Source organism: Alligator mississippiensis, chromosome 7 (genome assembly GCF_030867095.1).
Source record: "Alligator mississippiensis isolate rAllMis1 chromosome 7, rAllMis1, whole genome shotgun sequence".
Classification (NCBI taxonomy): domain Eukaryota; kingdom Metazoa; phylum Chordata; order Crocodylia; family Alligatoridae; genus Alligator; species Alligator mississippiensis.
The window spans coordinates 32949614-33083822 of NC_081830.1; the positions used below are offsets into that span (position 1 = coordinate 32949614).

General features: G+C 47.9%; 4 protein-coding genes across 4 annotated transcripts; 1 reads left to right on the forward strand and 3 right to left on the reverse strand.

The window, feature by feature from the left end:
* Nucleotides 1–55501: 55501 nt before the first annotated feature.
* Nucleotides 55502–65586, reverse strand: CRYGS (crystallin gamma S). The gene is made up of 2 exons (XM_019489895.2): nucleotides 60508–65586; nucleotides 55502–55864 (listed from the first exon to the last, which is right to left on the reverse strand). The coding sequence occupies exons 1-2, from the start codon at nucleotides 60781–60783 to the stop codon at nucleotides 55592–55594; spliced, it is 549 nt and encodes a 182-aa protein (XP_019345440.1). The 5' UTR covers nucleotides 60784–65586; the 3' UTR covers nucleotides 55502–55591.
* Nucleotides 65587–65681: 95 nt separating this feature from the next.
* On the reverse strand, nucleotides 65682–81898 carry TBCCD1 (TBCC domain containing 1). Its single transcript, XM_014604618.3, has 7 exons — nucleotides 81423–81898; nucleotides 78163–78318; nucleotides 71026–71392; nucleotides 69336–69522; nucleotides 68671–69168; nucleotides 66834–66985; nucleotides 65682–66276 (listed from the first exon to the last, which is right to left on the reverse strand). Exons 1-6 carry the CDS (start codon nucleotides 81765–81767, stop codon nucleotides 66856–66858), a joined length of 1683 nt encoding a protein of 560 aa, XP_014460104.2. The 5' UTR covers nucleotides 81768–81898; the 3' UTR covers nucleotides 65682–66276; nucleotides 66834–66855.
* Nucleotides 81899–83220: 1322 nt separating this feature from the next.
* Nucleotides 83221–103580, forward strand: DNAJB11 (DnaJ heat shock protein family (Hsp40) member B11). The gene is made up of 10 exons (XM_006272040.4): nucleotides 83221–83380; nucleotides 84613–84769; nucleotides 92245–92342; nucleotides 93385–93517; nucleotides 96154–96296; nucleotides 98564–98646; nucleotides 99938–99995; nucleotides 100617–100728; nucleotides 101122–101281; nucleotides 103176–103580. The coding sequence occupies exons 1-10, from the start codon at nucleotides 83313–83315 to the stop codon at nucleotides 103238–103240; spliced, it is 1077 nt and encodes a 358-aa protein (XP_006272102.1). The 5' UTR covers nucleotides 83221–83312; the 3' UTR covers nucleotides 103241–103580.
* Nucleotides 103581–111814: 8234 nt separating this feature from the next.
* PROCR (protein C receptor) lies at nucleotides 111815–115446 on the reverse strand. The gene is made up of 4 exons (XM_006272048.4): nucleotides 114734–115446; nucleotides 113904–114158; nucleotides 113069–113353; nucleotides 111815–112972 (listed from the first exon to the last, which is right to left on the reverse strand). Exons 1-4 carry the CDS (start codon nucleotides 115020–115022, stop codon nucleotides 112860–112862), a joined length of 942 nt encoding a protein of 313 aa, XP_006272110.2. The 5' UTR covers nucleotides 115023–115446; the 3' UTR covers nucleotides 111815–112859.
* Nucleotides 115447–134209: the final 18763 nt, after the last annotated feature.

The window sequence follows — 134209 nt, forward strand, 5'->3', positions numbered from 1 at the left end:
GCTCTATTGGTAGGTTTATGGATCTGGCACTGCCAGTAGCTAGAGGGATTAATCCATTAGCCCTAGAAGTAGAAATATGTGCTCCTTGCACCAATGGTCTGTCTTTAGCATGGGGGATTTTGCAGGGTGTTCCATATGTCATCTGCACTGGGCTCCTAGTGCTGCAATGCCAGCAAGTCAGGGAAAGGTCTCCATAGCAGTTTCCCTCACTCTTAGTCCTGATCACCTACCCCCAACCCCCTTGCAAGGCACTAGGGGTGCACCTATACATGCACTGTAATGTGTGTTAGCCTATTTTAATGTGCATTAAAGTGTCATGTAAACGGCATGCTTTTTACTTAATGTGTGTTAAAATAGGTTGAGGTGTATTAAGCCTCCCTTTAGAAGTGTTTCCTTTAGTTAATGTACGTTAAGCCAGGCTAATATGCATTTTTCAAGTACCTCACAATGAAGGTACTAGGCTTAGCTAATGTGCATTAATGCACATGTATATGCAGTAGGATAGCATAATTCTTCGTCCCTCCTTCTCTTTGGCTTTGGCTCCCTGCCAGCCAGGATGTAGCTATACAAGCACTGAGGACACAAGAAGGCACCCCCTCTTTTGATTTCCCCCTGCATCATATGGACAGAGCTCCATGACTGCAAATGAACTCAACTGGCTCATCGCTGCGCAGGTTCATCAGAGATGCTGCAAGGGCTGCCAGCGTTCCAGCCACATGCACAGAGACTGACCTCCCAGTGCTCTTCCAAATCCTTCCTTCTCCTGGCTCATACTTCTCTCTCCAAGTCCCAAGCATGTTGCTACCCTCACTTTCTAGATCTAGCGTTAAAGACCCCTTTTCTTCAGCTTCTTCCAACAACTCAATCCCACTGCAGCAGCCCCTGTTCCCTTTTCTGCCCTCAGTCCTTACCACCAGGCCACAGAAGCTGCTCTCTCCTCCTCTTCTCCAAGCAATAGCAGGTTCTGGGGTCCAGCTCATAGCCAGGACGACATGGTTGCTGAGACACAGTGAAGACAAGCAGAAACAAGTGAATGTTTGAGGGAGAGTAGACAAGAGGTGCTGGAAGTAGGGGATGGACTGAATGGCTGTGGGGAGGAATAAACTAAGATCAAAGTCAGGAAATGGAAAAGAAATGAAAATCTAGAAGAGAAAAGAGAGAAGCAGGAATTACTGTGGGAGAGGAGGCAAGAAAGGATACTATGATGGGCTACCATCACTGTAAGCTACCTCTAAGGCCACCAGGTATTAACCATCTAAAGTAAACAGCTTAAATGTCATAGATGTTTAGTTTTCTTTGTGGGCCAAGCAGAATTAAAACAAAGATTTGAAACGCAACCCTTGCCTAGCAGTGAAGCACTCCTATCTAGAGATCATAGGCTGGAACAAACAAAAAGGCAACCATTAATCCCAATGAGGTCAGATTGTTCCAGTTCTTCTGAATGACAAGAAACCCTATCACCTTGGTTTCCAACCTTTTATGGAGGGTGGGGGAGGGCAAGAGGAGAGCAGTCAGAACCTAACTATTGGCTATAAAAAAGTGGGACAGGTATCACAGGGTTAAATAGTTATATAAAATGCTGGGTTTATTTAGCAATTAATTAATGGGTCCTCACTATATAAGAAAAGGTACTTTTTCTCCATTAGGTGGATTTGGTTAATACTGATTTACCAAGATAGGGGGTTAGCATTCTTATCTGTGTTCATAACCCCATTTGCTGGAAATACTTTGTTTTGCTCCTGAGAAATTTAATATTTCCTTCAGGAGCAACATGGACTGTTCTCCTTGCTCCTATGCCTTTGACAATTAAAAAGAGATTCTAGTTTTTCAGGCTGCAGTCTTTGCCTATGACCATTAATGAGGCCCTTGTCCTGAGTGAACAGATTTGTGATTGCTTTTTACTAAAAGTATGGCTTCATATCAAAGGAAAATCCCCCAAACCCAAGCTGCCTTTCCCCCACCCTCCACCCCAGCACACATGCTATTTTAATATTTCATATATTTCATAAGCTTTTATGCCTCTAAAAGAGAAGTGAATTTGTGGAGAGTTGAGCTCTCCAGAGCTGTACTTCAGAGCTAGGAAGTAATTCAGGGTGAAGCCTGTATTAATCTCAGGTGAGAGAGATATTTAAATTCAGGCTACCAGTGTGAATATAAAATGGGGATCTCTTTACAAAAATTTCAAATTGTAATATGCAAATCTTAAAGAAAAGAAACCCCAAGGGAACCGCTTTTTCCTAGAACATTTTGTTCCAAACATCATCTCTTTACCATTATTTTTTTTATGTTAAAAAACCCTCCCTTTGCCATTTTATTTTTTAATTAAATCTTTCAGTTTTTAAAATGGAATTCTTTATTACTGTGAGTCTTCAAGGGAGATGGAGGTGCCTAGCCAAGGAAGAAGAGCAGAGGGGCCTGAATTTTAGCCAAAGCAGTGGTCGACACTAGGGAAACCAAGAACAATTCCTGCAGCAAAGGACTGCCGCAGCTCAGCTCACAGTGAACTTGGCACCTAGACATGGGAGACACCTACCATCACCAGAGCTGCTCCAGGGACCAGCCTGATCACACTATTATTTTTCCAGCCCCATCAATTGCTCCCCATCATGGCCATATCCCACCTCCCAATTACCAAAGGCAAGGGATAAAGAACACTGACCCATCCACTGCATTTCCCTTTCCTCTCTAATCAGAATCAGGCTGCCCTTAAACTCTGCATGGGCTGAGAGAAAGGCATCATGGAGGAGAACAGAGGCATCAGAGACTGTGGGCATGTCTACACATGCACATTTGCTGCACAGTAATTTAGGTTACTGCACAGTAAGTGAAAATTACTGCTCAGTAGAGGTATGTGTTTACACCTGCATACCTGTACTGTGCAGTAACTATGGCAACTTATGCTGACTCGGGTGTAAATATGATACCTGCATCGTGCAGGTATCAAATTTACACCCGATTAGTTACTGCGCAGTAATGCGCATGTAGGCGCCTTACTGTGGAGTAACACTGTGTGTATGGACTGACTTGGGACAAACTGTAGTCTCAAGTCAGTCCACACACAGAGTTACTGCACTTTAACATCTACACATGCAGACTCTGGCCTAAAAACCTCTTCCTGTACAGTAAGTTACTGCATAGTAAAAGTATGCATAGATGCACCCTGCATTCTTCACATGCTGACTTGGAGTAATCAGTGCAAGGGGTGCACTGGATCCTTGCTTCGTGGGCCAAGGCCAAGTATTTGGTGAGAGGAAAGAAGTGTGGCATGTGTTAATGGGAATGAAGGTTAGTCGATCAGACCATTGTATGCACTGCCTGCTGCTCTAGGCACTCACCTGGGATGGGAAGTCCTGGCTTCTGGTCCCTTCTCTCAGGTTTCTCTCTCTCTTTCAACCAGGCGTTGTCTAATGCAAAATGTATCAACAGTCTTGTGAACAGGGTTTGCAAAACAGAACTCTCCCATCACAAGAAAGCACCCTTCTCTCTAAGCCGCTGAGCCATGCTTGATGTTCTCTGGCCCCAGGACTCTGGCTTTCCTTTCTGCCCAGCGTCAACAGAAGGGTGAAGGATGCTCCACCCAAGGCAGATCCTGGTGGTTAAGGGCCTCCTCTGAGAAGGCAGAGGCATAGATTTGAACCCCAACAGGCAGAGGAAAGCCTCGGCCCACATCTCCCGTTCCATGGGCACATGTTCCAGTTGCTAAGCTAATGGGAATAGGTAGACACAGCTACCACAGGCTGAGTTTGAGTGGGAACGAGCAGGCTGCTGCACACAGGCACGCTGCTGGTGTGAGTTTGCCCTGCAGAGTGAGGATGCTGCAGCACTACTTTGCCGGTGGCAGTTTCTACCTCCATCACAGAGAGAAGATATCTTGCATGAGCAAGGTAGATGACAGCATCCTCTCATGAAAAGTCTGCCCCTTACTCCACTACCAGTCAGGGAAGAACCATCACCACACGTAGCAAGAGAGGCAGGCCTGCAAGGGAGAGATCTATCACAGGCATGGTGGGTGGCCAGCAATATGGGCCGAATCCTCAAGGTGGACGGGAAGCAGTTATCATCCCAGCCTGCGTTCCTGAGCCCATAGTGCCACACCGAGCCAAAGTTGCCCTAGAAACCTACCCTTCCACCTTGGAGGTACACTCATCATGCCACAGCATCTCCCAGCCGCTGTAGTCCCACAGAGGAAAGGAAAAATCATAGCCTGGCTAGAGTAAAATGGAGAATCCTGGAATCTATGATCTCTGCCTTACCATAAGTACAGGTGAACTGTGTGGAGCTAGCAGTCACAAAGCCAAGCCCTCAGCCAGCAGCCAGACTGACATCACCTGGCCCTACAGCCCTATCTCCCTCTAAAGCTATTCTGTGTCCCCGTGGTTCCCTTCCTGCTCTCTTCATAGAGGGCTTGCACCCTGCCGGCTTCCCCTTGCCCCACCAGATCCTGCAGCCCTGCTGGGTCCATGGTCTACTGCCTGACCACTTCGTGCCTAGGGCCCCTCCAGTTCCACACCTCTACCTGCTCCTGTTCTGGAGTCTCCTCCCTAGACTCAGCAGGCCTCCTTCAGTATAAAAGAAAAGTCCACAGGATGTATCCTGAAGCTTTGACCTAGATATTTTGGAGTCACACTTTATACAGGGATCATAAATGGATAATAGATGTTACCAGCATTTATCAAATGCAAGTCGTGTGTATACAATGTGGACAGATGTGTGTGTATATATAGTTGCAAGCCATGATTATAAGCAACTTAGTGACCGGCTAGGCTCTAGAATAACCTGTAACAATTGACTGCAGTATCTATTAATAATGCATTTGCCCTTTATTAATCATGCCTTAATTGTGGCCCATCTGAAGATGGAAGTAGGCGTATCAAGTCTATCCCTTTCTGAGTAACCTCGTCTTCTCTGTCCCACCAGGAGGCTTTTGCTGCAGTCATTCCCTGCACAAAAGAAACAAAAAAGCAGTTGAAACTGTTCTCTTTGTGTTGGAAGGAATTTTTGATAAATCTAGTTTAAAAGAATTGTTTTACAGTACACAAGGTAGAGTCTCCATGGGGCATAAAAAAGGGTTAAGGAAACATGCCTTTGCTCAAGGGATGACTTGTAGATTACATTGATCTTTAGTGTGCTTCTAATGAAGTGGCCAAAGTCATATGCAGGATGAATATGTCCACTGCTTCCCAGACTTACTGTTACTGCCTGTCCTGTTAGCTGGAAAACAAGTTTTGGTCCTGGATCTCTCTCTGGCAACATGCTATTTCTGATCCACTGGCAAAACAGACACCCATCTGGTTGTGGTTTAGCTTTGTCGTAGGCCGTGTTGGATTTGAGTAGTCAGTGGAATTGACTGGCCAGTCATGTCTTGTAACATTTTGTTTCTGATCAAGAGAGAAGTTGGTCATGGTCCTTTTCATTTTGCAACTGTGTTTCATATGCAAACAACGTATATATATTGTTTAAAAAGTGCCCACTGTTACGAAAGAAGGCCTTCTGCGCAGCTCCTCAATTCTGCCAGCTGCAATACATTTCTCTGCTAGTGCTGCTCGTCTGAATCGAATATAGTTTATTTCGTTTTAAGAAGTCTTTTTTTTTTTTCATTTCAGGAAAATGAATGTTAGAGCCAGATAAGAAACTATAGTCTGCTTTCAAGAAGGTTACAAGAAAACTGCATCTTGCATTACTAATCCTTTATCTTTCATGTTAACAAAAAGATTACTGACATATTTTTGAATGAAAGAAAATAAAATAGCAAATGCATCTAAAGAACTGTGTAACTTTCATGCAACACACAAATCGGTTGTTAAACGCAGGGGGAAAAAAGGAGGCGAATGAAGGGAAAAATCATAATACATTTTCCTTTGTAAAGTGAGCAAACCAACTTTCTGTAATAGAAGCAACTACTGGAGAAGCAGAAGATGCTCCTTTCATAAGCCAAGAATGGTTTTATTTTTAACTCTAAGGCCTGATTCTGGATGCAAGGGGACAGCTTGTATGAATGCAGTATAGGAACTCTCTTAGGGCAAGAATCTGCTTGGGGGTAGGGAAGGGTACAAGGAGCCATGCATAACACACTTAAATTCTTTAACTGCAAGGACTACCTAAAGCCAAGCAATGGATGCTCCATTTCCTTGCACCTTCTGTAATCATTAACTTCAACAGTGCCATTCACCAATGGTGCTTAACGTTAAGCACATACTTAAGGATTTATGTTGCAGCAGTACTATGATGCGTTAGAGAAAAGGCATCATTATAAAGAGGTCCATGTTAGTAGGCATATAATGCTGTGACTTAAAATGATGCTATAGTTTTAAGGGATACAGTAGCACAGCAGTCATGCTCTCTAGCTATGAATACAGAGGCCAACATTCAAGTCTTGCTCCAGATGTGTGCTGAAGGTTGCCCCCAGGTATAAACAAGTCCCTGCCCATGTGTACTGGAGTATCTTGATGTGCTGCTAGCCACATCAACCCTTATGTGCTACGGGCTGTGGAAACTAGTGGGTCTTAACTACACCAGCTTTATAGGCCACCTACACTTAGACTTTTTGGCATATGGTAAGCCTGGCAGATGAGACAGTCGGACATTAGTTGCATTATTTGAGCAACATGATCATGAAAGTAAAGACTAAATCATAATTCCTGCACCTTACATGTTGCATTTGCAACCTCATGGTTGGCATTTCCTGCCTTTTTGCATGTCTATCACAGCCTACTAATACAGTTCTTTTCATAATGAACAGATGCAACATCCAAACCCAATGGTAAGACCACAAAAATCTGAGGGTCACGCAATTTGACTGTCCTTGCAGCATGACAATGGCTGGGCAATGCTGTACGTCCTCCATATCCTGTCTGAAGACAATGGTAAGGCATGTAACATGTTACGTGCATCTTTCAGAAGTGAAACTGGTGTGTAACATAGTGGTTAGAGATCTTAACTACTGAATTTTTTAAGCCATCTGAACTCTGGGTTGGCCTGCGGCCTGCCTGGCCCCATCCATAACTTAGAGCAGTAGTGATCATTATATCCACATCAGGAGCCATTTGAGAAACACTAGAAGGGTTTATTCATTGAGCCTATTAGTCCAAGACTAAACTCCCTAGTCACAGCAGGCAAAGACAGAGGCAATCAGTCTACTCCTGATTATACTTCTGTCCTGTTGTTAGAACCCTGAACCTCTCCTCTGTCCACCTGAAGCTTAAGCCCCATCGAGTTATATAGATGGGCCCCGGTGGCTTCTGGTGCTAGTTGAGCCTGCTCTGTACAGGAGGGAATAATTAAAGTCTTTATCCCTCAGGGATTTCTTGATCTCAGCCTGAACATTGTTAATAGCTGTTTGTATTATATTTCTGCCTGGTGGCTGCAGTTGACCCCTCTATCCATTTCACCAAGACACCGGTGCTTGTTGGAAAAACTGATAATCAGGAGAACAAGGCTGGCATTGTGCGCTATGCTACATCTATGTTTCAAACAGTGTTCTAGATAAGGCTTTTTGTGACTCATCCAGATCATGTGTCATTCCCCTCTTATTCCACCCCCAATCACCACCACCATTTTCTTTTTCTTGAGCCCAACACTGAGGGGCAGTATCTGTCCAAGATGATATCTTATGAAGGTTATCATTTATGCACCTCTAGAAACCATCACCCTGGTCCTCAGCTGTGTGTCTCCTTAAGAAAGTATCCAGCTGCCTTGGTACACGCTGGTTCATTAGGAAATCCATAATTGAATTCCCTGACCACTTGCTTCTTAAGCCCCTTTGATCAAGAATTAGTTAATTATGTTGGGCCCAGTATATTCTTTGTTACGAATTTTGCCATGTCCCCCAGATATGCGATTGCGGGCTCCGTTTGTATTATGTCTTTTGAAATGCATGTATGAGCCTTTGAAGCTCTCCCCCCTTAATGATGTATTGTTCGTTAATAAGTCGCCTGTAACATTTCCCTATTAGGAAATAGCTGCCTGTGACTCAGTTTGGGTTGAATAAGTAATAATAATCCAAATGTAATTGATAATGTTATAGAATAAATGGGAGGACGACGGCCTACACTGAGAGCCCATTTCCCTTTGTTCAGCTTCAGTCCATTACTCCTCTTCCCCAGGGTGCACCCACAGCTTCCCTCTCCTGCCTATGTACACCCTCCATGTACCTGCACACCCTCCAGCCCCACATGTACATTGCAACCTCTGAAAAAAAATAACTTACAATGTGGCTTCGTGCCTCTCATGTCCTGCCATTGCATGGTGGCAGGGAATTTGTTATATTAAAATATGCCCAGATGATTCAAGGAAGAGGACAAGCAAGAACCATGTTGGCTTAGATCCATTCTGCCACGGATCCTTTTCCTCCATGCACAGGGTTCCTGCTCACCTAATGGAGGGCAAAGTAAATGCCGATCATCTCCCATGAGATCTCCAACAGCTGCTGAGTATGGTGAGTAAATGACACAGGGTATTTCTATTTGAATAGGTCAGGCCTCAACTCAAGAACCAAATAGCAGCTGGTAAAATGACCCTGAAAAGAAGTGGGAGCGAGAGGAAGTAGGTTTCTCACTTCCCTCTTTCTACAGTCCCTTCAGTAAGGCACCAGGAAAGGTGCCAGGTTTGTACATGGGTCTGAAATTGGAGCTGGGTGATGCAAAGTGTTGGTGGAATGGGCTCACCCCCAGGCCACACAGCAGCCTGTGCTGGCCATTACTGGAAGTCAACCGGGCACCCTAGGTCCTGGACTAGCAGCAGACAGACATGGCTATTTGGGCACCTGCCATGGACCTCAAACTAATAGCTACAAAAGCCCAAGCCAGCTTCGTGAAGGTAAGTAGCCACTCTCCATCAGTCCTCCTGTAGCTCTCCTGAGAGCCATGAAAACATTGACATAGGAAGCCACAAGGTGGACAGCCTGGGAAGCCCTATCCTGTGGGATAGCAGTTGACCCTGGCCCCTACCCTGGCCAGAAGTTGTCTCATTGCTATTTATACACTTGAAACAATTAGTATTATACACAAGGTGCAGAAAGCCCATGGGGGTGGGAAGGGCAGGGAATAGAACCTAGGGGCCCCATCCCTTCAGGGCAAATGTTAATTTGGGCAGGTAGGCACACACCTGGACAATCCTAGTCTACCACTGGTGGAAACAGAATCCAAAAGCAAGTGCCAAAAATCGCTGTGAAGTGGCTACATGGGTGCCACTTGGGTGCATGGACATGGAATAGAGGACAGAGGAAGGATGGATGGCATCAAGCCTGTGGAGCTTACAGCAGGCAAGATCACCTCCATCCTCTCCTCGAGCTGTCCCTCCCCTGAGAGCCTTATTGTCCCCAGTCCACTCTATCCTCTATACCCAGCTTCTCTCCACCACCCACATCCCTGATTCTGCTCCCCAGCCCCCAGTGCTCACCCTCTGTGCCCAATCCACAACTCCCCACTCCACCATCACATCACTATAACAAGGTTTCCTCCCACAGGCCTCGGAGACTGAACACAGAGTTAGAATAATAGGAAATGAGGGTTGGAAGGGACCTCAGGAGGTCACATCTAGTCCAACCCCCTGCTCAAAGCAGGACCAGCCCCAACTAGATCATCCCAGCCAGGGCTTTGTCTAGCTGGGTCTTCAAAACCTCTAAGGATGGAGCTTCCACCACCTCTCTGGGTAACCTGTTCCAGTGCTTTACTACCCTCCTCATGAGAAAGTTCTTTCTAATATCTAACCTAAACTTCCCTTGCTGCAACTTGAGACCATTGCTCCTTCTTCTGTCATTTGCAACCACTAAGAACAGTCCAGTTCCATCCTCTTTGCAACCACCCTGAAGGGAGTTGAAGGCTGCTATTAAATCCTGCCTTGGTCTTCTCTTCTCCCATCTAAATAAGCCCACTTTCCTCAGCCTCTCCTCACAAGTCACATTCCCCAGTCCCTGAACCATTTCTGTTGCCTTCTGATGGACTCTCTCCAATGTGTCCACATCCTTTCTAAAGTGAAGGTCTCAAAACTGGACACAGGATTGCAGATGTGGCCTTACAAGTGGTGAATAGAGGGGAAGAATCACTTCCCTCAATCTGCTGGCAATGCTCCTACTAATGCAGCCCTGTATGCTGTTAGCTTTCTTGGCAACTAGGGCACACTGCTGGCTCATATTCAGCTTCTTGTCCTCTGTGGCCCCAGGTCTTTTTCTGCAGAGCTGTGGCCCAGCCAATCAGCCCCCAACCTGTACTGGTGCATGGGGTTATTCCGTCCTAAGTGCAGGATTCTGCACTTTTCCTTGTTGAATCACACAGAAGATGGCAAAGGGGGTCAGGCTGCCTCAAGGGTGAAGCAGTGGTAGCAGAATCATGCTATGGGCATAACTAGGCACTGGCAGGGGGAGGGCTGATGACTTCCTCTCCTCCTACCCTGCTGCAGAGACCAACAGGGACCACTGAGGGGGCACCAGGGGGAGGCATGGTGGGCCAGGCATCACCATCACCAACCTGACATTTGCAAAAGTGCTAACCAACTTTCTGGGTCTAAAGGATTAGGCCTTACATCCATAGGCTGGCAGAGCCCCTGCAAGGGTCCAAAGATAGCTAAGCATCAGGAGACACATCACCCAAAAATCAGCAGCTGGGATCATACATTAGGAAGCTGGTAAACCAGCCCCAAGCGCTTGCAGCTGGCCTGGCTGGGTGGGGTTGAGGAAGGGGCAGTTCTGGCCTCTATGGCTAGTTGGGGTGTACTAATACCTGTGTGTCTAGTCACCAGTGGCATATACCTAGGGGCGTTTTGCTTGGTTTTACTTTGTTTTACCTTCAGCTGTCCAAATGCAGGGGGCCCAACCTTCCTGCACCATATTCTGCTGCAGATAGGATGGGCTGAGAGTACTTCTCATCTCCACAACCACATTTCTACCCTCAGGAAACCCATGCCCCTGTACACTTCCAGCTCCCCCACCATCCATGCTCCCAGCCATGCAGCATGTGGCACCCAACCTTTCCTCCAGCCTTGACTCTCATGTTTGTCAGCCATCCATTTGACTTTGGGAAACATTAACTACTATGGGGAGCAGCTAAAAGAGAGATCACAGGTAGAACCTTGAATCAGAAGCAGTGAGTAATTTCTGCTTCCAGTAGAGAGGAGGAAGGGGGAGGTTTGTTTGTGGGGAATGTGCAAGGAGATAAAGGAGCCTGCAGAGCACAGTCTGCAGGAGAGGGGGAGTGGAAGAGAGAGTTCAGAGATGGCCAGCTTGTGTGGCAGCAGTGTGTAGGTGAGTGGTTCTTGCAAGAGAAAGTGCCCAAGGCCAGATCCACACCTGATGCCTCTGCTTTGATTTCAATGGAAACGCTGATTTTCCTGTCTCCCAAGTAGGTATAGATATCGAATGCACACTATGCTACGGCTGGTTCCATTAATGACCTGGCTAGGGATCCTGAAGAGGGGGTTAGCAGAGATGTACTTGCAAATAATATAAGAAAGCAAGAGATCTGAGAAGGGTACCTAGTCCTCAAAAGCTTGCTTATATCAGTCCCAACTATACAGTTGGTCAAATAAAGGATATCACCCACAAAAATCCTTGTCTTTCATACAAGAAAACAAGGAATGGTGTGAGGACCCCGACAGGGATATAAGTGAGTTAACAAAAGATAACACAAATCGGAGCCATGTTAGATGAAAACACAGGCCCCTTATCAGGATCTAAAACTGTCATGACAATCAAGAATGAAGATTTAGGCACCTCTGTGGCCAGCTCAGTGGACACTTACAGAGCAAACAGAAAGGGGGTGGCTGCATAGACAATGGGAGAGAGAAGAGTTCTTCCATTTTATACTTCTGTTACTTGGATCAGAGCTACGCCCTCGTTTGGGAGCTGGTGGCCAGCTCTGATGGCCTCCATCTCAAGAAGGGTGAGAGCAGAAAGAGAAGGAGCCTTGGAGACAGTCAAAGTGGCCCAAGGCCTGAAGAAAGCATACTCACCATAAGAAGAGAGACAAAGAGCAGGGCCATTTGGTTCAGAAGGGATCATTTCCAACATAAGAGGAGACACAGTAGAGGTGTATTAAACAGCAAGTGATATAGGGAAGGCCAGTGAGGTACAAGTAATTGCCGTGTCTCAGAAAAATGAGAGGGGCTGTCAGCTGGACCACAGCAGTCAGTCAGCCCCCCAACATACCCACAGGCCCACATGTGCATCCCACCCTTCACAGCTGGAGTACCTGCTTGTTGTCTCTTGGGTCTGCCTTTCTCCAGAAGACTCTGCAGCTGCCCGCTCCATAGCTGCAGTCTCCCTGACCTCCACCATGCTCTACAGCCCCTCAGTGCCCTTCCTTCCCCCTCCTGACACCCAGACCCCCTGCTCCAGCAGCCTCCAGCCCTCCACCAGGCTCAGCTTCCTTTTCCAACACCTCTGACCTTCTGCCCCTGCACTCCCCAGCCAAAGGCTCTTGGCCCTTCAGTGCCCAGACTTCAACTGAGCAGTCTCTGCCCATCCCGCTTTTATATAAAGTAGTACATAAGATGTAGGCATGACCACCATTTTAAACAGCCCCTACCTGGTGCCATCTCGGCACCTGAGTAATAAGGAAAGGGATCCCATGATGGGGACATCACACTAAACCAGAAAGGTAGCTCATTTAAAACAGTTAAAATTTTGCAATTCACACAACTGTGAAACACACTGCCCTTGAGGTGGTCTGCAAAAGCTCAGTAGATTTTGAGAAAGGGTTTGACATTTCTTTGGGTAATGAGAACACTGACCACCGCATAAGGTTGGGTGAAAAAATGTATAAAAGGTATAAATCTTCATGCTTTAAGGCCTACATAGCAAGTATAAACAGCTCAGGGATGGGGAAAACCTTCCCTTCAGGGTTGGCCATTCTATCATTGACCACTGAGAGCTTTGTTTCATCTCCTTTGGAAGTATCCAGCATTAGCTACTGTCAGAGACAAGAGACCAGACTAGCCCCCGGGATCTGCCCCACAATGGCAATTCCAGCATGTTTCGACAGAAAATCACAAAAATTGCTGCAATGAAGAATTCTTGCAATTCTGAGATAACGCTCTGAAGGAAAGAACTGAAAAGGGATCAGTTAAAGAGCTGTTTTGACTTGGAATCCATAGGAAATAATGTTCTGAGGAATGAAACAGCCACAGTTTTAACAGCATAAAGTGGGGGTTTCCCTGCATCTAAGGAAAGTGTTCATTGAAAAGCAGAAAAGATCTCATTTGTTTACCCTGCTGTAGCTTGGATTTTGCAAGGCTTATAAGGGAACCTGTTGAGATACCATATTTATCTGCATACCACATGCCACATGAGATACATGCCCTGCTTTGCTCTCAGTTGACCCACTATAAAGGGGTAATCTGGTCCTCCAGGCAGGACAACGAAGGCCAGCAGACATGATGATGGCCAGATCACTCTTTTGTGTGCCATTGGTTATGGCCTTAGCCATGGTAGCTGCATTGGATGTCAAAGCTTGGAGGAACTTTTGACTTTGCCTTGTACGGTTTCATTTGCTCTGGGGATTTCTCATGCAGATATAGCTTCACTGGTCCAAGTGAAAGTACCTTTTGCAGTAACAGCCATTGCCTTTCCTCAAACCTGGGCAATGTTTGGCCCATACTCTTTACAGCTTGAGTCAAATTTACCTCTCTATTCCACAGGTTTCCACAGCCACAGTGACTGTCCACCAATGGTATTTCCCTAGTATAGGCAAGACCTACCACTGCCAAGCACGACTCAGCTCCTTGGTACTGGGATAGAGGGCTCATGGTGTAAGGAAGATGATACAGTGTGACTCACCACAGGAGAGTGTAGCCCAAAGAAGAGGGTGACAAAGGCCATCAAGGACAACCCAGGTGTTTCCAAGATATGTGCAGTGTAAGACAGGAATTTTGTCTCTGGAACCATGTAGCATCTATCATAGGCAGGCAATAGGGGTGCACTAATAAAGATTTTGGGAGCTGATATCAATAGCCGATTTTTAAGAAGGCATATCGGCCAATACCGATCTAATTTCCTATACAAATGTATGCAGCTGGTAAGTCTGTTGTGGTGGATGGGAAGTGGGGAGGGAAGGGGATGGGGGGACAGATCAAGCCCCTGCAGTGTGGGAGGGAATGGGGCTGGAGCTGGGGTTGGGGCAGGCACTCCCAGCCGAGATGGGGTGGGGCAGGGCATGGGATGGATCTGCAGCTTCTCCCGGGGGTGCAGGGCAGGGGGGGGCAGCTCCTACCACTGCACACACCCCAGGAAGGTGTGGGGGGGAGCTGTGTGCCCCCGGATCTGTGCAAGGGGGACTGCAGCTGCAGGCTGGGACCAGGGCTGCACCAGGCTCTTCCCGGCATATGGGGGCTGTGCTTGGGGCTGCACTCCCGATGAGTGAGAGCTGCTCTCACGGCAGGCAGTGATGGTGCTGGGAGGGGACTACAGGGGGGTTACGGTGAAATTTGGGGTAGCTGCAGCCCCCTCATAACCCTCCTCCCAGCACCACCATGACCAGCACCACCACGACCTGCCCCAAGCGCAGCCCCCCCACATCAGGAGCACAGCCCCAAGCACAGCCCCCATATGCTGGGAAGAGCCCAGCACAGGCCTGGCCCCAGCCCACAGCCAAAGACACCCCCCACTCCACTCCCTCCCCACACAGATCTGGGGGCACACACACCCCCTCATGCCCTCCTGGGGTGCATGCAGTGGGGGGAGCTGCCCCACCCTGCGCCCCCTGGACAAGCTGCTGCTCCATCCTACACGCTGTCCCGGTTGGGCAGCGCCTGCCCCAGCCCCTGCCCCTCTCCCTCCCTCCCTCCCCACAGGGGGTGTTGATCTGCCCCCCCACACCCGTTCCCTCCCCACTCCCCTTCAACCACAACAGATTTACCAGCTGCATGCAGCTCTCCACCCTGCTGGGCTGTGCTCCTCACTGCTTCCATGCTGCGCTGGTACGCACATGCACAGGCATTTATCGGCCAAATTATCAGCCATGTCAGGCCGATTTCTGATACAATCACTTTTCTTTATATTGGTGCCAATCCAATATTGGACTGTGTCACTGTAACACAGTCACTGTGGCTGTGGTGCGCCTCTAGCAGACAAGGTTCTTTGAGTAAATCTGATATCTTTTATTAGACCAACTCAGATAGTTGGAAAAATTCTTCTTAGCAAGCTTTCGGGTATAAATACCCTTCATCAGGCTGAGGAAGCATCTGCAGTTGCTGTGCGCTCTTCCTGGATGGAATGAATCTATCATAAGCACTCACTCAAATCCACCTCCCTGCCAAATATCACTGAAAACACAAGCTAAGGCTTTTCCACAGTAGCACAGTCCACACCAATGCACTCAGCTTTATATACCCAGGCAGGAAGAGCCTCCAGATGTATATTGTGCAAACTAATGGACACATGGGTTTAATGATGGCCTGCAGTTTAGCAGCATTGTTTTAGTAACAGATAATCTGCTCCGACTGCATTTTTGCTAAGCAGATAAGGGCAGCAGTGCCACCACGTGGTGATCTGCCAGATAACAGCATTGTCGGATCTGAGTCTGGGAAGGTTCTTTGGGTGATGTGATATCTTTTATTAGAGCAACTAAGTAGTTTGAACAAAGTTCTTTTGCAAGCTTTTGGGAACAAGTTCCCTTCTTCAGGCATAAGAAGACTCTGTAGGATCTGAGACTTCCCATGCAGTGCTTGCTGCACCTGGATTCTTCATCCATGGATTTTGGGGAGGCTAAGGTGGCCCCAGCTAAAGATCTGGCACATCGGCTGGAGGATGTCCCCCCTTTCCTGGTTGTTGATCCTTGCAAAGGTGGGCCAGGCAGCCTCAACTTCTCAGTTCCTATCCAGGCATGTGAAGGACCTGTTTAATTTCAGGGCCCAAGCCCTGGGGGCTACCTTGTGTATTTACAGTGTGATCTACTCTTCCCTGGCCCTAGATCAACACAGTGGTAGCTGAAAGAGGCTCACCTGAGACGTTCTCTTGAAATGTGAGCAGGGTGGTGGGGAGAATGGCTGCTGACCTTTGCTCTTTTGAATAAGCACTCACCTCCTGGTGTCACTTTCCCAAGGTAGCTGAGGCCAGAGCAGTGGACCCTGTACCCAACCTGGATGGGGACATTTTCTTCTTTGTTGGCTTGTTTTTTACTGCTGAGTCTTATTCATTTAATGGGAGAATGGCTCATCCCAGCCTTAGATTATGACTGGATCATGGTACGTGATGCAGTTACTGGTAACAGCAGGTGCTTGCCCTAGCAATTCAACTCGGAGTGTCTTCTAAAGCCTGAGGTCCACATCCAGGACCTTGTGCTCCCAGGACCTGAAAGAAAGCAGCAGTTTTCTTTGTTTTTCTCAATAAGAAATATTTTTGAATTAGGCATCAAAATCATAGAAACATAGAAAATGAGGGCTGGAAGGGACCTCAGGTGGTCGCATACAGTCCAACCCCCTGCTCAAGGCAGGATCATCCCTGTCTAAACCACCATGGGCGTGTCCAGACGAGCCCACACATGCCTCTTGCAGCGCCAAAAAGACCAGAGATGGTCTGGCAGCCATCTATGGTTGACCCTTGCCCTGGTGCTGAAACACACTGCCTGCCCATGCGAGGCAGACAGCATGCCAGCTGCAGGGAGCTGGACCCAGGCTCCTGCCAGTAAGTAAGGGGTACGGGGGCTGGAGGAAGGGGGAGGGGACCATGGGGGGAGTCCTGCCAGCTCTGCCCACTCCCCCAGCCCCTACCTGCCCCCTGAGCCTCCCCAATCGCTGCCCTGCCCAATGCGGCAGTGGCAGTGCAGATGCCAGGCAGCTGGGGCCAGGCCTTGCTGCCCCCCCTCCTGCAAACCACACATCCTCCCAGCACACACCCTGCATGCCCAGCTGCCAGACAGGATGAGACCCACTGGCAGGAGCTGTGGCTGCAGGGGCAGCTGTCCCCACATCCTGGTTAGTGAAGGGGTCACAGGGAGCTCTAACTGCTGTATGATAAGAAAACCAAAGGCAAACAGCAAAACATATAGGTATTTAGAATTCATTTTATTATGATGATAGAGACACTGGTAGGCTTCCAAATTGCTTTAACACTGTAGATATATCAATAAATCCTTGCCCAACTGATCACTCTCTCTCTCTGTCTCTTACTCTATCTTTATACAGTGGTCTTCTGTTTTAATTGTGGGGGAACATGGATTTCAGGGTATTTTGTGGAGTGACTTCAGGATTTTTTATCAGGGATTTTTCAGTTTTCAAATAGGGACACCAGAATTCCTGCTAGGGATGCAAATGCAGGACCCAGGCAGAGAAGCTTGCTCAGAGCTGGCTCCCTGGACCCAGCTGGAGGTCGCTGACCTCCTGGCCAATTGGGGCCAGGAGGACATGCTTTGACAGTTCAAAGCAGGCCACCACACTGAGAACATAGTTCTGGCGACAGCTGCCCAGATGACCTGGCAGGAGGCACACATGGCAGTAGTGCCGCACAAAGGCCAACTCTGCAACCACAGCCCACTGGCAGCTGGCCCACAGGGGCAGATGCCTCTGCTGTCTATGCAGTCCCCATCCAGGTCTGGCAGGTGTGCAGCAGGTCACAGAGAGGTAGCAGCTCCCACTGTCAGACTGCTGCAGTGGGTAGATTTCATAGATTTCATAGATGTTAGGGTCGGAAGGGACCTCAACAGATCATCGAGTCCGACCCCCTGCATAAGCAGGAAAGAGTGCTGGGTCTAGATGACCCCAGCTAGATACTCGTCTAACCTCCTCTTGAAGACCCCCAGGGTAGGGGAGAGCACCACTTCCCTTGGGAGCCCGTTCCAGACCTTGGCCACTCGAACTGTGAAGAAGTTCTTCCTAATGTCCAGTCTAAATCTGCTCTCTGCTAGCTTGTGGCCATTGTTTCTTGTAACCCCCGGGGGCGCCTTGGTGAATAAATCCTCACCAACTCCCTTCTGTGCCCCCATGATGAACTTATAGGCAGCCACAAGGTCACCTCTCAACCTTCTCTTGCGGAGCCTGAAAAGGTCCAGTTTCTCTAGTCTCTCCTCGTAGGGCTTGGTCTGCAGGCCCTTGACCATACGAGTTGCCCTTCTCTGTACCCTCTCCAGGTTATCCGCATCCTTCTTGAAGTGTGGCGCCCAGAATTGCACGCAGTACTCCAACTGCGGTCTGACCAACGCCCTATAGAGGGGAAGTATCACCTCCCTGGACCTATTCGTCATGCATCTGCTGATGCACGATAAAGTGCCATTGGCTTTTCTGATGGCTTCGTCACACTGCCGGCTCATGTTCATCTTGGAGTCCACTAGGACTCCAAGATCCCTTTCCACCTCCATGCCACCCAGCAGGTCATTCCCTAGGCTGTAGGTGTGCTGGACATTTTTCCTCCCTAGGTGCAGCACTTTGCATTTCTCCTTGTTGAACTGCATCCTGTTGTTTTCTGCCCACTTGTGCAACCTATCCAGGTCTGCCTGCAGCTGTTCCCTGCCCTCCGGCATGTCCACTTCTCCCCATAGCTTTGTATCATCTGCAAACTTGGACAGAGTACATTTCACTCCCTCATCCAAGTCGCTGATGAAGACATTAAAGAGTATCGGTCCAAGGACCGAACCCTGCGGGACCCCACTGCCCACACCCTTCCAGGTCGAGACCAACCCATCTACCACGACTCTTTGGGTGCGACCCTCTAGCCAATTCGCCACCCACCGGACTGTGCAGTCATCCACATCACAGCCTCTTAACTTGTTCACCAGTATGGGGTGGGATACCGTATTGAAGGCCTTCCTGAAGTCTAAGTATACGACATCCACCCCTCCTCCTGTGTCCAGGCGTTTCGTAACCTGGTCATAGAAAGAGACTAGGTTGGTCAGGCACGATCTGCCCGCCACAAACCCATGCTGGTTTCCCCTCAGCATAATTTGCCCTGCCGGGCTCTCACAAATGTGAGCCTTGATAATTTTTTCAAAGACTTTACCAAGGATGGAGGTGAGACTGACCGGCCTATAGTTGCCCGGGTCCTCCTTCCTCCCCTTTTTGAAAATGGGGACCACATTAGCCCTTTTCCAGTCTTCTGGGACTTGGCCCGTGCACCACGAGCGTTCGAATATTCCCGCCAGTGGCTCTGCAATGATGTCGGCCAGTGCCTTCAGCACCCTCGGATGGAGCTCATCCGGGCCTGCCGACTTAAAGGCATCCAGTTCTTCCAAGTGACTCTGCACCACCTCAGGGTCTACGTGTGGAAGTCTGGTGCCTTGCTGCTGCCTCTCTACAACCCCAGTGAGAGACTTGTCGTGCCCCTCGCTTAGGAACACTGAGGCAAAGAACTCGTTGAGGAGTTCAGCCTTGTCCACCCTATCTGTCACCAATTGTTTCTGCCCATTTAGCAGCGGTCCTATTCCTCCCTGGGCCTTCCTTTTACTCCCAATATATCTAAAAAACAATTTCTTGTTGTCCTTTACTTGGGTTGCCATCCTCAGCTCCATGGTAGCTTTGGCCCGCCTAACTGCCTCCCTACAAGCACGAGCAGAGGAGGTATATTCATCTTTAGTGATCTCACCCTGTTTCCACTTTTTATGTGCTCCCCTTTTGGCCCTTAGGCTGCCCTGGATTTCTCTGGTCAGCCATGGAAGCCTCCTGGCCCCTTTCCCTCTTTTGCCTCGCTCGGGGATCGTCTTGCTTTGTGCCCGAAGGATCGTTTCCTTAAGGCACAGCCACCCTTCTTGGGCTCCCATCCCTTCAAAACTCCTACTCTGCAGTGCTTCCTTGACTAATCGCCTGAGTGCATTGAGATCAGCTTTCCTAAAGTCTAGCACTTTCACCCTACTAGTTACCTTACCCACTCGCCGTCTTATGTTGAATTCTATTATAAGGAGATCACTGTCTCCCAAATGGCTACCGATCTGGAGGTCCCCTATCATGTCATCTCCCATTGCCAATACCAGATCCAGTATGGCATTCCCCCTAGTGGGACCATGCACCTCCTGTGTCAGGTGGAGGTCCTGTACACAGGTTAGAAACCTGCGTGAGCGATGGGACCTTGCTGTCTGCGTCTCCCAGCAGATGTCTGGGTAGTTTAGGTCCCCCATGACTACCGCCTCCTTAGCTTTTATGGTCTCCAAGAGTTGCCTCAGGAGCCCCGCATCTATTTCTTCCCATTGGTGTGGGGGTCTGTAGCAGACCCCCTACCACCAAATCCCTTTCTCCTTGCCCCCCACGTAGCCTAACCCACAATCCTTCTACTTCCTCAACCTCGGATTCTGTCTTGATGAGGGTTGATGTATATTGCTCACTGACATAAAGTGCAGCCCCCTCCCCCCCCCTTTCTTCCCCGACCTGTCCTTTCTATACAATCTATAGCCCTCAATATGTACTGCCCAGTCATGGGATGAATCCCACCAGGTCTCTGTTAGCCCCACTAAGTCATAGGTGTTTAGTGCAAGCAGGAGCGCTAGTTCATCCTGCTTGTTCCCCATGCTCCTAGCATTAGTATATAGGCACTTGAGCCCTGCGACTGGTGCCTTTGCTGCCCCCCCGCTCCGAGTCCCAAGGGGCCCATTGTTCCTTACCTTCTTGTTTCTTACCTGTTCTGTAGTGCTGGTCTCCCCATGGCTTTCAGGTTCCCAATGTTCTCCTTCTTCAGGCTGGGCTGTCCTTGTGGGTGCCACATGGTTTGGTGGTCCACAGCTTCCCCTGCCCTCGTACTCCCCTCCCCCCGACAAGCCTAGTTTAAAGCTCGCCGGAGGAGATCCGCCAACCTAGAAGAAAACACACGCTTACCTTTGGGGGACAGGTGAAGCCCATCCCAGCTGAGCATGTCCCTTGTCGTGATGTGCGGGTCGTTGTCCAGGAAGCTGAAGCCTGCCTTGAGACACCAGTGCCGAAGCCGCCAGTTGGTCTCTCTGATGCAGTTCTCCTGCCGTCTTCCTCGTCCGGTCACTGGTAGGATGGAAGAGAAAACCACCTGGGCACCGAACTCCTTCAGCACGCCGCCCAGAACACTGTAGTCCACCATCAGGTGATCGGGGGTTCTCCTGGCCGCATCATTAGTACCCACATGGACTAGGACCATGGGGTAATAATCGGTGGGCTTGATCCTGGCCTGGATTACCTCCGTCACATCCCGAATCTTTGCTCCAGGGAGGCAGCATACCTCTCGTGCCGAGGGGTCCTGGCGACAGATGGGTCCTTCCGTACCTCTCAGGATGGAGTCTCCTATGATGAGCACTCATCGCCTCCTCCTCTGGGTCATCGTGGATCTCTTGATCTGTTTGGAGTGTGAAGAACGTGGTGTTTCTTCTTGCTCAAGGGTTTCCTCCTCCCCTTCCATCTCCTGCAGGGTCGCCAGGGCCTCGTACCTGTTCACCAGTCGGACTGGAGAAGCTGGTACCGGTTCGCTGCGAGCTGCTCCGGTCCTGGCTGTGACCGTCTGCCACTCTGCTGTGGAGGGCACTCCCTGGGCTGCTTCTTCCTTCGGTGCCTGGGCCTGCAGGAAAAGGAAATAACTGTCAATTTCATCCTCCACCTCCCTGATCCCCCTCAGCCTGCTAACCTCCTCCCGGAGCTCCCTCACCTGCGCCTCCAGAGCCCTAAGACGGGCACCTGCCGGACAGGTGTGGGGGCCCCCAATCTCTGCCCCCCCCGGCCCTGCTGGGGATCCCCCACAGGCCAGGAGGTAGGGGAACATCAGCTCCCCCATGGGCTCGGTCTGGGTGGAGGCCTCAGACCAGCCCCGGGTAGCCTTGTCCCCCTGGGCAGAGGCCCTAGCAGTACTCCTCGTAGACACCATTCTACAAGCTGCTGTTTGTAGACCTGTGCGGTGTCTACACCCTACCCCTACAGGAGTCCCACTCCTGGCCCTCCCGGCCCACCCTCCGGCACGAACGCCCGCGCAAACACCAGCGTGCTCCCACAGAGCGTGCCTGTTTGCGTGCTCTGTTCGCGCCGCGCGGCTTGGGAGCGCGGCTCCCTACCGGCTCAGCTATATGGGACAGTTATATAGAGGAGGCAGGGAGCTGTCAGGACTGCTTCAGCAGTCCAGCTGGCACAAGGGGTAGTGTCCCCAGGTACCAATTGGCTGGGCCCTGCAAGCTTCTGAGAGCAAGTAGCCCTGAGCTACTTGATAAGGCAGCTTTTTGTAATGATGGGGCCAGGACAGGGCAGGTTTTTATACTGCTGGGGACAATACAGGTGCTGGCCCTGGGATCTAGCTCCCCCTGGCAAATCCAGGAGCCAGGCAGGGTTATTTTGCCGCAAGTGGCACAATATGCCTCACACCAAAGTGCATGTCTTGGCATGTGCACTGAGGCAAAAAGCCCTGGCTCAAATTTGCACCACTTCTATTTGAGCTGCTGCAAGCGCACATGCTTGCATGTGTGGACGCACCCATGGGGTCAAATTCCTTCCTGATCTGAAATATGGATCTGAGGGGAGGAGCAAGAACCTTGAACCAAGAGCATCTGGGGTTTTCAGTCCCAGCAGGACCACTGGCACAGCCTCATTGAAATCCCTAGCCCTAGCTGCAGCCAACACCCAATGCTTTTGAGCAGGTGAAATAAAAGCCCTGGCACCTGTAGCTACAGGGGGGAAAGAAATTCTTTCCCAGCCCCATATGGCAACCCACAGAGCCCATAAGCATGGGAAAAACCAAACATCCTCCACTCTGCTCTGCAACCTGGGACTGCAGACAGTTTCACACACCCAGGGATTGCCTGAGAGTTTAAAAACCACCTTTATAATGTTTTCAACTGGATCCAAAGGTTCAACAGGAATTGACACGCATCCCACATGCACACTAGCCAGACCCTAAGGAAAGTATGCATTTTAATTCAGTGTGTGCGTGCAGGGGCTTTAATGAAAGGCATTTAGAAATCACATGATGCATTTCTTTCAGTCTGGGAGGCACCTTTGCATGAATAGCCAGCTAGCAGTTCCAGGGCCACCTGGCTAAAGCACAAGTACTCCAAAGTACCTCCCTTTCCCAAGTACTCCACCACCTACCTCTTTTCCTGGTCACAGTAGCCAACATCACTCAGACCCAAAACTTTGCTGTCACCTTCATCTTATCCAGGCCACTATATCTTACAGAGTCTTTCTGAAAAAGAGGCAGCCTCTCCTGTCCATCCATGCAGCTAAAACTGTCATTCAGGTTCGCATCATCTCACATATAAGATACTACAGTATTCATTCCTCTGTCCTTAACAAGTGTAGCCTCATCTCCACTGGAAATAATGCTGCATATGTCATTCTCCTAACCCATTACCTGGACTGTCACCCCTTTCTTTGCATCCCTCTGTTGGCTCCCTCTTCTCTACTGCATCAAACATAAGCACTCATCTTCACTCCCAAGGTCCTTTATGCCCTGTCTCACCCTGTCTGTCACCAGAGATGTAGAGTCCTACCTCCCTGCAAAATTGCCTCACTGTCATATCTTTCCTTAGTGTTTTTCTTTGCCATGATGCCTACACAACCCTTGACAATGGTTAGGCCACTGTTGCATACATACTGCTACCAGTCTTACGGAGCAGTGTTGTTTCTCTCTTTCTTTCTTATTACTCTCCTCTTGGACTGTGTCTCTGTTATCTTAGAGTTGTAAGATCATCAGATTATAAGGGATGTCTTTGTGCTATGGGCTTCTGTAACACGAAGAGCCATGGGGGTTTGGCAGTGATGTGTCCCAGCCAGGATGCTCCTAAGCCCTCCAAACTTGGGAAGTCTCCAGTAAGGCTTCTCCAGGATCATCCCTTATGGTCACTCTGAAGCACACCAGAGGTCTGCAGGTGTAGGAGAGTGGAGCATGCTTAAAGTAGCTCAGCTGGGGCACGCTGCCACCATAGGATAGTCATGCCCTGGTTTTGCAGGCTAGGAATGTCAATGGAGTCCTGAAGCTTTGTATTTCAAAATATATTTAATGAGCCAAAATTGTTACCAGAGCATTATCTTGGGTTGTACCCATGACTACTGTCCTGAGAGACCTAGGTCCCTAGGCTACCATTAATAACATAAGGACTTTTTTGCAAGCATTAGCAGGGCCTGGATGCTCCCCTGCCTGTAGGCAGAGTCACAAAGTCAAAACAAAGCTCCTTTCACAAAGCTCGGTGTGTCACTGCAGAGGCAGAAACACAACTTTGTTTACCCATTGCTCATGGGGAGCTGACTCAACTCACATCAAAGCCAGATGCAGATGACAGGTGCCTGTTGGTTGTGTGTGTAAATGAAAGCAATAGGCAGATTAATAATTATGTCAGATGCTATTGATGTAATTGTGACCCTACAATACCCTATATGAATCTATGAATACCCACTCTACAGCCTCCCTCTGCCCTGTCAATCCCTCCTGGGGACCTCGGCTGTAACAGAGCCCTGAAGTTTCATATTTCAGAAAAGGAAAGGAGCCCAAAGTTTTCTTTCATTGCTAGAGTGCCTTCTATATTTGAACCCTCAGCCTCTGGCATCCAAGGCAAAAGTCATGCCACTATTGTCTGCACAGATGCCCTCTCACAAAGAAGCTCTCTCATAGATGCCCTCTCACCTCTTGGGGTGATGATTAGCACTTTCAAAGCTATAGCGAACACAGAATCCAGGAGGCTACAACAGAAAGGGAATATCTCACTACATGCCTTTTAATTCAGCTCTCTGCAATCTCCACTGGTCTCCCAAGAGTACTCAGGGGGAGTATGGCTATTCTAATGTAATGGCATAGGACATACTTACCTGGTAGACTCTTTTCTCCCTATGTTGTGCTGCCAGCATCAGAATCAGCATCAGAGGTCCTGCATGAGATCTCACTGTCATTAAGGAGAGGGGGCACAGGGGCCAGGCCTTCTCAATGCAATGCCCATCATCTTCCAGTCCCTTCTGATGAACTGCCAGGCATCTTGTGAGATGAAACTTTGCTCCCAAGCATTTGAGAACAGGAACAGGGGCATCATGGTGATAGGAAAAGAGGAGGGGTGTTTTAAAGGGAGGAGGGACATTAGCAGTGAGACAGACTGATCAAAATTTTTCCATGAATACTAAATTCACAAAAAAAAATTAGAATTTCGGGGGGGGGGTGCAAAAGTAGTTAAGCTTGGCAAAATAGTTTCACTCAAAAGAAAAGGGAGAACATTTTCAAACACACCAAAGCGTTTTGCTCAAAACTTTTGAAAATGAAACATATCAATTCTTTTTTTTGACATGGTGTATCTCATGGAGCACTTGGCATACATTAAAAGAAATCAAGGAGCTAAGCAAAATGGGTAACTAACCCATGCACAGAACAAAGCAAACTTATTTGACATCAGTGAAATGCTTTGCGTGAACCAAGAATATTTTTGTAGGTTTTTTCAGTTTGTTTGTTTCACTAAAAAAAGAAAAAACAAAATCTGCGTTGGTCTCATAGAATCACAGAACAAAGGGGATAAAAGGGACTTCCAAGATCCAGAGCTGTCCCAGGGGGCGGAGGGGGGGGGTGAGCGCCCTGGGCCCGCACTTTGGGGGACCCCGTAGACAGTGCCATACAGGCCCTGCCACGGCTGCCATGCACTGCCACTGCCAAGGGCCACCAGCTCTGCTGCTGCCAAACGCTGCCGGCTCCAGCCGCTTGCCACCACCCCCATCGGCCCCACTGTCAACACTGCCACTGACTTCTGTGGGTGGTTGCCACCCCCACCCCCTGGCCCCACACAGGCTGATATGCCCCGGGACCCGCACACCCCTAGGGACGGCTCTGCTGAGGTCATCTAGTCCAACTCCCTGCGTGAGGAAGGATCAGCCGTGCTGTAAAACAGGGTTAGCCACTGAGCTGAAGAACTGCGGTTCAATTACTCTGCTGCATGAAGTATATGTGCAGGGTATGCCCTACAGCAAGGGGATGAATACCTTCTTTAGCATTTTTACAGACCTAAGTAGTAAGTACATACATGTTTAAGCCTGTCCATGACCCCTGGCACTGGCCACCTACCATGGACAGTCACTGTGCTGCCACGCAGTTCCTCAGCAGCAGCTCTCTCAGATTTCTCCAAGTTGGCACTCAATTGACTAGGTAACACCCAGGGGTATTGAGTGTCCCCCAAAACAACTAACTGTCTCTTTTCCTGTTGAGGAGAGAAGCTGACACCCGTGGGGTCCAGTGCTGCAATGTCAAGCCAGACTCACTACAAAGTATAGAAGTATGTCGCTGCTGAACCTTCTTGGTCCCTGGTCCCAGGCCAGGCCAGGAACAACTCAGTCCCATCACTTTCTGACTGTCTGGACCTGGTGAGCGATGTGCTGAAGCACAGCCAAGATCTGGTACCTCTGGAGTGGCAAGAGGGCCTGACCTTCACAGCCATAAACTTCTGTGCTCTTTGGCTCAGGCTCTTCACAGGCACTGCCAAAATACCCTCCACCAACTGTCTTCATTAGCCTCAGATGAAATAGCTGTCCCTGTACCCAGGTGTGCTGTCCTCAAAGCAACACCTAGGTAACAACAGAAACCTGTCTTGACAAGGAGTAGACACTGGATCTGGACTCCAAGTTGAAAACTGACAGGAAAATGGTGCCTGTTTCCTCATAGGAAGCTCATAGAAATTTATCAGTGATTTATGGGAACTTTGACCTCTCCTCCCACAGTTCCCAGTAGCCCAGTAGCTCCCCAAGGGCCTTTGGAAATGCCTCTCGGGCTTTGCTCCCAGGAAATAAGATAGCTACTGTGGGATCATTCCTCAGGCTAGAGGGGAACACCAGCAGGGCAGGGCAATGCAGGCATGTCACAGATCTAGAGGTGAATCAACAAGGCTGCAGCACAGGCACAGAGACACACTCCCATGGCTTCCAGTTCTAGTGGCCCCATTCCCTAGTGTAGATGAAGCAAAGCACTCCAACCAGAGGTTGGCTAGTCTTAAAGGTGCTGTTGTTCCCCCAAAAATGGATTGATAGTTTGGGTTATGGGTAGTGATACTGTTTGTTAGGTTTGGGAGGGGATGGCTTTTGGTTCGCGCGGGGGGGGGGGGGGGGGGGGCGAGGCAGATTGTTATTTATTTTGGTATTCGACTAGCTGCAAATCAGGTCTTACACGCTCAAATGTGATAAGGGGAAAAGAGCAAAATCACTTACATTTGTTCTTAATGCCCTCTCCTGGTAGTTTAAAAACTATCAGCTAATTATTCTACTGCATTACTAAGGGGTAGCAAGGTGGGGGGGGGGGTGTACACATGCACATATGAGCTAGCGAGCAACTTGATCCTGACCTGTACCCAGAGCTAGATGAACCCTTTGGTGGGCCCTAGGCAAACAAACTCATGAGCCCCTACTTAATACTGTATATTTATATTATTTTTTCACACAATAATTATAATACGTAAACTAAGCACAACTGGGCCCCATCTTCACTTACGGCCCTAGGCATGTGCCTAGTTGGCCTATGCATTAATCCAGCCCTGCCTGTACATGAAAAATTACTCATGTAGTGATCACCAGGTTCAATAAATACAGGCATTATATGAATGAGAAGAACCAAAAATGAACTTTATTGTGGAGCAGTAGGCCACCTCTGCCAATCCTTTGTCTGAAACTAACTAACAAGCTACCTGGCTCCCTAACTGAGGGACCATCTCACAGTTCCTCCCTCAATCTCCTGTTAGGGAGCATCTCTAAATTATAACTTGTGTCACTACAAATCACAGCGGATTGCATGTGCCAACAAGGAGGGCTAGGCTTCTCCAAGTGCACATCTAACGGATTGTCTAAACCAGACAAAAAGACCTGGTCTTAACTAGAGTTTTCCTAAATGGCTCGCCCCCATTCTGCCTCAGCATGGAATCTGTATGCTGCTCAACAAGGGCTGGCATATACTGTCAGCAATCAGGGCTGGATTAACACCTAGGCAAACTAGGCATATGCCTAGGGCCCTGAGCTGCAGAGGCCACAGTCCTTCCCTCCACAGTGGCAGCACAAATGGCCCTGTCCACCTCCCTTCCCTTCCCTTCCCCTCCCCTCAGTCGGCCTCACTGATGCCACAGCTGCTTCCTAGCAGAGGATCCAGGTCCCACTCCCCGCAGACAGCAGTGCTGGGGTATGGAAGGGGGTCTTGACTGGCTTGGGGCCCACAACTTTCATAGATTCATAGATGCCAGGGTCGGAAGGGACCTCAATAGATCATCGAGTCCGACCCCCTGCATAGGCAGGAAAGAGTGCTGGGTTTAGATGACCCCAGCTAGATGCTTATCTAACCTCCTCTTGAAGACCCCAAGGGTAGGGGAGAGCACCACCTCCCTTGGGAGCCCGTTCCAGACCTTGGCCACTCTAACTGTGAAGAAGTTCTTCCTAATGTCTAGTCTAAATCTGCTGTCTGCTAGCTTGTGGCCATTATTTCTTGTAACCCCCAGGGGCGCCTTGGTGAATAAAACCTCACCAATTCCCTTCTGTGCCCCCATGATGAACTTATAGGCAGCCACAAGGTCGCCTCTCAACCTTCTCTTGCGGAGGCTGAAGAGGTCCAGGTGCCCCAGTCTCTCCTCATAGGGCTTGGCCCGCAAGCCCTTAACCATACAAGTGGCCCTTCTCTGAACCCTCTCCAGGTTATCCACATCCCTCTTGAAGTGCAGCGCCCAAAACTGCACGCAGTATTCCAACTGTGGTCTGACCAGCGCCTGATAGAGGGGAAGTATCACCTCCTTGGATCTGTTCATCATGCATCTGCTGATGCATGATAAAGTGCCATTAGCTTTTCTGATGGCTTCATCACACTGCCGACTCATGTTCATCTTGGAATCCACCAAGCAGGTCATTCCCTAGGCAGTAGGTGTGCTGGACATTTTTCCTTCCTAGGTGCAGCACTTTGCATTTCTCCTTGTTGAATTGCATTCTGTTGTTTTCTGCCCATATGTCCAACCTGTCCAGGTCTGCTTGTAGTTGTTCCCTACCCTCCGCCGTGTCCACTTCTCCCCACAGTTTTGTGTCATCTGCAAACTTGGACAGAGTACACTTCACTCCTTCGTCCAAGTCGCTGATGAAGATATTGAAAAGTATCGGTCCAAGGACCGAGCCCTGCGGGACCCCACACCCTTCCAGGTTGATACCGACCCATCCACTACGACTCTCTGGGTGCAACCCTCTAGCCAATTCGCCACCCACCGGACTGTGTAGTCATCCAAGTCACAGCCTCTTAACTTGTTCACCAGTATGGTGTGGGATACCGTATCGAAGGCCTTCCTGAAGTCTAAGTATACGACATCAACCCCTACTCCTGCGTCCAGGCATTTTGTAACCTGGTTATAAAAAGAGACTAAATTAGTCAGGCATGATCTACCTGCTATGAACCCGTGCTGGTTTCCCCTCAGCATAATTTGTCCTGCCAGGCTCTCGCAAATGTGAGCCTTGATAATTTTTTCGAAGACTTTGCCTAGGATGGAGGTGAGACTGACTGGCCTATAGTTGCCTGGATCCTCCTTCCTCCCCTTCTTGAAAATGGGGACCACATTGGCCCTTTTCCAGTCCTCCGGGACCTGGCCCGTGCACCACGAGTGCTCAAATATTACCGCCAGTGGTTGCGCAATGACGTCAGTCAGTGCCTTCAGCACCCTTGGATGGAGCTCATCCAGGCCTGCCGACTTAAAGACATCCAGTTCCTCCAAGTGACTCTGCACCATCTCAGGGTCTACGCTTGGTAGTCTGGTGCCCTGCTGCTGCCTCTCTACAATCCCAGTGAGAGACTTGTCCTGCCCCTTGCTTAAGAACACTGAGGCAAAGAATTCGTTGAGGAGTTCAGCCTTGTCCCCCCTGTCTGTCACCAATTGTTTCTGCCCATTTAGTAGGGGTCCTATTCCACCCTGGGCCTTCCTTTTACTCCCTATATATCTAAAAAACAATTTCTTGTTGTCCTTTACTTGGGATGCCATCCTCAGCTCCATGGTAGCTTTGGCCTGTCTAACTGCCTCCCTACACGTGTGAGCAGAGGAGGTATACTCCTCTTTGGTAATCTTTGTTTGCCTAGGACTCACTAAAGGGTTAATCTGGCCCTGTCAGAAATGGGTATTTTTCCAGTGCAGGCTCTGGGGATCTAGAAAGAATAAAAGACTCTTTCTAAGGGACTCAATCCTGTCCTTTTAAATAGCTTAGGAGTCCTCAAGCAGGCCTCCTAATGGCTTCCATTGCAGAAGCCACCTGAATCCTGCCAGAGCATCAGTGCATGCATGTACCTAGGCCTGCAGGCTTATATCTAGTTAATAAACAAAAGCTCTTTGGAACCCAGCTCTCTTTTCCTTATTGTGGTGTAGAGTGTATACACATAGTATAAATCAGTGAGAGCTACTGATGTCCAAGAGCAGGAAAATCAGGCCAGGGAATGTTCCCTTCGAGGTGAAAGACAACCCACAGAGAGGAGGTACGAAGAAAACAGCAGCAGAGCTAACTACATTCCTGCTAATGCTGAAAGGTGGAAGAAAAAGGGAAAACATGGAGAAAAGCATCCGCCAGTGCCCTGCTCCCTGCTTTAATGCACATCAGAAGGAAGTGAGTGGCAGATAGCAATGTCTCTTTTTATACACCTGGGCTCAAGTGTGCAGTGTTCAGGAAGGGTCATGCATGTCCTCAGGTGCACAGGAGTGGGAAAGGGATTCCACTCTCATGCTGTCCCAGGACAAGAACCCATGTGGCCTGTTCTTCAAGGGGAGCAGCCTTTTTTCTTAACCTGTCAGTATTTAAAATAGGAAGCGAGACCCAGCTCAGGTGCAAGGGGGGCCCAGCTTTTTCCTAACCCTCTGAGGACTGGAAAATAGGGTTAATCGACAAAAAAAAACTACATCTGTGATGTCAGAGGAGGTATAGGAATAAGATGAGAAAAGACAAATGTCCAGCTGCGTAAGACCTTGCAAAGGAAATTAAAGTAATACTACAAAGCTCTTCAGTCATAAAAATAAATGAGAACAAGGAGGTGGGGGCAGTCAGGATGGGATAGATCTTGAGAATAATCTAGATATGGCCTAGGGGTGGTATCCACCTAGGTATGGAATACTTCACCTCAGCTTTTCAAGGATGTCATTAATCATGGTGGGGGGGGGAGGATTCAACACAGGTATCCTATTTATTGGTTAAGTTGGAGAAAATGGGGATTGGAGGAAAAACTGTAGCTGGTTAAGGAACTGGTTAAAGTGTGTGGGGGGGGGGGGTGACAACAGCTTGTATTGAAAGGGGAACTGTCCAGCTGGAGGGAGTTTACTCATGGAGTTCCTAAAGGATCAGCCTTCAGACCAATCTTACTATTTTCATTAATGACCTTAACAGGAAAAATGGTAGACTTTTTCACAGTCGCATCGCATTGTGAAACTGCTGACAAAAAGATGGGAGGCATCATTAATATAGAGGAGGATCAGGATATCATACAGAGAAAATAGGATGGACTTGAAAACTGGAATAATAGAAAGGGGATGAAATTCAATGACATAAAGAGCAAGGTGATGCACTTAGGGAGTAAAAGGAAGAATTTCTGCTATAAAGGGGGAGCTCATCAATTGGAAATGACAAAGGAGGACAAAAACTTGAGCATATTAATTGATCACTGGTTGACTTGGAGCCAAACATTGTACCGTGGCAGTGAAAGAAGACATCAGATGAGGTATTTCCAGGAGAGGTAGAAAAGTACCGATGTGCTGAAATACTTGTAAGACCTCATTTAGAACAGCCTGTACAGTTCTGGTCAGATCTATTCAAGAAAAATGACTTCTACTTGGAGCTGGTGCAAAGAAAGGCTACAATTAGAATCAGGAGAGCAGAGAGCCTGTCTTATGAGTGGAGACTAAAGGCTTGTCTATATGGTACAGTGTAGTGCAGCACAGAGATGCCTAAATAAATGTTAAATATGATCTCTCATAGGTACCAGAAGCAGCACAGCTATGGTAGCATAAAAATCTGCATGGACTAACTTAGCTTGTTAAGAAGGGGACAGTGAAAAGACCAAATAAGATACAGATTCATTGACATTAGGGCTGGAAGGGACCTCGTAAGATCATTGGGTCCAGCACCCTGCCCAAGGGGCAGGAAGTCAGCTAGGATCAAAAGATCCCAGCAATAAACATCCAAATGTTTCTTGAAAGTGTCCAGAATAGGTGCTTGCACCACCTCTGGAGGGAGTCTGTTCCAGGCCTTGGAGGCTCAGACAGTAAATATTTTTTTCTTATGTCCAGCCTAAAATGGTCTTGCAGGAGCTTGTCATCCCCTGGGGTGCTCTGGTGAACAGGCGTTCCCCCAGATCCTGATGCACACCCCTTATAGGCTGCCACCAGGTCACCCCTGAGCCTGCATTTCTCCCGGCTGAAGAGTCCCATAGCTCGCAGCCTCTCTTCATAAGGAAGAGGAAGTATCTGGCCTCTCTGAAGTAGGGTCAAGTTCAGTATTGGTTTGGAGGATGGTGGAGACAGGTCTGTTAGTAGCTGCACAGGAATCACTGACCTGCTGCCTATAGGTCACTTCCAGCTTGATGCAGGCTGGAAATGGACACCTACAATGGGATGGTTATGCCTCCCATCACTCCAAATATCTGACTTCTCATGGATCCTAAACCTGGGCTCGTTTGGGAAAAGATCCCCCTTCAGACATCCAAGGAAAGAGTCCACCCTGGAGATTTCAAAGGAGTCAGGTGTAGAATGGAGCTAATTCTGGGGATCAGATTTAGAAGACGATGCACTGGCAGGGAGCTGAGGATGCAGAGCATGTGATCTATGAGGACAGACTCCCCCCTTCCTGGAGCCATGGCTGTGGGCTATGTGTGTATACACACCTCTGCTGCTCACCCCAACCTGTGTGGGCACCTGGACCTCACCTTTGAGGGGAAGTATTTAGACCATTCTCCATAGTACTAAGCAAGTGAGCTGTGCCAGACAGTAGCTGCCCTATCAGCATACGCAGGCAGCTGCAGCTAGGACCTGGTAGCTGTTTAAAGTTTCTGAAGGAAAAGCAAATTGCGAATGTCCCACTGGGGCCAGGCAGCAATATCTAAGAGACCAGGCAGAAACCCAAAGCTCTGATACTCAAGCTCAGAGATAACCATGCCCCATACCGAGCTGCCACCAGCCATCTCTGAAAAGTAACAAATTGACAACATTCAGAGAAATATTCTTCATTTCCAACCGTATCACTTGTACCCTCTGGCATAAAGAACCTCCTGTCTTATTAACGTCTTTTACATTTTTTAGTGCTGAATCCAAGGTGAAAAGGGGGAGGGGGAGAGGAGTGAATGGAGACCAGTTTCATTTAGGAACTGGGAGAATAGTGGCAATGATTAATTGGAGTCCCAGAAATAGGATTTCTTCTCTTTGCTATTTTTAGATTTCAGTTCTGGATGCAGATCACTGAAGTGCTCATCAGACCTAGACACTAGCCCACACAGGCCCCAAACATTGCAGAAAACGCCTTTATTAATGCTTAGAGGGGGGGTTAAACAATTCAGTAGGGACAGATGTTGGTGTCCTTCTATAAGGAACCCCCAGTTCGGGTCCTGTGAGCAGCTTCTTAGCGGCAGATCCTTGGACCTGAATGGATCTCCATTGACTTTGCTGGGTGCAGTACTCCACCCTTAAAAAGAACAACTCATGTTTATCATGCATCCAGATTCACCAGAATAAGAAGAAGCCATAAACCCTTCTATAACAGACCTACAACAGCTTTTACCTGCACATGCATGTCACCACTTTAAATTTAATTGGAGGTCCAAAGAAATTCTGGTATGGGACTCTCCCCATCCAGGTGGTATACAACGTATGTATCTGGACAGAGAAAGGTTTGGAAGCTGAAGCTGACCTGAAATTAGATCTGTGGATATTAACACCAGAGTTGCTTAATTGTTTCCTCTGCCTACATAAGGCAGACTGCAGACCTTAGATCTATCACTTCTCTGGCAGTGAGTATCATCCACTCGAAGTCCCAGGCCAGGGTGATTGATTTTAGGGAAATGCAACATTTTATGGAGGGTAGTGGGGAAGGAATTCTTTGCAACAGGGTAACAGGCCTTTTTAAATGGCAGCTCTTTGTGGCCATCCGTTTTAGATGGCAATAAATAGTCCTAGTGCAAGCCAATCAGGGGCTGGGAAGGGTCACCGGTCAGAAGTACATGGGCTCCTTTATCACATGCTTCTTCAAAGAAACCCATCCATATCATCCCCCAGCTTATAGCTACAAGATGGGGTAGGGAAGAGCAAATCCTTTGTCATGAGATTGTGATTGTCCACTTTATTAGTGATGAGAGCCAGTGAAATGTTAACGCTGTCCTCATAGCCTCATGTGTTAGCTACAGATGGTTCTTCCATATTTTGAAAATGTCACATTTTGAGAGCTGTGAGTTGGAGACCTTTCAGAGGTAGAAGCAACTGCTTTATGTCCCATGGGAAGACAGGAATCTCCTCCCAAAATTACACTACCCTGTGTTTTAGGTCCATCCTGGACCAGAGGGCAAGCAATAGAAGCCAGAAAGCAAGAGAAGCGTTTAACTGGTTAAAACATTTGTTTCTAAGCCCTGTTCTATTGTGAGACATATTGAAAGATCACAGTGCTCTTGGGAATACAGAAGTCATATGAATGGATTAGACCTGAGGTCTATTTAGTGGTCTCTCTCTGACAGTCCAGTATCAGCTACTTCAGAGGAAGATGAGGTGGGCAGGTGAGGGTAGTCCTTCCTTCACTCTCATGGCATTCCTCCTTGGTCTCAAATGAATACCAGTTGCCTTAACTATGGAGCCCAGAGATTATATAGAAGCTATTTGAGGTCTTCCACAGAGATGAGACCATAGAAGGGACCAGTGTGACTATCTAGCCTGACCTTCTGTAAAGCACAGGCTGGGGAATTCCACCCCCGGACTCCTGAAGGAGGAGGAATTATTTTTCTGCACTATACATGTGAGCACAATTGAAGCTGGTACCTTGTGAATGGGTTACAGCAAGGTGTCAGTATAGCTGGAATCCAAGTGACTGCAGTGAGCCTGCTATAAAATATGTGGCCTGTACAGAATGCTGGGGGATGCTGTGGGCTGCGCAGATTTTACTGCTGACCTGAAGGACTTTTACAGCTCAGACCTACATAATGCAATTAGACCTCAGCTTATGCCAATAAAACTGTTGTACTGACACGATGAGGTTGTGTAACCTACAGAAAGACTTAACTGGAAAGGAGATCATTGTTATCATATCAGAGGCCTGCATGGAGTTTTTGTGGAGCTTTTGAGGACCTGGAGTGTTCACGGGTCTACATTGCCTGATGCATTGCTTCCACATGAGACATGCAGCAATGACAATAGCCTCATTTTTCACTGCAGATTTGGAGGCATCCCCCTGGCAGAGAGAGAGATTCAGGGTTACCTGGTATGACAGTTAGACCCAGAATCAACAGCAGTGGCAGTGGAAATAGGATCCCACAGGCCTGGGGGTTGAGAAGTCCAGAAGGTTTGGAAACTTAGGGCCATTCTTAGCAACAGGTCCATGAATCTTCCACGCTGACACATGAAGGCCTGAATCAACCTTTCTGACACCTATTCCTGAGACTGTTGAAGGAAAGGAGACATACAGAACCAGCACCTGGGCCCCATCAGTGTCCATTTTGAAGAGCTAAGCTAGCAAATTAGTGACCACCAGTACTTTGGCCCACGTGGTCACATATCTCTACAACATACTCTGGGTTGCCATGCACACCTCCTCCACTAATAGCACTAAACACAGGCTCCCAGGCCCTGGCTGGTACCCAAGTGAATGGTGACTACATGGGACAGCCAGCTTCTTGGCCTGCTTGTATCTCCTTGAGATGTCTCCTGCTCCCTGACCTGGCACTTTGCTCCCTAGATCCTGGTTCCTGATCCCTGAATCCTGATTCTGCCTTGTCTCTCAGCTTCCTAACTGTAGCTCCTCACCTCAGCTTGCCTTCTGGTTGCTAGTCTCTGGCTTTAGACTCAGAGCTTGACACCCCAGCTGCAGACCTTTGCCACCTGACCTCACCCTGGTATCACAAATTTGTCTTCTGCTCCTGTATATTACTTGGTTCCCTGCCTACTGACTCCTGGCTCTGTCTAACCACTAGGACCTTTGGCTCAAGCTGCCAGGCCAAACTACCCTAGCAAACAATGACACCACTGCCGTCACATATCCCCTTGGGAAAGGATGAGAGAACAACCAGATGATGGTCATTTTGCTTATTGTATGACTGGAAGGTGCACAGATACAGTAACTATAGGCTTCCTAAGGTATATGCTTCTATCTTTGCTTGGAGACAAACCCAGGCCCTTCCCAAAGAGATGTGTCATAGCCCAGTGTAATCTCTACCCCAACATTTATAGCAAGGATGTAGATGCAAGAGAACCTCGCTGTTTCCCTTTGTGACCCAATGGACTTTTTCATACAGAGTTTTAGGTTTTCTGCTTGTGGTTTGAGTCCTGTGGGAACCAGTCATTGGCTATTAGATGGATTAAAGATGGCTCAGAAGAGAATGGCAGATCTTAGGGCATGCCTGCTAGACCATGATGCCCTTCAGAACAGTTCTCCATGTTCCAGATTTCATCCTTTCCACCATGATGGCTGGCGTCATATACAAAGTCTTCCAACTCTCTGCCTGCTTTCCCCTTGGTCACAGAGAATAGCCTTCTCCGAGACCTCACTTCCAAGGAAGCATAGTTTCTTCAGAACAGTAGCTTTTTAAAGGGTGTAGCTTCATAAAATGAGACAAGAGCCAGTCTTTTGAAGTATCCATTCATTGTTTCTCTGTTCTTGTCAGGAGACCTGTTTTAGTCTTCAGTAGTGCCAACAGTCAATGGCTTTGATCCTTTTCTCATCATTTCTCTCCAGTGCCCAGGACCCAGGACCACAAGTCATAATCAGGAACCAAGTTGACCTCACAAGGCAGAAGTTGACTCTACATTATTTATCCTGTATTTCTTTCTTCTCAAACTTTCCATTAATCCCCCATAAGTGCTAATACTCTGTGGGCACATCTACACATTCATTATGGGAATACCCTGTATTCCCTGTACCCTGTATCTGTTGATCCTCGATGACCTGTTGAGGTCCCTTTCAACCTTCACATCTATAAATCTATGAATTAATGCACCTTAGATGCTGTTCATTTAGCTTAGTATTCAATAAAGTAAAAACCAAATGTGCAGTAACCTAGAGTTACTGCACAGTAGTGCTGGCACACAGTTTCTTAGTGATGCTTACTGCTCATTAACCTAATAACACTGTGCAGTAGGCTATTAGCATGGTTTGTGCTGTGATGTGCTACCACGCAGTGTTATTTGGCCAATGTGCAGTAAGTGTGTCATGTAGACGCGCCCAGTAAGTTTATTCCTGGCTGCAGGAAAGGACTTCCTCTTCACTAAAATGCTACTGGTTTCACCTTCTCTGATGCTTCACCAATCCCATCCTGGTTGACAACCTATTTAGTTTTGACAACAGTATTTAGCAGCTCGGGAGCAATGTGGAAAAATTAGTAGTTGCTGTTTGTGATGAGCCACCTTTGCCAACGGGATAGAAGTGAGGTCTATTCTAGTTTCCCAGGCTTTTGAAAGAACAGTGTGAGTGATAACCCACTCACACAAGGACAGGCCAAAAACACCATTGGGCCCATCAGTGACCCTGAAAAGAGGGTGCTGTTTCTGAAAGAACCTTAACCCTTTTATGAATGGGATGCACCAGAACCAGAAGCACAGCGAGAGACAAATGATGGGGTATGCAAAGAGCAGCAGCCAACCTGGCACACCTGCCACCGCTGCAGCTGGAGTTCATCAGCATTCCAGTCGAAATCTGAACTGCAGTAACATGCATGCTGCATATGCAGACAAGCTCTATGGAGACACGTTCACATCGCTCAGTTAGTCCTGGTATCTAGCTGGCTGCTACACAGACTACCAACTGAAGGCTGGGGGAGTGGGGAGGGGAAGTACCCATGGCTGCCCCCATAAGAATTACCGTGAAGAAAGAGCCCCCACCAGTTATAAATGCATGGGAATGAGGATGCTTTTGACAAAACAGAGGAGACAAATACGTGTGTTAAGATTTCTGTTAGGCTTTGAGAACTTCTTGCATGCCCAATGGATTAAGGATGATGGAAGAGAGGAATGCCTCACACCAATTAATTCCCGAAGTGTAATTAACATCTGGGCCAGCTCTGGATGATCCCAAGCTGCTAATGAACCATGGCACCACTTTAATTTCTGGTATGCCCCACCATCTTATTATTAAATCCAAGAGTGGGTTCCATCAAATATCCCTTAAAGGGAAAAAAAAAAGGGAGAGAGAGAGAAATGGAGCAGGATTTGCCTTGATAAAATATGATAGATTAGAGTTTCCAGGAGAAAGAAAATAGGAGAAGGAGGAGGGTATAATGTGTGAAATGTTATATGTGTATGTGTGTTTGTGTGCATGTGTGTGTGCATGTATACATATATTCTCTTTTTCAGTGACCTCCTTATGCCCCATCCATCAGCCTCAGGTTGGCTTATTCTAACTAGCAGATTCTTTTCTTCCATATAACAGGCCCATCAGACACAATCTGCATGCCAATTACTGGAACAGACCCCCTGATACTGAAAAATGGAAATTAGCTGTCAAGCAAAGGCATCAGCACACCAGGTTCGGATTGCTTGCTCCCTCTCCCTTTCTCTCTGTCTGTGGCTCAAAGACATAGCCACTCTGTTCTGTCGGTGGGCAGCCTTGACAGGGGAGCCCCCAATGGAAAAAGTAATCTAAAATCAAAATATATACACATATACACGCATATATAGATATATATACACATACAGAGCACGTTTTTTGTTACCAACATTTGGGGCACAATGCAAAATTCACCAGAGGGCATGAGCTGTTCAGAGGGGGAAGAAGGGAGGAGGGGAAGGACTTCTGATAATTGCATTTTAGTGGTGGTCAGATCAAGCAATCCAATAAAAGGGCCATTCAAAGGAAGCATAAATGTAAGGGCAAAAGGAACAGGCAAGCAAATGATTTCCACCCTTGAATCGCACTTGCAGTCTCCCCTCTTACCCATTTGCTTGTCCCAGCTCATTGGGCACATGGGTTATGTCACAGCTTGTGAGTGTGTGTGTGTGTGTGTGTGTGTGTGTGTGTGTGTGTGTAAAAGCTTGGATCATTGTAGCACGGGTGGGGCCCGTTCGAATGGGTCGCCATGTTCCCTGCTGCTTGGCCCCTCTTAGTGGTGCCTCAAATGGTTTGTATTGCCCTGGTAGCCCTGTATTCTGTGTGGCTGCACCGAATAGCCACGTCACCTCTCGGCATCACACAGAGGCTTGAGGCAAGCTGTGGTCTCACATGCTGGTGATGCTTAAATGTCCCATATGGCAAATTTATCCACCATTTTCAAAGCTCACCAGCACGCATTTGTTACTGACTGAAGCTGATTTTGCTGCCATCACCCCTGCCCCGACTCTGCATCCAACGGGGTATTCCCAAAGGCTCGGAGCAGCTCCAATATCCCATAAGCCTGGACACCACTGCTGCCTCCCTACAGCCCCCTGGGACCATGGGATGCTATGCAAATGCAGAGGTTTGCATGGGCGGAGGCGGTCACGGAATTGGAGCCTCAGGTTGCAAGTTATTTGGGGCAGGGACATTGCCAGCTAAATGCCATGCACATTTCTGTCAGTACATTTAATAAATACAGGCACACCCCTCTGTTTTTCCTCCAGGCCTGCAGAAGAATTACTCACCTGCTGTGCTGCTATGTGAGTCATGCTCATGAATTCCCTGAGCACTGAGGAGAAAAGCAGCAGCTCCCTCTCTATTTTTGCCTTCAACTCCTCTGCCCCTCAAAAGCCCTCCTCTGGCACTCATCCTCCAGTACAAGAAGGCTGCCCACCACAACCATGCTGGTTACTGTTTCTACCAGGAGAAGGTGCCCTTTCTCAAGGATGTCCTAAAACAAGAGATTTCCCTTAACTCCCAGAATTCAGATTCCACATGGGGCAATGTTTTTCCTTGTGTGTTACAGCAATCATATGAACATGCAGTGAAGTTATTTGATAGAGAGATCCCCGTGCTGAAAGACAGAACTAGGATGCCGCCTCTGATGGCCCTGCGATCAACTCAGTGTTAGCCGGTGGCTTTGCACTGATTTTAACTGCTAGAAATACAAAGCTCTTGGCTACTTCTTGATCCCGTGCAGTTTGCTTAGTGCCAAGTAGGCCAAAGACAGTTAAGCAGGCAGGCATCTTTATCCATGGTATCACATGAATCAATGAGATACCCACCTCTGGTACAGTGAAGGCTGTTTTGGTCAGTCTCTTTCCAAAAGGATCTAACACAGACAGGAGAAATGAAGAGACAGGAGGTTGCAATGGCAAGAAAAGCAGAGAGACTTCCACATGGAAGTTCAACAAGGAGAAATGCAGTTCAACAAGGAGAAATGCAGTTCAACAAGGAGAAGTGCAAAGTGCTGCACCTAGGGAGGAAAAATGTCCAGCACACCTACAGCCTAGGGAATGACCTGCTGGGTGGCACGGAAGTGGAAAGGGATCTTGGAGTCCTAGTGGACTCCAAGATGAACATGAGTTGGCAGTGTGACGAAGCCATCAGAAAAGCCAATGGCACTTTATTGTGCATCAGCAGATGCATGACAAATAGGTCCAAGGAGGTGATACTTCCCCTCTATCAGGCGCTGGTCAGACTGCAGTTGGAGTACTGTGTGCAATTCTGGGCGCCACACTTCAAGAAGGATGCGGATAACCTGGAGAGGGTCCAGAGAAGGGCCACTCATATGGTTAAGGGCCTGCAGACCAAGCCCTACGAGGAGAGACTAGAGAAACTGGACCTTTTCAGCCTCCGCAAGAGAAGGTTGAGAGGCGACCTTGTGGCTGCCTATAAGTTCATCATGGGGGCACAGAAGGGAATTGGTGAGGTTTTATTCACCAAGGCGCCTCCGGGGGTTACAAGGAATAATGGCCACAAGCTAGCAGAGAGCAGATTTAGATTGGACATTAGGAAGAACTTCTTCACAGTTCGAGTGGCCAGGGTCTGGAATGGGCTCCCAAGGGAGGTGGTGCTCTCCCCTACCCTGGGGGTCTTCAAGAGGAGGTTAGATAAGCATCTAGCTGGGGTCATCTAGACCCAGCACTCTTTCCTGCCTATGCAGGGGGTCGGACTCGATGATCTATTGAGGTCCCTTCCGACCCTAGCATCTATGAATCTATGAATCTATGGGGAAAGTGGGAAGATGAAGGGGGTAATTCAGAGCTGATGGTCTTGCCTACTGACATGGCCTTATCAGTTATACTGATGTAGTTAGATTGGCATAAGCTCTCATGTGGACACACTTATTTCTGAACAAGAGTGACTTGCTTTGGTTTCATTTAAACCTTTCCCAAATAAAACCAGTAAAATAAAAATATATATTTTTAAGTTGCTCAGATCTACAAAGAGGGTTAAACCATATGGCTAAGTTCACACTAGAAACATTTTATCCCACAGCCAAAGCCTAAGAAGATTCCAACAAAGGAATCCAAGCTAATGGATGGGATAGAGCTGTGGTGCTCTATCTATCTGGCCAACAAACTAGATGGGTGGCCTGGGACCAGTCTATAAGCCAGATGCCACCCATGTGGTCAGTCCACAGAGGGATCTGACATGCCACCCTGACCCTATACACTGGATATGGCCGTAGAGTGACCCCTTGCCCTGGCCTCACCCCAGTTACCAGATCTGGCTGCAGTCCAACCCCATGTGTTAGCCCAACCCCACATGCCCTGGTCCATCTGTGGATGGACCTCAAACCACGGCATGATCCGGTATGTTGGGCCCTGTCACCCAGCCCACAAGGCTCCCTATTAAGTCTGGAAATTAGGAGGCAGGGGAGCAGTGGCAACAGTAATCATAGCCACTCCTAGAGCCACAGCAATGAATGCTGCCCCCACTCCCCCACCAGATGGGATGCATAGGTCTAGCCAGATTTGAAAGAGGAAGGAATTCCCACTGACTCGAAAAGGACACTGAGGCTGTGAAGAACTGACCAGCTCCCCACACATGCAGCGGTTTATAGAGCTCTGCTCCTATGACAGAAAATTCATTCTGAGGGTTTGCCAATGTGGCACGGGTTGGAAGAGAAAGGGAAATGAGTGCAAAGGTCAACAGAAAGTGACTGGGCATTTTCAAAGCTGGAAAGAGCTCTTCTGGCTACTCCCATCCTGAAACGCAGGACAAGAAAGCATCCACAGACTGCACTGTTAAACCTGGTTTAAACAGGGACTACAGATTCTTATCCCATTCCCTGGATCAGCTTTTGTGACACCTATAGGTTTATTCCTTGTTTGTTTGCTTCTCCCAGCACTACTCTTCCCCCCTCCCCCCCACCCTGTCTTTTGTAGCCATTGTAATTTGTTAGATAGGGAAAAAAACAATCTGGGATGATGTTACTCTCCCAGCATTTCCGGATTCCCTCAGGACAGTGGGCAAAGCTAAAACAAAGCGGAAGAAGGATTTCACTGGCTATTATCTGGTGAAGGTTTGTGTGCTCATGAAACAGGCCAAAAGGTCCATGACACAAGGAAATAAGAAGGACTGGCGCAGCAGCTCTGGGAACAAGGCCCAGGACAAGACAGAGAGATAGTGAGAACTTTGGGGCTAACTGCTGGCTGACAGAGGCTTGGACTCATGGGCAGACTGTTTCCTGCTGTTTGATTCCTCTAGGCTAGGTACAAACAGTCAAAAAACCCAAAGCTGAATCAATTCAGCCTTTGCAGGTTAGTCCAAATGGTACAGATTAAATTGAAACAGAAGCGAACAGACATTTTACCTTTGATTCAGGAAATGCAGCCACATGCTTGCAGTGGCTCAGGCCAGAAGCTGGGCAGTTCTAGAGCGGTCTCTGGCTGTGTGTTCACTTCCTCTTCCTGCTCCCCCCACGTCTCTGGGATTTGCAGTCCAGAATTATAGCAGCAGGACTCTGCAGGGTTGCTCATCACTTCATCTTCCTGCTTCCAGGTGCCTCTGGGATTTGTAATCCACAGTTGCAGCCAGCAGTAAGTTTGAGCAGGGGAAGGAGTGTTTAACCCCAGACCCCAGGTGGGGTTTGCCTGGGAGGCCAGTTACACACCCACCCTGCAAACTGGAATGCATCCCCAGCTGGGCTTGCTCCCCGCCCCCGTTTGCCAGTTCTCTGTGCTCCAACTAGGGAGCGAAAGGGAAGGGCCGGCCCTGCTCTCTAGAGCAGACAGCACAGCCCAGCCCAGGGCTGCAAGGCAAATTGAGATGCTGGGGGACTGTGATTTAAATTAAACCAGGACAGGGTCTGGGACAGAAGTTTCATAAACCAGTTTGACCCAAGTCAGTTAAGTCGGATACTACATTCAACCAGGTTTATCTTAAACCAGTTTAAGCCATTTTGAAATTGATTTATGTGCACTGAGCATTTGTTCTGTTACAGATTTAAACCAGTTTCTGATCATTTAAACCAAGTTATGTGTAACTTCTGTCCCTAGCCCTTGTGTTCAGGAAAACAGACTTCAAGTGCATTCACTGCGAAGAAACAGGATTAAATCATACGTCCCTTTGACTCTCATCAACTTATCTCTATAAAAGAAAACAACTTGCAATGCCCTGAATTTGTGGAGGCCAGAATCAAGAAGGGCTGATAATGTTAAATAATAACAGTAGGCCAAATCATCTTGCTTATCAGAGGGCGTGTCTACATGTGACATTTTAATATGCATTAGCTTAAGTTAATGTGCATTAAGGGCACGCATCTACACATGTGCACCCTTAATGCACATTAAAAATGGTGAATTTAGGCAATTCATGCCTAAATTTGATACCTGCAAATACAGGTATCAAATTTAGGCACGAATAGTTAAAGAGCATTAACAAATGTATAGACACGTTAAAGCGCATTAACACCTTGTGTGTCAACTGACTTAGGACTAACTTTAGTCCCAAGCCAGTCCACACACAGCATTAATGTGCTTTAATGCCTGCATGTGTAGACACCTGCCTAAACCCACTTAATGCACATTAAGCTAATGCACATTAAATTTAGGCGCACTTAAACACATGATAGAAGGAAGCAGCCTAAATTCCACAGCAAGGTCTGAGGATGCTGGTACCTGCAGCACTGAGCTGGCTTTGCAGCTATTTGGATTGGTGGACATAGAGTTGGACATGGAGCTGACCCAGGGAAAACTCCCTGAACTGGCCAAGTCTTTCTCTCAGGGCTGAAGTGCACCAGCAGATAAGACCTATCCTGGACCACTCTTCTATTACTACTGAAATCAACTTGCCTTGCGGATGGGTGTTGTGAGAGGATAGGGTTTGGGACTTACATCAGCCAGTCACCTCTCATTAGGGGCTGCGAGGGGTCAACTTTCTATCTGAAGCTACATTAACTCATTTGCTGTTATATATAGAAATTTGTTTTTCCCCACATTTCTCTTGACTGTTCCCCCTTTTTCTTGTAAAGTTTCTTGTGTCTTATATTCCCAAAAGACTCTCACCCAAATCCTATTTCACATCTAAGTGGTATTCAAGTGCCCAAGTGCAATCCAATTCCACCCTGCTTTAAGACCCTGAAAACCTGTTAACAGGTCAATTTTTGCAACATGCCCTTGCATTATACTTAAGACTAAGTCACACAAAGCAGTGAAGTGGAAGAGGAGGAGGAGGACCCACCAACCTGTCGCATTAGCCATCTTCCAGGGACTCAAGTAAGGTGGAATAGAATCAGAGTTAGGCACCTCTGTACTGTTTAGGCACTTAGAAGTTAAATAAGATTTTGGCCTCTGAGTGCTTGCAAGGATGCATGAGGATAATGAGGATAATCCACTTGCAAAGGTAACCAGAGAAGTGTCACGTTTATTTGCCTCAGCCAGAAATGGAAGTAAGACTCTGAGCAGAGGGGCTTAAATTCTTCCTTTTTTTTTTTTTTTTTATCTATAAGGACCTTTAAAATATGGAAACCCCAACCTTGTATCTGTCATTGGGAATAGAAGAAGCCTTCTGAAACAGAGTCCAGTGCCCTGCTGTGAAAGACAGCTGCCTCCTCTGATTCCTTGGATAGACTGATCGGCTTTCCCCCTTTGGCAGCAGGGTTAAACTCTCATCCTCCATCCAGATACATCCCTCATCTGCCCAATTTTTCATTTTCTCCTTGCCATGTATTTCAATAGCCAGTACTTTCCCCACCCCCACCCCCTCCCACCAGCACTTCATTGCAGCCAGTTAATGGAACTTTTCTGTGGTTTGGTTATTCCAGGGGTGGCCAACCTGCAGCATATGTGCTACAGATGGCACAGGCAGCCTCTGTGTCTAGCCCACGACAAATCAGGGCAGCAGCAACTAGAGTAGGGAACAGAAAGCAAAGCAGCAGATCAGGTCTTGGATCACTAGGCAGGCAGAGAGCAGAGAGCAGAGTGACAGTTTGGGCAGGGGAAGAAGATCAAAATGGCATTTGGGAAGGGTGTGGGGCTTAATTTATGGGACATGTGCCAAAAAGATTGTGGCTAATTTTGCTCTGCTCTTGACCATTACTCTTATTGTGTATTATGGCACCTTTTAAATCTTGGTGGGGGGATAACAATAGTTTCTTAACTGTGAAAGTTGGTCTTTTGACCAGCTCTACATTTGGGTGGAAAAATAACAGTGGATGGGGGGATTGTAGCAGGTCCCAACCCCTAAGGGCCTAAGCGGTGTAAGGCCCCCCCCAAACGCAGGCAGCCTGGGCACAAGGTGGAGGGGTGCACATAGACAGAGCCAAGCAGCCGGAGCCTGCAGGTGGCCGGGAACTCAGCCCAGCCCAGCCCTGTGTGGAGCAGCGCCCAACAGGTAAATGTGTGATCGGGAAGGGACGTAGAGGGGGGAAGGGGCATGGGGGACAGATCAAGGTCCCCACAGAAGGGGGGGGAAATGGGACCCCAGGGCAGATCATGGGATCCTCACTGCCCAAGCAGTTCGTCCAGGGGTGTGGGGGGGACACCCACCACTGCACACACCCCCGGGGCAGGCACAGGAAATACGTGCTCCCCTATCTGTGCTGTGTGCGGGGCAGAGATGGGCTGCCGCTACAGGCTGGGCTCTGCACACCACTGCCAGTGCCCCGGCAGCCACATAATGCCGCGTGTCTCCCACCGCCGGGCAGGCAGTGCAGCCAGTGTGCAGGAGGCACGTGGTATCACACCACTCCCAGGGCACCAGCAGCAGGGTAAAGACCCAAGCCCACAGCAGCAGCCTATCTCTGCCCTGCACACAGATCAGGGGGCACGTATCCCCTGTGCCTGCCCCAGGGGTGCATGCAGCAGCAGGAGCCCCTCCCCCCACGTCCCTAGAGGAGCCACCCAGGCTCTGAGCATCCCACAACCTGCCCCAGCCCCAGGGCCCCATTCATTCCAGCCCATGCCCCTGTCTTTGCCCCACTCCCTCCCTCACCGCGGGGGCCTCTATCTGCCCCCCTGCCCCACCCCTTCCCCACAACAGACTTCCTCTGCCTATGCCCAAAGGCATCCATGACATCCTCTGCTGGCCAAGCTACCTCACCTCACTGCGGCCCCTCAAGGTAACCTCCATTGTTTGTCTTACCTGCTATTCCTTGACACCCCTTACCTTAAGGATGCTGCCCTAGGGCCCTGAAGTGAGCCTCAGTTCATCTCTCACTCTACTTTTCATGCTTGGCTGGCACCAGTCTTGTCCTACATTGCTTTAGGGGCCTCCAGCCTCCCAAATACCACGTCCATTAGGGCTGTGCGAAGCTTTGATGGCTGTTTCATTTGGATGCTGTTTTGACTCATTTCGAGCATGAAACAACAAAATCAAAATGAAACGAAGGGCTTCAAAACAGCCTTGAAACAAAACAAGGCCAGTCAGAACATTTCAAAAGTTTCGAAATGTTTCAAATTTCAAAGCAGCCAGCCAGGTGGTGGGAGACAGGGGAGAGCCAGAGCTGCACTCCCAGTGGGGAACGCAGCCCTGGCTTTCTCTCCCTGCCTCCCGCTGCTGGGCTGTGCTCCGTGGGGCTGGCAGAGCCGTTAGGAGTGCAGCACCAGCTCTGCTCACCTCCCGCCGCTGGGCTGCAGTCCGATCGGCTCCAGCAGCCTCATGGAGCTCAGCCCAGTGGTGGAAGCCAGGCAGAGCTGGCACTGCGCTCCGCCTCCCGCCACCAGGCTGAGTTCCACCGGGCTGTGAGCTGCTGGGAACTGAGCCTGGTGGGGGGAAGCGCCTCCTGCTGCTGGGATCAGTTCCCCAGTGCTGGGTCCCAAGCAACAGGAGCAGCATACTATGATCCAGCAGGCAGACCAGGACCTACCCGCACCCCCAGGAGGGCTGTGGGGGGCTCTGCCAGACTCCTCCCGGGCACACAGGCCCCTAATCTGCCTGCTGGATCACAGGATGCTGCTCCTGCTCCCCAGCTCCTGCTTGTCAGCAGCCTGAGGTACAGTTTCCTAGAAACCCCTGCATCTATCTCCTTGAAACTTGGCAGGATTCATGCCCTCAGAAAAGGCTACCATCCCTGCAAGTTTCATCACAATCAGGCAAAAAATGACAAAGTTATAGGCTGTTTCGTGTTTCCTCATTATAGCCTACGGACAAAACGTCAAAACAGCGAAACTGTTTCGATGAAATGGAATGGAACAGCGCTTTCGAAACGAAACAAAATTCAAAACAAAACACTGTCCCATCAAAACATCAAAATGGATGTCGAAGCAGAACGCTGCTGTTTCGCACAGCCCGAATGTCCGTGCCTCACAAGAGTCATTCTGTTATCATTTGCCTTCCTATGTAGGCCTTTGCCCTCTTGGCTTTAGCACACCTGTTACTCTGACTGTAGACTTCTAACCTAGGCCCATTTGCTCAGGCCCAGCTTCTCAGTCTCAGTCTCTTGTCGGCCTTAGCCCACCTGGGTTGCCTTATCTCAGCCCAGGCTCTGGCCCTCTCAGCTTCAGCCTGTGTCACCTTCTCTGCGGGTCAGATGCTGGCCTTCTTGGCCTCAGCCGTGCTCTCTATTGCACCCCTGATCCTGGCAGAGCCAAACTTGGAGTGCCTGCATGGTCTCCTAACTACCTGTGCAGCCAGCACACAGTCCTCTGGTATCAAACTTAAATGCAGCACATACCGGTTATATGCAAGGAAATATAGTATTTGTAAAGGGGGGGAAAGTGATATACTCAGAATATTATAAACGATTCAACACCTGGAAGAATAAGTCCAGTTTATCACAAATATACCAAGATTTTCTTAATTCTCTATGTCTCATAAAAGGGTTTGTCCATGCATTAGACCTTTTAAAATACAGAGGATCTTCAAAGTTTTAAATAAAGCTTTGCTATTTTTTGATGACAAGGGACTGGTGAAACCTAAAGAGTTTTTTTTACTTAAACCAACTTATTCTGAGAGAAGTGGTAAGTCTTTGGGCAGCAACCTTTGATAATGTATGTTGTGGTGTATTTCCTTACACTGTCCAAGCACAATGCAGGCCAACAACAGTAATAATAGCCTGGTTTTCAAAAAAGACAACACTTATAGCTAAATAGTACACATCCCCAAGCACTTGTAAGACCTTCTTAAGAGACTGGGTAAATGAAAGCTATGAGGCAAACTGTGCCAAACTAACCTCATTTCTCTTTCATAAAGGTACAGGTTTCCCTCGCATTATGCTGTACATGCATTCTTGGAAAACGGCACATAACTTGAATTTGCAAAAAGGGAACCCACTTTACAGTGTAACAAATAGATATATGCTCCAAGACCTCAACTGTACTGACCCCCATTCCCATTTCTACCACTTTTACAAGACAATTTTGGTACTTACCGACAGCGGACAGTACACACAAGCAGAGGGCACTATTATAATGGAGATGGCAACTATAGAAACATGTGTCACAGACAACGAGCGAGGAGCACAGATCCACACAGGACACTATATTTTGGTGTGTGTCACTCCCATGATGCACTGCACAAAGCAGCTAACTGTGGGCTTCCACCACACTGCTCACATAAGAGTGAATTTCCCTTGCATATAACAAATTTTTGGTATAATAAGGGTCATTGCATAAGAGCGAATTCGCACATACAGAACCTGCATAAAGCGAGGGAAATGAGTACCTGATTTTTCTAATTTATCTAGACTTCAGTAAAGCCTTTGGTATGATGCCACATGGGAAATTGTCAGTTCAAGTGGAGAACATGGTGATTAGTACAAGAATTGTAAGCTGGGTAAGGACCTGCCAAATGGGGAGATGACAGCAGGTTGCGCTGAAAGGACTTTACATCTGGAGGGAGGTCATGAGTGGAGGTCCTCCAAGATAGGTCTTGGAAACAGATTTTACTTAGTATCGCCATTAATGAACTTGGTACAAATAGTGGCAGTGCATTCATTAATGAAGCCTGAGTTGGGAGGCATAGTTGATATAAAGGAGGAACAGAATATATAGTATTATAAGAAGACTTGGATGTTCTTGAAGACAAGAGTACCAATAATAGAAATAGGATGAATTGTAACTGTAGAAATCAGAAGGCCATGAACTTAGGGTGGGACATCCAGACTTTCTGCTATAAATTGGAAGCTCAACACTTGGAAATGACAAAGGCAGGAAAAGACCTGGACATACTAGTCAATCTGAGAATGGCTCTGATCCACCAATATGAGGGATTGTAGAAAAAGAAAATGCAGTCCTAGGGTGTATCGGACAAGAAGTGGACAGTATAGGCAGGGAAGTATTAATGCTACAAGGCATTGATGAGACCTCATATTGCATACTGCCTATAGTTCTGGTCAGCAAAGTGCAAGAAAGATGAACTCCAGCTGGAATATGTGTAGATGGGAATGGTGAGATGATCTCATGAGAGGAGACTAGAAGAGATTGGCCTATTTAACGAAGTGAAACAAAGGGCTGAGATGGGATATTTCTACTCTTGATTAAATACACTGGGAGAAAAAACCAGGGAGAGAGAAAAGCTAGAGTATTCTAAAGGACAATGTTGGCAGAAGAATAAGTGGATACAAAGTGGCCATGACTAGATTGAGGGTGGTGATTAGAAGGTTTCTGATGAGAAAAGGGTGTTCAGTGGTAGTGGAAGGGGCAGGAAACTTGGGTAACTTTAGCGTGGCCTTTGATCAGTTTATGGAAGAGCGAATATGAGGTGAAGCCTGTGACAGCAGGGGACCAGACTCAGGGACTTGGGGGACCCATTCCAGTCCCACTCTTTTCCCAGTAAATCAGTTAAGTGACGAATTTTATCTCAAGCCCCTGTCCTGCAAATGTGTTGTTGCATGTGTAGAATCAAAGAATCATAGAAAAAGATGGTTGGAAGGGACCTTGTTGGATGGGAGGAGGTCATCTAGTCCAACCCCCTGCTCAAAGCAGGACCAGCCCCAACTAGATCATCCCAGACAAGGCTCTGTCTACCCACATCTTAAAAACCTCCATGGATGGAGAGTCCACAGTTTCTCTGGGTAACCTGTTCCAGTGCTTCACCACCCTCCTTATGAGAAAGTTCGTCCTAATATCTAACCTCAAATTTCCTTACTCCAACTTGAGCCCATTGCTCCATGTTCTGTCATCTTCTACCACTGAGAACAGTCCAGCTCCATCCTTCTTAGAGGCACCTTTCAGGGCATTGAAGGCTGCTATTAAATCTCCCCTCTGTCTTCTCTTCTCCAGACTAATACTTCACTTAACATGATGGCTGTGAGCAGCCCATAGGGTTACTTCCCAGGGTATGGAGGAGATCATGTGTAAGTACTTGCAGGGTCTCTCTCTGTAGACTCTGAGCTATACCAATGAGGGATCTAGCAAAAGCCTCAGGTGCTGGGATGCTAAATCTATATTTACTATAATTTGCCCCGTGAGAAAGGAAACATGAAAGGGAAGGTGTGTTCTGTGAGCTGGGTTTTGGCAGGGTTTGGGAAGGTATCACATGGGCAACAATAGACAAGGCCACAGACAAGACAGGGAACCCAGACAGCCTACCTCATGGGAGCACCCAGTTGGTTGGACTTCCTTGTTAGTTCTCAATGAAGAAGACTATCCCTACTGCCACTGAAGTACCAGAGGCCTATGAGCAAGGCTCCTGGGTTATTGGGATACTGTGCAGGGAGCGGTTGGGCCTGATAAAAGCATGGAACGGTGCAGCCCTGAAAGGTGAGCTGCAGCCTTTGCCAGCCACACAACACAGGCAGGATCCCACCATGTGCATGGAGAGGCTATATGGGGCCAGCCCCTCTGTGTTTACAGGAGGGGAAGCTTGCTCCACCCAGGAAGCTCCAGCTGCACACCAAGGAGGTTGTATATATGCAGTGCATCACACCATCCTGCTCTCTATCCATTCTACCTTCCTTCACATACAAGCCCCCTCCCCTTTTCAAGTGCATTTGAGGATGTTGAGCAGAGTCTACCCCACCCCCTGTGCCCAGTGAAGCCCCCCTACTAGGTACAAACAGCTGGCCAGAAGCAGATCACCTCTGGCAAGGGCCTGTGCCAAGAGGCTGGCATTTTGTGGGGGGCAGGATCACACCCATGGTAGTGAGCAGGCAGTGGCAAGTGGGAAGGGAAATGAAGGAGGGAAGAGTGAGAGGAGGGTGTAGGGAAGAGAGGGAAGGAAAGGGGAGGATGATAGCAGAGAAGGAGAGCACAACCCTGGGGGAGAAAGCCAGGAGGAGGCAGAGGGGCAGACCTCACTGGCCCGGGCAGCCCTTTGTGTGTCCAGCAGTGGTGGCTTTTCTCCCTGCCTCTCAACATATTGCTCCCTTCCCCATTACCAGGCCGTTATTCTTCAGACCCCTTGGAGAGCAAGGCCTGGGACACTCAGGGACTAGCAGCCCAGCCACAGCCCAGCCGGGAGGAAGGGGGGAGGGGGGGCACTGAGTCCTCTCCTCACAAGCCAGCCCCCCCCACCCCCAATTACTAACGTATTCACCGGGGTTTGTATGGCGGCAGCTCCTGACAAGCATCACTTAACCTGCCTCACTGCTACATAATAACCTCATACATCAAACTGGAAGAGACTGCAGGGCCAGGTCTACTCAGGGACTCTGTTTATACACCAAATATCATTATCCAAAGTCCCCTGTCCCCTTGCTTGATATGCAAAAACTCTCTGGCTCCCCAGAGGACCTGGCGCAGAAAATGCCCTGCAAAATGGACATTTGTTATATTCCTGCCAGTGGAGGGAGGAGGCATCGCTCAGCTGGGGGAAACAGGCACGAATTGGCCAGCAGGCTCATTCCTGGGCCCAAAAGCAGACCCAGGCTGGCACCTAGTGGCACAGGGAAGAAAGGCAGCCCTTCAGAAGGGCTGGCAGAGCTGGTCTGGTTTTGCCAGGGAGATCTTCCTTCGCTGGGCTACTGCCTCTCACGAGCTATTCTTCCTCCCCCAAGGAATAGATCATTTTTTCACCCCTGATCCTGGTGCTCCTGGTGGTTGATGGGGTCAGCCTCACCCTCCCTGATGCTTTAGGCAAAGAATATTTCCATGCCACTCCCAAAGGTCTGAAAGCTGAAATGCTGATGACCGAGCGCGGCATCCTGCCCCTGCGAGCAGTGCAGGCGGGCGAGGTGGTGAGACAGCCCCAGCCCTGCACAGAGCGAGGGAGCAGTGCTGTTACAACATGTATAGTGTCTTGATGAGGCTTGAGGTGCATGAACCGCTCACAGCACTATTTACAGTAAAGCAGTATAAGGCTCCTGCACCACAGCCTGGGTCAGCTCTGTAAGGCTCAGACAGGCTCCTGCCTGGCAGCCCGCTGACCCAGGTACTAAAAGGCCAACAGACCCCAGCCCCTTCCCTCTGGTCGGTCCTGGGGCTGCATCTCAGGAACTCCACCAACACCTGAGCCTGGCTGCACCCCACACTGGTCTCCAGTCTCTGAGCATCCCCTGTCCCAGCAACATCTCCAATTTCCCTGGTTTCTGACCTTGCCTTCGGCTTGCTCCTAGATTTCAGCCTCTGCATTCTCCCTGCAGACTCGTCTCCTGACTCCAGCATGGTTTACTCCTGGACTTAACCCTGGGGACTTTCCTTTGGACTCAGGAACGAGGTTGCTGATTCCCAGCTCCTGACCCTGGCTTGGAATTTTAGCTCCTGACTCTGCAACCTTCAGCTCCACAATCAGCTTTACCCACTAAGCCAACTGGCCTGGTGGACCATGGCAGCTATTGCCCCAGCAAGGGTCTCATGGCTTGTCTTGTTCCTGTTCTGCCACACCAGGATGTTGCTGCTGGCCCTAACCAGGCTGTCTCTTGGGTTGCCAACGAACTTCCCAGACACCATGCAGGACTTACTCTGTCACAACGCTGACCTCTTGAACACACCAGTTTCCAAGCATGAGTGATGCTGTTGGTGCAATAAGGCCCACTGAGGTCAGAGGGGTAAGCACAGCTGTTGTCTGTGCAGGTGTAGGACTCCCACTGGAAGCGTCTTGGGACAGGTATCGCCCCCTGCCCCCCCCCCCCCCCCGGGCAGAGCCCTGGCTTCACTTGTGGCACCCAAATAAGACGCAAAAAGGATTCAGTTGCCTATGCTTTGACCCTGCCCACAGCTCCAGGTGGCTAGAACCCTACTTCCACCAGGCCACTTGAGTTCATTTTCATCAGTCCTTTATTTTTTCCTCTTTTACCTCTAATCTGCTTTCTCTCTCTCTCTCCTTTCTGTCCCTGATTTTTTATCCCCCCTTCCTGACATATTCCCTCTTTCCTCATGATCATCCATTTCTCACCATCACCAGTATCCATACATCCCCAGTGCCACCCTGCTCTTCTCCCCGGCTCTTATCTGTCCTTTCCTCTTACACTAATTGACTCTGCTGGTAAAGGTCATCCCTCAGGGCACACAGAAAACAGAGGGCTCAGCCCCCATCTGAACATTTCGGCCAAAAAAACTTTAGTAGTGTCACAATGTGGTGCCTCAAACACCGAGTTGTTAAATAAAAAGCATAGCTGGCTTCACGGCTAGAACATGCATCTGCATCTCTCCTTCTCTTATGGGGATCTCTCCCTCTCTGCTGCTCCCAGAGTACTCCTGGTCCCCACACCTCTGGCTCCCCAGAGTACCTTGCAGAGACAGCAAGAATACCTCCCATATATCTTTTCCCTCTGATCAACCCTCTGCCTTTGAACTGCTGCCACTACTGTCTGGGGCCTGGTGGTGGAGATGGCTGTTCAAAGACCTGGAAGACAAACACAAAGGCTTTTCAGGTGCAAGCTCTCCCCCTTAGTAGGTTTCCAGTCAATGCTCGTTCCCACATCTAGGGTAGCTCTTTGCATGCAGGATGTCCTCATAAAATCCCTGTGGCCAGTGGTTCCTTCCTTGGGCAGCCCAGTCCGTGGGTTGAAAGCACACACCTTTAAGATATGGTATGACATTTAGCAGCAGCCTCTAGAACTGCTGGCTGGGGATCACTTCAGACCAGTCAGGTCAGATGGTTGGGGCAAGGAGTTAACTATAGAGACCCTAACAGACCCCTCCAAGGGACATGGAAGTGGAGAATTGCCTGAAGCACTGGGAACCAATGAAGGGGACCCCAGACCCTGGTGAGCCCTCAGCAGCTGTGGTCTGCAGAACAAGGCCTCTACCACCACAAAGGGCCTTCTCCACTGGGATCTTCTTCCATGCATGCTCTCTCTCAGCAGCAAATGCCTCCTTTCCTTCACAGCACAGAGAGAGATAGGAGCTGGAGGCTCACCCTGCTCTTGGACACGTAATGCCAGAAGAGTAGGGATAGGTAGGCAAGTGACTGCACAAGCGTGCCTGTGCTTGTAACAGGTCAAGCCATGAGCAGTAGATGGGCAACTGTAAAACCCTTCAGGTCCAGGGGATGAACTGTCCTCTCCTCTCCATGGCACTGCTCCCAGCTATCTCAGCCAAGCAGAGGACTGAGATGAGTCAGTCACAGAGGTCAGGCTGGAAGGGACCTGCAGAGGTGACATCTAGTCCAACCCCCCCACCCCCCGCCTAAGGCCCCATCCAAACTCTACACAAGACCCTCAACCCTAATACAACACAGACCTAACACCTGAATCTGTCACACGTAAAGCAAAGGAATGAATGGCTGCCATTGAGAAGGGACAGAGCCACTGCAAAGCTGCTTAAAGGGAAGCAGTAGCTTATTTGGGAGAAACTGCTAGATGCTGGGATCACTACCAAGGCACTTCCTGGGGCACTGGCTCCCAAGATGGGGTGGGGGGAGAAGTAAAGACTCCACTGTGCCCAAGCAAGCTGGGTCTGAAACCTCCCGAGGCCCCTTGGCTGCTAGGGAACCATGGTTTGACAATGCTGAGCTGTACCACAAGTCCCACCTATTGCTGCTGTCTCTGGACTGTGTTTGGGGCTTTGCCTGTTGTTTGCTGGGGGGAAGCAGGGGAGGTGGGCACAATGGGTAGGGAGCCCAGGAGGAACCAGTAAGAAACATTAGATGCACACAGGGGAACATAGCTTGTCTGGGGAGATGGTGCTTCCTTCTAGAAGCACAATGCATAGGTCAAGCAGCACCCTAGGGTCAGGGCAGACTGAGGGTCGGGGTGTTTGGTGCTGACAGACTACAAGGGGCTAAGTAGAAAGTCTCAGCCTGCAGGTTGTGGCAGACAGAATGTGCACCCATCACAGATGCCAGGCACAGCGACCAGAAAGAAGCAGGCCAGGCAGCACAGAGTCAACCAAATGCTTTATTCATGGCCTCCAAGCAGCATTCCTAGCACACTGGGGTGCTGGCCCCCACGGAGAAGCTCCTCTGCCCTTCACTCCACAATGCAACGGAAGGACTGGACAGCAGGGGACACGGCTCCCCATTCCACGGGTTTGCGGTACTCGCCTTTCTCCAGGAGGTACTGCCTGCCGCGGAAGTTGGGGTGCTCGTAGAAGACCCAGACGCCCCCCAGCACTTTGCACGCATGGATTTCCCGCATGTGGAACTCATCCATGACGGAAGAGCAGTCTTCAGTAGATTCAAACATCTGCCCGCCAAAGTCTCCCTTCTCAAAAATCTGGATCTGGCTCTGGCCTCCACTGGGCTGCAACAGGAGAGAGAGAAGTGGGGGGAAATCACAAAGCACTGAGAGGACAGCTGGGTAATGCAAGGCAGCGCTAGGGCACACTAGGCTCATTCTCCCCTCACCACACACCAGAGCAGAGAAATGGTCAGACTGGATGAGACCCGAGTCCAGCTGGCTCCATATCTGGTCTCCAACAGTGGCCAGACACATAAAAACCACACTCCCTCAACAGGAGACATGACTCCTTATAATGCTAATCCCTAATGGCTAGAAATTAGGGAAATGAACCAGAAAGTTTCCCATCTCTTCTAAAAGTCTCAGCAGCTTTGGACAGCCTGAACTGAATGCCACTGACTATGGAGAACTCAGCTTTGGTTGTGATGGCACTGTCTGAGTACCATGAATTGTACAATTTAATGGATGCTGTGACAACAGAGAGAAGGCAGGACATGTTTTCACAGCTTCATGCCAAACACTTTTACTTGGGAATAAAGGGGAAATAAGTAGCTTCCAGGACTGTAAAAGGAAAATGGAAAATCCAATGGCCTTAGCATGACTGTAAGTTAATTTATGGGAAACAGCATGCCCCTGTGCTGTGAGTTAACTATAGAGACCCTAACAGACCCCTCCAAGGGACATGGAAGAGGAGAATTGCTTGAAGTACTGGGACCCAATGAAGGGGACCCCAGACCTTGGTGAGCCCTCAGCAGCTGTGGTCTGCAGAACTACCACCACAGAGGGCCTTCTCCTCTGGGATCTTCTGTCTCTGTCACTACACAGAGGTGTGAAGGTGAAGGCAGGTCCCCTGAAGATTCAGTCTAAGATGAGCCCCTGCTCGGTACCTCGGGTAGAGACTGATCCCCATACAAACGTGGTGTCAGATGCTGCCATCCTGACCTGGTAGCGATGGGCTCGTCCACAAATGCAAATGACCACGTGAAGAAGAGGGCAGACAACAGCTGAACGATCCCAGTCCCACAGCTAGCTTCAGGGGGGGGCTGCAGGATGTGAAGGCTAGGAGTGGTGATGAGGATGACTACAGTGTCCTGAGATGGAAGCCAATCTCCTTGGTTGGGGAGGGGGACAGCTTTAACTATTTGCATGCTGAAACTAAGTCTCTGGGGTGGAGCTGCAGAATCCCCCAGGGTAGGAAGGGGTAAATAAGCTAGTGACAGCGGCTGGCTGTTACATGCTTAACACATCATATGTGCTTCGGCTGCTTTAAACAGTCTTAATTGCTATGCAAGTTGTAATCCTTAGCTTCTTGTGTAGCCCCTCCACTCCCAGAACCCAAGCCTGGGGACAGGTCCCTCTCCTTGCTGACCGCCGCTGTTCCCTGTTGGACTGGTACACGGCCTGTTCCATGGGAACAGAGCACTTCACCATCCTCTTGGATACTCTTCTGCCTCAAGCCCCATAGCTCCCCCCACACCTGCATGGCCCCTTAACCAAATGCTGCTGATGGATGTTTCTTCCAAGTGTTTATCACAGCTGGAGGCAGCCACTTCCCTGTGATCAGCCATGGCTTTAGCACTATGGGAGGAAAAAGGGAGAGAATTAACCCAGCTGCCTAAGTTAACAGTCAGAAAAGGAAACTAAATGCATCCCTAAAAGTGTGTAATCCTACTGTTTTAGAAGAGCTAAGCCCTGGTTCAAGCAACCTCAGGTTTCGGTGCCAGAGAGGCTTTGCCAGTCGCATGCAGTTGTCTCCAGCCATGGCTGTCCAGGATGGTCAGCATTACAAAGCCCTGCTTTCCTCACCAAAAGAACCGTCTCTTCTATTCTCCACCTCCGTTGCTAAATGTGTTGCTTTGAAGCAAAACGATTGCCTCCTGTATGAGACTGAGAAACACCCACTGGAATGACCTGTCTTTTCTAGGATGCCCTTTATTCAGTGCCTGATAGAGCCTGGCCCAGATTGAGTGCAGATCTTCTAAGCAGCATTTGCTCATATTAAAGAAAAAAATCTTTTTCCAAGTAACAAATATGCAAAGGGGCATCGTTGTCCCAGCAACAGAAGTTTCGCCTTCTGGAAATGAGATCTGTCCTGTATTTTCGATTCACCTGTGCCTCAGCTACTCCCAATTTATGCAGTCACATTGAGCACATATACATTGCCTCCATGATGAGCCTGGGAGTGCCTAGGAGAAGTGGTGAGCCCCACTAACCTGGTTCTGTTCAATGCTCCTATGAAATTAGGCCATGTAACCAATTTAGCACAGCCCAGAGCTACACTAAGGCTCCCCATCTCTGTGGTATTTCTTGACACATGCTCAGGGACACTCACTGGCCACACTGCCCGGTTTCCAGTCTTTGCTGTATGGCGAGTAGGAAGGGCCCACATCTAGGCAGTGCTCACTGTGGAGGAGGTGGAGATGTGCTCGTTAAAGCTAACTGCAGTTAAAAGCTTCATAGTTCAGTCATGGCAATAGGTGGTCCTTGTTCAGCACACAAGTAACTGCTTCCTCCTGATGTCGTGATAACATGGCAGCCCTTTCCTCTTCATCAAGATCCAGGGTTTGCTGCTCCTCAGATGATTCCTTGCCATATACCAAGGGTGGAGAGTAGGGTGTGCATGTCCAAGAGGACGCTGCAGTAGATGTCTGTTCGTCCAACAGAGCAGGTGGGCAGGTGAGCAGATGCTCACCCAGCACACCCAAGGCCAGGCCCTGTGGTCACAGTGATTTACAGTGGTGGCTGTTGTAGGAGCTATTGAAAAGCTCAGAGAGAAGGATGCAGGAACGCAGCAGACTCAAATCTTGCATCAGCTCCTCACTATGCAGTTTCTGCTCATGGGGCTGGTGCCTGGATGACAGAGGCTTGGAAATGCTCTTTCTACCTTCCGTACGCTGGAACAGCTGGAGCATATCTGACCTTAACTATAAAAGCTAGAACAGCCTCAGGGTTCTAGTCTCTGTGGTCCTTTACAGACCCTTAGAAGCAGAGAAGTGTCCCCCCACAAGCTCTACACTGGCCAAGATGGCCCTCTGAGTTGTCACCTCCTTTATGTTGCTACAGCGTGGTGTGGAAAAGACATGTTGGGCAGTGACCTGGAACCAGCAAATATTTTCAGCTTTACCAAGCTCCCCTTCCCTACTGCTATAGACAACATGCAGTCCTTTCAGGAGGCAGGCTGCTCACTAAAGAAGTCAAAGGTTTGATGGAGGCAAACAGAATCCCTTCCCAGTTGACTCAGTGGGAAAAGCAGTCCAGACCCTCCCTCTGGCAGCAAAATGCATTTAAAATGAGGGAGCAGGGGGAAATGGGTTTGTTTTAAATCAACTCTTTTCTTTAATTAAGCAGATAGGGATCTATGACCTGTGCATAAAATTAGGCATCTGCATCCCCCTCACTGCCAGAATGCACCTCACCTCTAGGGTCAGGGAGGGGGTGCCCTCTGCCAGTCTGCTCTTCTCTGTCATGTCAGTGTCGCAAAGAACTAGAAAATAACTGGAAAGCTGGTGCCAGCAGGGAGCCATACAGGAAACAAGCTGCAGAGGCTCAGACAAACTCAGATTTGTCCACACAGCAACAGTCTCAAGTTGCAGCAAGGGAAGTTTCAGTTAGATATTAGGAAACATTCTCTCATTAGGAGGGTAGTAAAACACTGGAACAGATTACCCAGAGAGGTGGAGTCGCCATCCTTGGAGGTGTTCAAGACCCGGCTAGACAAAGTTTTGGCTGGGATGACCTAGTTGGGGCTGGTCCTGCTTTGAGCAGGGGCTGGACTAGATGTGACCTCCTAAGGTCTCTTCCAACCCTCATTTTCTATGATTCTAAGTGAGAAGGGGGAGATTGTTAGAAGCAAGTGAACTACAAATACCAGTCCCTTTGACTTCCACTGGGCTTCTAACTCACTGAGGTGCACTTGAAAAATCCCATCCAGTGCAGATATCAGCCACTTCAAAGTCCTGTGTCCGACGGCAAAAGAAAAAGGGAAATAGGGACCAGAGAGGAGCAAACTAAGGGAAGCACTGGAAAGGCAACCACCCCCATGCATGAATTCTGAACCCCAGCTACCTAGACAACAAACTAGTTGCTTGCAAACAAAATTACACCTACACCCCAATCTTGTCAACGTAGCCACTGAACAGTACCATAAGTAGGACTGGCTCTAAGGCACTGACTTCAAGGGGATGCAAGAACAGCAGGCACTACCACTGCCATCACTCAGGGCACAGAACCTGCTTGTGACACCTCTGCCACTGAAACTTACTTGCAGGCTGGTAAGAGCAAACAGTCTTTCCCACTGAAATCAGTAGGAAAAGGTTTCTCTTCTTCAGCTGTTGACATCAAGCTTCTTACCACATTGCAGGGCCATGTTGGCACCATGGCAGGGATGTGGAAGCTACAAGTATTTGTGGCATTATTGAGAGATTCCCACCAAGGGTTGGGGAGGGGAGCATGGAAATCTCAGCATCTTTGCTTTAAAGGTTATATTGCTCAATTTCCTAGGGTTTTTGTGGTTGTCCACATACACCTCAGATTTCAACCTTCTGAGGAGGTGGAAGGCAAAAAGTAAATGGTCTCCGATTCTCACCTGATCCTTACCCATATCTGGAAACATGCCAGCCTTTGGATTATGAAAGAGCAGCAAATTTACCACAATATACACACTTCATCATGGATGAGTAGACAGAGGAAGAGAAGGACACACTTACTATCTGAATGGCCTTGCAGGAGCTGAGACGGTCATTGAGGCCCATCCAATGTTGGTAGTCTGGATACTCTCCTGGGGTCAGAACATAGGTGTTCCCTGAAAAGTTAGGCCTCTCATAAACCACCCAGGCACCTCTTTGAACTCGGATGGAGTTGCAGCGGCTCAAGTAGGTGTGGAAATCAGAGCAGTCGCTCTCACACTCATAGCGACGGCCCTGGAAGTTCTTGTCTTCATAGAAGGTGACCTGAAACCCAACCAAGGCAAAGTCAATGGTCATTGGAAGAGATGCACTAAGAGTCAATGCGCACACGTGTGTGTAGTCAATATTCTCAGTCAACAGTTATTGGAAGAGAGGCACCCAACCAACAGTTACTGTAGGAGAAGTGCTAAGAGTCAATATGCAAGTGTGTGTGCAGGGAGGAATGTACATAACTGGGGGAAGAATCATTACTCAAAACCACAGTATTTTTACAAGACCATAACTTCCCAAGTACTGCCTATACGTAAGTAGGCAATTCTAAATATGACGACTAAAGGAGACTAACGTAATTTAAACCCCCCAAACTTAGCTTTTGAGGGGGAAATTGGAACTTATACTTGAACCACTTTGCTTGCAATAAGATTGAGAAGAAATACATGTGAACTTCTGTTCCCAGCCTGAAGTGGGTACAAGTCTACATGAAAAGAACTTTCCCTTTGTAAGCCAGGGTGAAACAAGTAGGAAATTGGGTTTGGGAAAAGGATATTCCTTATAGGTTCCCAAAAGCATTCTTTCTCTCACAATAAAACATGCTGCCCTTTAAGTCCACTCACTTCCTGCGGGTGCAACTTTAAGGTGTTCTTGTCTTTGTATTTGAAGGATGGTAGGGAAATGGCCATGGGGGGGGGGAAAATCACTCGTTCAGTCTGCCTAACCAGACAAATCAAGAGTCGTTAATGTAAACTGATGACGGAGCAAGGAAACTGAGCACAATTCACAAATTTCACTTTACTAAAATATAGTATTTTAATGGACAAAGACAAGACATGACAATATGGTACCATGACTCAAGAAATGGGAACAGGCACCATGCAGTATATGCAACTACTGGGGAATTTAAGATGAACACAAGCAGTGAGAAAATAGGTTAATGAGGCAGCAAGGAAACATTTGTTCTTTGCATAGGCAAGTACTGTCCCATCTGTCGGCACTGGCCCTCCAACCCTGTTGTTTGTCATACATAGTGCCACACTTACATCTAATAAAGCAATGCTCTTCTGGCCAGACACTATAAATAGTTATTCCCTTGTCAATAGAAGGGAGTTCCTCCCTGCTTTCAGACCAAACCTCTTGCCCCACTTTGAGGCCCCAATCCTAAAATGTGTTCTACAGCTTCTTCCAGGATCAGGGCTTAGAGGTCTGTGCATCACACTTGTACTGTGCCAAGACTCAAAAAGAGGAGCCGATAATACAAACATCATGCCTTGCATCAGTACATGCTTGCATGGTAATTCACATTATGTCTCTTACATAAAGAAAGACACGTATAAGAAAAACATGTATAAGAAACAGCTCAACAGTAGTCGCAAGAGGTTCTACATGACTAGTCCTTATCCAGTGAGGCAGAACCAGAGCCAAAAAAGAGAACCCAGGTGTCCAAACCATCAGGCACACTCTTGCCTCCCCACTGGAGTTAGAGAGCATGCTGCTCTTAACTTTAAGAAGTCCAGTGCTATAGTTTCAATTGTTGGCTTCCAGGTTGACACTGGCACCCGCCACTCGCAGTCACCAAGGGGAGCATGAGGCAAGATTCTACTCACCTGAGAGCAGCTTCTCTGATGTCAAATATTCAACGTACAGGAGATGCACTTTGTCAACAGTACAGCCCTGTCATTTTCTCTGTTTGACCAAGTTTGGTTTGAAAAGCTGAGTGACAGAGAGGGAAAGCCACTGCTGTTCTTGAAATACGAGCATTTGTCCTCTGGTTTGATCTCCTTCCTAGCTTCTCCTGCTCCTATGAAAATCTACTGCGTTAGCCCTAGGCTCTGTCGACATTTCTCCCACATCTGTAAACAAGAGCTGCTTATTATGCTCCACCTCTTTCAAGTTTGTAATGTCTGGAAGCAAACTATTCTAGCAAACATACCTTGGTTCCAGTTTTGGACATTTTTGATTTTAGTGCAGCTCCCCAGATGCTGAAGGAATCACAGGAGCCGCTACGCAGAGCCAGAAGCGGAGGCCCCCTTTTTATAACAGACATGTTATAAACCAGACAGTCGCTTTGTCATGAGAATGGGATCCAAAAATTGAGTCAGTGATTCTGAAACTGTTGGCCGTTTCTAGAACAGCAAACAGGATTACGAAATAAAGGGAAGCTTCACTGTCCACTTTATTTGTTACCATTGCACTATTTGCGCTGAGTGCTTCACTGAGTCAGAGCGCCAAAACTCTGCCAAAAACGTTAACAACAAAGAGTACCCAGCCCTCAGGAATGTGACAATTTGTCTTCGATCTCCCATTGGAGCACGCTAAAAGGGATCGATTCTAGTCAGCTGTTGTAAAGGTTTCAAACTCCTGTAAGGGAGGGTCCCCTACATGCAAGCATAAACACGTATCCTCCTGCAGAGGACAGGAAGAGAGTTTGGAGAGGTTGGCCTCTCTGACAGGCCAGCACTCAAAAGCTTCCAGTGGGAATATTTGTGCTGCGGGAATACCATGCATTTCTCTAGCACCTTCCAAGGAGGCAGCTTCATCTCCAGGATGAAGCGACATGGCCAAGGGTACCCTGGACACCTATTGGAATCAGGAATTTTCTTGACACCTAGGACCAAATCCTGTTTCATCAAGTGGACGTAGGCACCTAAGTGTGATCCTAATTTCACCCTGTTCGGTCAAGTCCCTGAAAAATATTAATGGGACCACTTTGGTAACATCTTAGTCTTAAGATTAAGTCACTGGCAAGTGGTGAAGGGGAGGAGAAGCCACCCACCTTTTATATTAAGTTTTTCAAGGACTCAAGCAAAGCAGAATAGGATCATAATTTGGTATCCAAGTCTATTTGAGTCCCTACTAGGTGGCACAGAATCTAGTCCCTAGGTTGGCAATTTAACAAGGATGCCATCCTTTTAAGAGACACCCTTAAGTTGAATGCACTGGCCCATGTAACAGGGGTGTAGGTTGTAGCCGTGTTGGTCTAAGGCAGGGGTGGGCAAAATGCGGCCTGGGGGCCAGATGTAGCCCGCCAGGCCATTCTATCCGGCCCACGGGGCCCCTAAAAAAATTTAGAAAATGAACATTAATCTGCCCTGAGCTGCCTGTCATGTGGCCCTCGATGGCTTGCCAAAACTCAGTAAGTGGCCCTCTGCCCAAAATAATTGCCCGTCCCTGGCTAAGGACATAAGGCAGACAAGGTTGGTCTAATAAAAGATATCAGATTCACCCGAAGAACCTTGTTGGGGCTATGTAGACAAGTCAGCACGAAGGGGAAAAAAAAAATAAGGAACACTACTTGCAAATATCTGTGCCTCTTAAAGATACACTCTATTATAAATACCTCCTCAGCTAATTATTGCACTGACCCAACATCTGTAAGAAACAAAGCCAAGTGAATTTAACACCTGAATGCAGTCATTATTTCAAGATACATCTTTTCAAATATGCTACAAGCTATTCTGTTCACCTGCAAAACCCAAGAACTCTAAAGGCCTCCTAGGCCAATAAGTTGGGCTGGAAATCTGCCCAGTGGCAATTTATTTCCCACCTTGCCCAATCTTCTTTAAGCAGGAGCTATTGTTTTCACATCTTTTCTAGTAGCAGGGTGTGAGGCCACTCATAGGGAATAATACAAGTGTTGTTCTCTGGAGAACCTAAGATTCTGCTTATGACCCAGCTCCTACAAAAGGTGGTCTGATGGGTTGGTAGGTTAATCCCACAGCTGTACTCCCTTTCATTATACCCCATCTCCCATTCAAATGATGGATTGGTAAATCTCTATACCTCTATCTGCATTACTCCCTGTGTCCATGGGTCTCAGAAAGAGGTTCAGGTGTGTTTGGCCCCTCAGTAAACCACATCTTTACTCACTTGGGCCACATCCAGATGAGCGCGGCCATGCAGTATGTGGTGCCTCAGACCCACCTGTGGCAGATCCTGGGCTCAAAAAAACCTATGCAAAAAAAGCAGGGCAGCAAACAAGGGTGCAGCATGCACCACCCAACAACAGAGCCTGGCTGGCCAGAGCCACACTTCAGCAGCTGGCCAAGCTCCAAGTTGCAGGAGCACCATGGCTGCAACTCCCCTAAGGCCCCCAGGATCCCAGGTAGGATTTCTGGGACCAGCACAGTTGCTGCCCCCAGCCTCACCTACGCCACCTGGGATAACCTGCTGCACGCCAGAGGGTGCACGACACAGGCATACCCCGGGGACAAGTAGCTGCGGCACGCAGCCTTGTTGTTTAGGTAGAACTCCCACTGGTTAAAGGGAAGGTCCTGATAAAATGAAAACTGAAGACTAAATCCCCAGCTGGGGAAAATTACCATGGTGTCAATGAAGCTGCACTAATTTGCACCTGGTGAGCATCTACCCTTGTGATTCCCTTAGTCTCCTCCAAGCATGACTCTCAAATGCCCCATTCTTTCTCCACCTTGCTACATCTTTACTGCACACTGTTAGAAATGCTGAATACTTCAAGTGCTATCCCAAAAGACACCCAGAGAATTTGATCTCGGAATTTTCCTCATGACCACTGTATTTGGATGCGTTTCACGTTTGCAATTTGGAAAATTAAACATCTCATCAGGCTGCATTTAATCAAACAGACCAAAGCTCTCCCGTTTTACCTCACCACTCTGAATTAGCCCCTAGGATGTGGATGTAAGAGGGGCTCCTGGAGAATGACTACTTCAGTAGCAGGAAACAAGAATGGGGCCTACTCACAGTGAGGCTAAAGAGAGAAGCTAAAATACTGAGGAAAGTTAGTGCTGCTCAAATCAAATAACTATCATGATATTCAGCATAATCCGAAACACGCTGAGCTTTTACAGAAGTGAGAAATCCAACTAGCTGCAGCTAAGGGAATCAGCACTTTCCCCCAAATGAAATGCAGGCCTGGTCATTCTGTCAGCTCCTGCAGTGCTCTGTGTCACTTTAAGTTCCCATTAATAGATTAAACCTTTTCCTTAAAAAACATGCTTGGCTTGTCTCAGAATTCAATTTATTAAAATTTAGTGGAAAACAGCAGGAAACAAAGAGATCTAGGAGATTTCATGAAATGTCATAGTTCAACTGCTAAACTCATCTCTATATAAAAATATATCTACTGAATTTTACATGCTGGGTAATCAAACATTTGTTCTGCAGTTTATAAAAACATAGCAGGCTCTGCCATAAAAAGGTGCTCCCCAAAAGTCACAATCATGGAACCAGCTTCACACCAGGAACTGCCTCCTCTACTGGATATGTTCAGGCCAAGATTGCTGAATTCTGCCAGCTGCCTCCTAAGGGGCTGACAGCCAGGTTCAGGCTTGCTTCTCTACCACTGTCTTGTACCATACAGTCCTTCATTTATGTTTTTCCCTAGAAGTTGGGTTGGGTTGATGAAACAAGTTTTTCATATATCCCAAATCCTGGAAGGTGGCAACGTGATGCCATGATCTTTTAATGAGGAAAAGAGTCCGGTTCACGCTGAAGCTGGAGGCTTTGAATTTCCTAATTCATTGGCAACAAAATAGCCTGGCCCCAAAGCAGTCACTAGGAACTGACTGTGGTTTGTCATCATCTATCTTCAGAACTCTGTAACAAAGCAGAGAAGCAAGGCTTATTCCCTAAACATAATCTCCAGAGATTTGATCACTTCCCCTACATGAGGTCCACAGTTTTGTAGGAGAAAAAGGCAATGTGAAGATCAAGAGCAGTGTGACTTTAGAAAATCATTCATTATGGTTTAAAATGTGCCATGATGATAGGTTATGGACAAGTGCTTGCAGGTGCTACACCACCACTTTGGGGAACAGATTAAGTAGAAGTTATTTGAAACATCAGAAAAAAAAGTCCCCGCCGAAAGGCTCTGGTGAGTAGATGGGGATGTGGGTAAGTAACATCAGCAGACCTGTAGGCTCTTCTGCAGGGGAGCTAGGGTGTACAAGACAGCAGAGAGCCATTCAGAGGAGGTTTTGGCTCCAAACTTAAGCTTGATCTGATGCTGTTGGGAGCAGCTCCATAGAACAATTTCACATTCTTGATTCACACCTGGATATGGACCCCCTCCCCACCCCGCAACTGCTGTATATAGGAAGAGGGTGGGAAATTTTCCTAGAACATAACAGGAGAGAAATGGCCCCCATACTCACCCTTCTGTTAGTGAAGAGAATCCTACCCCGCTGCCTGCTTTGAGCCTGCTGCAGGAGGCACAAGGCTGTCCAGTTGCTGACGAAGTCCTGTGTAAATTAGCCAGTCATAGAACTTGTTCTCCACTAGTACCTGGAACTGCTTCCTTTGACTCCTAGAACCCACCAGAACAAGAACAATGTAGCAAGTGATATACAGTTTGCAAGCCTTTGGGCCACACTTCTAGGCCTCTCTCCTCAACAACTGAAATTAGTAGCCTTCCCCAGTGGAAAATAGCAATAAACTAATTTCTACTACAACTGACTTTGTTTGGGTTTAGGACTCAAACTACCACTGATATTAAGAGAAAGAGTTTTTATTTAGTGAATTTGATTATTTATAATGCTCCTGAAAGAGACAGACTGCTAGCGCTGGCAAAAGTCATGTAAACATCCTCACACTGCTGTTACCATGCCTTTGCTCTCTAGGACTGACTTCTGGCTTGGTCTCATGTTGCAGAGAGTACAAGCAGTTATAACACAATGGAAAAACAGAGCACCCGCGTTAACAAACATCTACTTTACACGGAATTTAAGTAAGAACATCTCAGTCATTTTGCAATTCAGGCAGGATTTAAATATATGGTCTCCAGTGAATGGCCATTTCCATAGTTATGGATATGGTCATGTCCATAGTCCCATCCTTACTCAACAAACACCCACTCAGGCACAAGGAATCTGAATAATCAGGACAAACAGGTGTAATAAAGATCAACAGAAGTCCTGAATCAGAAGACTCTCAAATTGTAAGGTGATTCTCTTCAATACATCCAAGTGTCTTGGAATTTGTATAGTACAGACTACTTAGATCAAGCAAAATATGCACAACATGGGACTCTTCAGATGATAAATAATAAAAGCAACATAACGTGTTGGAACTGGTGGACTATCAGTATCATCCATCCAGTCTCGTTAATTAAAGCTAGATTTCCAGACTGACAACTGGAAATTTAAAGAATATGAAGAAGCAACAGGATCTCTCCATGACCTGGCTAACTTGACTCATGCACAAAACTTATCAGCAGAACCCAGAACCAAAAAGAAGCTAAATTGCTTCCTACTATTCTTAAGATGCAAGTGTTACCCACTGTGGTGTGTATCTGAATAAGGCTATACTGCAGGTTGTTGCATTATAATAGTGCAGTGCATACTTATGAGACAGAAACCAGCAAACCTCAGAACTGCCACTAACTAAAGAGCTTCACTACTTTTCAGCTCTTTTTAGCATCAAGAGAAGGCATTTTAACTTATTCAGACTTATAATGAGTGCTGGAAGAACAAATGTGTATATCAAAATGTAAAAAGGCTAGATGTAAGTGGTAGAGGTCTAGCCAGTTAGCCAGAGCCCTGATTGTGTTAGTGCTTTTTAGTTCTACAGCTGCATACTTTTCAGTTTGAACAATCCCTTTTGCATCCGAGAGATTAATATACTTAATAAACTGAAGGCCGCAGTGAGTGATGGTGTTGTTTTGCTTTGTTTCATAATAATTATGCAAGCTTTTGGCAAGTGGAGAAAAACCTCTACAATCCAGGCATATTTATTTAGAAAAAAATTATATATACTTTGAAACTCCTGCTGCCTGCTTCTCCCCCCTCCCCAAGTATATATAAAGGCAACAGGAGTCGCAGTACTAAAAAGCAGGATCCCAAGCCCCATAGCTCCTAACACACTAGCATTCTAACATGCACAAAAGAGAGGGCATTTTTGTTCAACACTGTCAAATGAAACCAATTTCTACATGCATGGACAAGCAGAGCCCCAAACATACAATTCTCCTTCTTGGAAGAAGCCAATACTTACTTGGTCAGTCCAGCCTCTTTCACAGTTTTCTGCCAAACCTGAATCTTCTGCTCTCGTTGTCTCAGTGCCTTCTGATAAGCATATGGAAGCCCCCCAGGCGTTTCTGTTGTGTCTCCCTCCATCTCGAAAGGAATAACAAAGGTGTAAAATTCGGAGGATGGTAAGAGCTGGAAGACACTTGCATCGCTGTTCTCTTTGCACACCAGCATGGGACTGTCCCAGTAGTTAGGCACTGTAGCCAGGCCTGTTCGACCCATGTGGTCCTCAAGCATCGGGTAATGAGTATGGTAAGGGGCAAAAGTTACTGCTTGGTTACCCAACAGGATGAGAGGGCGTGTAGGTGTAAGGATGTGAAAAGTGCAGCCAGTAGTAGATGAGATAGAGAGACAGTGGCAGACAGCAATGACTTTAACACTGTCACAGCTGTGGATGTGAATGGCTGTCTGCACAGGGCCCAGAATAAAGGTGCTATTGCTGCACTTCTCGATGGTCACAGACCTGAAAGAGAGAGAGCAAGCCTATAGTGAGCTGGGATGACCATGCACAGGCTGGAGACTATTGGCAGCAGTTCTGTCTAGTGGGAAGAGTAAAAGAATTTTGCTAGTTCCAGGTGCCAGCAGAGGTACCCAGAACTTTTCACTGCATCCCAGGTGAATGAAACTCACCGTAAAGGAGACAGCAGATATATGAAGGACTCATTGCAGCGATGAATCCTTACATGAGCACCCTCCAGGGTTTCTGAGCTCTTGGCCAAAGTCTGCTTGTAGACCTGACTCATCACCACTATGCGGTAAGCCTCAGGGACCACGTGGGCATTGCAGGCAATCTTTGCTCTCTTAGTTGTTCCTTCAACTACAAGACCAGAGTTATACAAATTAATTTTAAAAAGGCACAAAACAGACCTTTAGACATTCTTCTTACACAGGTGTGCCCATAACACCATATCATCCACCACACAGTATCTGGCAGCTACAGAACACCAAAAACCAACTGCACTGGTGCTTTAGATTATTTACCTCTCAACTGTCAGGAAGGTTCTTCCTGAGCACAAGGGATCTCCCTGCCAAGCTGAGATTTAGAGCAGCTTGCAGACTTCCACCAGTGCACTAAAGGGACACAGTGGACCAGATCCTATTACACCTAATTAGGCTCCTAAATTATTTAGACACCTAATTTTGACCCAATTCCACCCTGCTTGTCTCCCGGAAAGTTAGTAAATGCACAAGTGAGGTGCGTCTTCCTCCGATTTGCTGCTTTTAGTTACTCAGTCCTAAGGCTAACATGGTGGCATGTTACAGAAGCAGATGCAATATTGTTTTTGCAAGCACTGAAGCAGGTTGACCTAAGGTCACTCTTAGGAATCAAAGTCCACATAGACTTCTAATAGATGGAATAGGACATGGCCCTATAAGTCTATTCCAGAGCTTTCCAACCCACTGGAGCACCCTCTGCAAGTGCACAGCCCTCAAGATATCTTCCCCATTAGCACAATTCTTCCATTCTTACTACCGTGGAGCTTGAGGACAAACACTTAAACTTCCTGTCTTCCCTTAAGAAAACTTACATGCACAAGTTAAATTAAATCCCTCATCTTTGTTTTGACACCTGACTGATATATAGCAGCATCAAAAAGGATGCTGTTAAGGCATCCCAGCTAGATCTCTGGAGAGCTTGTTCAGTTTCCTTTGTCACAGACTCCCTTGCATGACCTTGGTTAATCACTTAACCTACCCTGTGCCTCAAACTACATCTTTAAAAAAGTATAGTAACACTGACCTACAGTGTCTGGCCTATGGGTGTCTGAGGATCAATTCTTCATGCATGTGGTCTCAATCACTGGAATAACTACCTGGAAAATCAACCCACTAATCTGTTGCTCCCCGAGCAAGAAGAGTGATACTATCAGCAGAACTGTAGAGAGAACCTTAACACATTCATTTCATGTGACCTTTGATTTAAGCTGCTGAATCAATCCTTTGCTTTGATGCGCATTACAATACAGTACAAAGTAATGAACTCTCCAAATTTACAAAACATATCTGTAATAATATGAAACCTTATATACTAACTACAGCTAATATAGGCTGAGCAATACTAAGGGATCAACATTGTTCAGTGATGGGAAGTCCAAACCTGGAGAAGAAGAAATGAGGGTTTAATAGATGGAAATAATTTGGTAAGAGGGAATGAAGTCACTTTGTGTGACCAACCCTTGGAACTGTGAACTCCCCCTCGTCCTGTATAAACAAAATGAAAGGCAAGTCCGCTCAGGCTCAAGTGCCAGATCCCACATCAACACAGAAAAAGCCAAAAATTAATCCTAATGCCAAAAAGAAAACCAAGACCAAGAGCTACCTTGCTGTGCCCATGCCAATTTTTTCCCAGACTTGAGGCAGGCAGACATCCCGAATGGGTTCACAGTCAGGCAGGACCTCAGCCAGCCTTCTAGCTTGGGAAAAGAGAAAGTTCTGGAGATCTTGGAATAGCCATTCTTCACATGAAAGGGCTGCCAGAGTGCAAGTTCATGCAGGGGGTGGACAGTTTTGGCTTTGTTCAGAGACCCCTCTATCAGGAAGCTGAGCGCTCGAACAGCTTCAAGGGAGACTAGGCTGCTGTGGGTGGAGTGGGAGGAAGCTGTGAGCTGGTCTGGATCCAGTAGCAGTTCCAACAAATCCGAGAGGTGGTTCAGCACAAAGGCTTGGTGCTCCAGGTCATTCCAATTCTTAGAAATCGAGAACAAAAACAAACAGCTTAAAATGGGATGAAGTCTCATAAGGCTGAAACACTGCATCAACGTTATCCATTACATCCCTGCTTACCCCATGCCCACAGCAGCTCTAAATGAAGAAAAAGATGCAAGCAGGATGGATTTCTGCCCCCACATCCTACAACTATTGCAGCTGGCCAATGCTTGCTTACAGCAAACTCATCCTGCACATACAGGAAACTACCCACCTTGCCTGTGTGGAAGAGGTTTGGTATTCACTAGGGCTGTGCAAAGCTTCGGTCCCTGATTCGATCTGGCGGAGATTCAGCCCAATTCGGTGGCTGAATCTCCAAATCAAACTGGAACCCTCCAAATCGATTTGGAGAGATTCGGACATAGACACAGTTTTAAATGTTTTTTCTACATACCTCTAGATAGCAGGTGGTTTGTGAATACTGCAATGCTCGGACACATGAAGTGTCCCACAGGAGTGTAGGGGGCTCCCCAGCGCACTCTGCAACAGACCCGGAAGTGGACCAGAAGCGCCTCCAGTCCACTTCCGGGTCACCAGTCGCCGAGCCAGGGAGGTGTGGGAAGGCCCCTCGGCGCACTCCCTGGAGGACCCAGAAGCGGACTGAAAGTACTTCCAGTCCGCTTCCAGGTTTGCTGCTGAGCACATGGAGGGCCCCCACCACACTCCTGTGGGATGCTCCATCCGCCCCAGCATCGCAGCATTCACAGGCTGCACTGGTACCTTGAGGTATGTAGAAAAAGCATTTAAAGCTTTGTCTATGTCCAAATTTCTGATTCTCCAAATCAGCATCGAATCTTCAGATTTGGATTTGGCCGAATCAAATTAGGGACAGCGATCCGAATCAAATCACTATCCCCTATTTGGGCCGAATCCGAATCCAAATTGAATTCACATCCCTGGTGTTCACACCAGAAGCACATTTCACTGTACTGGTCAGAGGGGAGAGGGAAATGGATCCCTATTCAATGCTTGAAATACACATGGGCATATTGCTGTTGGGAGGAAATCAATGAACACTTGATAATCCAGGCCCACAACTGTCCTCTTGCAAGTTTATTGTATCTGGATATTTAGAACAGATACAATAAGGTACCGACTCCAAACGGATTGCATGAGAAGCCGGTGATGCAGTCCAGATGAGGAAAAGCTCATCTCCAAATGGCTTAACTCATAGTTCCAGCACTGAATGTCTCCATATCAAGAAAAAGGGAACATTAGAACTTATGGCAGCCACAGACAATTATTCTAATTTATATAAGCTTACCCTGAACAGGCTTTACCCAACTACAAATAGGCATTAAACATACCTGTAATGACCATTCTAAATATTACTTATAATAATTGGGGCATTTCAGTCGCTTACAAAAGGCTAATCCCAACAAACATAGCCCCCGACCCACGAAGGTAACCCAAACAGACATGATGGCACCCTACTCTGAACAACTTTAAGAGAAAGTTGAATGTTTATCTTGCTGGGATCCTATGATCCCTGCTGACTTCCTGCCCTTGGGGCAGGGGGCTGGACTCGAAGACCTTCCGAGGTCCCTTCCAGCCCCAATATCTATGAAATCTATTAAATAAAAACCTTGTGCATGCAATGAGTGGGGTAACTACACTGCAGCAGTGACCACAGAGGGTGGCACTGTCAAAGGCACACATCATCTGCAACTATGTAGCAAAGGGACATGGGACAGTAAATAATCACTGCACACAAGATGACTATTTCAAAATGGCATTATGTTTTGAAACGCCCAGGTATTTTCACGAAGAACTGAAATATAAGCCAGTCCAATTTTAAACCTGTACTTAGCAAAAATCAAAAACTTTAGAATGATATAGAATCATAGCGCCATAGGCAATGAGGGTTGGAAGGGACCTTAGGAAGTCACATCTAGTCCAATCCCCTGCTCAAAACAGGACCAGCCCCAGTTCGATCATCCCAGCCAAAGCTTTGTCTAGCCGGGTCTTAAAAACCTCCAAGGATGGAGATGCCACCACCTCTCTAGGTAATCTGTTGCAGTGTTTTACTACCCTCCTAGTAAGAAAATTCTTCCTAATATCTAACCTCAACTTCCCTTGCCGCAACTTGAGCCCATTGCTCCTTGCTCTGCCATCTGCCACCACCGAGAACAGTCCAGCTCCATTCTCTTTGAAACTACTCTTCAGGGAGTTGAAGGCTGCTATTACATCCCCCCTCAGTCTTCTCTTCTCTAGACTAAATAAGCCCAGTTCCCTCAGCCTCTTATCATAAGTTGTGTCCTGCCCCCCAAACCATTTTTATTGCTCTCTGTTGGACTCTCTCCAATTTGTCCACATCCTTTCTGTAACAGGGGACCCAAAACTAGACACGGAACTCCAGATGTGGCCACACCAGTGTTGAATAGAGGGGAATAATACACCAGCCAGTAAGTATAAAAGATGACTATTCAGCAAAGGCCCTTAGGATTGGTACATTTCCCCTTTTCTCCCTGTTATACAACTTTGACCAGAGGATGATGTTCCAAAGACTGGTAGGAAGAGATGGGATCCACCTGATGAAGACAGGAAAGAGCATCCTTGCAGACAGGCTCACTAATTTAGTGAGGAAGGCTTTAAACCAAGTTCACCAGCGGATGGAGACCAAAGCCCTGAGGTAAGTGGGGAAACCCTTCCCAATGGAGGAAGCACAAGCACAAGGGGGCAACAGGGGAGGCATTCTCATTCTTGCTGAGAAATTAGGGCAATCAGCTAGTTACCTCAGGTGCCTGTACATGAATGCACAAAGCCTAGAAAACGAGCAGGAAGAATGGAAGTCCTCACACAGAGTGGAAAGTGTTGGGGACAACTTCCTACTGCAAGTGCTGGAACAGCTAACTAGGAGACACGCTCTTCTTGACCTGCTGCTCACAAACAGGGAACAATCAGTGGGGAATGCAGCAGTGGATGGCAATTTGTGCAGCAGCGACCACAAGATGTTTGAGTTCAGGATCGTGAGGAAAGGAAGAATGGAGAGCAGCAAGGTAAGGACCCTAGATTTCAGAAAAGGAGACTTTGATTCACTCAGGGAACTGATGGACAAGATCCCCTAAGGGGCTGGTCTGAGAGGGAAAGGAGTCCAGGAGAGCTGGCTGTACTATAAGGAAACCTTACTGAGGGCACAAGAATGAACCATCTCAATGCACAGAAAGACTAGCAAGTATGGCAAAAGACCAGCTTGGCTTAACAGAGAACTCTTCAGTGAGCTAAATCACAAAAAAGAAGCTTATAAGAAGAGGAAACTAGGACAAATAACTATGGAGGAGTATAAAAGTATTGCTTAGGCATGCAGGGATGAAGTCAGGAAGGCCAAAGCACAACTGGAGTTGCAGCCAACAAGAGACATGCAGGGTAAGAAGGGTTTCTACATGTATGCTGGTAACAAGAGGAGGATCAGGGAAAGTGTGTGATGACTCTGAAACTCATGCTAACCTGGGGCCTACTCACAAAAGGTAAAATGCAAGATACTGATGCTAACTGCATAGCGCAAAAGGATGCGAGTTCACGGGTAGGCCATCTGAGAAAAAATAGTGAGATATCCCTTGCAGCTTATCTCACTATATTCATTATGATTTCAAGTATGCTCCTAGCTGTCTAGTATGTAATCATGTGAAATGTTTATCCTTGATTAATTAGTATGATAAATACTTCTCTTGCAATTAACTCATGTTATGTACAGGAAGAGTCATTTTCCATATGTGCTAGATGTCCCCTTCTGATTTATTTCTGTTTTGTCCCTTGATTTTCCACAGACACTCCCCAAAACCTTGTGTTTTTCCTGATTGTTAATCAGTTTCTTGATATGTTCTAAACTTAGTAGAAATGGATAACCCCTTGTCACTGAGGAAGGTAATTCATTCAAATTGGAATTTTCTGATAATCAATAATAAGCAGTTTGATTAACAGGATTTTCCTGTCAAATACTCCTTGGGACTCTCTCTTGATTTACACAACGTCAAGAATGGTTTCAAAAAGCTGGAACAGCTAATAGGGCACACTTCAGGAATGAAAGATCTCTCTGACAAGAAGTGCTGCTATGCCCCTGCTATCTCAAGAAGCTGGAAGAAACAGACCATCTCTCTTGTCGCCTGTTTAGTGAGAAATCATCATCTTATAGCTAATTACTGGACTGCTTTGGTTTGGGCTCATTTGACTTTGAAAACTTGCAGGAAATAAAGCCTTTCTGTCACTCATTGAATGAGGTGTTGTGTCACTCCTTTAGGCTAGTCCAGAATTGTATCTGTTAACAGTTAACAGGCTAGTCCAGAATTTCATTTGTTAACCGGCTTTGAAAACAGTTAACCAGCCTTTATTTGTTAACAGTGTAGATCCCTTGCTGAATAGGGGATGCAACCTAGTGACAGAGGATGCATAAAAGGCTGAAGTGCTCAATGCCTTTTTCACCTCAGTCTTCACAGGCAAGATCAGCTCCCAGACTACTGCACCAGGCAGCACAGTTTGGGGAAGCTGGCAGTGATGAAAGAACACATTGGGGACTATTTAGAAAAGCTGGACATGTACAAGTCTATGGGGCCAGGTGTGATGCAACCAAGGGACTGGGGGACTTTCTCTTTAAGAAAGGGAAGGAGGATCCAGGGAACTACAGACCAGTCAGCCTCACCTCAGTCCCTGGAAAAATCATGGAGCAGATCCTCAAGGAATCCATTTCTAAGCTCTTGGAGAAGAAAGCTATTAGGAACAGTCAGCATAGATTCACGATGGGCAAGTCATGCCTGACCAACATGATTCCCTTCTATAAGACGACTGGCTCTGTGGATACAGAGAAACCAGTGGACGTGGTGTACATTAACTTTAGCAAGGTTTTTGATATGGTCGCTCACAACATTCTCATAGGCAAGATAAGGAAACACGGGTTAAATAAATGGAATGTATGGTAGACAGAAAACTGGCTGGATCATCATGCTCAGAGGGTAGCAATCAATGGCTCAATGCCTAACTGGCAGCCAGTATCAGGTAGAGTGCCCCAGGGGTCAGTCCTGGGGCTGTTTTTGTTCAATAGCTTTATCAATGACCTGGAAGATAGGATGGAGTGTACCCTAACCAAGTTTGCGGATGAGTTTACTCCACCAAGCTGGGGGAGTAATAGATATGCTGGAGGGTAGGGTTAAGATTCAGAAAGATCTAGACAAATTGGATGATTGGACCAAAAGAAATCTCATGAGATTCAGTAAGAAGAAGTCCAGCACTTAGAACAGAACAATCCCATGTGCTGGTACAGGCTGGGGGCTGACTGGCTGGACAGCAGCTTTGCAAAAAAGGACCTGCGGATTATAGCAGACAAGAAGCTGAACATGAGCCAACAGTGTGCTCTCATAACCAAGAAGGTTAATGGCATCCTGGGCTGCATTAGTAGGTGTATTGCTAGCAGATCAAGCGAAGTGATTCTTCCCCTCTATTCAGCACTCATGAGGCCACACCTGGAGTAATATGTCCAGTTTTGGGTGCCCCACTACATGAAGGATGTGAACAAACTGGAGAGAGTCCAGTGGAGGGCAATGAAAATGATTCAGAGGCTGGAGCTTGTGACTTCTGAGGAGAGGCTGAGGGACAACTATTCAGTCAGGAGAAGAGAAAACTGAGAGGGGATTTAATAGCAGCCTCCAACTCCCTGAAGGGTGGTTCCAAAGAGGATGGAACTGGACTGTTCTTAGTGGCGGCAGATGGCAGAACAAGGAGCAATGGGCTCAAGGTGCGGCAAGCAAAGTTGAGGTTAGATATTAAGAAAAAAATTTCTCACTAGGAGGGTAGTAAAACACTGGAACAGGTTACCCAGAGAGGTTGTAGAATCTCCATCCTTGGAGGTTTTTAAGTCCCGGCTAGACGAAGTCTCGCCTGGGACGAGCTAGTTGGGGATGGTTCTGCTTTGAGCAGGGGGCTGAACTAGATGTGACCTCCTGAGCTCCCTTCCAACCCTAATTTTCTATGATTCTATAACTGTCTGTCTAACATTACCAATCTACTGTGTTTAGAGTTTCAAGAGTTCCCGAGCTGCAGATAATAAGCTCTAGTTCCACATGATGCTACAGTATGCATGGTGCTATTATCACAACCCATACAGAATTCTGCTGAAGTTTGCAGTTGGCCTTAGTTCAAGGTGTGGGTCACTGAAGCATCTTTACTGAATTGACACCACTTCATAATTCAATTTCTAATACAGCATCCTGTGAATTGCAGCTGGTTTGATATATCCAGCGAGTTTCCTATGTTTAGAAGTACTTGATATAGGACTTATCCACCACACACAGACAGTCATATCTGACTCGCCAGTCTAGGTCTCTGATTTACAACTGGGTATAATTAGACATCACTCTAAAGAAGGCCCCCTAGGAATCTGAACATATATTTGTGGAAGAGCAGCTTCTGCAATACATGAACATTTTCAGCTTTGCTGAGATTCTGGGCATAAGGTTTTAGAAGACTCATCATAGGTTGAGACTATGTAAAAGTTCAGCCTGCAACAAATTTCCATTGATAACATTTTAAATTTCTAAAATGTGAATCACAGTGAACATCCCAAGACAAGATTATATACTATTTATTAGCTCTATTAATGAGGTGCAGCTCTAGCAGGATATATGAGTTAATAAGAAAAGCATAAGCAGAAGTTCAGTCTTCCACAAACTCTCTTTCTCCCCCCCCAGGGCTAGCTTGTAGTGGAGGTTTTGTAGCCTCACCCACATACTAACTTTTATGGGGACTGGGTTAAGCACAATACCTTGTTTTGACAGGTGGATTTTCCAATCAAACTGGAAGACTGGGATCTGGTCCTAGGACTTGGCCACTCTTCACCAATCAAAGATGTCCTCAGAGAAACCTTGTTTAGTTGCTGAACGTACAAGAACAGCAGGAACTGTAGAGTATCTACCGAAAACTGATCAAGAAGGAAACACAGTATTAATATTAACCAGAACATTACCAATGGCTACAATCATTTAATTAGTCTTTTAAAATCGAGACAACTGTCATGTCCCAAAGGGTATGATTTTGTGTGCGCTTCGGCACTGCAGAATTATTTCCCGCCACATGGAGCTTTCTTTGCATGGTGCAATTCTCAGTTGCATAGTGAAAATCCCAGTGCAAAGGAGTTCCCGCCACCCGTATGTAAATTTGTTTCCCACTATTGGCTGTTTCTAAATTATTCCCACGTGGCAGCTAGCCGTTGGCTTGCTAGCCGTATAAGAGGCTTGAGCAGTTTCCGCTCAAGTTGGAGGAGGAGGACTTCACATCCATCTCGTGAAGAACTCTAAGCGTGCTGCGGAGCCTAACAAACTCCGCGTGTGCCTTAAAGGAGGATACAGGGACCTGATCAACCTCTAGCCTCTCCCCGTTGCCGCACGATCCCTCGACGTACCCTACCCTGCGCGCTCGTGGAGAGTCACCTTTCGAACTCTCATTTCGGACGGTCCACGGAGCCTAGCAAACTCCATGAGTCGTATCCAGAGCTCTGTTCATGTTTGTTTAGCGAAGCCTAGCAAACTCCGCTCGTGTGTCTTCAGCGGAGCCTAGCAAACTCCACATGTGTGTTTTTTTTGTAACTGCAACTCAAGAAAGTTTTCCTGCCTGCACCGCGACCACCTACGGTGTAAGTAAAATAATCCTTAATCAACCTCTATGCGTCCGTCCCTAATTCTAGTTCGCCGTGCCAACCCTTTCCCCGGCCCACATGCTCAGGCTGCTGGCCACAGCCCCTCGGCCCCGACAACAACCTGGTATCTACAGCATTAACTGATTTCGATTTCATGTGCTATCTAGTGTTTGGCACTAGTCAGCTATTAAACAGTTCTGATGAAGGCACTAGAGTTGCAGAATAAATCACTGAGCTTAAATAGATTTCGGGCTTGGAAGATGTTTGCTTGACTTTTCAAGCCCTCTTTATTGTACTCCCCTTACAGATCTTAATGGCAGTCATATAGCAACATGCAGAAAATCAACATCTCTCAGCAGCTATATTTACAGGGTTTGCCTCTGTAAATGCCATTCTTAACCCTGGGAGGACATTCATGCTAAAAGCTTCTTCCCATTAGTTCAGAGCTCCATTTTGAAAACAGCAAGCTCTCAATGAAAACTGGCTGTTCTGAAAAATCAAAAGCTGAAACAGCAGTTATTTCTGTCTTTAAAGCATTTTTTTTCAGTGGGATACGTCTTTTCACCCCCTAGCTCAAGTATCTGAACTGCATTCAAATCCTGCCTCTTAATTCTGCACTTTGCAAGTTTCAGTTAACCCTAGTTTTGCATATTTTCTGCAATCTCAATCACAGAAAACACTACTGATGGCTGACTGATCACAACAGCTGATTCACTTTATGAATGAACACTAAACCCAGAAAGATAATGTAAATGATTGACAACTGTTCTTGGGGTAGGGAAAGAACTGTCAGGAATTTGGCCACTTAAGCTCATTTGATTTTAGGACATCATGAGAATCTCTCTCATATTCCTGTAATGTTTTATAATGTAATTTATATTGCAATATTTCACAAATATTTATACCCCCACATGAGTAAGTAGGAACAATACTGCAACTTCTGTTCACTACTGGAGTTTTTTTTCCCCCCCAATACAGGGTGGGTTTCTCCCACAAGAATAAGTTTTTGAGCACACACATGTCTTTAGCCTCCTGTGCCAGGACTGCAACCAGTAAGGGCTGAAACTTTTAAACTATCAAAATGAGGCAGGTGTTCTTTTTACGTCATACACAGCAGGGAAATGGGCTTTGTGCCCTCTTTGGCATATGTATGAACAAGGAGTGACTTAAAATGTGTGAAGGTCCAAAGTTTTCTGATGTGTATTGGAGAGTCCTGATATCCCCCTTGCCAAAGATTCAGTTCCCAGCAAGCTAAGTGACAACTAGCAAAAGAAGACTTCAATATGCCCTGCCTCTCTGATTTTTAACCAGTTTGACCCCCTTATGTTAATATAGACACTAATTTCGTTAACTAATTAACACATTAAATAATGTTTTTTTCTGAACTCTCCTCCCTTTAAAGGGGATAGATTTGTTCCCCCTCAGCCTTCAGAAGGCAGTCAGCAAAACCACATTAGATCGGTCAAGATTCCTTGTAAAATAAAAAGTAAAGAAAAAAATTTCATCTCACTTGTATCGTATATGGGGACGCGAGGCCCGTTTAAGTAGTTTGCGGAAGACTTTTATAGAAGTCTCCTTTGTGAATATGTTTCCAAGCTGTACAGTGCGCTGCTTTTGAAGGCTTATGCCATAGCTTTTTATTTTAGTACTTTCTATATGAAGTGTTTAAAATGGCTCTAATACAGGAAGGGGCCTCAGTTTATACCATCTGTAGCGCAGTTAAACAGATTGTTGGACACTGGCATCACAGACATGACAGTGTGACTCCGAAGGGAAAATCTGGTCACTGGGGTTTGCCCCAGACACACAGAAAACATCAAATTCTCAACCAAGGGTGGGGGGTACAGAGCAGCGCACCCTGGGGTGCTGAGAGATGCTTTTAAGGGCACCACACAATATTTTAGCACTGTCAGGTGCGCAGGCACAAAATAAGGCTGGAGGTCACAAAATGGGATCTGTTGCCTTTGAACTGTGCCAAGCTACCAGGGTCTTGCCAAGTCCTTTTCAAGGAAAGAACAGCTCTGTTGTCTTTCCATCATCAACGAGCTCAGCGCTGCTGTTTCCCTGAGGGGGCCTCAACGCTACAATGGGTGAGCACTGCTGCACTAGTGCCAGGTGCAGGACAGCAGCCCAGGCCCTGCTCCTGGGCGCTGCAGCTGAGTAGCCACCAAGGGCAGGGGGCGAGACTGCAGGGGGGGGGGTGTCTCCACTGACCCCACCACCAAGGCCAGGTCCCACCAGGCTCCTCGGACAGCTGCCAGGGGTACCGGGGTCAGTCCCCTACCCTTAGCCCTGCCCCCCATGGCTAAGCCCCGCCCTGGCACCTCTGGGCGCTAAGCCCCGCCCCTCCCGGCTAGCCCCGCCCCCAGCCGAGCCCAGCCCCGCCGTGCCTGGTTCCTTAGCTGTTCCAGCTCGTGGTCCGAGGCGCAGGCGGCGGCGGCCTCGGCCCGCTCCAGGCGCTGGGCGGCGCTGCGCGGGGCCAGCGCGTCGAAGCGCTCGAAGTAGAGCCACGCCAGATCCCGCGGCAGCTGCAGCTTCCCGCAGGCGATGCGGCGCCACAGCGGCCAGCCCAGGCGCGGCCAGCCCCCCGCGCCCGCCCGCGCCCGCACGTACGCCGCCATCTTGCGCAGATAGTGCGGACCCAGTTTGGGGGGCGGCGGCGCCGGCAGCGCTCCCAGCAGCAGCGGCTCCGCGCGCACCCACAGCCGGGCCGGATCGGGGGCCGGCTCTGACATGGCGGCCGTGCCCCCTTCAGCCACCCGCCGCGGCCTTCTGCGCCTGCGCGCCCCGCTACGAGGCTCCCGCTCTTGTTCGAACGGGCGCGCTATCCGCCGCGCATGCGCGCTCCGCCGGAGCAGCAAGTTGGTGGCTAGACAAACCAGCACTTCCTTTTCCGAGCGCACGTGGGGGTGCCGCGCTGCTGGTAGTCCTGGCCAGTTGGGTTAAGCAGGGGCAGAGGCGGGCGGGGCCTCGTAGCCCTGCCCGTGGAGTCAGATCCGGGCCCGGCACGGGGAGCCGTAGGTTGCGCTATCCGCCTGTGCCAAGACTCACTCCATAGGGATGTATGGGGCAGGGTCCTATGCACCCCCGCAACTCTGGTTCAGCCGCAAGCGGCTAGGCTCAACACGCACATCCCTGGGCGAAGTTGGTTCCCGTTCCTGACCTCCTGTGTTGGCGAGCTGCTTGGAGCAAGGGCTGCCTGCCCCGCTTGCTTCACCAGCGCAGTCAAAGTGCGTGACACCCCCGCCGGGGATCACAAGCCAGCGGGCTCTGGGTCCTGCCCCGACCCGGAGGAGTTTTGTCTCCCTGCAGCCGGCTGTGCCTGTAGCACGGGTGTGACCTGGGTGTGGCGATTGCACGTCCTTGGAGCGTAATAAACAGGATCTCTTGGCTACTGGAGCAAATTGGTCCGCTGCCCGCGGAGCGCATCTCGTTCTTAAAAACTGGGTTTGGGTCAATAAGAAGCAAATCTGATTTCTGTAAACCATGGTTAGACTCTCACAGGCACAAATTCTAGTCACCACCGTCCACTGCCCTTGTATACACGAGATGCTAGAAGCGCAGTAGACTAATTAGTGCTTCACGGTGAGAGCTGTGGTAGTGCGCAGTAGAATTGGCCTGCTGCCCACTAGCGTCACCTACAAGCGAGAGCTACTGTGCAGTGTTGTGTCAGAGTGAAAGCCACGTGACTGCAGTAGAATTAAGTCGGCTGCCAGTAGCGTCGATTGCAGCGCATTAAGTCTGTACTTGTCGCTTTTCCTAAACTCAAAGCGCTCTAATTACGGTGCACGAGTGATTGATGCATCCACTATTACACACCGGCACCCAGCAGTGTCACACAGCCGCACCCCAACCAGTCTGCGCACGCGAACAGGCAGTCCCTGCCAGCGAAAAGCATCAGACTGCCCTCTCTCCATTGGAGGACTTCGGCTTGCATCACTTGCGAGGCGCCGATTGGTGCCTTGCGGTGGCGGGGGCGGGCTTGCGCTCCCGCGCTGGAATTGGTTGGGCCTGCCAGGAGAACGCTTCCTGCGGGTCTGTAACGCGGAGCCCCTGGCTGCGCTGCGATTGGCTCGCGGGCTGCGGCGACGCAGACGCTGAGCGCTGACGACGAGGGCGGGGATTGGCCGGCCAGCCCGGCCGGGTGGTGAAGTGTGCAGTTTGGATTGGCCGCCGATCTGCGCCGCGCTGGGCGCCCATTGGTCCGCGCCGCTCGCCGGGCTCCGCTTCATGTCCATGGTTACCGGCGAGTGAGGCCTGCGCCGCGGTCCGGCCCCGCTATGTCCCGCCGCGCGCTCGGCCGCCTCTGTCTGCTGCTGCTCTGCCTGCTCGGGGAGGCCACCGCTGGGTGAGTACAAGCAGCCGCAGCCCCCGCTTGCCCGCCCGCCCGCGCTCTGCCCTCCCCCCCCCCCCCCGTGCTCCTGCCTAATCGGTTGCTCTGCTCTCTGCCCCGTGCCCCATCACTTGCTCTTCGTTCTGCTCCCCGCCCCCACTGCTCTATTGTGCCATGTAGCCTGCCTTGCCCGATCGATTGCTCTGAGCTCTGCTCCCTGCCCTGTGCTCCTTGCCCGATCCATTGCTCTGTGCTCTTCTGCTTGCCCTGTTTTTGCCCATCCCTTGCTTTGTGCTGTCCCCCTACCTTTGCCTGGTCAGTTGCTCAGTGATCTGCTTCTCTGCCTGTTCAGCTACTTTGCTGCCTTCCCTGTGCTCCCCTCCCAATCAGTTGCTCTGCTCTCTGCCCTGTGCTTCCTGTCCCATTTGTTGCTCTGCTCTCTGCTCCCTGCCCTGCATTCCCTGCTGGATTGGCTCCTCTGTCCCTTGCCCTGTCTGCCCCCGGTCACTTCCCCTATCTGCCCCATCTGCTGTCCTACACACAGGTGCTGCCCGTGCCATTTGTGGCACCCTATAGGGCAGCTTGGCCACGCCTGGCCTACATATTCAGTGCCTGCATCCAGGCATCTCCTTCCCCGTTCTGCTCATGGTCTGTCAGTCCCCAGGGCTGGGTACCTCTGACACCCATCAATGCCTCAGGTTCATGTGCTTTGGAGTATCAAGAGGGTGGTGCAGTGTGACATGAGTTGCTTTCCCTGCTGCCAGCCTTGCCTGGTGAAGTATGTGGGGATAAAGAAGGGAGAAGCGTGGGTGCTGAAGGGGGGACAGTATCCAGGCTGCAGCCTCCTGGATGCTGGTTGATGGGAGGCAAGGATGGTGCTTGTTAAGGCCCTGGGTTGGGACTCAGCAAACTTCTGATCCTGGCTGTATCAGGGATGTCCAGTTTGACCATGAGTCAGTCCCCATCACTTCTCTCTACAGGGGGCCCCAGGATATCCCTAGCAGAGCACTGAAATGGGGCATAGGACACCAGGGTCTTGATCTCAGTTCTGCCCTAGAATTCCCCTGTGTGTCCCTGAGCCATCTGCTGAGTCTGTTTGCATCTCAGTTCCCCCTTTTGTAAAGTGAAAATAACAGCACTGACTGTTTGGGGGGGGCGGGATGCTTTGTTGCTTTTTGAGTAGCACACCAGGCTTGCACCCAAGTTGGAGCTGCAGCTGAATGCTTTCTTTGCCCTGTGTTTCTCAGGAGGGATTTCTATAAGATTCTGGGGGTGTCACGCAGCGCATCAATAAAAGATATTAAAAAAGCTTATCGGAAACTAGCCCTGCAGCTTCATCCAGATCGCAACCCCGACGATCCACGCGCACAAGAGAAGTTCCAGGACCTGGGTGCAGCCTATGAGGTCAGTGAGTTAACCAGGTATCTGCTTGCAGCTCTAATACAGACCTCGCCCTTCCTGCATAGTTGGTGTCTTTGCTCATGTAGGAGTGCATGGAAAAGATCCTTTATATCCAGCGGTGCCCTTCCAGTGTGCATCAGTCAAATATTTTAATGCTGATTATAATTCCCTGGTGATAAGTTGCAGCAGCAGCAAAAGGGACATGTCAGTTAAGTTTGTCTACCATAGCTGGGAGAGGAAGATTGCAAAAAGCCTCTTCTTTGCTAATGAAAAAAATGGGATTTTTATTTTCCCCCATCCATGTAAGGTTTCTAGCAGTGGTCACAGGCCAAATGCTAGACCCCAAGTCTTATTTCCAGAGTTGGGTGATTGTGGAAGAGAAGGTAAGGAGGAAAAGCAGCCACACATAACTCTTTCATTGACTGAGTTTGCTGACCCTTGGAGAGGGTTCTGGATACCTTGTTGTTTGCCAGGCATCCTGCCAGCAATTAGTTTTCTGCAACCAGAAAATATAGATCACGGATCGACCTGCCTCTGCAGACTGCTGCTTTCTGTCTGGCCAGAGCCACAGGCCACAGATCTCTGCTCCCTGGAGCACCTAAGCCCACCTGTTTCTCTGCCTCCAGAAGCAATGGAGAAAGGCACAGTCTACAGCAAGGGTAAGGACAGGTGCAAGAGAGTGGCAGGGAAGACTGCAGCAGACATGTGTGGTATGACATAGCTCTGTGCCTCCAGTCCCCTGTGCTGTGTCACCTTGGATCTGGCTACAGGCTGTAGGTCAACAACCCCTGATAGAGGCGATTGCTGTGGCTGTTGCAAATGTCTGAGAATATTAGGGTTGAGTAGTTGTCCAGTCAGAAAATACTTGGTCAGTTGACCAGCAAAATGTCAAATAATGGACAAGTATTTTAAGCATTTATTTCTTGGAAAAGTAGAGATGCTTTAGTCTTCAATAGGTTAGAAATTTGTGCTAATTCCAAAAAACCAAGTTGGTGAACTAATTTTCTGGAATAATGAAATTTAAATCCTAAAAACCGGTGATGAATGACAACAGCTAACGTTGTTAGATAAGCATACATTTGAGACTGAACACTTCTTTTTCTTCTCCCTGGCTTTTATTCCCAACCCCAGAATCAGTCCAAACCTTTACAAATTAGGGGGAAAAAGAATTAAACAGAAATAAAAACCACATAGCAATTCTATACTGTTGGTTCCTCCCTCAGCACAGAATAGCTCCAGTGGCTGTATGTTACTTAACACAGGAAGGAGGAGAAGACTGGACAAATTCGAGTCAGGGCAGGGCATGGAGCACTTCGCTGAAATGGTGTATTCATATGCGTGAATCCTAATTTTGGCAGGGCAGGAGGGCATGGAGACCTCACTCCTGCCCTTGCTAATAGGTGACACTGTGATGTTTCAAAACAAAAAAAAGGGGGGGGGTGGCATTCTTGGCATCATGCAATATTTGATAATATTTACCTGCAGGCAAATGATTTTATTTGATTGGTCTATTGCCTGACTTACCTAAGGAAACCTAAAGCTGCATTTTTTTTTTATTTTTTTTTTGGCTTAGGATTCTGAAATTTAATGTTAAAGTGAATTGTCGCTTAATAAACTAGCTGCTTCCTCTCGGCTCCCCCTCCCCACCAACCTTTGTGTCATCTGCAAACTGTACCACAAAGTTCTTCATTTGCTGACTAGATTCATAGATGCTAGAATCGGAAGGAATCTCAACAGATCATCGAGTCTGTCCCGCTGCCTAGGCAGGAAAGAGTGCTAGGGTCAGATGACCCCAGCCAGATGCCTATCCAGCCTTCTCTTGAAGACACCCCAAGGTAGGGGAGAGCACCATCCCTCTTGAAAGCCCATTCCAAATTTTGGCCACCCTTACCGTGAAGAAGTTTTTCCGATGTCCAGCCTAAATCTGCTCTCTGTCAGTTTGTGGCCATTGTTCCTCATCACCCCAAGAGGCGCCCTGGTGAACAGAGCATCTCTGATCCCTTGCTGCATCCCCCTAATGAATTTGTAGGTGGCCACAAGATCACCTCTCAGCCTTCTCTTACAGAGGCTGAAGAGGTCCAAGTCCCTCAGTTTTTCCTCATAGGGCTTGTACTGTAAGCCCCTAACCATACGAGTGGCCCTTCTCCAGACCCTCTCAAGTCTATCAACATCCTTGAAGTACGGTGCCCAAAACTGGATGCCCTACTCCAGCTGCGGTCTGATCAATGCTGCATAGAGGGGGAAGTATCAACTCTGTTCATCATGCATCTGCTGATGCATGATAAACTGCGGTTAGCTTTGCTGATTTCATCACACTGACAACTCATGTTCATCTTGGAGTCCTATATGACTCTGAGATCCCTTTCTGCTTCTGTATTGCTGAGAGGGTCACTTCCCAGCCAGTAGATGTGCTGGATATTTTTGCACCCTAGGTGCAGCACACTGCACTTGTCTTTGTTAAACTGCATCCTATTGTGTACTGCCCACTCTTCCAGTCCGTCCAGGTCTGCCTGCAATCGTTCCCTACCCTCCAGAGTATGTACTTCACCCCACAATTTAGTACTCTGTCCAAGTTTGCAGACGATACACTTCACACCCACATCCAAGTCATCAATGAAGATATTGAAGAATACAGGTTCAAGGACCGAACCCTGCAGGACCCCACTACCCACATCCTTCCAGGTCGATACCAACCCATCTACTACCACTGTCTGGGCGCGACCGCTAAGCCAATTTGCCACCCACTGAACCGTGTAAACATCTGTGTCACAGCCTCATAATTTATTTATGAGAATAGGATGAGATACCGTATCGACGGCCTTGCTAAAGTCCAAGAAAGACTATAGATCAGGCAAGTAGGAAAAGCTTTGTTAGTGATGAATGGAGATTGGAAAGACTCCATATGAAGTGGGAACTCTCCATTAATAGGCTGATTTTTAGACCTACCAACCAGAAGGCAAAGTATTCAACTTTTTGCCCCTGAGGTGGGATATGTGCAGGTTTTGTAAGGAGTCCTTTCTGATCGTATGATTAAGAACCTGTAACATGTCTTCCCTTCCACTCTGTTAAAACGCAGAATTCTGAGGAAGATTTGCCATAACAAGGTTCAGAAAATAATGATGGCTTCAGGCTGGCTTTACCAGTTATGGTGCTCTGCCCCAAGTTATCTGATACTCATGTCTCCTCTTCCACTTCCATAGTTGCTTGCCTCATCTGTTGTAGGCAAGGCTTAGTGCTCTCTCAAAACCAATTATCTCTGCATAAATCATCATGGAGCCCAGCTGGGTGAGTTCTAGGGAAGATTCTGCCTGCAGGCTGCACTAGGTATTTTGAATATTCATGCACAAATTACTGAGATAAGGTGTGAACTGACTGCATCTTGACTAATCTAACATAACTGCATACATGTTCTTATCCTACATTAATGCCAGTTAATTTGTCCCACTTTTTTGAGGGGTAAGCTACATCCTATTTACAGGATAAGCATGTGCATGTGACCAGTTATTGCAGAGTAGCTGACATGCAGCAAGTTTACACCCTAGCTTAGCTGGCAGTAATTTATGTGCTCACACTCTGATTCAAAGCAGAAAATTCTCCACCCCACAGATAGACTTTGCTAAGTGGAAAAGTTGCTTTATAATCAACTCAGAATTGTGTTCAGGTGGTTGGTTCCTCTCTCACTTGTGCTGGAGTACTTTATACTAAAGCACTAGTCTTTCAGTTACTTCCACAAAGGTTCTCCTAGTTACTATTTCAGTAGGTCACGTTTGTGTGGTCATTTCCCCCCCCCCCCCTTTTCTCATTTCCTGGGTTAAGGTGTTACTTGGGTAAGAGAATCCATTTTATTTACCTTTTTTGCATACAGTGTGCCCCCAAAGTAAAACACTGCTCGTTTTTGGAAGGCAGAAATATTGTTGAAAAAATATTATTTTTTCAGTTGTGGAATTGGCAGCACACTCCAGCCACAGCAACAGAGAAAGCATCCCTGGGGTTTTAACAGCTGCTTTTTTCTATCTACAATACTCCCTTTGCAGTATTTGCTGATCACCAAAAAGGTGCAGGGTGGTGTCCTGCAATGGAGACTGGGTTGCAAGCAGCAGCCTGTGGTGGCAAAGTGAGGAATATCATTGTCCTTTCCTTTCCTGCGTCACATTTAGAAGATGACACACAAAGCACTATAAGTGATGTCGGCAGAGAGAAATATTTGTGTGAACACTTAAAACTTAATAATTCCTGACTGGTATTCAGCAGTGCAATGAAAATGCTTTGAAGAGACACTGTTAAAATGAAATCTAGCTAATTTAAGAAGCTATCATCATTGCCATACATAACAGGGACTTCTTTGCTTATTTATGATTTTACATGAAGTTTTGCTTCTTTAAAAAAATTCTAACTATAGTTATCATATTAAAGAGCCACACAAATTGGAATAACTTTTTTTTCTCCTGTATAATGTGCCATCAAATGCAAATAGATCCCATCCTATAATGATATATGCCATGTGAATAGTTCCTTAATTTTAAGGTTAGCCATATTCACTAGTCTTTCAAGATTTAGGATTTTAAGTTGTAAAGTTTGTAGATGAATATTTTTGAGACAGAAAATGGAATCAAATTCAGTTACTACTTTTTGTGAAAAAAATCACAGAAATGCGCTTTGTGCTTCAGTGAATAATTTAATGATTTTTCTTAAATTAATTTGTTTCAAAACAAGATCCAGTCTCTGAGACCAAGACTAGAGGAGTACTGTATTAACAGACCAGGACAGAATACTTTTGACTTGGTCCATTCACTTCTCCTTCTACACTGAGCTGTATACCAGTAGAGTGTTTTTAAAGTTATGCTAGAAGTGAAAGCAGTAGATGTACAGTGACTACAACTGCAGATTTTAGTTGTATAGTATTAGCACCTTTGCGGAAAGTGCAGGTGTAATCCATTTCTGTTCTTCAGGTCTTACCATCCATTTCAGAAGTCTTGCCCAAATGTTATGCGCTGTATTTTTCTCGGGTACAATATTCATCCTTCTCCCCAAAAGTGGGGTGCATGTTTAAGTAAGGAAGCTACTTTCTTCTCTGGAAAAGAAAGAAGCCTGGAGACACTGTGCATGCCATGCAGCTGAGAGACTTGTGTCTGCTCAACAAAGTGAAGCAACAGAGTTAGCTGTTAGTAGTATCTTGATGAGGCTTGTGATGAAAAACCAGTACTTTATTTACAGGAGCTCAAGTAAAGAACTACTTTCAGTAAAGAAATAACTGTATTGCTTGCAAAAAGGTCTGAGGCATAACCATGCATGATATAGAGTTAAGTCCTTCTGGGAACAGTATGTCCAGTAAGTGCAGCATTGCGAGAGAGTCTGCTACACCAAGAAGTTCCTGATGCCACACTTCCTGGACATCCAGTGTTCCCAGGAGGACTTACTCTGCTGTGGGCCAGATCTGGTCTCTTCACAAGCTGGATCCAGTCTGCAGGCCATAAGTTGCATACCTCTGGTGTACAGGGCTTACATTCCTCACTTTGTTCAGCCACTGGACGTCATAAGTGCTTTCCACCAAGCAGGATGCTCTTCATTAGCCATGCTAGCATGTACAGTGCAACTTGCCTTGGATAAGTATAGTCCAAAGACCATCTGAAAATCTCCTGTTTCCACTTAACACGTGTGTGGCAGGACTTGCAATTTTCTAGGACAAAATTTGTCATATCCCAGTTCTGCAACTGCTGATGCACAATCCCCAGCTTCAAGGACCAGTCACTGATGCAGAACTCTGTGTTGTGCCGTTCCAACTTCCTGGCGCACACAGCCTGGAATCACAATCCTGGCTTCCATGTCTACTGGCAAATTGAAAATTGTGTGTGGTACAGCCCAGTATAGGGCTGTATGACACTTGCTTTACAGGTTCTAGGCAAAGGAAGTTGATGGACTTCCTTTGCCTAGCACCTGTAAACCCATGTGCCTGGCAGCCCCATGCTGGCTTTAAGTTAGCTGGGCAGACGGAGCCTATTGGTGCCAAGCAATATGTTCAGTTTAAAGTGACATGCAAACCAACCACAAAGATATTCCACATAAACGACCTGGAAGATGAGATGGAGTGCACCCTCATAAACGATGGAATGGAGTGCATCCTCATCAGTGACCTGGAAGATTGGATGGAGTGAATCCTTAGCAAGTTTGCAGATTACATCAACCTGTGGGGAATAGCAAATATGCTGGAGAGTATTCTAGGATTCAGAGAAATCTTAACAAAATGGAGCATTGGACCAAAAGAAATCTCATGCATTTCAATAAGGAGAAGTGTAAAGTCCTTCGCTTAGGACAAAACAATCCCATGCACTGCTACAGGCTGGGGACCAACTGGCTAAGCAGGAGCTCTGCAGAAAAGGACCTGGGGGTTACAGTAGATAATAAGCTGAATGAGCCAACAGTGTGTCCTTGTTGTCAAGAAGGCTAATGACATACTGGGCTGCATTGGTAGGAGCATTGCCAGAAGATTGAGGGAAGTGATTATTCCAACTGATAAAGCTTTATCTGCAGTACTGCCCAATTTTGGTCCCCCCACTGCAGAAAGGATGTGGACAAATTGGAGAGAGTCTAGTGGAAGGCAACAAAAGTGGTTTGGGGCCTGCGGCACGTGACTTGTGAGGAGAGGCCAAGGGAACTAGGCTTATTTAATCTGGGAAAGAGAAAACTGAGAGGGGGATGGATTTAATAGGCCTTCAACTCCCTGCGGGGTGGTTCAAAAGAGGATGGAGCTGCACTGTTCTCAGTGGTGGTAGATGACAACAAGAAGCAGTGGGCTCAAGTTGCAGCAAGGGAAGTTTAATTTAGATATTAGGAAAAGCGTTCTCACAAAGAGGGTGGTAAAGCACTGAAGCAGGTTACCCAGGGAGCCTGTGGACTCTCCATCCTTGGAGGTTTTAAGACCTAGCTAGACAACTAGATCATTCCAGCCAAGGCTTTGAGGCTGGTCTTGCTTTGTACAGAGAGTTAGACTAGATCAAGATCACCTCCTGAGGTCCCTTCCAATTCTAATCTTCTTCGATTCTGTGATTGTGTGTGGAACATCTTCGTGAGTTCTTTGCCATTTTGTTGCATAAGTTGGTTGAACATATGGCATATACATTACCCTTTATGATGCAATTAACACGTGAATTGAGTGATAAACGTAATGTCTGCCAGGGCCTGTGTTCTTGTTCTTCTTAAATCATTTTTCAGCCTGCCATAAAAATGCACTTTACCCTGTAATTTGGTTCTTGCCATTTTAATGAGCTGATTATAAAATGGAGGTTTATAGCTCTTGTTAAAGATGAGTCAGAAGGTTTGTTTAACTGGGGAGTCCTGCCCATAATTAAAGCTGCCTTTGTCTACTGCTGCTTGTTTGTCACTCAGAAAAGATGTCAAATTTCATCTTAGTTGAGACACCTGAGTAACCCAATTCAGTTTTGAGCTAACACATATTGTCCCTTTTTGCTTACCCCTTGCAGGTACTGTCAGATGAGGAAAAGAGAAAGCAGTATGACACATATGGTGAGGAAGGATTGAAAGACGGGCACCAGAGCTCCCATGGAGATATCTTCTCACAGTAAGGATTTTTTTTAGCCCTTCTAACTGCTCTGGAAGCAGGAAAGACCTATCTTAGGACACCAGTACTAATTCATGCACTTCATTAGAGCTAGATGCTATGTCCTGAATCACTGCCACCTTTTTCCTGGTCAACAGATAGATGAATTGGCATTGACCTATAATAACAGATGGGTAGTTGAAGAAGTATGACCATGAGAGACATCCCAGCTGTCATGTTCATGTCAATATGCCATCCCTTCTTCCACAGAGTAGTGAACAAGCCTCTGTTCCCTCTCCGTCATAAACCAGCATTGCTCATTTGACAGATGGATTTGGTAGCATGGGTGATGTAGAATGGAACTGCATTGAAAATGCAGATACTTCCTTGAATTACCTGGGGTATACGTGGGGTTTTTTGCACTTGCACAGATCATGCTTTTTAAGGGAAATTGTACTGCATTTGTCACCATGTTTTCAGAGTAATTGCAGCACTTAAGCCATTATATCCTGACTTCACTAACACTTCAGACAGCAGCCCATGTTTCAGTATACCTGTATATCAGAACTGTCCACCTTTGAAGCAGCTAGGGGCTGAATGTCTCACGAGCTGCACTAACAGGGGCTGTATGTCTGAAGGCTGCACCAGGGTGAACTACAAGCTTTCTGGGCTGTGTGTGGTATGGATGCCTCCCAACCCTGTCTCATCTCTGCTGCACTGTGTGCCTGTGCCCTGCCTCACCACTGCACCGTGCCCATCCCCACCAGGGTCTGAGGATGAGAGCAGCCCATATTGACTAGTTTGCTTGCAGAGCATGTTTTGAAAGCATTTAGCGCGTGTTTGACAGAATAGCAGCCAAGAATGAAGGTTTGATTGTTAGCATTCAGTATGCTATGCAGTACATCTTGCACAGTGACAACAGAAGTCTGCAAGCAAGCCTATTGCTATATTAGCCTTTGTTGTGTTATAGCAAATAGAGTCTTTGCTTCTAGTGTTGCATGTTAAATTAAAGTTGCATGTTAACTTAAATTTCATCCTAACTGCAATGTCCATTACTCTGTAGCTTTTTTGGGGACTTTGGCTTCATGTTCGGAGGAAATCCTCGTCAACAAGACAGGAACATTCCACGAGGAAGTGACATCATTGTGGACCTGGAAGTTACACTGGAAGAAGTATATTCAGGAAACTTTGTGGAAGTAAGTAACTTTGTGGGAGTCTCCCTGCGAAACTGTTGGTATTATTGATGGCTGCTGGTCTGGCCATTGGTGGGAATGGTGCATTTGTATTTTAAAAAATAAAAGCATGAATTACTTGCTACCAGAATATCTGATAAGGGATGAGGCATACAAATAATACATGTTTGGAGACGATACTGAGATTTGCTAACGCTTGAATAAGTGTATTGCTTGTTGGCTTATTCCCAGCCCCTGAATGTTTGACCACAAAGAGATACATTTTTTAATGAAATCAAAAGCATCTAGAAGGAAAATTTTAACACTTGGAATTACTGAAACATTGTGTTCTGGTGTCATCCTTGCAGAAAAAAGTAAACTAATCAGCTCCCTGGGGGCACTTAGAGCCCAGTCACGTATCTGTGATGGATTTCTGTCCTGTCTCGATTCTCCTCCACATAAAACCAAGTGTTTGCTTCTAAAATACTGGATTAGGGTGACCACCTTTTCAAAAGGGGAAGGCAGGATTCATGCCCACCTTACCCTGCCAACATGGCCGGACCAGAGCCAAGTGAAGCGGGTGGATGCGGGCTACCCACTGTAGGCTCCAGGTTCCCTGTCCTACTGCCTTTCTCTCAGAAGCTCCATGCACTGCCTGAGTGCACAACTACACCACCAGGGCCCCCAGGGGTAGGGCAGCAGGGCAGGGAGCCACAATGGTCAGCCCACATTCACCCCACACACATCTGGAGGGGCATGTGCCCCCTGTGGCTCCATCCTGCTCCCCGCCCCATGCCCTTGCCGCACTCCCTTCCTCACCTTGGGGAGCCTCAATCTTCCTCCCCCCCCCCAGTAGACTTACCTGCAGGGAACTGCTGTGCAGGCTGCCTGGCTGTGTTTCTGGCCACATGCATGTGTTGTGGGCATGCACATGCATGCAGCACACCCCTGCATCCGGCTCCTGGCAGCCCCTTGCAGGCTGGAATGCTGCCAGCCTGCAAGGGGCACCCCACCATCATGGGCAACTGGTTCCACCTTAGTCGGGGGGGCACATGCCCTCCCAGTGACCAGGGGGTCCCCCTGCGGCCAATCTCACCAGGGGGGGCCCATGGCTGCTCCCTGCCTGGCACTTGCAGGGGGGGCACTGGCGCTCCCGCCTGCCCCCCCTCCACCCATCGCCTAAGCGGTGAGCGTGGCTGGTCAGGGGGTGCATGTGTACTCCCATACATCCCCTATGCGTTGCCAGTGTCCACCGCTTCCTGTGGATCCCTGTACGGCACTGCAAATCCAGGCCAAATTCTGTCCCTGAGTTGTGTAGCCCGGGACCAGGACTTGAGGTTCCCACCCAGTTAGGGACAGATGGTCACCCTATACTGGATACTGATCTTTAGACTAGACTAAAAGCACTGTGCAGAAAGTGGTATTCCTGATGGGCCCCTGTAAAACAATAGAAAACTGCAGGAGAGAGACTAAACACTAAGCAAGAGATGCAGGGTTTATTTAGCTGGACTTGGGCTCTTGTCATCAAGTAATGCATCTTCCAACAAAGCAGCTGTCACGCTGTTCATGTAATTAAAGCAGGAAGGAGGTTAGAGGTTCTTTTTACCCAGCCAAATACCTGTCACAATATACAATCTAGATTGTGTGCTTAATAAGCACGTGGTGCTCTCCTTTAACTAGTCGTGTCTCTGCTGGTAAACCATTCTATTAAATTACAAGCTAAATGCTGAGTTAAATGAGAATTATATTTAAGCATCTGTGTAAAATGGGCAACTTAAAATTGGTTCCTAAAACAAATACTGTGCAAGTTTCATTATAGGTATTGTGCATGTAAACTGTAAAACCTAATGTCTAAAATTTTAAACCAAAAATCCAGGGAGACTTAGAAAGCTAAAGTTATACCTCCAGATTCAACCATAACTTGATTATATTTTAATTTTGTATTATTATTTTTTACGTTTAATGTCCTTGGGTTTCTTTGATATTAAAAATTTATTGCCCATTTGAGTGAATTAGGTATTTGTATCCAATTCTGTCCTCAGAAGCATTTCCATCTATATATAAAAATCCTGTCTGATTTGAGCCCCATGACAAAAATGAAAGATTTTGAAATACCAACAGGAACTTTGCACCTTGATACATTATAAAAAGATAAATAAATAAAAAATAAATACTATATTTGCATAGCTTGCATCCTTCAAACATTTGTCTTCAGTGACAGATGCCTCTGCAATACTTAAAATAACCACATACAAAGCAAGAATTTGTTAAAAATGCATCTGATTAGAGGGCAACTTTCTACTTTTTCCATATGGTGTTTTATTCAGCTGCCCAAAATACTTAATCTTTCTGTCAGGTGCTTCAGATCATGACGTCTTCCATTTAGAAAGGTGTAGAGCATCTAGGAAACAAATGCAAAAAAGCAAAGTAACAAACAGAGGGCCTTAGAGCAGCTGCTCTGGTATTTTAGCACTTCATGTATGATCAGCAGGAAGCAGAAAACTGAAGACTGGATTTAAGAATGCATTTCCAAGAGCAAAGGCAATTAAAATTTGAAGAGCAGCACTGATACCTCTTAGTTATTTAGAAGGGCGGAGAGCTCAGAATTATCTGAAGTATCACTGCCATCTGTGTTTGGTTAATATATTTTTCCCTTGCAGGTTGTTAGAAACAAGCCAGTAGCAAGACAGGCACCTGGCAAGCGGAAATGCAATTGTCGGCAGGAGATGAGGACCACCCAGCTTGGCCCTGGGCGTTTCCAGATGACTCAAGAAGTTGTCTGTGATGAGTGTCCCAATGTCAAGTGAGTGTGAGATTTCTGCTTTGTATGAAACTGGCTGAAACTGGCCACTAGATGGGGAAAGAACATGTGTGCCTCCAATAGTTGAACACTTTAAAATAACCCAATACAAATACATATTTTTTTTTCTTAAATAATGCTTCTGATTTTAGAGGGCAGTTCTCCTTCTACTTACTCAGACTGATCTATTGCTAGCTGCAGATTGGCAGAAATCAGCAACCATGAGTAGAGGTGACAGATTTGTGAAGAAGAGTAAAGCAAATATACCTCGCCTGTAGCAGTGGTGTTGGTTGTAGACATGTTGGTCTAAGGCAGACAAGGTTCTTTGGGTAAACTTTTTTTTGGCTAAATCTGATGTCCTTTATTAGACCAAATCTGCTTATCTTTTATTAGACCAACTAAAATAAGTTAGTCTAATAAAAGATATCAGATTTACCCAGCCTTGTCATCTGTAGCAAGACTTTTGACATGGTCTCCTATGACATCCTCACAAGTAAGCTAAGGAAATGCAGTCGGGACAGAATTACTGGGAAGCGGGTACATAACTTCTCTGGATAATCAGACTTAAAAAATAGTTGTCGAATGCTCAAATGTCTTGCTCCAAGAAGATATCAGGAGGAGGAACCCTGGGGACTGTCCTGGGCCTGGTGCTGTTCAGTATTTTATTAATGATTTGCAGCACAGAATCGAGTATACACTTGTAAATTTGCAGGTGACACCAAACTGGGGGAGTAGCAGACACTTTGGAGGACAGGATTAGCTTGAAAATGATCAATTGGAAAATGGTCTGAAAGGGATCAGAAGAAATTAAGTAAAGACAAGTACAAAATACAGCAGTTAAGATGGAAAAAGTACACAACTAATGACTGACTAGACCAGAAGTGGGCAAAATGGTGGATCCAGCCAGCAGCTGGACTCCATCTCCCAGCAGCCCCTGCCCACATCACTGCAGCTGGTTTCCCTGGACACCCCAGTAGTGGCAGTGCTGTGACAGTGTATGGGCAGGGTTTCCATGGAGATTGGCCCCAGCAGCACTGGCAGGGCACATGGCTGGGCAGGGAGCTGCTCCACAACTGGGGCTGGGATCTTGCAGTGGTGATAGCATGGTTCAGAGATGAAACACAGCCACAATCCACTGCCTGCATGTCCCTGCCCAGGGCATGTGGGCAGTGGTTCGCAGCTCTGCCCCATCTCTGGACCACACTGTCACTGCTGCAGGATCCTGGCCCTGGAGCAGCTAACTGGGCAGCTGCCATGCCACTCCTGGTGTCTCCATGGAAACCAACCACAGCAATGCGGGCAGGGGCTGCTGGGAAGAGGAATCCGCTATAGACTGGACTTTGCCCATCCCTGGACTAGACTGTGTTGCTGTAGAAAAGGACCTGGCAGTTATAGTGCATCATAATTTGAATGTATGTCAATGTAGTATTCTGTCGTGTCCCTTCCCCCCCCCCCCCCCTCCCCCCCAAAAAAAATCAGTTGTATACTGGGACGTATTAACAGGAGTGTCTTATTTAAATGTCTAAGAAACATGACATGCAAGCAAAGGTTGGAAGAACTGGGATTATTTAGTTTGGAAAGAAGACAGCGCAAGGTGGTTGATTGCTAGTTTTTTAATAGAAAAAAGGCTTGTTATAAAGATAAGATAAGATGACCACAGGGGACAGGACAAGAAGTAATAGATTTAAGTTGCAATGATGGGAAATAAGGTTGTATATTAAGAACTTTTTAACTATACAAGTGGTTAGGTAATCCATTCTAGCGCTTAGAGAGGCTATAGAATCTCTATCATTTAACCTGTACATGAAAACTTCTGAACTCTCAGGACAAATGTTTGGACAGAGACAACGGTGCCTTGAGGAGGTTCAGATAAGATGCCCCTTTCAACTTTGTGTTTTTTCCCTGTTTCTCTCTTGGGTAGAAGATGTATATATTTTTTTTTTTTTTAATCTTGGCTTTCCAGCCTCATTCTCCCTGGACTAATCCTCACTTCAAATAGGTTATTTTTCATTTGTGGCATCTCTGGATCCTGAGGTAGTTTCAGTAGCTTACACTTTGCAGCTTTATAATGGTTAGCCATAGAAGTAAGAAAAAGGCAATGCCTCTTTGAACACTAGGCAAACTGGAGTGCAGTCATGATGTGAGCAGTTTGAGAGACGCTGTGGTTAACTGCGGGAGCAGTCCTTAATAGTCTGATAAAATGAAATAAGAATCGCCAATGTGAGCAGTCTTCTGCCTGCTGTTCCTCTCATCTCCCACTTGATTTCCAGGCTTGTGAACGAAGAACGAACATTGGAGGTGGAGATAGAGCCAGGTGTGAGGGATGGCATGGAGTATCCTTTCATTGGAGAAGGTACAATAGTAGCTGCTGCTGTGCTTTGTTCTGCTTGTGCTATTTCCTTGGCTATACTGGGATCATGTCTAGCAGTAAGGATCCTTGGGCATGCTGTGGAGGATTGTTTCGAACAGGAGTCGGCAACCCATTGACAGATCTGGCCTGCAGAGCTGTTTGATCCAGCCCAGAGCCAAGGGGCTTCTGCAGCATTTCAGTAGCAGGGGCTTTACCCAAGCAGTAGGTAGAAAGTAGCAGCTGCATTGCAATGGCTCCAACTCTAACAGCAGCAGTGCAGGCTGGGTGAGAAGTGGTGCGTGCTTAGAGCTGGGTGCAGTTAGAGCGGCCCCCTGCTGGAAAACCTGCCAACCCCTGTTTTGCAGCATATCGTTTTTAAGGGGTTGGTATGTCCTGTGCATAGTTTGGCAGTCCAGAGCAGGGGTGGTCAAAAAATGGCCTGGAGGCTGGATCCTGCCCACCGAGGGATTCTGTCCAGGTGTGTGACAGGACAGGAGCAGCACAGTGGCCAGACTCGCTTCCTGGCAGGCCCCATGGCAGCGGCTTGCTCTGCTCGGCTGATAGTGTCCACCACCACCACCATCAAACCCTGTCCTGCTACCCAGGCATCCTGGCTTGTCTGCCTTGCACCCACCACTGGAGGCCCTGAATATAGGGCAGGTCTCCAGGGAGACTGACCTGGGACTCCCATGGTCAGGGCACGCTTGGCCAGATGGATGGGATGAGGCTGTGGGTGGGCATGGGGCAGCATCCAGGAGTGGAATAGACAGACAAGATCGGGATTGTGAGGCGGCAACACTATGGGGTCCAGGCCCAGGGCAGAGCCACAATCCATTCCTTGCATGTCCCTGTCCACAGAACCAGTGCCTATTGCAGAGGCGTGCAAGGAATGGATTGCAACTCTGCCCTGGGCCCCAGCTCCATGCTGTCACCGCCCCATAATCCTGGCCCCGCCTGCCCATCCTGCTTCTGGACACTGCTTTCCTCACCACCACCCACTGCCCCATCACATCCATCTGGCTGAGCACACCCTGCCTGTGGGAAGCCCAGACCTGTCTCAGTGGAGACCCTTCCCACCCACTCCATCCAGCACCCCCAGCGGTGGGTGTGGGACAGATTTCCCAGGGCCAGATAGGATCAGTTGCCACCACCCCTGCCCTGCTTTAGGTACTCCATTAAGGAAGTGGGTGATAGGGCTTGCTATGCTGCCAGGCAAATTGGGTATTTGCAGATGAAATGCCAGTTAGGATTATTAACAGGTCATGTAACATACCACTTATAACTTACTTCACAGGTGAACCTCATGTAGATGGGGAGCCAGGTGACTTGCGTTTCCGCATAAAAGTTCTCAAGTAAGTAACCTCCACTAAATCATTTCATTTCACTTCTCTTTAGATTATTAAAAGGAAGCTTGAGAGTGACTCTCCTATCAGGGTTGGCAGTTCAGATGTCATGTACATAACCTAAAGTCAGTGAGTGAGATCAGAGAGCCAGTCATCTAACCGTTTTGGCAGAGGACTGGAGTCAGGGCTGTGCAGTGACTATCAAGTGCTGTGGGTATCGAGAAACTATTGCCTAGAAGCTAATCGGATATTTTCCTTTTTTTGTTTTGTTTGGCCCAGTATTTGGGAGTGAGTTGGTAGATGCTAGCTGAGTCGCATGGAATGGTTGGATACGCCTTTCCTCCTCTTGCTTCATGCAATGAAATATACCTCCTTATTACAAGAGAAAGTTGTTGGATGAGTCATATATGACACGCCTTGGCACTCTGTGTCCCAGGAACTGAAAGCTCCTTAGTAATGCACATATTGAGTACAGGAAAAGGAAGCCATGTCTGTGAATGCATGTCTTATCCACCCTTCTGTGAGTTGTGAGCTTTCCACCCTTATTCACAAATTGAGGGGGGTGAGCTAGACGCCCCGACTCTTGTAGGAGAGAGGCACGAAGCTGAAGTTGCTATGTTTTGTTCACAGACACCCAGTCTTCGAAAGAAGAGGAGATGACTTGTATACAAATGTGACTATCTCGCTGGTCGAGGCATTGGTAGGCTTTGAAATGGATATCGCACATTTAGATGGGCACAAGGTGAGGCAACAGTTTACTTTCGTTCACTAGGAGCAGAATCTTAGTGACGAGTTCCTCAGGCCCCACAAGGATTTGTCCAGTGCTGCAGTTCCATCTGTTGACCATGTACAGTCTTGTCTCAGTACTAGAGATAAAAATGTCTATTTTGATTTATTTGGAAGCTGCAAGTGAGAAAAATCTATGATTAGCTGGAAGGGACAGCTCTGGCAAGTGGTGTCTTAAAATTTGTCAGTGTTACAATATGTCCTGGAAGTGATGCTCTCTTGGTCCCTGTGCATGCTGTTGGCTCTGTGGAGAATTTGTATTGAGTGTGGAGTGGAGTTTAAGAAATCAAGAATTGTTTTGAACCATTTTTTTTTTTTTTTTTTTTTAAAAGACATTTTTGCCTTCCAGGTTCATGTTGCTCGGGATAAAATCACAAAACCTGGGGCCAAGCTGTGGAAGAAAGGAGAAGGTCTTCCAAATTTTGATAACAACAACATCAAAGGCTCACTAATAATAACCTTTGATGTAGAATTCCCCAAAGAGCAGCTAACAGATGAACAACGGGAAGGTATGTGCAATGTTGTGTCAGAGAGCTCAGAGAGTCATGCCCAATAAGACTTGGATCATATAACTAAGATCATGGCCTGCAGTACTCGGGGAGGAATTCTCCCTTTCTCTGCACGTGTGGACAACACAGTTGGCTTGGTATCTGAAGAAGTGCTTCTTGTCTCAGCTGCAGTTGGAAAGATACTGGATGAAATTTAGGTGTAGTATTGATCTGATACTTGTATGGCAGTTGGCAAGTCTGAAACTGCTTTGTAGTGCTCATCTATGTACAATGTGACGGGCTAAGGCTGGACCTTGCTGTTACTAGAATGGGATCTCAGATGTAGTAATTTATTTTTGTGAGCCTTGTATAATGATAAGATCGGCAGGGTCCTCAAGGGTCATCTTAAGGGACTTCCTTTTCTTCCTGTTCTTCTGCAAAGAGGTTTAGATTGGAACTGCCCTCCCAGACCAGTCAGTCTCCCCATAGCCCAGAGGTCCTTCAGGTGTTGCCCCTCATCTCGTTATGGCATTTGAAGTCAATGGTCTGGATTTCAGGTCGTCCAAGGAAATGTCTCACTAAAGAGACGGGCAAGAGGCTCCAGTAGGGGTTATCACCAAAACTTCCAGGTTCCCCTTGCCTGTGTTAATGCTGTAGAAGCAGGGAGCATGAAAGTGAACTTAGAGTACCAGAATGACTTTGTCCAGACACACATTCATGGAATCATAGTAAAATGGGGCTGGGAGAGGAGCTGTTGGTGTGGCAGCACCTTCTGAGGATGAGACACCCAAGTTTAGTTCCCACTTCAGCCTTAGAAGTTTTAAATGTACTTTTCCTACCACCCAGAAAAATGCCCTTATCTCACTAGGCAAGAGGTTTATTATCTGCCCTTCCAGCTGAAACTGTTCTACTGCACAATGAAGAATGTAAAACTCATTGGACCAAAAAGAGAGCAAAATGGGAGCACGAAACCTGAGGAGGCAGGAAGCATGTTGGTACTGTGTCACTTGGTCCCTCCACCAAGACCTTTGGATCTAACCCTGGGGGCTGCGGCAGTTCTGCTGATCTCGTGTCAGGAAGCTGACTTCTAATCTCAGGATTCTGTCGGAGTATCTTCAGGAAAGCAAAATGACACATGCTTTGTCTGCTCCATCCTACCCCCACCCATGTTTTGCAGCCTAGGCCCTTAGGAAGAAGAGGTGAAAGTCTGTTTGTCTTTCCTTTAACACAGTGACCCATTTAGGTGGAAGATTGCATTTTCAGTGCTGGCTCATACTTCTGTCCCTTATGCCATCACATCTGATATTTCACTATCAGATAAGAAGTGAAAACTATGTCAGAGTACAACTTCATGTTAATCTATTAAGTATGTATAAATGACTGTACTAAGAATGGTATCTTATTTACATTTTTTTAAAAGGAAACAGACTCTATCACTTCTTTCCTGGTGAAGTGACTTATTTCCAGGAGCCAGAGCATACCCTGGATTCAACTATCTTCCCAGCCAGTAGGGTAAAGGAATGGTATATTGGGTAGTGCACATGGGAGAAAATGAAGTATCTCCTCAACTGCCTTCTTTGTCCTTACCTGCAGTGTTGTGAAGTCTAGAGCATAGGTTACTGTTTCATTGGGTCTCTTGGCCTTTTTCTTATTTAGTCTATTACCTGTAGTCCAGCAGAATATTATGACAGCATATAACCTCACTTCACCAGAATTAAGGTAATATTTCAGCCCAACTGAAACAGAGGTGCAGCAGTTTGAACTGTTCAGTGAGGTTATATTGTTTAAATGTACCAGGTGCCACCTGGGGCTTGGGCAATGGAGACTTTCCAAATGCCTCTTGTTATCCTCAGGGCAAATAGGTAAAGGAGGGGGTCTGTAGCCCATGTTAACTCTTCTCCTTTTTCTTTTGCAGGTCTGCAACAGTTATTGAAACAAGGATCGGTGCAGAAGGTGTACAATGGACTGCAGGGATATTAACATGGGGACAAACTGGACTTGATTGAAAATGAAAAATGAAACCAGTGATATTTATCTGCAGTCTTTCTTGCTGCCTATTTTGGGATGAAGAGGAGGGGGGAGGGTAGAGTAAACAAGTCGTATTTTTTTTGTAAATGGTGAAAGTGCTCAGATGGTTTATGGAAAACATGGCCCTTTGCAGGATATAACTGGTGCTGCCTATAGAATTCCTTCCATGTACTGGAGCAGAGAGGAGGCTCCCTGTGCAGAAAAATGTTGGGGAGGGGGTTTTAAATTTAGTGCATATTGGAAGTTCTGGTTTTTAAATATATTTTGATGTTACTTTTTTGACCCTCTCAAAGTATCTTTGTAGTTTCTTCTGCCTCTTGTGTCCCTCATGCTAATCTTCCCTGACTACTTAGTCTCTCTTCTACCTACCTCTCTCTCCCCATCCCTGTATAATATAACCTAGTTGGTTATATTATGGAGCAGGAGCTAATTTATTCTTAGAAATGAACTGAATGAGAGCCTGTAAGAGCTACAGGTGACTGCTGTTGCTGCAGAGACCTTGGCCCTGTATATCGATCCTATCCTAATTCTCAGATAATTCTTAAGCTCTCAGTATTCACACTTTCTTCAAATGCTGTAAAGACCAAACTCAATTTCAAACTGGGAATGAGCCATCTTCACCCATCCTCTGCTGTACATGACCCTGCAAAATGGCTCAACAGACTCCTTCTGTGACCAGTATGGAAACATTTGCCCACCACCTTGTTCACAAATGCTTGGCTGGAACAATTTGTGTATCTCCTGCCTTTAATCCTCCATGAGAGCAGGCACAGCTGGTACCACTGAAATAGTTAATGAAAGTGTGTGGCAAACTGGTTGTGTATTAAAACTACAGTGGAGGCATTTCTCCTGGAAGCAACTGTTTTCTGAAGAAGGCTCAGTTGTAATGAAAATAAGCTTGTGCCTCTGAGCTGTAATCCCACATGGCAGTTAGTATTAACCATAAGCCTTGCAGCCTCTTTCACCTCTTTCAGAGGAAGAGGTCTCTTTTCCTGGGAAAGGCTTCTCTTTTCCCTTCCTGTGCTCACTGAGGAGGAAGTGGAGGCTCTTTTGACTCGGTTTGGATGTCTTGGTAGGTCTGCCTTCATGTACTCTTCATTGCGCTTAGGAAGAAGGAGTTGGAAAAAGCCATGAGGCAGAACTGAGCATACCGTGGGAAAGTTTGTTCTGTGGTACTTCATTACCAGCATGTAACCAGGGTGCATGGGTAAGAGAAATTACAATGAGTCTTTCCCATGTGTGGGTAAAAACTCTTCTTTCTACTCAGGAGCTAGTGCTGTTTGTCTGACACCAGCAGGCTACCAAACTAGTTGGGATCCGCAAAGAGAGGTCCAGTTAGGCTTTTCTCCTTCCAGTTCCCTTTCAAGTGTGCTGGTTTGGCCTAGCCAGCCACTTCCATTCAAACAACACTGCTGAGGGTGTCTAGCTGCTCATGCCGTCAGCCTGTCAGTTCCATGGATGATCCAAAGGGTTGTGGTTCTGTATTAATATGGCAGTATCTGATACGCCACTTTGTTGCACAGCTATAACACCCATATAGTAAGGCTTTAAAGCTGCCCAGTTCAACCTTGCCCTCAACATGAACACTCATCACCATCTCTTGCTTTGGTAGAGATGCTTTAAAAATGAGAAGACATTGTTCCTACCCCAGCTTCAAGGGGCATGTAATATACTGGGGGCTGCAGCAAAGCTGTAGCTCTGTGAAGCTAGCAGCGTGTCTGTGAGGCTGTGTAAACTAGGGGCTGATGCTGTCATTTCTGCAGTGTTTGGTTCAAGCCTGTGGTAAGACACCTTTTGTGTATATGAGACAAAAATTAAATATAGCAAGCCAAGATGTGAGAGGAAATGGAAAGGAACAAATTATGCAGTTTTATGCTTCTCCATTTTTCTTATCTTGGACAAAAGGCTTTCTGTGAAACTTTTTTTCAAGCCTTAATAATTAAAAACAATCCACATCCTGTTACTGTTCAGGGGCTGGACTCGATGATCTTCCGAGGTCCCTTCCAGCCCTAATGTCTATGAAATACTATCAGGAAATCTTCCAGGAGGCTGAAATTTTTCTTCCTCTGGACCAGTGAACAAGCATTAAAAGGACACCTCATTTACCCAGAAGCAGCCCCTTTTCATGAGGATGTTTGGGGTGGTCCTTCAAGGCTCTCCCAGTGGGAACAAACAGACAGGTTTTGTCCATTAATAGCTCTGCCTGAGTTGATGCTAATGTCCATTTCTGCACTGAGTCGATGTCTCTCTAACTGAGACTTTGCCTCAGGATTTTTCATTATTCTGCAAGGAAACCTGTCTCCATGTGCCAGTTTGCCTTTGTCCCCAGTGTGACTTGCTTTTCATGATACTGAAGACCCATTTCTAGTTCCAGGCAGTGCTCTTTGACGTCTCACTTTTTTTTTTTCTTGCCAGTTCCATCGTGTCTGCAGTGGTCTGTCCATGACAAGGTGGATGCATGATGTTCAGCAGTCAGAGACAAGCAGTTGGACAGGGATTTATTTCATTTCCTATGAGTGTTTAACTCGCTGTGCAACAGTGACATTCTCCAGCACAACCACCAGTTCCAACAGAGCTTGCTGTTAGGTGACCTGTTGATGGTCCATCTGTTCAAATAAGAGAGTTTTATTTCAACTGTTTTCTGAGGAGCTCCCTTAGTATCTCTAAGGATCTGGCTTGCCCCATCACTGTTCTGGTTTTAGTCTGGTTGCCTAAGGAAAGATTTTGTAAGTTGCGTCTCATTTAGAAATTTCTCAGGTATTGACCAGGGGCACTAATCTATGTGACCATGGTGGGTTGTGCAAGCTGTTTCATACTGCCCTGTGTCTTGTTCCAGTGAAGTTTTACCTTCTGGAGTATGAATATTTGGTAAGCCTCCTGGACTTCCCAGTCCAGTCTACCACAAACCTGGCCTTTTCAATGGATTCAAAGGACTTGATCTTTGCTGGCAAAAAGAGAAAAATCACAGTGTCTCAGCTATGGACCTGTTGGAGTTCCTTGTAAATGGATTTGGACCTGATCAAGAGCCCTACTTTGTTGAAGGTTCAAGTCTCAGTTTTGGGAGACTTGTAACATTTTTTCCCTTTCTTGTTACCTTCTCATATTTCGTAACTCCTGAAAGCTGCTTCACTCCAGAGATGCTATCAGGAAACCAGTAGAAAGTGGTACAGAGGGAGAATCCCTGAATCTCCTTATCTCAAATATGTGCAGGAGTCTTCCCCATATCTTGTTTTCCTGTTAACAGTTGCATTGGCCAGAAGTGTTAGCCAGTTCAGGAGCCTTATCCAGCAGCAATCCTGTAAGCATTTTTTTTTCCCCTCAGAAAAAGTGAACTTTAGACCTGCACCAAGCCATCCCTATTACCTGTTCTCAGGTGGATACATTCAGTAGCTGGTCGGGCCTAGGGATTGTTCGTAACAGCTCTGCTTCCTGTGAGCACTCATCTAGGGATGCAGGATTGGAATAGACGTCACATCCAGTCCCCTGAGTTTGCAGGCAGTTGCTCCACCACATGGTCATTTTGCAGGCAGAGCTGCACAGTGCTACTTTTGAGTGCCATGGGCCATTACTCCTCATCAGTAGGCTTTATCTCCCACTTCATAGCATGCGTATGGTTCTGGTTGATTTTTCTCTCTCTCTCTCTTGTTTTTTCCTTCATTAAACCCCTTTGTATGGCAGAGAAGGAGAAAAAGAAAAGTAAGCAAAGCTGCACTCAAAGCAGAGTTAGTTGTTTCTTGGCCTGGTGCTCTATTTTAATTTTCCTTCCTTTTTTGTGGAGGTTGGCTGCATCCCTGCTGCAATGGAGTTGGGAGTGGGAGGGAGAACAAGGCTTGTTTCCATGTCTGCATTCTTTCTGTGTGCCAGTGTTGTTTCATGAGCTCCAGCCCAGGGCCTCAAAGCAAATTGTGGTAACTTCCAAGCAGAGGTGGAAACCTCCTTCCTTTCTCCCTTCCAGAGTGCTCTTGGGGGCAGAGGGAGATCTAGGATCCCTTCACATTGGGCTCTGCTCTTAGTGTAAATCTGCATTTTTATTATGTATAATTCATGCTGTAGGAGATCACAGATGCCTGCTTCCTGCTTTGCACGCCCCACTTGATCTCCTGCTCTGCTTCCTGCCTTATCTGCCCCACACGTGCACGTGCACTACCCATGCCAGTTGTGGTATGTGGGCCGCCTCTGTTCTACAGCGAGGTTTTGAAAAGGAATGTGGTTGTCCAAGATGCATGGATTCAGGGAGCAGATTTGTCATCTTTTTGGCAAGCAGGGTGAAAGCAAAGGCAGCAGTCCTGTAGGGACTTTGAATGACAGTTCCACAATCTAATAGGAAATAGTACCCACTTTAAGCCATGTATCGAGACACCAGAGACGATACAGCCTGAATGGCGAATGGCTGTGAAACCCACACAGAGCACTGTCTTGTAACTTGCCCAAATTCAGTCTGATATTAAAAGCTATTTCTGCATGCGGACCGTGACCTGCCAGCAGGTCATGTCCAGTAGCACGGGAAAAGCTGCTGCCGCCTGTGCTTGCGCAGAACAAAGGGGTCAGTGTTTTGTGGCTGATGAGGACCTGAGTGACCAGGAGGAGGGAGGTACCAGTGTGGGGGTGAGCTGCTAGCTGCTCAGCACTGATGTATGTCTGCTGGGCCAAGCCTTGGCTTCCTGATCAGAGCTCAACTCCACCCTCAACACAGATATTGGCCACCAGCCAGCTTCCTTCCTCTCCCCATCCTGCACTTGTCACTGAAGCTGGCTCTGAGGAAGACCTGCTGGAGGCTGGGAAGCAAGAACACATTAGTGGCTCATGCAACTCCCTGCTCCTTAGCAGGGGCCCCTTTGACATTGCAGTGCAGCAAGGTATTGCACCCTTGCAGTGCCCTGCCCATGAGCTGGGCTCCAGGGTGCGCTCTGGCCACTGGAGCTGGGATTGAAGTCTGTCCAGTAACTTTTTAGGGGTGATTGTGCAGCAGAAAAGGATCTAGGCATTCTAGTGGATCACAAACAATAAAAGCCAGTAAGGCAATCTGTTGCCAGGTGGGCAACTCGGGGTGTCAATAAGAGCGATGCATGTAAACTTTAATTACTCTCCTCTGCTTCACACTGAAGTCTCAGTTGGAGGCCTGTGTCTGGTTCACCATATTGAAAGACATAGACAAATGAAGAGTCCAGAAGGGAGCAGAAAAGAGACAGAGGGTAGGAAATGTGACCTATAAGGGAACATTAAAAGACTGGGTTGGGTTTTTTTGTTTTTGGGGTGGTGGGTTTTTGGGGGGGGGGGGGAGGGGAGGTTGTTTTAGTCTAGCAGAGACAAAGAGTTTAAATATAAAGTCTTCAAATATATGAATAGTTTCTGGAAAAAAAACAACATGATCAATTGTCCTTTGTCTTCAGTAAAATAAGAAGTAATGTTTTAATTTGCAGGGAGATTGAAGAAAAAGGGAGATTGAAGTTAGATATTGGTACAAGATTTTTTTTTTTTTTTTTTTTCTCCTGGGATAGGTAAGCCCTGTCAAGGGAAGCTGTGGCATTCCCATCACTTGAGTTTGAGAACAGATTAGGCAAATGTTTGTTGGGACTGGTCTGACTAGATGCTTTGATCCTACCTTAGTGCAGGGCTTGGACTAGCTGCTGGTGTGATTGATGTCTCTGCCAGGTTTTCATTGCTCTGATCAGCTGCTTTAGGTGGATTTTTCCACAGTCCTTGTACCTCCCATTGCAGCAGTCTCAGTCGACTGGGCAGGACATGTGTTCTGACAGCATGAAGCTGAAGCAGGTTCATAGGGTCAGCATTCCTCCGAGATGCTTTAAAATTCTCTTGTGATGCTTTTAAGTTAATTTAGGGGCTGGAGAGGGAAGGGATGTAATGCTACTGCTCAGCTCCCTGAAATCCTATTGCTACAAAATGTGGGTGGGTTCTCTTCTCACAGTTTTCTTTTGAATTAGTCTCAAGGCTAAGATGAGAATAGATGCATGTTACGAGAAAGGTGGCTAAATTTAATCTTCATCAAAGCATCTCAAGTCTTCTTAGGCACCTAATAGGTGGAACAGGGTCTGGCCCTTGATGGGGAAGGAATGAGAGGAAATCCTGTATATATTATATTTACGGCATCATCTTAATCATTGGGATGCCCTCTCTGAGCAGACTGCATTCCACTCTAGTCACCTTATTTTTAAAACAAATGCTGCCGGAAAAGATGAATAATGGGAATTATTAAAAACATAGCCGTTTTTAAAACAAAAAGAAAGTTTATGGAGGCAGGCTGAAAAGATGGGAATAAATAAAGTAGTAAAAGTACCTGTGGCTTAAAGAAGGCCAGTTGGGCACTTTTAGTCACTTTCTTGTGTAATAAGAGGAGCCCCCAGAGAGCAAGTTTAAAATAAATACCACTCTACATGCCGCATAATTTACCTCTGGAACTCCTTCTCGAAAGATAGGGTTAAGATCAAGAGTTTAGCCACTAGCCAGAGTCTTGGAAAAACTGGGCAAGTTGCATATTTAACTCCTAATTACAAAATTTATATAAGTTGTTTTAAACTCTGTACCGAAGGCGTGAGCTAACTTCTAATTCAAGTGGGCAGGAAGAAACTTTTCCGTGGGGACGCATTATCCTCTGCCTGCATTCTGCAGCCATTTTCATGCTGCGAATAGCCAACAGATAATGCATACCTCCCTTCCTGGATTTGGTAAGGAAAGGTTGCAGAGCCTTTTGTGTCTAGGTACTTAGTGCTAAATTGTGCATGGAATGTGTCCAGCAATACCTGCAGCCCATCAGCACTTCAGGTCCGGGTTAGCAGGAGTTAACCAGCAAGGTGGCTGGAACTGAAAATGGTAGCACAATAAGCTGCAAAATAGCTGTAGGGGGCAGCAGCAAACCCCAGAAAAGCAAAGGGAACTGCAAGGCCATGGGGTTGGCATGTTTGTTGTCCTGTGATCTCTTCTCTGCCCTAAGCCAGGCAGCAGCAGAGAACAAGCAAACAGGAACTAGACTTTCCCAGAAATCTTCCCCAGTATAGTGTTATTAAGCCATCCAAAACATGATGTATTTCAAGAGCCAAACATGAAAAACAAGCCCCATTGCACTCAGCGCTGTTTAACGAGCCCTCAAGCCAAAGCCTTCCTGGCAGGGCCCCAAAACATAGGGTGTCACCCCGACTGAGGGGGAAGGTTGTCAGAGGGAGCCCATCCTGTCACGTCCCAAACCCAGCCCCTTCAGTCTGTGTTCGTCCCGTAGAGACTAATCCTGCACGGGGCCTGCAGGTGCTGATTGACCTAGCAGCTCAGAGGTCTCCATATTGGGCTCCTTGCACAGGATTACGCAGTGAGGGGCTCCAGAGAGCAGGCTGCTCACGTGCTACTGGCTCCCTTCTTGTTTCCAGGAGTTGGACTGCACTAAAATAATGTTTGATGTACATATTAAACCCCTTCCTAACTTGCCTTTACCATGGCAGCAAGTGCTGTGCTTGCCACAGGAGGTGCAGGAGATTTTGCTCCAGTCTCCTACATAAAGCATTTTCCACTGCAAATGTGTGCAGCGTAGCAGATGCTTTGGAGGCAAAGCAATAACATTTCTAGCCTAATCCATAGCAGCCTCAAGTCAGAGACCTCCTCCAAGGTACTTGGACTCTGAGCCTGACCTGCACGCGGCTGGAGAGACATGCTCCAAACAGCAAAGAACAGAAAGCCAAAGGCCAGTGTTCAGCACGACCTGGAGGGAAGTCAGATGTGCCCTGAGGGCAGGGCTGGTGTTTGGCAGCAGTCTGTGTTTGAAGGCCAAGATTGCCAAAAGTGATGGCCTGCCGTGACACTCCTAATGCTGTGGTCAAACACCTGCCTGAGTGTTCACAGGGCTGAAACACACAGGAGTTTTGTCATCTGGCCAGTTATTTGAGTGCCTTGCTTAAGACTCCCATGTTAGTGTCCTCATTTATTGTTATGGCTATTGTTATTCTTATCTCTTCGAAATTTTGGCGTGCGCATCTTATGATTCCTAAAGGAATCCCCTATTAGGGCGGAAAGAGTCATTCCCCTCCAATTTGGAATACCATTAAAAGGAAAGCAATTGCCTTGCTTAGATGGAAAAGGCCTCTAAGCACTTGGCCTAGAGTCTTGGCTGACCTTGTGACACAATGGGTAAATATTGGTCTTTTAAACACCTATGATCAATCCCTGGTGATTAATCTTGACACAATGTTTTGCCTTCCTCTCCTCTCTCTCCCATCATTTCTTTATCTTCTTTCACCCCCACCTTCTTGTCTGTTTACCTCCTCCCTTTGCACAATATTTTTGACCAAATTATATTAAGAGAGAAGCTTGCTGCTATATAATGGGCAAGTCTGGCATCGCTAGCAACTTGCCTGATTTTACCAAACATCTGGTGAGATTTAGTATTTCCCCAAAAGAGCAACACAAGATTGCAAGACAAGCTTGGCTTTTGCTTCAAGACAAAGTGTTTAGCCCTTGTGAGTGCAGGGAGAAGTGTGAACCAGACCCCTAGCGCCCCTTTGGGAGGAGAGACGAGAAGACAAATAAAATAATAAATGCAAGGTTTAATGCTGTGAGATTTGTTAAGCCAATGCCATCATGATTTGTAGCCTAGCTAGCGATTGTTTGTCACTTGACACTGGCAATATTGCAAGTCGTTGTCCAGTTTGCAGCAAGCTACATGGCTGCGGGATGGCACCTCCCTGCGATCCCTTGCCACTGGGACTTCCCTGTGCCTCACTGCCCCGTTTGTTAGTTGACAAGGGAGCAGGGGGCATTGGTGACTCCGTCCTGCACGCACAACACATTTATACCAGGGTAGCTCTCTAGCACTGGCGTAAAGCAGAAGCCAGACACACCAGGTATTATTCTATGTCACTGTGTCTTACCAGCATCTGGCATAGAGTTCCCATGGCAGCAAATCAGGTAAAAGTAGAGTCAGTGTCATGAGTCTGAAGCTACCTTGGGGTGACCCTGTACTGCTGCTGGCATCCACCCTCCTCTTCCAGTGCCTTCCCTCAGATTAACAAACAGCGTTGAAGAACCCATGCGAGTCCAGGCTCTGTTCTGCCCCCTTCCCCGCAGTGTGCTCACAGCCCCTGCTAATTGGGGTCAGTCGCTCCCCCAGCTGCCCCAACCCCACTCCCTGGCAGGGAGGACTCATGGTCTCTCACCCACTACCAAATGGGGCATCCTAGATTCACCCCTTCCCCTTATGTGGTCTTGCACCCGCTTCTACCCAGCTCACGGCTTCCTTGGCCTCCCTGACACCAACCTTCCAGCCTCTGGCTGAGCAGCCGCTGCTAACTGCTTTATAAGATGGGTTGTTCATGCGCATCAACCCCGTGCCCATCCCAGCCATGTCACCCCTGGTCTGGGGCTGGTGTCACCTGCTGGGGACCTTGCAACCCAAGGTGGGGTGTGGTTTCCAAGAACGAGTTTGCTGGGGCAGTGCTGCTCCCAGATCAGATCAGGCAGAAGTGCTGGTGCCAGGAGGGGCATGGGGACTCCTGCAGGTGGGATGGAGCAGGTCCGTTGCTGTAGCAGAGCTCCACGTTGGGCTGGCAGGGGGGTGAGACTGACACCACCACTATGTCCTCCCTCCTGTGCAGAGGAAGATGCCTATGGCCAAGCCTGCCAAAGCAAAAGCCCCCAAGGTAAGGCCCAGCACCAGCGAGGTGTGTGAACGGGCATCACGTCTTTCTGCAAGGCACAAGTGGGGAGACAGGGACTCAGAGCACAGTAGAGGAGGCATCAACCTTTGCCCACCCCTCGGACCTTCCCTCCACCCCCACTCACTAGAGCTGTCCCTCCAGGGGTGCTTCCTTATGAAGTCCGGGCACTGGGTCTTCAGGAAGGCCTGCAGGTGGGAGGTGGTTTGGGGGAAACTGTTCAGCCACTTCAAGATGAATGGGCCCAGCGGGTCGTTCTCCTTTGGCCTCTGCAGCTCCCAGGAGGCGTTGGGGGGCCTCTGGGGCAGGAAGATCAGGAATTCTTCTCCACTAAGTGACACCTCGTGGAAGCCCTGGGAGGTGCCACTGGGGAAGAGCTGGCAGCCCAGCGTGCAGTGCAAGCGCAGAGGGTCTGAGGGGCACACAGAGAGACAGGAGCATGAGGCAGCCTGGACCTGTCATAGGGGGGATGCTATGCATGGCGCTTTCTGGAGCTGAGGAATTCTGGCATGGGGCTGGCGAGGGAACGGGGATGTCCTCCTGCCCCCTCGCTTTCCCCCAGTCTCCCCCTCATTTTCAGCCCCCTGTCCCTCCTCCAGGCTTGTCCCCATCTTTCTCCCATTTGCCCTCTTCCCTTCCCGCTCGTGATTTGCCAGCACCCGATCTCTGCCTTCCACCTCTCTCCTACACAGCCCTTTCAGCTCTAGCAGGGTGTGGGGTGACGACCTCTCCCCTTTCCCCATCCTTCCCCTGTGCCACACAACATTAATCTCTATTCCCCTCCATGGTACTTTCAACTTGCCCCAAGCAAATCCAACTCAGCTGAGCTGCTGATAGCCGCAGGTGCTCTGGCAAGTGGAAACGCTGTTGGATACCACAGCTCCCAGCCACACAGCCAGACCCCGGCAGCTATCGAGGGCCCCGCACATGCCGTGCTGCACAGTTCCTCTTGTGCTACTCACACTGCACATTCCTCTCCCTGGCAGCAAGGTGGACGATGTCCTCAAAGTAAGAGAGATAAGTCTCCAGGCTGCGCTTTGTCTTTTCCCACTGGTCCGGGGACTCCAGCGGGAGGTGCTGGCTGGCCTCGTGCCCCTGCAGGCTGTGGGTCAGCACCCCGTCCAGGCTGGCGTTGCCCAGGAACTGTACGGTGGTTCTGTTGAACTCAGCCAGAAGCTGCATGGTGAAGGTGTGCAGGGCTGGCAGGGGGAAGGGGTCTGTGATGGAAAACACGAGCAGAGTTACAGCGTGACACGGTCACACCACGCTGACCCGGCACTGCTGGCCTCAGTCCGGGAGGACTGTATGTGCATGCAAGTCGAGGACAACCCTAGCAAGCCCCCAGCCTCTCACCTGGCCAGTCCCTTGCCTCTGCCTATTCTCCCCATCACTGCCCTGCCAAGGACCCTTGCCTTGGCCCTGCTGCTGGGAGCTGTCACAGACTCGCTGGCACCAGCCTTTCCTGTGGGGCCCTTTTCCTTCCCCTTCTGTTGTTGCAGCTTGGGAGAAGTGTCAGAGCTAGCAAGAGACCTACATGTTGCTCATGGCAGGGGGTTCTCCAGACAGGGCTGGCTCAGGGCCTGCTGGGGAGTGCCACCCTGACATCTCAGCTCCATCCCTCAGCCTCATCACTTGGACCTGCAGTCCCAGCTCCCTTGCACCAATGCCCTGAGGCGCAGCCAAAAGGCAGAGCAGCTCAGACTGACTCCCGCTGGCTGAGGTGAATCAGAGGGGCTGGCTGCAGCCCCGCAAGCTAGCCAGTCAGAGTAGGGTGCTGGGGACCCCCACTTACCTGCCTCCTGTCCCCAACAGCTGAGCGCACTGGCGAGAAGCAGCAGCAGCAGCATCCCTGTGAGGGCAGGATGCTCAGTGCTGCACAGGAATTGCGTGGCCTGGAGCGAGCGGGCACGGAGCGTGGGTGCAGGCATGTGGCGAGGCTCTGCTCTGCATGCCGCCCAGTGGAGCAGTGGTGGGGAGATGAGGGAGGCTGGTGTCTGGCATGGAGAAGGCAGGGCGGGGAGGTGGGGCTCGGTGACGGAGGCGGGTGGGAGCGTGATTCCAGCTCTGTTCCATTTCCTCATCCTCAGCTGCTGACACCCGTTCCCTGCCGGCCCACTGCAGCTGGCTCTCCCTGCCCTTTCCCAAAGAGAGAGGGAGCTTCCAAGTCTCCTGGGCTGCAGTTCAGGACCCCTAGCGCCTGGCTGGAGGCTTGGCTGGCTAAAGCAGCCCAGGAGACTTGTGGGCTCTGCTCCACATCCATCTAACAGGCTGCAGTGCAGCAAGCCTGGACTCCTGATTTCCCCCCCCAGCCTTGCTGCTGTCCCCCACCTCAAGCTAGGACAAATCACGTGCTTCTTTGCCTCAGTTTCCCACACTTGTACAATAGCTCTGGTCCCTCCAAAGAAGCATGAAACCCTACAACAGAGCACAGAGTGTGCTGTTACTTACAGGGGCCTGAGCAGCAGCAAGACAACCTGCAGGTGACTGCAATCTCAATCAGGCACAACTGCCTGATTGGGAACAAGGCCTAGCTGTGCCCCCTATATGAACAGGGGCTCTGAACTGCAAGGCCAGCAGCAACTACCAGTTGAGCTATTGCTCAAAACACCTTGGAGGTAAGGGCAGGAGCTATGGGGGTGGTTGGAGGCTCCTGGTCCTGGGGCATGATCTAAAACTATGCCATGCTGGGGTTGGATGGTGTGGTGGGGCTGCTTGTGGCAGGGCAACTTCCAGGAAATGCTACACCTGGGGCCTCTCCTGTGAAGGGTGAGTAGGGGGTGCCAGAAAGCTTCAGTTCCCACTGCTTTGTGGGTGACCCTGTGGAGGGGAAAGGCTAGGGGAGCACACCCTGAAGGACAAAGCAACAGCCTAGACTTGAGGTGAGCTCTGAGGCAGGGACCCAGGTCAGGAAGGGACCTGGAGCAGTACCTAGACTTGCTACGACTATTGAGCCAGGAGTAAGGCTCCAGGCAGGTGGGGCCCTGAGGCTTCGGGGAGTTATACAAGAAGCTCCTGGGGCAAAAGGATTAGGGATTTTTGAGGCCCAGTGTAGGGGATAAGCTTTGGGATACTGAGATGCCCAGAGTGGGGCTGGGAGCTCTAAATGGAAATGGGGCTTAAAGCCCAGCATTGGGATGGGGCTTGGAGCCCAGAGTAAGGAACAACAGAGAGCCTAGTGAGAAGGCACTGGGACCACGAGCTCCAGTGAGGAGTGAGTCCCACTGTTACTTCTCAGCTCCGTGTTACTGGGGAACCCTGGCACAGGACGTAGCCTGTCTGACTCGCAAAGAACTCCACCTTGGCCTGAACAAGAGCTGATTAGAGGAAGGACTTACTGCATCTTCCTTGTCTTTTGTGGGAGAGGCACCTAAAGCCCTCCATACAAGGGTGACAAGAGTGAAGCAACTCCCCTGGTCTCGTTTGCATCCGAGATGGAACCGGATGACAACTCACTTAAATGGGAGATGGGTCAGGCGTGCACCTTCACTAGCATTTGGGACGGAGAACAGAGATTCCATGGCAAGGACTGCACTGGATTCTGGGATCAGAAAAGCAGGGGAGCACTGCATGACTGGGGGGGGGGGATTCCCTACTCCAAATGCTAATCAACCCACATCTACACACCCAGCTCAGCATTTATCACACCAAGTCTAGTAATGACTTCTCTATTAGTATCCAAAATGCTGACTCTTCCCATATGTATTGTGAGCTCCCTCAGAGTAATGCCACCTACAGCCAGGAGTGATCAGTTCTTCATCCAGCATATGAACCATTGTTTACCCCTAAACAAATGTCGTGTTCTCCCTGGAACCATTGTTAGTTCTCTACAAAAACCCCTACCCAAGCTCAAGTGTCTGTCCTGGTGCTTGGATCCAACGCTGCACTAGTGCCACTCCTTTTCTGCCTGGAATCTCCTTTGATCATGCTGAGGGCTCTGCCTGTCTGCCAGCTCCAACAGCACCTGGGAACCTCAACTGGCTCAAGCTTTGCTGAGTGCTGAGATTCCCATATCTCTGTCTCCAAGAAGCTGACTTTTGCTTTCTTACTCCAGGCACAGCTTTCTAGATTGGATTTTTTTGCTAATCAAACTCAAGCTAGACTTCCCCAAAACCCTAATTGAAACTATGTAATATTGTAACTGTTTGTCTCTGTCTTGTATGGCTATTATTACTGGTATCATCATAAGTTCATATACCTGGCAATAAATAACTTTTATGGTCAAGCTGATTGCCATACTTTTTCTCTGAACCTCACCTACTCTTTCTTCCCCTTGACCTTCCCATTTCCTCTGCAGCAACGCTTCTTTAATCTAAGCTGAAGATCCCTGTAATGCCCAGACCCACAGTGGAGTCTGCTCATCAAGGGAGTTACTACTAGGATCATTGTGACAAGAGATTGGGACATGCTGAGTTCTGAGACGCATGAGGGTATCATCTGAAAGTGCTGATCAGACCCAGCTTGCTCACACGTACTCTGTTAGCATGTGTGTGTCTAACTGCACTTAATTCATTTTTTATTTCAGCAGGACAATAAGTTCAAGGCACGTGAATGTGTCAGCCTATCAATGCTGAATAGTCTGGCCTGACTCAGATGTGCTCTGTTAACCCGTCTGCTTGTGTCTGATTGCATTTATTGTTGCCCTGATGAACTGAGTTCAAGGCATATGAGGGTGTTAGCCTGTCAATGCTAAATAACCCAGCCTGGCTCAGGCATGTCCTGTTGATCTGTGTGTATATGTGCGTACATGTGTTTGACTGATTTGGTGGTTGGAGGGACCCAGCCCCATTGAAACTGAGTCCTGCAAGATAGCTCCACTGGGGGTGAGGACTTGCAGAAGGGAAAGATACAGCTCCTTATAGAAACACAAGTAACATAAGCAGCACAGTGATAGAATTACAAAGACCCCCCCCAGAAATGTACCCCTAATAAATGAACACACCCCAAAGTGATAGGCAAATCTGGTAACACCACATGAGACTCTGGAGCTGGGGTCCCAATGTGCAACACTGGAGGAACATAGATGACATCTGCAAGGCATGGGGCACAGTAAGGGATAGTTGGAGCCGCATGTATCAGCCCTTGTCATCAGGGCAAGTAAATGGACAGCCTCTCCCCTGGTTAACATCATTCAATTGTATCATCTAGGGCATGGTGGGTGAAGTAGGTGGGCAGTTTGCTCAGAGGCAAGTGGGTGGGCCTACATTCAAACTGGCCCCAGGACACCCGCTTGTTACAGGTCCACTGGTCAGATGGAGGTGGAGGTTCCTTGGGGGTCCCTGGCAGCTAGCCATGCACAGAGCCCACTGACATAAACCAAAGCAGCCCAGCCCTTCCCTCCTCCCTTCAGTCCTGTTCTCCAGGCTCAGCTTCACCACCTTCATGCTCTCATGCATGACCCAGGACTTCATCCTACTCTGCATGGGAGTCGCACCATGAAGCAGCTGCAGCTCGGTGGTTCTCTATCTCCAACAGGGCAGCCTTCTCCAGCCCTCAAGCCAGGGTGGGGGCAGTGCCAGCTTCTGGGACACTCAGGATCCTTCCCATTTGACTGTCCTAGGTCAGTGGGGCATGAGATGGGGCACAGGGTGGGGCTGCAGGCCCTGCTCTCAGCTAACCATGGCCAGACCTTAACCCCTCTGATGGAAGCCTTTTAAAGGAGCCATGGCTCCTCTGCATCACATGGAGAACTCCTGACCCAACCCAGCAAGCTACCCTCAGGAATCAGAGGCAGAGAGAGTACAAAAGTAGCTCCACCTGCAAAGCTGTGGCAGGTCTTGGGTCCTGGGCTAAGGAAATATGGCTTCACGGAGAACAGACCAGGAAATGGGGCTTTGGCACCATTCCCTAGAGGGTGCACTCCAGACCTAGGCCAGGGCCAGCTGGTTCCATGTGAAAAGACCTCATTGTCCATCTCAGCTGCCACCTCTTGGGGCCTTCTGGCATGCCTTACAAGGAAGGCCCTAGCTCCAGGAGTCCTGTGGTTGTGTGAGAATCCCTTTAAAAGAAGATCTAGCATTCATGGGGGTGAGCAAGAGTTTGAGATGGGACAGAAGGGGCCCCCAAAGGCTGAGAAGCCAGAAGGGGAATGTACCCTAGGTGGGTGTCTCTGAGAATTTTGGAACATCGTGATTTTTAGGCCAATTGAAGCCCAAATAATGATTTTTGAACATTGGAGGGTAGGGGATGCAATACTGCAGCTTTCTCCTCCTGAAGCATGCTGGGAAGGAGAGAGGGACAAGAGGAGAATCTAGGTCTAGACTCCCACCAACCAGAAAAGCAGTAATGTCCCCATTATTGGGACAATGGCAAAGGAAAGGAAACAAGCAGAGTCCCCAGGAGACAGACATAGAGGGTAAGTGCTCAAAAATCACAGGATGGGCTTAAAACAGCAGTGCTCAGCCTATGACTGCAGGGCTGAATCTGGCCCATGGAGCCATATCATTCAGCCTGTGGGGCTCCCCAAGGGTTCAGAAATTTGGAAGCAGGGGAGCAGTGGCAGTGTTCATTGTCACAGTCCTGGGAGCCACACGAGGTGTGTGGGGTTGGTCTGGGGCCAGATCCAGCACATGGACTCAGTCCACCAGCACAACCCAATTCACAGGCCAGATCAGGCCAATGGACTGTTTCTGCACCACCAGGACCATAGGGCCAGAGGGGCTGGGCACCACTAGCTTTGAATGATCAGTATGGCCTTGTCTTTTACAAGTTCACATTTCAGAAGCCCTGTACCTGGGATCTGTTGAGTGTATATTGACAACATCTCATAGAAGCAGGTTGTTAGCTGCTGTGGTCGTCCTGCTTTCCCTGTGCTACATTCAGGTGTTGGGTCTATATATATATAAAACTCCACCTCCAACACTCTGCCAAGTGGCCCCTGTGATTCACCTGGCAGCTCAAAGCACACTAAAAACCCATTACACAATTCACACTGCATAACCGCACACCTGTGCACCCATCTTCATACCCATACCCCCACCCACTGCCCTTCTCAAAGGGTCTACTCCTGAAAAAGTCTATGCCAGACCCCTCTCCACCAAATGAAGTCTACCATTTCTTTCCCGTTATCCTCTTCTGTCTTCCTGTAGTACCAGTACATTTCACTTAGTCCCATTTTAATACAGCCCTCGACTGTGGGGTCTAAGTAGCTTAACTTATTTTTTACCCAGGAACAAATGGGTTCAGGTTTTCCAGGCCTGTGGGATGGAACCCAGGGCTGCATGTCATAGGGTGAGGCCTGGCCACATAGCAGAGTGGATCCTGTGGCTGACGAGGAGCAGGCTTAAGCTTCAGGTACACCATGAGAACCGAACTGCGTGGGTGCTTGTCATCACATTACCTGCCAGGGATCATCATCACCACCTGCTCCAGAAAAACCTGCTTGCTTGCTCTCAAAGGGAAAGATTGGAGGTTGTCTGAAGCAGGGTTTGAGCTCCTTTCCTCTCTCTTCAGAGGGATGCATTAGCCAGTGAGTTCAGTGTCCTGGGTGGTGGGGAGAGGGGTGCATACCCGCTCACCCTCCCACATGCCCCCAGTCCTGTTCTGCTACTGGATTTACTCCTACAAAGAAGTTGAGGCCTTCACCAACATCCTGCCCTAAGTCATGGTCCAAATAAAGAGCTTGTTCCTGCTCTAATGGGAAGCGATTGGCGAGTACATGGCAGATAGATCCACTGTGGATATTAACATGGCAAGAAGGAGGTGACCTCCAAATTAGGACTTATCAGGTCTGGGAAGTGTAAGAGGAAAGAATCAGGGGGCAGCTCAGTCTGGACAGACCCTGCAGAATTATTCTTCTCCTTGGCATCTGCTCCCTGCCACTGTAAGATGCAAAATCCTAGGCTAGATGGACCTGTGGCAACTAGAATCATAGAATCAAAGGACTGGAAGGGACCTGGAAGATCATCAAGTCCAGTCCCCTGCCATGGGCAGGAGGTTTTTGGGCTCAAGCAGGCTCAATGAGGTGCTTGTCCAGTCTCCTCGTGAACACCTCCAGGGATGGCAACTGCACCACCTCTGCTGAGAGTGTGCTCCAGATTGTAGTTACCCTTACAGAAAATAAGTTTATCCTTATGTCCAGCCTAAATTTTTCCTCAATTAGCTTGTGCCCATTGATCCTCATCCTTCCAAGGGGTGCTTTCCTGAAGAGTTGCTCCCCTTCATCTCGGTGCTCACCCCTGACATACTTATAGGCAGCTATCAAGTCACCTCTCAGGCTTCTCTTACTCAGACTGAACAGACCCAGTTCCAGGAGTCTCTCCCCATATGACCTATCCTCCAGGCCACTGATCATATGAGTGGCCTTTCTCTGTACCCTCTTGAGCTTATCCACATCCTTCCTGAAGTGCGGTGCCCAAAACTGAACACAGTACTCCAGCTGTGGCCAAACCAATGCCAAATAGAGGTGGAGGAGCATCTCTCTGGATCTATTGGCAACACATCAGCTGATGCACGCCAGACTTCTATTTGACCTGCTGGCAACTTCATCGCACTGTTGGTTCATGTTCATTTCCTGGTCGATTGTCACCCCCAGGTCCCATTCAGATGTTGTGCCAGCCAGTGGTCCACCACCCATCATATAGCTATGATGAAGGTTCTTCCTACCCCCATGAAGGATCTGGCACTTGTTCCTATTAAACCTCACCTGATTGTGTTCAGCCCATAGGACCTGTCTGTCCAGGTCATCCTAGATCCTTTCCCTGTCCTCAGATGTGCCCACATTTCCCCACAGCTTGGTGTCATCCGAAAATTTAATCATTGCACTTTCCACCCCCACACCAATGGAGCCACTTATCCATCCACCTCACTGTAGACTGGTCTAGGCCAGTACCTTCCAGTTTAACTGAGAGAATCTCATAGGAAACGGCTTTACTGAAATCTAAGTAGATGATGTCAACCTCATGTCCCTTGTCCAGCCTGTTAGTTACATGGTCATAAAAGGACACCAAATTTGTGAGGCTTGTCCTACCCTTGACAAAGCCACACTGGTTGCTTCTTAATAGCCTACCAGTTATGAGTTTGAAATTGATGGCCTCCTTAACAATTTTTTTTAAAGATTTTCCTAGGACTGAAGTCAGCCTGGCTGGTCTATGACTTGCAGGGTCATCCCTCTTCCCTTTCATAAAGATAGGTACCACATTAGCCCTCTTCCAGTCATTCGGGACCATTCCTGAGTTCCACGACTCTTCAAACAGCTTCACCAGAGTCTCCGCTATGATCTCAGCCAGTTCTTTCAGGACTCCTGGATGCAGGTCGTCTGGCCCGCAGACTTGTAAACATCCAAGTGTTCTCAGAGTACCCTCACCTGCTCAAGACTGATTTCTTGTGGTCTGTTGTCTCCCTTATATTCCCTGGGCTTCTGGACAGGCAAACAGCTCCCATCTGATTTCTGGAATACCCATGTGAAGTTAAGGAGCTCTGACTTTTTGTGGGGATCAACTATGTATTCAGTAGGGGTCCCACCGTGGAGCTCAATTTGTTTTTCTTGCTCCCTGTGTACCTATAGAAGGACTTTTTGCTGCCCTTTACTTAGGTTGCCAGCTTGATCTCCATGTCTGCCTTGGCTTTCTGTCTCATACCTGCAGACCCTGGCTGTATAAGTGTACTCCTCTCTGGTTACTGAGCCCTTTTTGCATTGTTTATAGGCTTCTTTTTTCTTTTTTAATAGTTTCCTAATATCTCTGTTGAGCCAAGTGGGTCTCTTCGTCCCTTTCCCACTTTTTGACCTCTTTCTGAGCAGTAAGAATTGCCCCCTTGAGGAAGTGCCACTATTCCTGAACTCCCAAATCATCCAGTAGCTGGTCATAGAGAGCCTCTCTAACTAGGCTTCTGAGTTTGCCAGAGTCTGCCTTTTTGAAATCTAGGACTTCTGTTCTACTAACTGAATTCCCAGCCTTTTGGTGGACTGTGAACCTAATCCTATCATTCATCACTGTCACCCAGAGTACCTCCAATCCTCAGGTCACCTACCATGTCCTCCCCTTTGGTCAGCACTAAATCCGCAGTGGCTTTACCCCTAGTTAGCCCTTCCACATCCTGTGTCAAGAACAGGCCATCAATAGCTGCCAAGAAGTTTGCTAACCTGCTGGAGCTGGCTGAATGGCTCCTTCTTGGTAGGGAGGCCTATAGTAGACTTCTACCATCAGATCTCCCCCCCTGAACTTCCTTGTATCTTGAGTCAGAGGGTCTCAAGGGACCTTTCCCTATAGAGCCTATAGCCCTCAATATCCACTGCCCAGTCATAGGTATTATCCCACCAAGTCTCCATTAACCCAATGAGGTCAAATTCCTTGCCTACCAGAAGGAGTACCAGTTTATCCTGTTTATTACCCCTGCTACTGGCACTTCCATAAAGACACCTGAGTTTATCTCTAGTTGCCTAAGGATTTCTGTCACTCTACAAGTGTCTCAGGGCACTAGTACTTATCTGGATGTCCACTGCATGAATCCCCCCCCCCCCCCCCCCGGGTCATTTTGGCCAGAGGATTCATGTACTGTACAGCAGTGGAACCTTCCCTCTCTCCCCCAGACATGCCTAGTTACCCTCTTATGGTCTTAGTCTCACCAGAGCAAAATGAAAAACGAGGCACAAGAGATGTTGCTCCATCTCACACCTGCAGCCTTTGGATTCTCTGTGGAGCCCATTTAGTATCCCAGGCTTCTGGATGTGGGGCCACAATTAATACAACTGAAATATCATTATCCTAGAGCAGTAAAGTAAAATGCTATGACCGTATCGCAGGCCAGCAGGGAACAGTGCCCTGTCCCATATCTGCTGCCAGACCCATGTGGGTCCCAAATGGGGGACTGAGATGACAGAGGAAAAGGCTGAGCTCAGCAAGGAGGTCTGCTTGGTCTGATATAGCAATATTTGCTTTAATGGCATTTAATGGGTCTGTATTTTCACACAGGGATTCATGCGTGGGAGTGTGATCATTCCAGGCTGTTCTGCTGAACAGCTGCAGTAGTGCATCCCATTTTTTCTATGAAACCATCTGATTCAGCTTTTTTAGACACGCAGAGCCAAATTTCCAACTGCTCAGCACCCACCATTGCAAGATGATTTGCAAAGTCTCTATAAGCCAACATCCCCCCGCTTGCTCTTCTGAAAGTCCAGGCATGTAAATTCATGCACTCCATAACAGTTATATATACATTTGCTGGTTTTGTTGTAGTTTGCCAAGCACTAGTTAAGAACAGCCACCAGACAGTGGTGCATGTAAGCAACCCTCTTCTTACCATGAGTAGAGAGAGTTTGTTAGCCTAAGTTAGGCAGAAGGCAGGGCAGGGAAGCAGTGGTTCTCAACCTTGTTAGACTCAAGGCCCCTTTGGAAAATGCCAGCTCTGAGCTTTCACTCATTTTTTGACCATGGAAAAATAACAGAGTGATTCTTCTGTTGCAAAGAACCCAGAAAGATCCCACCAGGCTGTCACAACCCAAGGGTGTGAATTTTTGTTTGTGTGTGCTTCGGCACTGCTAAATTATTTTCCCACCATTTGTAGCTTTCTTTGCAGGGTGCATTTCTTCATTGCAGCACAGAAATGCATGTTGCAAGGAGTTCCCGCCATTTATATTTAAATTCGTGCCCCACTATTGGTCAGTTCTAAATTATTCCTACGTGGCGGCTAGCGATTGGCTTGCTAGCCGTATAAGAGGCTTGAGTGGTTTCCGCCCAAGTCGGAGAACTTTGAGCACGCTGCAAAGTGCCTCTAAGGAGATTTGACTTGCGGCTAGCTGATCGATAGACTGATCGCTTATCGATTCTTCTCCCCGTCGCCGAACGATCCCTCGACGTACCCTTCCCTGCGCGCAAAAGTTCCACGGAGCCTCGACAACTTCTTGTGAGTGAATCAGAGTTCTGTCCAAGTCCTAAAACTAGGATTTAAGCGAAGTATTCCTGGAAACGTTCCAGCCTACACCGTGACCATCTTCGGTGTAAGTAAATAATCTTAAACAACCATTAAGCGCCCGTGCCTAATTCTAGCGCGCCGCCTGCCTTCCCCGACCTGGCGTGTCCGGGCTGCTGGCCACAGCCCGCGGTGCACAAAAGGGCCTCGGATCATTCCTGGCCGGCACACAGGCCAGAGTGGTTTGGACCCTATGGATTCCTGTTTGAAAGCTCCAGGTTATCTTGAAAATCACCTATAAAAGGATCACACAGCACCCCAAGGTGTAGCATCACCCTGGTTGAAGACACTGCCTTAGAGACTAACAGTTGCCTACAAAAGCTGACACCTCTCTAAACCAGTTAGTCTTAAAGGTGCTACCCTGCCCTGTCTTCTGCCCTCTTTTTCCCACTCTCCTGAAAGAGTGTAGGGCTAAAAACAGACCGTGTTTATCCCAGAGCAAAGTGCAATCATTTAGGTGACCATGCCATTGCCCCAGGATGTATTTTAAAAAAACTTCAGGGGATGAGGAGTACTAACAGCTTATCCCAGAAGAACACCACAAAATGAGTCTGAACATTTACCCCAGGATTGCTTTTGGATGAATGACAATAAAGCAATAGTGTATTCAGTCACTCGCCAAACCCTGATTAGAAGGGCCATGTGTGTACACTGTTCAAAGACAAATACAGGCACAACTTGTCCAAGGGAAATGCAATGTCTATACCTAGCCTAGGAGTGATCAGATGCTGCCAGGGCAGGATGAGGGGTGTCTCTGGGAGATACCCCTGAAATGTAATTCCCATTACTTTGTCCTATCAGAGTTTCTCTCCTCAGTCAGCTTCACTGGATAATTCTGTAATTGTGGGCAGCTGCTATCATGGTATCATTCAGTTGGGACTGACCACCAGGGTCACCTAGTCTAACCCCTGTACAGTGTTCAGTCTCTTCATGAAAACTTCCAGGGGAAAAGGATCCACAACTTCCTCAGGCAGCTTGTTCCATTGTCCACAGCTCATAAAGTCAGGAATTTTCTCATGTGATTTGGTCAAACTCAGCTCTGCCTTTGTGACAAGGGAGCATAACTTTTCTTCCTCCTCTTTACAGCAGTATTTCAAATATTTGGAAACACTGTCATAGCCCCCTGTCATCTCCTTTTCTCCTAACCAGGTACACCCAGTTCCTTCAGCCTTTTTTCATATACACCTTGTATTCCAACTCTCTTATTATATTTGTCAGTCACCTCTGGAAACTCTCCATTTTCCCTATATTCTTCTCCAGACTGTGCTCCCTCTGAGGTCTAAACCAAGCCACTCTGAAGACTTAGATGCAACTGTCATTTAAAGACCAATTTTTGGTTCCTTCTGTCATCCACTAGCAACAGGATATTTGCCTCAAAAAACTAGCCGTGTCTGTGTTTCAGGTAAAGATTTTCCATTGCATCCACAGGGAAATGGACAAGTTTGAGATTTCCCATTGGGTCCAAAGGGAATTGGACAAAGATTTTCCATTGAGTCCAAAGGGAATTCGACAAGAATGATCTGACATTCCCTCAGAAGTCCAAAAAATTCACCTTTGCTTGCCACTCAATAGCAAAATAATACAAAGGAGGAGAGAGAGAGAAACCTTGGCTGACTTGATTAATCTCATAAAGGTGGATTCAGGACCCTGAAATAAAGACTTGATAATTAAACATACCTTGAAAGTGATCACAATTTTAAATACAGTATTGACATTTAAATACGACTGTCTGTAATCTTCAAATGTCACCATACATCTGCCCAAGACCCAACCTTTCATTTAAACAATGCAGGCAGACTTTTTCCCCACAAAGGCAGGGTTTTCCATTTAATCTTATCTCTAGGGAGGGGACTCTCTGGAAAGGCAGTTGGCAAACTCAGACCCTTTAAGTTATGTTTACCTCAATTAGAAAGTCTTGCTGATGTTTCTTCAGCAGGTTGAGAGCACAGAAATAGAGACATCCAAAAAAAAGTAAACCCATATTTGAAGGCTTTCCTGCTCTCTTGTCCTAGTCATGGTTCCAGGTCCTTGCTACCCCTTGACACCAAGTTCTGAAAAGCCAATGGATTAGCAAACCAGCAGAAAGAGGGAGAGGAGAACACGAAGCAGGAGGAGGGGAGGAAAAGCATGGATCTTTATGGGAGCATGGAAGATGACAGCAGAGACTGGGGAAAGAGTAGGAAAGGGAAGCAAGGGGGGACAGAAATTGAGAAGAGAAGCAAAGCATGAGCTTGGGCCCAAGGTGGGCAGCAGAAGAGGCATCATGGGCCTAGGGTGTGTTTGCGGTGACCCACCCTGCTCCTCACAAGCCTTGGTGGCCTCAAAGGAGACCTCTACAGCCACCTCCACCAACTGTAAGTTCACCACCTTGAACCTCAATATAGCCTCTGGGAAAATGATGTTCTTACTGAAATGGGCTGAAAGTGCTGCCATCTCAACAGGAGGAAACAGACTGCAGGCTGCTGCTGGGACTGGTCAGGCCATGGGAAGCCCAATGTGGCTGCTAAGGGTGGCTATGAGATGGGAGGATATTGCCATGGTGAAGGTGGTCAATGGAATGGAAGAGGCCTTGGAGCCTGTGGGTGGTGACCTTGGAGGTGGCTGTTTTGGAGCAAGGGAGGGAGTAGGAGCTGGCACAAAGAGGGCCATGGAGAGCCAGGACACATGGCGGGAAGCAGATCATGCATGCAGGGTGTGTATGGGTAGCAGGGATAGCAACTGAATGCAGAGGTGACACTAAGGATGACACATTCAAATGCAGGAGGTAGGTGCCATTGGGGAAAGCTAAGGCTGATGGGAAGGAAGAGTCAGGGAGGGCACTGGGAAGGGGCAGGTTGAAGGTTGGATAACTCTTCAGGGCCAGAGGTGGCACTGAAAGAGGAGCAAGCGAGCAGGCATGGCAGGAGTTGTAGGTATAAACCCCCATGGGGATGGGTGGGGAGAGGCATGCTAGCTCAGTACAGAGAACAGAGAAGCCGACAGAGACAGGGGCGCATGGCTGGGAGCTGTTCAGTGCCACAAATGCAAGACAAAATAGGACTGGAGTCAGGGGTTGAGCCCCAGCAGGGTCAAGGCAAGCTTGTCCAACAGCAAAGGGCCAACAGGGAGGAGGTGACCAGCTTGGGGCTGGAAACTCTGGCATCAGCTGAAGAGAAGGAAGCCAGGGAGGAGTGGAGAGCTCCAGAAGTGTTAGGGGCTGGAGGCTGCTGCAGGAGCATGTGGAGGGGAGAGAGAGAGGTCTGTCCTGTCTCTTGGTGTCCTCGTGCCCTGCGACACAATTGCACCTGTCACATCCTGTTTTTTCTGTCGTCCTCTCCCCCAGAGGGAATTGCATGTGGGCCAGTGGTTGTTTCGTGCACTTTGTCTTTTCCTTTTTGACACACATGTGGTTCTGTTTTTCTTGAAGTAAGCAGGTCAAGGAAAGTCACTTGTATTTGCAGCTGAAGCCTCTCAGCATTGGAGATTCTCTGATGTCTTTTTCAAGGTAGCAGAGGTGGGAGACTCTCCAGGTGAGGGGCCCAAAATCCAAAGTTGTGTTTGTGTGAAAATTGCTCCAGTGTATGATGGATGGCCCATTGCCTACCGTCCAGGCCAGCTGAAGTGCTGACAGCCAAGTTTTTTCCAAATATTTAGTTGGTCTAATAAAAGATATTGGATTTACCCAAAAAAACTTGTCTGCCTTAGACCAGCACAGCTACAACCAACACCCCTGAGAGCCATGTTTACTCCCTTGTCTAGTCGAGGTCAGTTAATCTATTCTTTCCCAGTGAGCAGCAGCACACAGTCAGGGAAACTGAGGCATGTCCTGTTATGATAGTTTCATAGTAGCTAGGGTCAGGGGGGACCTGAACAGATCATCTAGCCTGACCCCCTGCCACAGGCAGGAATGAATGCTGGGTTCACAAGACCTCAGACAGGAGATCGTCCAACCTTCTCTTGAATTTGCCCAAGGTAGGGGCGAGGACCACTACCCTGGGAAGTTGGTTCCAGATTGTGGCCACCCTAACTGTAAAATATTGCCTTCTGATTTCTAACCTAAACCTCCATCAGCTTATTACCATTGTTCCTTGTCACCCCAGGTGGTGCTGGGGAGAAAAGGGCTCTACCTATTTGCTGTTGATCTCCCCTGATGAGCTTGTAGGCAGCCACCAGGTCTCCCCTCAGCCTCCTCTTACTGAGGCTGAACAGGTTCAGGTCCCTCAGTCTCTCCTCGTAGGGCCTGTCCTGCTGCCCTCTCACCAAGCGGGTGGCCCTCCTCTGGACCCTCTCCAGACTGGCCACATCCCTTTTGAAGTGCGGCGCCCAGTACTGGGTGCAGTACTCCAACTGCAGCCTGACCAAAGTCGCATAGAGGGGGAGTATCACCTCTCTGGACCAACTAGTGATAGATGATAGAACTAGTGCAAAACAGTACCACTTTGTCATGTGGCCTCTGCAAAGGCACAGAGGAATTAATTGTGCTTCACCCTCTCTGCCTTCACTTGTCATCACTGCTGCTCAAGTTTTTACCCCTTTGTCTTATCTATATTTAGTTGGTCTAATAAAAGATACCACTTTTACCCAAACAACCTTGTCTGCCTATGCCCCTTTGTCTTAATTCAGTGCTGTATGTCAGAGACTGAGAAAAACTGTCTGGACAATGGAGGAAGTGGGCCTGTTGAAGTGAGTTGAAGGTTAAATCTACCATGATACTGATTCACCGTTTCCCCACGGCCATGCCTGGTGGGTGCTGTTTTCTTTAGCCCACTCTGGAATTCATTGTCAGATCAAAATCAGGTGGTTTTCTGGTTGCTTGGAAATGGGAAGGTCTGTGACCACTGCCTCAGTAAAGTGACAGTCTGTCCAAGACAGTGGGTTGAGCTGTGACATCCTTGGCCTGGACATGTGGGCTGAAGATCAGGTCCACAGCATGAGTAGCTGCATGAGCTGGGAGTAGTTACCATTTCACCCAGCATTGTGGTGAGTGGGCATCATTCCAGCTCTACCAGGCTAGACCAAGCACCCATGGGAATGTGAGTGTGCTGCTTAGAGTTGTCTACACTGAATATCGTAAGGCACAGCCACCAACCTGAACTGATGTTGAGCCCCTGGAGGGACTAAGGATTTTAGTCCCTTTTCCCAAAATAAATGGAGCCCTTGCTGAATGCTTCCTGGAGGCATTGACCGCCAGGTCAAGGCAGGCAGAGGGTATGGGTTCTGTGCCTCTCCCATCAAAGACAGAGAGAGACCCTGCATGAAACAGATACAAGGTGATGGTTATGGTTTCTACACACGAGCAGCCCTGGCAGTAAGAGGGGAAGTGCACCCCAGTGTAGCAGGGAAAATGAAGATATTAGGCTATTGGGCACTCAACAGCTTGCTAACCTGCTGTAGGGTTCACCATGTCAAACACATTCCAAGCCATCCTTCAATTAGATATCCAATCCATCTCCTTGCCCTTACTTCAGCTGCTCTGCCCTGCTCCAATGGTGCAAAACAGCCCTCAGGCTAGATTACCTGGCCCCTTGCAGGTTCCCCATGCACAGGAAGACTGCCTTGCTGGGGAAAGACCATCATAACACATTTTGGGCCACCATAGTCCTGACCCCACCAATGCAGAGGAAAAGTCTGAAGGAAATGAGATGTGTTCACCAAATATAACCTGTTATTTTTTTTGTTCACCAAATGTAACCAAATATAACCTGTTATTTTTTTTACTGAAACCAGGGATTCTATGGATTCTAATTCAATAAAAAAAGATTGTGACCAGGCAGGTTATTAGCCAAGTCAGTCTGAAGTCAGGCAGAAGGCAGGGTAGATTCACACATTGTAGACTAAATCAGAGAGGCTAGCCTAAGCTTTGGTAAGTAGCAAGCTTACTTCATGATACGATCATAGGAAACAGAGCTGGAAGAGACCTTGTGTGGTCACCTAGTCCAGCTTCCTGCTCAAGGCAAGGTCATTCCTGACTAAAAGACCCCCGGGATAGTGTCTGTCCAACCTGCTCTTGAAAATTTCCAAGGATGGAGAGTCCACAATTTCTCGAGGCAGCCTGTTCCAATATTTGACCACCCTCATAAAAAGTCCCTCCTAATCTCCAACCTAAATTTCCCCAGCTACAGCTTGTCTAGCATTCCCATCCTTCTATAATAGCCCTTCAGATATTTGAAGACTGTTAGCAAATCCCTCCTCAGTCTTCTCTTCTCCAGACTAAATAGCTCTGGCTCTTTCACCCGTTCCTCATGAGTCTTCCTTCCCAGACCCTCAAATCATTTTTGTCACTCTGCACTGGACACTCTCCATTGTGTCCACATGCTTCTGTGAAGAGTAAGTTAGGTCACGACTACTAAAGAGAACTTGTCAAGAAGGTCTATTTATCTAAGATACTTCGCTTCTCATCTTTACATAGTTATTTGAAGCTTTAATGAACTTGTCATCCTAGCATGCCTGTGAGGATAATGATGCAACAAAACTTAAGGGCCTTTTCGTCAGTAAATCTTAAAGCACTTTTCAAAGGGGTATCAGTGCTGTAATCTCCATTGTACAGATGGGGAACTGAAGCACAAAGAGGAGAAAGGATTTGCTTAACACCACTGAGCAGGATAGTGGCAGAGTCAGCCCTCAAATGCCTGGTGTCCCTGTCCTGAACTCAATCCACAAGGCTGCAAAGGTCTATGTTTTTTAAAAGAAGCGTAGGTGTTTAATTCTCACTGAATTCAGTGGGATGTTGGTGCTTCGATACCTTTAAAAGTCTGGCCGAAATAGACTAATGCTTACATTTTCAAAAATCAGGATTCCTCAGGTACTTTTTTGTGCATGCTTAATTTGGGACCTTTTAAATAGGGCTGTTTTTGGAGAGGGCAGGCGCTCCACCCTTTCTGAAAATGAAGCCACTTTAGAGCATCTCCCACTGGGTACCCAAAATCATTAGTCGCTTTTGAAAATGTAGGCCTCAATGATATGGTGTGGGCATCCAGGCCTTTCCTCTGGAACTGAAGGATACATGAGACCTGTCAGCACTGTCAGGTGCTATAAGCTTAGAAGAATAGTGAAGTTACAAGCAGTCCTTGACTTACAACATTTCGAGTTACAATGTTTTGCACTTACAAGGTTTATAAAATGACACCCTGTTTCAACTTTATGATGTCAGTTTTGACTTTATAACACTTGATCTGATGCAATGCCATGCCAGTGAACAAGTTCGCTGTGTCGCTCATCTCCCTGGAGAACATCTGTTCAAACTTCATTGGACACTTTCTTTAAGAAAGCAGACAAGACTCCAGAAAAACCTGCAGCCGAGACTCCTGAGAAGACTCCAGCCAAGAACCCTTCAAAAAGTTCAATCAAGAGCCTTTCAAAAAGTCCAGCAAAGTCACCTCAAAGAAGTCCTTCCAAATCAATATAATTGTTATTTACAATATAAATTAGGGCTGCGCGAAATTTCACCGGCCGTTTCATTTCAACACTGTTTTGACCAATTTTGAGGTCAAAACAGTAAAATCAGAATAAAATAAAGCAATTTTCAAACCCATGGAGCCTAAACAACTCCGGGGGACCAGGGAACCGAACCGAACCCGCGGAGCTTAAACAACTCCGTGGGAGCAACCGAATTTGTCGTAGTCCTCTAGCAAGGATTTAAGCGGAGCTGCGCCTGGAAACCTGTCCAGCCTACACCACTACCATCTTTGGGTGTAAGTAAACAATCTTTTCAATCAACCACTACGCGTTTGTGACTAATTCTAGCTCGCCACCGGTTTTCTCCGACCCCGCGTGCCCAGGCTGCTGGCCACAGCCCGCGTGCGCAAAGGCGGGCCGCGGATCGCACCCCCCCGACTCACACTTGGCGGCGGGATCGGGGCCCGGCCTGCACATGGCGACAAGGATGGGATCAGGAGAGAACACGCTAGAGCTAGAGTTGGTTCAGAACTGCCCTTGGTGCTATAACCAACGCCAAGTGAAAAGCTTTGAGGAACTGGAGATACATATCGCTTACCACCAGGCGGGTGGAACGGGTGAAAGATTTGTGAGCGGACGTCTGTCGCTAAAAGGAGAAGAGGGAATCTCCAAAGATGGAGCCCCAAGAGAGAGGGAAGTGTACTTACTCCCCGCGGCGTTCGGGTGTATAATGAGAGATGAGCGGGTCCTGTTTAGGCCCCTCGATACTGTGTCCCTTGCCGGACCCAACCCGGTGGGTGAAACGAACCCGACTTTCACCCGGGAGTGTGCCCGATGCCTACGATATGCTCGGGAGAGTGAAGGACCGGAGCCAATCGGCCGGTTCTCCCCGTGTATGGTAATGCCTAGACTACGGGGTCGCGAGCTTCCATCCGAGCTCCGCGAAGATCTGGAGACGGAGGAACACGCCGCGGATGAAAGAGTGGCCTTGCTGTACGACAAGGGGGGAGAATGTGGTACAGCGTTTCGTACTGTGATGAATTTAATGCAAAAAAACCTAAGTTTGAAAACCCAGCTGCAGATGGTGATCCGATCGGTCAAAGAAGCAGCTGACAAAAAGGAGCCTGAAACGCCAGTCCAAGATGGCGCCGAGCAAGAGGGAGACCGCGTGGAAGAACCGGAAAAGAAGGGTGAAGCTTCTAACGAACCCGCGAGAGTTCGGTCAGCGACTCCGCCCATCGACGCAGCGTCGTCACCAGCAACCCCACCTAGCGACGCAGTGACGCCTCTGCCGACCACGCCTTCCTGCCGACAAAGGAGAGAGTCAAGCAGAGGAGTGCATCCGCCCCTCCTGCCTGAAGCAGTAACAGCAGCAGTGACCCCCGCGGCAGCAGTTCAGCCTTTAACAGCATCAACTCCCGAAGGAGCAGCTTATTCTACAACAACAACTAACCGAGTTGCTACTACTTATTATGCTCGTACCAGAACTGAGTTGCAGGATTTATGTAGAGCATCAAGAATTCAACCTGAAGAGACTAGCTGTATGGTTAGGACGTTTAGTCATGGAACTTGGATCCTACCTGCTGAACCAAGAAGAAGCAAGCTTCTTGGTGAGACAAGCTTTGTGGAGTAGAGGACATGTCACCGACATCGACACGATAACATGTAATACTCACTGGCCTATTCCACTGCCAGCGCTTGTTGCAGGACTGATTAGTCAAAAGGCCCATGTGTGGCATGCAGGACGGCCAGAATATACCGGCGCAGATCACCTTATGCTGGCAATGATTGGTGTCTCGTACTGTGCTTGGAACCCAAGAGCATGTGCGCTGGGACTGACATCACTCCAGCGAATAAGACCATGGCCTCACTGTCACTTGCGAGATCCTGGAACCGTTCCACTGACCTCTCACAGCCTAGATAGTTGCCTCAAGATTTATGGGCAAAAGAACATCATCGTCCTTCGGATTCTGCTCAACCCAATGGTAAA

What these genes read in the sequence shown, in the direction of transcription:
- DNAJB11 (XM_006272040.4), top strand. Translation starts at nt 83,313, where the DNA reads ATGTCCCGCCGCGCGCTCGGCCGCCTCTGTCTGCTGCTGCTCTGCCTG. An exon ending in ACCTGGGTGCAGCCTATGAG is followed by an intron (nt 84,770 to 92,244) that starts GTCAGTGAGTTA and finishes TACCCCTTGCAG; the next exon opens with GTACTGTCAGATGAGGAAAA. An exon ending in CATGGAGATATCTTCTCACA is followed by an intron (nt 92,343 to 93,384) that starts GTAAGGATTTTT and finishes ATTACTCTGTAG; the next exon opens with CTTTTTTGGGGACTTTGGCT.
- PROCR (XM_006272048.4), bottom strand. Translation starts at nt 115,022, where the DNA reads ATGAGGAAATGGAACAGAGCTGGAATCACGCTCCCACCCGCCTCCGTC. An exon ending in CTGTTGGGGACAGGAGGCAG is followed by an intron (nt 114,159 to 114,733) that starts GTAAGTGGGGGT and finishes TTTCCATCACAG; the next exon opens with ACCCCTTCCCCCTGCCAGCC. An exon ending in CAGGGAGAGGAATGTGCAGT is followed by an intron (nt 113,354 to 113,903) that starts GTGAGTAGCACA and finishes TGTGCCCCTCAG; the next exon opens with ACCCTCTGCGCTTGCACTGC.
- TBCCD1 (XM_014604618.3), bottom strand. Translation starts at nt 81,767, where the DNA reads ATGTCAGAGCCGGCCCCCGATCCGGCCCGGCTGTGGGTGCGCGCGGAG. An exon ending in AATCCACCTGTCAAAACAAG is followed by an intron (nt 71,393 to 78,162) that starts GTATTGTGCTTA and finishes TCGATTTCTAAG; the next exon opens with AATTGGAATGACCTGGAGCA. An exon ending in ATTGGCATGGGCACAGCAAG is followed by an intron (nt 69,523 to 71,025) that starts GTAGCTCTTGGT and finishes CTGGTCTTGTAG; the next exon opens with TTGAAGGAACAACTAAGAGA.
- CRYGS (XM_019489895.2), bottom strand. Translation starts at nt 60,783, where the DNA reads ATGACCATTGACTTTGCCTTGGTTGGGTTTCAGGTCACCTTCTATGAA. An exon ending in CCTGCAAGGCCATTCAGATA is followed by an intron (nt 55,865 to 60,507) that starts GTAAGTGTGTCC and finishes CTCCTGTTGCAG; the next exon opens with CCCAGTGGAGGCCAGAGCCA.